Source organism: Apodemus sylvaticus, chromosome 9 (genome assembly GCF_947179515.1).
Source record: "Apodemus sylvaticus chromosome 9, mApoSyl1.1, whole genome shotgun sequence".
Lineage (NCBI taxonomy): Eukaryota > Metazoa > Chordata > Mammalia > Rodentia > Muridae > Apodemus > Apodemus sylvaticus.
Window position 1 is genome coordinate 33,630,173 of NC_067480.1, and position 105,074 is coordinate 33,735,246.

The following is a 105,074-nucleotide window of genomic DNA, read 5'->3' on the forward strand; positions in this document are numbered from 1 at the left end:
AGACTATGTGGACAAAAACTCTGATGAGTCAATGTATCACTTCCGGAAGTAAGTGGGGCTTATGCTGACCTGAAGTCCTAGAGGCAGTTAGGGTCTTCTGTCTGCTGATGCTTTGATGTGCATAGAGTGCCATCATCACCGTGTTAGGTGTCCTCTTCATGCAGGTATGCAGGTATTGAGCCTCCCTCAACAGGTGTGTTTGATAATTTGTTGGGTCTGGCTTTTCTTAATAACGTTTTAATAAAGACTTTATTAAAACTTATTAAAAGTTTTAATAAAAACCGTGTGTTCTTAAGGTCCCAGTCTACCTTGGTAATTTATAGGTTTAGGAATCAGGTAACAGTCTTACGTTCCATGGGTGATGTTGGCCAGGTGGTAGTATCTACATATACAATGCACAGTTAACTTGCACTAATCATTTGTACTTAGAATTCTGCTTCTTATAAAATAGTCATCTAGGGAGTTGCTGACATTGTTTGGTCCAAGTCTGAGCTGGAGGAGCCTTGGTCACCCACCCCTATTACAGCCTTTAAAGAGACAAGCAACACAAAAGAGAATGAACTTACTCAGTGTGGTCACATTTGGGAACAGTAAGAACTGGGGATCAAAGCCAGGTGTGGCGGCACACACCGTCAATCCTGGCACTCAGGAGGCAGAGGCAGGTGCTCCTGCTCATCACAAAGTTGCTTCTGTGGTCAAACAACCACTTTAATTACTCTTGAATCTCTCAAACTATCTACTGTATCTTCATGAGTGCAATGGAGGCTCTACGTATGCAGTGAATGATTTATTTACACCTCTTGCCAATATCTCAAAGCCCAAGGCATAGCCCTATTCAGAGGTGAGTGGCATTCAGAAGGCAAATACCATTACAGATGTTACCTGGTGCTTGCTCCTGGTATCTTGAAGATGAAGCTTAATGGAATGTGAAAGGCAGTTCATGTATATCTAATAAGTCTCAAAGCCTAGCTACTTTCTTCTGGTATCAAGGGGCCTTATGAGAATTAATTCAGCAAAAATAAATAAATATTCTTAGGCATTTTTGGTGAAATGAAAGAAAGTTGCTGCATTAACTGGTTGGTGAATCTTGTTAGTAGAGGTGGTAGGATCAGAGCCTGGGCCCTTGCAGCTCCAACAAGCGAAGCTTGGCCATCCATCATCAACGGGCCAGTTGAAGAGATGCGTAACAGTGAAAAGCACAGAAAAGAGAATTTTTTTTTTCAAAATTGCCATGTTGGGAAGAACAAATAGTGACCTCCTCAAGTCCATCATGGGGTCCTGACATAAGGTTTAGTTTTAGAAAGTCCAGTGTGGTTCTGGCCATCACTGAGTCAACCTCATCAAAGCCTGTCCAAGGTGGTCTACACCTTGTCAGCACTGTCTGAGATACCTTCCTGGGAGACAAGTTCCTCCTCCGCCTGGCAGCGGGCCTTCAACCTTTTCCCTTCTACCAGCAGGAGATTTCTGAAGAAGTTATAATTCCATGTTCCAATGTGGAAGATGTTTGATGGAGTTTTTAATGTAATACAACAAAGAAACTCAGAAGTGAAGATCCCTTTTCAGATAACATTGGTGAAAACATCAGAGAGGCAGGGGGAAACCTGTTATAGCTTCAGATGCTTACCTGATGACATCCAGCCTTTGGCTGGTAGATGCTAGTGGGCTATGTTAATAGAGTCAGGAGCAAAGCCAGGCCTGCCTCTGTACATTCCAAGGGATGGAATGATAAGGGTCCAAGGGACCTAACAGTCTCAAAGCTATTTGGTACAAAGGAGAGCAGGAAGAGAGCTAAAGATGGCCCAAGATAATTTGGCTCTGGCTTTGCAAAATTCTCCACAGTCATTTAAGTTGTATTTGGTAATCAGCCCTGCAGAAGAATTACCGAGGAGGTGTACCTTCTTCCTGGATATTTTTTTTCCATACAAGCCAATCCTGTCTAGCCTCTGTAAATGTAACTTTTATTTGCCAGATATAATTATTGCCTTGGAAGCTAACTGCTGAATGACTCACCATCCTTTCTAGCTCCTTCTGAACTCTGGCTGGCTGGTTCAGCTCAGCCATTCTGGCTCAAACTTCTCTTCAAACTGATTCAATCGGGCGTCTCTAGCTCCTTGCTGAATTGTTCTGCTTGGCCCCAAATTAACTCTGACAATCTGCTTTAATCTTCTGACTCCTTCACATTCTCTGGTTCCTTCTGTCTCCACTTGCAACCTGTCTCTGTAAAATTGCCCTTGTTTTCTCTCTTTCTCTGCTGCTCTAAGTTGCCTTTCTTTCCTGTCCTCATGATAGTTGGGCATATCATATTTCTGACTCATCTTCTATCAAATCTTTCTCTGATTCATCATTTTGTCTGCCCTTCAATGTCACTCTAAACATGGATTCTTCCTCCTATAAACTAACCTTACCTGCACAGTTTGAGACTTCAGGTATGTACTAAGGGTGTTTTTGTATTTTCACCAGAGGGATTAAAGGTGTGTCTCTTGTCTGCATTCCAACTGGATTACACAGATGTGATCCCTTGCCAGAGCATCCATATTGCTGGCTCCTCAAGCCTCAACAGACCAAATAGCACCAATTATTGTTGACCATATTGGGAAAAAACAAATTCAGAAGTCCAGTGACACCCTCTCCCCCAAGACCATCTTCGTTGACCATATTGGGAAAAAACAAATTCAGAAGTCCAGTGACACCCTCTCCCCCAAGACCATCTTCAGGGCCCTGACATGAGATTTAGGGTTACATGAATTTGATTGAGGGATGGTCCTGCCCATCACTGCATTGTCATTGTCCAGGCTCAAGTCTCTCATGTAAGAAGATAGTCTGACAAGTCCTCAGAACTGTGTGAAACTTCTTTGAGAGATGAGAGACAAGGCCTCCTCTGACTGGCACCCTTCGTCAGGCTTTTCCTTTCTCCAGCGTAAGATACCTCGAGAAATTCCAGCTTTTTAGGGCACTTGTTCAGTAGTCTGCTACCCAACGAGAGGGTTTTAAACATTCCTTTGAGATATCTTCATTCCAAAACCAGACACAGTGGCTCAGGACAGTAGTCCTGGTACTTAGAGGCAGAGGGAAGTGGAGCTCTGAGCTCAAGGCAAGCCTAGGCTCTATGGCGAATGGCAGGCCAGCTAGGGATGCAAAGTGAGATACTGTCTCAGAGCAAGCAGGCAAGCAAGCAAACCAAAAAGCAAGCAAGCAAAAAGCAAAACAAAACAAAACAAAAAGCAAACTTTATCCATACTCCTGAAATCAAGGGATCTTTACCTGCTACCTCAGCAGTACTGGAATCCTATAAGGGGAAGATAAAGGAAAAGATAAAGGGGAAGATAAAGGAGAAGATAAAGGCTTTTGAGGGGCAAAGGATAGCATCTGTCATACCTTGAACATCAGTAACAAAATATTTTTTTCACTAATATTTGAATCATAGTTCATGTTATCAAGTGAGTTTTTTTTCTCAATATTAAATTTTTGGGTTCTTGTATTAGGATGAAGAACTTTATCCATTCTTATTTCTTTGTGCTTTTATTTATTTATTTATTTTTTATTTATTTATTTATTTATTTATTTATTTTTTGCCTTTCTCTCGAGATAGGTTTTCTCTGGGTAGCCCTAGCTATCCTGGAAATGGCTCTGTAGACCAGGCTGGTCTTCAAGTCAGAGAGCCACCTTCCTCTGCCTCCTGAATGCTAGGATTAAAGGCATTCACCCCCACCTCCAGACTCCTTTGTTTTATTCTTATCCTAGTTTGGTTTCTATTGCTGTGATAAAGATTATGACCAAAAGCAACCTGGGGAAAAAGCGTTTATTTTTAGCTTATCATATTCCACCACAAAGTGAAGTCATAGTTTGTACTACCACAGTGACCTGGGCCCTCCCATGTCAATCATTAACTAAGAAAATGCCTCACAGACTTGCCTACAGCAAAGACTGATGGAAGCAATTCTTCAACTGGGATTCCCTCTTTCCAATATTTCTATTGTGTCCAGGTGAAAAAAAAAACTAATAAACTTGTATTGTTTAGTTACAACTGGGGTGGTTTGATAGGTATGACCCCTGTAGATTCATGTGTTTGAATGTTTGGCTATAGGGAGTGGCACTATTAGGATATATAGCCTTGTTGGAAGAACCATGCCACTATGGAAGCAGGCTTTGAGACTATATATACTAAAGCTACACCCAATGTGATACACAGTCTCCTCCTGCTGTGTGGGAATCAAGATATAGAGCTCTCGGGGCTGGAGAGATGGCTCAGTGGTAAGGAGCACTGACTGCTCTTCCAAAGGTCCTAAGTTCAAATCCCAGCAACTGCATGGTGGCTCACAACCATCAGTAATAAGATCTGACACCCTCTTCTGGTGTGTCTGAAGACAGCTACAGGGTACTTAGATATAGCAATAAATAAATCTTTAGGGGAAAAGATGTAGAACTCTCAGCTCCTTCCCCATCACCATGTCCACATGCAAGCTGCCATGTTTTCCACCATGATGCTCGTGGACTAAACCTCTGAAACTGTAAGCCAGACCAATTAAATGTTTTCCTTGATAATATTTGCTTCGGTCATGGTATCTCTTCGAAGCAATAAAACCCTAACACAACTGCAAAAGAAAAAAAAAAATAGGATCCTCTCTTTATCCTTAGCATTCTGAAACTGCCCAGAGGCTGTCTTCCGATGAATCTTCTTTTCCTCACTGTGCACTCAGTAGATTCCCAGAATCTGTGTCTTTGCATTCTGGGCAATGTCCCTTCCATTCCCGCTGTCTCCTGGGCATTTTCTTTGTTCTCTTTGTGCATTTATCTCTGATGGGTCTTCCAATTTTCCCCTCATTTCCTGATTTCCATCTCTTTGTCAGTGCCTCTATTTTCTGAATGATTTCTTCTGCATTATGTTACAATTCTCGATGGGAACATTTCGTTTTTGCTTTTAGATATGCAGTTTCCAAGAACTCTTTGTTATTCTCTGAATTTTCAGAACAGCTTCTTCATTCACTGTCCTCTGTCCCCAAAGGGAAAAAACCCTGCTGTCTCCCTGCAGAATCAGAGGGCAGCTTCCGGCTGTCTTGTCTTTGGTTTTGTTCCCATCTGCCCTTTCAACGGTCCCTGCCTGCTTCTGCTTGTCATTCACAGAAAGAGCTTATCTACAATGTCCCGAGACCACTGGCTATCTGTTCATATCTCAAAACAGCACTGAGGAGCTAACATCACTGCACCTTGTAGGGACGTCCGTCTGGGCTCCTCCTTGGGGAGCTCCGGTGGTCCTGGTCTGTGGATATGCAATTTCCCAGTCTCTGTCTGGAGTTTATGAAACCCAGGTCTCTGGAGGCTGAGTTAATGAAGCTGGTAAGAAGGTGGCACCTAACATTTCCAGACATAGAACTGTACAGGATTCCTGTTTTTTGAGTCTTAAGATGGAAAAGGGAGTTGGTAGGGCCAGGTACTTCTCATCTGCCCCTCTAGCTCATTCCACAGACATGGGCTGATGTTAGGAGAGCAGCCACATTCCTGTGTCCTGGAACATAGAAGTAGATAGTAGCAGGTAAAGAGAGACTTTGAAGCAGCGTGCGTGTCCAAGTCTTTACCCAGGCCCCTCTAGACCCCCCGTCAGTCCCACTCTTTTTCCCACTTCTGTAATCTCACCTCTACCCTCATCTTCAGAGATACCTCCAGCTCAGACACCTGAGCCCTCTACACTTCTGTCTGTAGATTTCATTGATCTCGTCACCCTCTGGTCTACTAAGTCAGCTAACCAAAAGCTCCTACATTTTTTTCCTGCGGTTACCAACTGCCCTTTTAAGACATACTTTCATTATTTTTAAAACTATTTTTAAATTATTTTTTCAAATTTAATTTTGCATTCAGATCAATAGATTTCATTATAATATCCCATACTTGCATGTCATTGTACTTTGTTTATTTTTCATACACAGAGTAAATTTTTTTATTTTTTAATTCATATTTTTATTTCCCATTTTTTAAAAAAAGATTTATTTATTCTATGTATGCGAGTACACTGTTGCTGTCTTGCTGTCTTCAGACACACCAGAAGAGGGTGTCTGTCAGATCCCATTACAGATGGTTGTGAGCCATCATGTACTTGCTGGGAATTGAACTGAGGACTTCTAGAAGAACAGTCAGTGCCCTTAACCACCAAGTCATCTCTCTAGCCCTCTAATTATTATTATTATTATTATTATATTTTTATTTTTATTATTACTACTACGATCCCTTTTGGAATTGTAATTCAAGATCAATTCAAGAGAAGGTACGTGATGGAAATTGAATGCATTGACTGCTTTGCTTACATGCTTATTTGCATACACATGCCTAAGAATGCATTACAGATGCATATAGAAAAATGGGAGTCGGAAACTAGGCAAACCACATTTAGGATTACAGATCCTTTAGAAGTGCAAATGTAAGCAACAGTCTTGTTTTTCATTTCTAATTTATAGCTCTTCTTATATTGGTTTCTTATACAAGTCTAAAAAAAAAAAACTTGTATGTTCCCTTCCAGCTTACTGTGTTTACATAAAAATAAAGCTGAGATTGTGTGCCTTCATAGAAGGCACGTTCTATATCAGAAGAATAAAGAACATAATATGCATTTTCTTGTATGCTGTTTCTTGATTCAACAGTTGCACTTCCGCAGGGGAGGAATGCGAACTTTCACTTGGATACACAACGTTTTCAGTGTTCTGCACTCTTCTTACTTGTGTTCCCTTTGCAATTCCATTATTTGATTTTTTTTTTTAGGCAGTTCATTTAAAAATTCGAACCAGGGTTGAACTAATCTTTCTATCCAAAAAAAAAGTTGCCACCAACCTAGATTTTAGATTTTATTAACTTGAGCCCAGGCCTGTCTGGATACAAAGTTGTACAACTGTTTGCAGTCAGCATGTGAATTGAGACCACATATTTGAGGGCAAACCTATGCAGAAGTCTAGAGAGGCACACCACTCCCCCCCCCTCCCCAACACCGATGCTGCCTAGCAGTTTCTAAATGGCTTGCTCTTACTGCTTCTTTTATGTGAGGCCCAGTGTTGGTTTACGTGAGCCTAGGCTTGAAGAGGATAGGAGCAGGGATTGCTAATATGCTGTGTCATTCTTTTCCAGTTCCAGTACTAAATCATTTCCCTGGACTGTTTTATTTAATCCTCACACAAATGCTCCGAGTTAGCAATTATTTCTATTCCCATTTCATAGATAGCAAAGGATTTCCCAAACACTACCTTTTCTGACTTTAAAATATATCCTCATACTTTGCCTGGGGATTCTGGTATGCAGAATTATCCAAGAAGAATCATTAAGGTGCACCTTCAGGTTGGCATAGGACAAGAAATAGTTTCAGCCTGGGCTTTGGACCCAGATTCAACTGTCTCTAAACTCCATCTCTGGGTATTCCTAGCTATAGTTACAAGTTATGCAAGTTATGACACTGTGGACACTGGCCATTGTCATCACCTGCAGAATGTGTACATAAGGAAGACTTGAGCATGTAATGTAGTAGTGGCTGCCCTGGAATCTGCTATTGAAAATGTCTATAATACAGATTTCTGAGTTCGTGGCCAGCCTGGTCTACAGAGTGAGTTTCCAGGACAGCCAGGGCTATACAGAGAAACCCTGTCTCGAAATAAAAAGAAGGAAAAGAAAAAAGAAAATGTCGATTATTTTCCCCTTCTTTCTCTTTGAAGTGGCAGAGATGATTTCGGACTTGAAGTTGCTTTGGCAAGGGGATATGGGGGAAATAGAAGAAAACAGAGCCTAGACTGGGAGGCTGGGAGGCCACCCAAGCTCACTTTGTGAGGGAGGATTGAGGCATGTGGTCTGGCCTCATCCTGAATTGCTGGTTTATGGCCTTCAAAGACCAGAGCATGCTTTCACAGAAGGTCTATCCTGGGCAATGCCACACACAAGTTCTCAGACCCAAGCCCTGAGAGTCTTGTTATCTAATTTCTTGAAGAAGGGACCCATGAAGACTGAACAAGGTTGAAATTTGGATGAAGCTGCTCCCCAAGGATAGCCAAGAGTGTGAGCTATGGAAGAAAGAAACCCTCCAAGGACAGGGGATAGAACTGTAAGACAGAACTTCCAGAGTCCAGAAAGCATTCCAAGGTGCTGGGGCAATCTGGTGGCCCTCTTAAGTGAGGTCCTGATGTGAGTTTCATCTTGGTTCAATCACAATGTACCCACTGAACCCAAATGCTTCAGGATATTCGATCAAACTGTGAACCCCAGGGCTGGGTTATTTACTGGAAAAACCTGCTTTTAGTTGTGGTGTGGCTCAGTCTCAGCACACACCTTGAATCCAAGAGTTTTCTGCTTCAACACTGTAAACAGGATTAAACAAAGTCAACTGTAGATCAAGAGGTGGAGCAAGCAATCAGAAGACAGGAAGTGGGCATAGGATTATTAAGAAAATAAAAAAACAGAGTAAGAGGGAGTCGGGAGGATGGATAGAGCAATACACAGGAAGTAGAAGGGACTGACATTCCGTTTGAAGGGCTTTTGAGGTAAAGAAAGGGCATTCCTGGGGAGTCAACTGAGGAGGAAGGTCAGCCGGGTGCTTTCTCTAACTCTCTGAGCTAGCAGGCTTTCACCCCAGCATCTGGCTCTCGAGTGTTCTTTGGTAAAATCAGTGTCAAAAAACAACACCCAAATGGATGTGTAGGACTTGGAGAAGTTGAGGGGCACAAAGACTGTGAGTTTCTGGTTGATTTCCCAGAGCATTGTGTCTTCTGACCATGTGTCTATTGGATAAGGGAGAAAACTTACCCCCAGAGAGTGCTGTGGCAAAGATGTAATGAGCTATTGCCTGTAGGGTGCCTTCAGCATCACCTGCTACCTGTACCCTCTAATACCAACCAGACTGGGTTAGATCAGCAAGTTATAGAGGAATCGGCATTGCTTCAATGGGATCAGGGCTTTACTCTTTGGCAGCTAATTAAGCCAAGGATAGTACTAAGTGGAACCCAGATTCATTTTCCAGTCCAGAGAGATGGAGTTTGAGAAGCCCACATTACCTCTAGGGGCTTCACGGTTGACTCTTCTCAGATTTCCTGCTAATCTTTCTTATGCTCTACATTTGAAGACAGCCCACGCTGTAGAGGAAGTGATCCCAACCTCACAACCAGGGCTGCACAGGATCACATGCTTGGAGAAACTGGAGTGATGATGTCTTGAAAGAAATAAAATTTACATCAGAAGCTCCCGGGGAGATCACTAGATCCTGTTCCTCAGATTTGGAAAGGCACCAACATACACTGACAAAGTCAGTGAAGATGTTCTTGAGAACTTTGGTTCATAAGGAATATTTACTCCATTACAACACTTAATTTGCTTTAGAAAAAAAAGTCAGTCAGTGCGTAGGAGGAAAGAGATGGAGGTAATAAAAAAAGAAAAAAAAAAAGCAAGAAAAGCAGTCTTCCTGGAAGCTATTACTTGTGATGAACACTAGATGTCCCCACTATCATGTTTTGGCCTAAAAAAAAGACTTGGTCTTTAACTCTCCCAAGTCTGTTAGAACCCAGTTTCTAAAATTGAAGACGAAACCAAAACACGATTCTCCATTCTGGCCTTCATATGAGCAAACACTCTACTCTAAGCTGATATCCAGATGTTATTTCGCCTGGAAGTGTAGATCTGAAGCAGGATCATCTAGGGCAATGTTGAATAAAGACTGGATGGCAACAATGAAAAAAAAAATGCCAGGCACTCCCGATAGCCATGCCCCAAGAGAGGGATTCCAGAGTGTAGAGTTGTGGCATGGGCCCTGCTGACTAGGGCTTGGGCCTAAGGATTCCATTTGCAAATGAATTCAAAGGGAAATTCAAAGAGAGGGTGGGCCAAGGAATCATTTCATAAATGCTGTTCAGAAAGGGGAAAGGAGGGCTGGAGAGGTGGCTCAGAGGTTAAGAGCATTGACTGCTCTTCCGGAGGTCCTGACTTTAATCCCCAGCAACCACACGGTGGCTCACAACCATCTGTAACAAGATCTGACGCCCTCTTCTGGCGTGTCTGAAAACAACTATAGTGTACTCATATGCATAAAATAAATAAGTAAATAGAAAGAAAGAAAGAAAGAAAGAAAGAAAGAAAGAAAGAAAGAAAGAAAGAAAGAAAGAAAGAAAGGAATATGTAAATACACTGTAGCTGTATTCAGACACTTCAGAAGAGGGCCTCAGGTCTCATTATGGACTGTTGTGAGCCACCATGTGGTTGCTGGGATTTGAACTCAGGACCTTTGGAAGAACAGTCAGTCATTTCTCTAGCCCCCAAGGCCCCAGCTTTTTACCAGCACCCATAAAGCCGGCCTCACCTAGGACTAAGATCTTCTATCACCTGCCCTCTGTGCTCCAACCCTACCTGCCTTTATTCAGACCCTCCCTCCCAATACCCCACCTCACTGGCCCCTTCTGATTTCAAGTTAGAGACCTTTTTTCAAAGTCTCTTCCTGAATTGCCCAGACAAGTATGTTCCCCATCCTTCCCTGATCCTGCCCCTGGCATTATCAATCCTGTACCTTACCCGAGCTATTTCTGTTATAGACTTCATGTCTTCACAACTAGATTATAAACATGTATGGCAGAAGTAGCAGCCCTATACCATACCTGTGCACGTGTGACCTGTACCTTGCTAGACCAGAGAAGCGACTTGAAAGAACTTCATCAGGTTCAGCAAGGAAATAAATGGTGGTAGATGGACGCCTGTGAGCAGGGAGGCCACCCCTAGTAGTGTAATAATTAACCCGTTCATTAATTAGTAAATAAACCAAGGTCTACAGTTATTGATAATTACAAATGGAGCATATTAATTAATGCAAATTCTTTATGCTTATTGGCATGTAAGAGTGAACTCTGTCCCCTGCCTTGAAGCTGGTATTTTCAACCCTGGGCAGGCCTTCTTATCAGGGATTGACTGGAAGCAAAGCACTGGGTAGTTGGGACAAAGTTAACTGAAAAGTAACTCGCCCAGGAGCTTGTTGCATGACGTAAAGAAGGAAAAGTCAGAACCTGAACTCTGCTGTGGAACTTCTGGGCAGACAGGGTCCAAGTGAGAACTATACCCTGGTGCGACAGAGAATGCTTCCTGAACTGTGGTATCGACTGGAGCTGTTAACTTTTTTAAAAGATTATTTATTTATTTTACGTGCATTGGTGTTTTGTCGGCATGTATGTCTGTGCGAAGGTGTCTGATCCTTTGGAACTGGAGTTACAAACAGTTGTGAGCTGCTGTGTGGGTGCCCGGAATTGAATCTGAGTCCACTGGACAAGCAGTCAGTGCTCTTAATCACTGAGCTATCTATCTCTTCAGTCCTTGGAGATGTTAGCTTTTATTTATTGTGTCTAGATACTTGAATCTTAGCAAGCACTTTCCAGTGTATTGTGGTTAGCTCTTAAAATTTTGTTGAGTTAGCCACTGCTATGGCCTCCATGGTCACATGAGAGAGCTTGGGCAGAGCGGACACACAGCTAGACAGAAGTGAAACCAGAGCTTTGCAGTCACCTGAGGCGACTGCCACCTCACCATGAGCCTTTGATCTGTACCTGTGCTATATGGGGCCAATCGAGCTGGGTGGTGAGCTGTTGGGTGTCCCCTCAGTTTGAGCCTCACTGGATCTGAGAAGAGAGGCCTGACATCTCATGGCATCTCCTAAGCCTTATTAGAGTGCTGGAGTGCCACCTTGTAGTCGGAGAGACCTATGCGAGCAGTATTAACTCTATGCCACAAGATGGAGAGACCCAGTATGGATATAGTGTGCAAGACAGGTGAACCTCCTCAAAACTGTCTCACAAGGACTGGAGGTATACTTTTGAGGCAGAGCACCTGTCTAACCCATCAAGGTCTGGATTCAATCCAGAAGAAAAGTGAAGTCCTCCTGCTAAGAAACTCTCTACAAACATGGAACATTTATGCTGTGATTAGCATGGTAGATGTCTCTCAAAGATGAATGTGTTAAAGGCATAGTACACAGGGTAGGTCTTCTGGAAGATGATGCCCTTGGAAGGGATTGTGGGACATGGTCTCTTTGGTCAATGGTCAATTTTGGCCATACTTTGTGCCTAATATGTCCATTGTGACATATGCCCTCCTCAGAGGTGCAAAGCAATGGGGTTGCTGGATCATAGACTGAACCTCCAAGACAGAAAGAGACAATAAACCTCATTCCTATGTGCGTAATTTGTGTGTGTGTGTGTGTGATGTGATGTATGCGTGTGTGTACATTTGTGTACATGTGTGTGAATGTGTGTGTGTGTGATGTGATGTATGTGTGTGTACATGTGTGTGTACATGTGTGTGGACGTGTGTGTGTGTGTGTGTGTGTGTGTGTGTGTGTGTAGATGTGTGCGGGTGTGTGCTTGGTTTTGCTTTGCAATAGGGTCTCACCATGTAACCCAGGTTTCTTAAATGTAACACTGTCTCCCCCAGGCTGTCCTTGAACCGACTTTATGGCAAAGTCTTTTGCTTCAGCTTCCTAAGTGCTGGGATTATAGACATGCCTCCAATTTCAGTTCAGTGAGAGATCGTGCATAGCACATTTCCCCGTTCTGAGTCTCCCTTTCCCTAAACACAAGAAGACCAGTGACATATATATACAGAATATCCAGGACAATCCCAGTCTTGTAATGAATGGTATGTGAAGAAAAACAAGGGGGAGGCAAAGACTGTGGCTAAACAAAAATGCTAGCCTCAAACTAATGTCAATCTGCTGCTGGTAACAACAGCTGTGGTTACTGAGTACAGACCATTTAATGCTGCCAGTTTCTTCACACATACAGGAGTTATCATCTCTGTTTTACATATGAGGAGACAGAGGTGGATGGGTATTTTGTGTGATCAGTAGGCTAGTAGGAGAGGCTGAATGGTCACTGTGAGCATCTACCTAACCTCCTGTGAGGCCAGATCAGAGCCAGGACAGGTGTGTGGAGCTGCATTATCTCAGACAGGGATTTGTTCTCAACCTTTCCCCTGTCCCAATTCACCTGAGGCTAGGTGCTCTGACCTTCTTCCTATTCTACTCTAGATTTTGTTGTTGTTGTTGTTTTTGTTTTTGTTTTTGTTTTCTGAGACAGGGTTTCTCTGTGTGGCCCTGGCTGTCCTGGAACTCCTCGCTCTGTAGACCAGTCTGAAATCCACTTGCATCTGCCTTCCAAGTGCTGAGATTAAAGGCATGCACCACTACTGCCCGGTTTTCATTCTTTCTTTCTGCTCTTCCTTTCCTTTCCTTTCCTTTCCTTTCCTTTTTCCCTTTCTTTTTTTCTTTGTTTTTTTTTTCCCCCCGAGACAGGTTTTCTCTGTGTAGCCCTGGCTGTCCCGGAACTCACTCTGTAGACCAGGCTGGCCTCGAACTCAGAAATCTGCCTGCTTCTGCCTCCCAAGTGCTAGGATTAAAGGTGTGCGCCACCACTGCTTGCTTGCTTTCTTTCTTTCTTTCTTTCTTTCTTTCTTTCTTTCTTTCTTTCTTTCTTTCTTTCTTTCTTTCTCTCTTTTCTTCCTTTCGCTCTAGATTTTGAAACTACTGCCCTGAGGTTAAGTCTATTTTCCAGTGCATGAATTCGCCCAGTGACTCTGGACTTCATGCCCAGCCTTTATGGGGCCACAAGATTATAAAGGAAATTGATCCTAAAGCTTCCCAAACAAAGGCTGTTACAAGGACTGACAGTTCTGTTTTGAGCTGAATTTAAATATTACCAGCCAGCAGTCACTGTGACCCATGCCTGTAATCTCAGCGACTTGAGCTGAAGCAGATGCAAGAGGATTGTGAATCTGAAGCCAGCCTGAGTCACTTAGCAAGACCTTATGTCAAGTCAAAACAAACAGACCAGGACTGGAGAGATGGCTCAGCAGTTAAGAGCACTGACTGCTCTTCCAGAGGTCCTGAGTTTAATTCCCAGCAACCACATGGTGGCTCACAACCATCTGTAATGGGGTCTGATGACCTCTTCTGGTATGTCTGAAAACTACTACAGTGTACTCACATGCATAAAATAAGTAAATCTTAAAAAACAAACAAACCAAAATAAAAACCATTCCATAGCAGGCTGACAATGTCAGACACCAGTGTGGCAATATGGATGAGGCCGAACTTCAGGGCCTTATGTATGTCTGAGGCTGTCTCCCCTGCATACTTCTAGTCCTGGCCCCAGTAACTTAGTAGACTCAATCATATTACCTACAAGTTTAAATTGGAGTCTGCCCAGGAACTACTAGGAGTTTAAAAGGGTGGGATTTGTTTGAATATTCAGAAGTGCAAAGCAGGAAGGCCTTGGGGGAAGGAAGTGTCAGCAGAAGTCAGAGAAGAATGGGTTCCTCAAGGTAGGAGTGATACTAATCCCCTAAAACCAAAATCTAGAGCTGAGAAGCGCGAAGTCTCCCAGTACTGACTGCAACATCAAATCAAAACTGATTCTCAGGAGGAGGAAAAAAAAAAATTAAAAAAACCCTGATTCTCACACAGGAATGCATCCCTGTAACTTCAAAGGCTCCACATCTCTGTGCAGATGACCCTGGCATGGTGCATTTTTTTCTGAGGCTATTGTTGCCTGCCGGCACCTGCACACCACTTAGTGCGTTCCTGTCAGCGTAGTGGTGATAACATCAGCATGCATTTTTGAGGTACTTTGTAGTTAATAAGACTAAAGAGTGAGAGAGTCAATAGCTGCTCCTCAGGAAGCCTGCTTGTCTTCAGTTTAGTTAGCCTTTAACCAGACTCCCACAATGGGCTCTGTTCTAAAGCAAAAGACCTGTTTGTTTCCCAGCGAGTCTTGTTTGGTGACTCCAGATGAGTCTATTTGAAGATTCCAAAGATTATTGGTACAAATTTATCTGGCTTAGGGAATAGCCAGAAGACAGAGAGAGCTTTCTGCCTTTGGCTATGAACCCCCCCCCCTTTTTTCTAAAGACAAACATTTAGAGTGTGATAAAAGACCTCCAATATATAGGGATCAACTAAATTAAGATACCACTAAACCTCTTATTTAAATATAAAGGTAGAAATGGGATTGCTGTGCTATTCTGTAATTATGTCACATTCTTACTGGTCTGTAATGTCTATACTAAAAATTATGGGAGGTCAGACCACTCTCAGTGGTATGTATAAAGCTATATCTTAAGAGAGCTGGTGTTTTCTACAGACAAGGGAAAAAGCTGACTTATGAATGGTCAAGTCTTGGGCTTCCTCTGAAATGGATCCACCAGGGAGAACATACTAGATGATGATCAGCCTGTGACATCTGTCTTCCTGACTCTGTCACCTTCCTCAAGGACCCCATTACAGCTCTAACTCTGAGGGTTGATTGCAGGGAAAGCATGTTGTGAATGCATTCATGTGAAAGTGAAAACAACTCAAGAGTTTGTGTACTGCCTTCCTCGTTGATTGATTTCTAGGATTGATACAAGTATAACCCAATCAAAACCCACCTCTGTCGGGTGCTACAAAGCTGTGTGCACGTGTGTGCATTTGTGATGTTTAAAAGAACATGCATGCTTAGACATTACCTTACACAAATATGTTGAATCTCTGTTCCCAACTGATAACTAGGTGCTTCTCAGATCTTAAAGATATATTCAAGGGCCTGGAGAGATGGCTCAGCGGCTAGGAACACCAACTGTTCTTTCAAAGGTCCTGAGTTCAATTCCCAGCAACCACATGACGGCTTACAACTATCTGTAATGGAATCTGATTCCCTCTTCTGGTGTGTCTGAAGACACAGTATACTCATATACATAGATATAGATAGATGGATAGGTACATTACATACATACATACATACATACATACATACATAGATATATAGATAGATATATAGATGGATAGACACTGCCCAGCCTTCTGCACATGTCATAAAGGGAAAGGCAAGAGTAGACCAAAGATCCAGCTGGAGCATGTGTTATGGCTTAGATTGTAAGAAGGGCTCTAACAAAGTCAAAAGGACCAGAACAAGGAAGCAGCGGGACCCAGTGCCTACTGATGAGTGGCACTTTCCGGTCTGAGCCGTTCAAATGCGAAGGCATGAAGAGTGAAAGTGGGCGCTAACCATCAAGGAGGGATAGGTACAGAAGCCTCATGGAAGCAGGTCAAGGGCAGAATGTAAGGATGTAAGAATGTAAGCTATAGAGGGGAGCAGACAATGAGGGTTCCTGTTAGCAGTTATGAGGCTAAAGCTTTCCCCCACTGCCCCCTCCTGAAGATAAGAGGATTGTGTTTGAACAGAACAGGAAATCTTCAAAACAGGAGATGCTGATAAGAGCAGAAGTGGTCAAGTTAGGTCTTTGTCTGCCTGAGGGAGAGAGAAATACTGTGCTCAGAGGAGGACCAGTGCAGATGGTTGCTTATTGTTGTGATAGGGATGGCACAGGAAAGAGGAGGGAACTGAGGCAGGGCTGGGTTGGCGTGCCTTGTGCTTTAAGTATGAGAAAGTTCTCTTTTCATTGCTTCTCTCATCCCAAGAGGAAGGAAGAAGGATGAGAAGAGGTTAAAGGAGGGAGGGAGTCAGGGTGGGGTAAGGAGAGGTTGCCAGACAGCCTCAGGCCACTGAGTTTCACAGTCAGGAACTTAAAGGACTCCCACCAACACTGGGAACAATTTCCTTAAGACATAACTAAGGAATTACATAATGTTTCCAGTTATAATACTTGCATGTAGCATTTATAAAACTGAGAATGGTCCATATTGAGTTATAAGGCCACAGAGATAACAAATTATATTACTCAGTTATTCAGAAACAGATGTGAAAAGTCCAAGAATGGACTATTTTATATCATTCAAATATTATTCTTCAAACTAGAAATTGATCACAGGAAATTCTCACAGTGTAACAGTGTAGCCCAGGCTGGTCTTGAACTGGTGATCCTCCTGCCTCTTCCTCCTTCAGCAAATTCTATCGGTGTGTGCCACCACAACAAACTCACAATGTAACAGTAAATAAAAAATTACAATCTCTTTTCCGTGGCCATCACAGCGCTTTTCGCTGGAAATCATTTAGGACTCTTGTCAGGGTCCTGTCTCTTTTCTCACCCACCATTCCTTTTGTTCCCTGGTGTTCAGCTTTCCATGCTGCGTCAATCATAATGACGACTGAAGAATAATTTCGTAGCAGTTCTAAAATTCCTTCTTGTAGGTTTTTTGTTATGTGAGTCTTTGATGGTCATCTGTCTTAGTCAGGGTTTCTATTCCGACACAAACATCATGACCAAGAAGCAAGTTAGGGAGGAAAGGTTTTATTCAGCTTACAGTTCCACATTGCTGTTCATCACTAAAGGAAGTCAGAACTGGAACTCAAGCAGGTCAGGAAGGAGGAGCTGATGCAGCGGCCATGGAGGGATGTTTCTTACTGGCTTGCTCAGCCTTGCTTTCTTATAGAACCCAAGAGCACCAGCCCAGAGATGGCACCACCCACAAGGGGCCCTGCCCCCTTGATCACTAACTGAGAAAATGCCCCACAGCTGGATCTCATGGAGGCACTTCCCCAACTGAAGCTCCTTTCTCTGTGATAACTCCAGCTGTGTCAAGTAGACACAAAACCAGCCAGTACACTATATTTTGCTTAGTTTCCATTCTGGGCAATAAATGATACATCTTGACCTCCCGGGAATCTTTTTGACTAGTTCTTGTTCAGAATCAATTTGGTAACAAGTCGTATGCCAAACTGTTTCAAATGACTAAAAAGTTTAGACTTTGAGCCTGAGCTCAGGGAATGTCAATGGCGCTTGATCATGTCCCTACCTGTTAACCCATTTTTTTTTTAAAATAAAACATATTTTACTTACCCCCTTTGTTAATTATATATATATAATGTACGTCAATCATCTACATCCCAACTTTTCCCTACTCTTCTCAGACACTTCTGTGGTGTTTTGAATAGGTTTGCCTTCCACAGACTCATGTGTTTGAATGCTGGTGGCCTTTTTGGAGGAAGTGTATTACTGTGGGGGTGGGCTTTGAGGTCTCCTCCTGTGCTCAGGCTCCACCCAGTGTGGAAGATGGTTTCCTCCTTACCTGGGTATCAAGATGCAGAACTCTCACCTCCTTCAGCACCATACCTGCCTATACAATGCCATGCTTCTTTCTGCAATGATGATAATGGACTGAACCTTTGAAACTGTAAGCTATCCCCAATTAAATATTTACCTTTATAAAAGTTGCTGTGGCATGGTGTCTCTCCACTGCAATAAAACCCTAACTAAGACAACTTCCTAACACATCCTCTTCCCCCTGTCTGCCCCGTCGTCCACCATGGCCATGTATTCTCCATTTTAGATTGATTTTCATTCAGTATTTCTATCTCTGTTGAATTCTTTGTTCATATCTTGCGTCACCTTTATTATTTTATCCGACTGTTTGTGTCCTCAATTGGAAGCCGATTTTCCTCTTGGATTTCTTTGAGTATACTTATAATCACTCTTTTGTGTTCTATGTCTATGTTTTATGTTCTGTGTCAAGGAGTTCATCTTACTCATCCTCTAGATGCCATTTTGTAGGATTAGATGTTGATATATCTTTTGATATTTCTCTAACATTCTGCTTGGTCTTATATTCCTGCTGGTGGCTCCTTAACAGCTATAGTAACACCAGACTCCTTTTTCCTATGCAACATAACAGGAGGAAAGGGATGATCTCCCCTCCTAGAGAAGTTTCTCCGTCTGCAGATGTCCCAGAGTTTAGTTTTGTTAGTTTGGGCTTCTTGATTCTGGGCATGTGCCTATTTGAGGATTAATGATTATTACTATAGGAAATCAAATTACTGATTGACATAGATTGGGTCACCTGTCATCTATAAAGTTCATGTGTGTGTTGGGTTCCTAAACCCAAACTAGGAATTAAAGAACAACGAGACACTGGACTTTGGAAAGGTAATCAGCAAATAGATCATCTTTTCTAGGTGTCTGCATTTTTCCTTTCAAGGTATTTGAGATACTGACAAATTCATGTAAGCTATTACTTGCTGAATGTGTCTCCTGCATAATGCTCACCACTCATTAAAAGTTCTATCTATCTATCTATCTATCTATCTATCTATCTATCATCTATCAATCATCTATCTATCAATCTATCTACCTATCATCTATCTATTCATCTATTATCTATCAATCTATCTACCTATTTATCATTTATCTATCCATCTGTCTATCTATCTATCTATCTATCTATCTGTCATCTATGTATCCATCTGCCTATCATCTATCTATCAATCTATCTACCTATCATCTATCTATCAATCTATCTACCTATCATATATCCATCTATTATCTATCAATCTATCTACCTATTTATCATTTATCTATTTATATGTCTATCTATCTATCTATCTATCTATCTATCTATCATCTACCTATCTGTCATCTATGTATCCATCTGCCTATCATCTATCTATCTATGTCTCTATCTATCTATCTATCTATCTATCTATCTATCTATCTATCTATTTGAGTGATGAGACATGCATTTGTCATGGAAAGAATGTGGTAGCAGAGGACAACTTTCAAGCTTATTCTCTCTATCCATCACTTGAGTCCTGGGGAATCAAACTTAGGTCATCAGGGTTGGCAGGAAGCTTCCTTACCCATTGGGCCATCTTGATATCTTCACACACTATACTCTCTTTGAGAGAGATCATGTTTCCTTTTCCCATTCTTTTTTTTTAAATCTACTGTCAGCACAGTTCTTAGTATAGAGTACATGTACAACAAGTGCCTCTTTCAAGAATTTTGATGCTAAAAAATAAAAAAAGTGGAATGCAAAGAAGTGCCTATGGTAGGTGTCTTAGTCCACTGTGCTGCTGTAACAAATGGCCCAAGAATGTATAATGAATATTACCAGCAAGCAAGCAAGCAAACAAACAAACAATAATAACAACAAACCCTACAGGTGTGCATTCTTCACAGTTCCAGAAGTACAGGGTCATGATGACTGTAGTTTTGGTGTCTGGTGAGGGTTTAGTACTTTTTCCAAGGTTAAGCCTTGAATGCTTTTTACCGTGGAGGGGACTGATATGTCCATATATAATAGATACATATATAATAGATGGGACAGGGTCAAAGGGGGCCAAATCTAATTACCGCCAGCTCTTTCATAATGACTGAGCCCTTATGATTTAAGTATAAGCCCAAAGATCCTACTTTGTTTTATTTTATTGATCCAGGATCTTAGTCCATAGCTCAAGCTGGCTCATACTCAACAGGTAGCCCAGGCCGGCCTTAAAGTCATGGCTATTCCCAGGCTTCAGTCTCTTACTTGCTAGGGTTGCAGTTATGCAGCACCATGCCTGGCTAAAGACTCCACCTCTTAATATTCTTTCAACGTAAATTTGGAGGAGGACACATTTTAATCAGAGTGTCTGGTCCAAAGGGAACCCAAAAAGCCCGTCTTGACTCAACTCAAGCTGAAGGAGAGATAGAAGCTTACCTGCAACATTCCTTAGGGCCCCAGGACAGGTGGGGGGAGGGGTTCCATCTGCCAGAAGGGCCATTTCCCTTGGCTGTACCTGTAATGATGTATCAAAGCCTATGCTAGCCTCTAGATAATTCTGTCCCTGTTCACACATACCTGTTAGGCATTTCTTTTTCTTCCTTCCTTTCTTTCTTCCTTTCTTCCTTTCTTTCTTTCTTTCTTTCTTTCTTTCTTTCTTTCTTTCTTTCTTTCTTTCTTTCTTTCTTTCTTTCTTTCTTTCTTTTTTTTCTTTGGTTTTTCGAGATAGGGTTTCTGTGTAGCCCTGGCTGTCCTGGAACTCACTTTGTAGATCAGGCTGGCCTCGAACTGTTAGGCATTTCAAAGCCCACACTAGGCTCCTGAAGTCACCTAAACTCCCAGGCAGCTCCAGCTCATAGGCTCCGCCCTCTCCTACCCACCCTCCTCATAACCTGCCTCACCATTTCCATCACCTACTTATCTGGTTCTGGCCACCATATTCAGGCTGCTTCTTTTTCTATCTGCTTTAGATTTGTCCAAATGCCTCTGGCTGTTCTCTCTCTCTCTCTCTCTCTCTCTCTCTCTCTCTCTCTCTCTCTCTCTCACAGACACACACACACACACACACACACACTAAAACCCTTCCCCCTAACCATGGAGTTGCCAGTTTAGTGACTTCTTTACCGCATCCAGGAATAGGGTTTGGACTTTTGAAACCTCTTTGCCAGGCATAAGGGCGCTGCTTGCAATCCCAGCATTTAGGAAGCCGAGGGAAGTGGGGTTGGCAGATCAAGGATAGCTTGAGCTACACTGGGAGGCCTTACCTCAAAACCAAAACCTATTTAAAAAGAAACTCCTTTTTTCTCCCAGGTCTTCTGATAGAGAGCACAGATCTGCATAAAGAGGAAATGCATGAGCTGGTATTTTTTGGAGGTGTGTTTACAGAATAGTGGCTTGCACTTTCCCATGTGGCACAGAACCTCTAATATCTTATAACTAAGCAGTTCCTGAACATGTTCTCTAGAAACTCATGGCTTAGGGTTTTCCACGTATAACTGGCTTGCTGTGAAAAGTCAAGGGAGTTCCTAAAGCATTTAAGGCCAGAAACTGAAAGTTTCACCATGGCCAGATGAATTCCTGAACACCACAAAGGGATTTCTGTAGATGGTGATTGCCCGGGGCATTAGTAGGAGGTCAGAGGAGAGAGACCTCAGGGCGGGGCCAATTACACTTGCCTGTTGCTGCAGGAGCTGCACATGCAGGCTTCGAAGTCAGCCTCTCCTTTGCTTCTCTTCCTGTTTAGTACTCGGAGTATGATGCTCCTCATTTTCTAAAGTGTTACTACTTTGATTTATCAGCTCTTGTCATTTTGTTTCATTGTCACATTCTTTAAGTGTTTTTTTTCCTACTGTGAACTCAGGTTTAGTTTGCTACTGCATTCTCTCTGTTTCTTTGATTTTCTCAGAAGTAAAACTCCTACATCATGGGTGTCTAAAGCCCTGACAAGGTGTTAGGTCCCATGTGTATGTCCAGAAATAACCTAAACCAAAGTATATACCATAATAGCTTCAGGCTCATACAACAGATTGTGAACCCCAGAGTTCTTAGGGGCCAGACTAGGGGCTCATCTCTGCAGTGGAATATCTGTAATTATTAGGACTTGGAATCTTCTTCTTCTTTTTTAAGATATGTACATATATGTATGTATTTATTTATTATGCATATGAATACACTGTAGCTGTACATATATGTATGTATTTATTTATTATGCATATGAATATACTGTAGCTGTACAGATGCTTGTGAGCCTTCTTGTGGTTGCTGGGAATTCAATTTAGGACCTCTGCTCAATCTGTTTTTTTGTTTTTTTGTTTGTTTGTTTTGGGTTTTTTTTTTGTTTTTGTTTTTGTTTTTTTCGAGACAGGGTTTCTCTGTGTAGCCCTGGTTGTCCTAGAGCTCACTCTGTAGACCAGGCTGGCCTCGAACTGAGAAATCTGCCTGCCTCTGCCTCCCAAGTGCTGGGATTAAAAGCGTGCACCACCACTGCCTGGCTGCTCGCTCTGTTTAACCTTGCTTGTTTAGTCCCCGCTTGCTCCTGCCCAGAGATGTATTTATTAATATAAATAAGTACACTGTAGCTGTCTTCAGACACACCAGAAGAGGGTGTCAGATCTTATTACAGATAGTTGTGAGTCACCATGTGGTTGCTAAGATTTGAACTCAGGACCTTCAGAAGAATAGTCAGTGCACTTAACCACTGAGCCATCTCTCCAGTCAAGGGCTTTGAGTCTTCTAAAGTGATCATGACAGTTGACCCATGTCAGTTGATGACCTTGATGCAGAACCAAGAATTTAAAAGGGATCAAGACACCCTAGAAAAAGCAAGAAAGTAATATTTTCCCAACAAACCCAAAAGAAGATAACCACATACACATAAAAATAACATAAAAAAATAACAGGAAGCAACAATCACTATTCCTTAATATCTCTTAACATCAATGGACTCAATTCCCCCAATAAAAGGACATAGACTAACAGGAATATTTTTCATGTAAATCTTCAATTTTATCAGAAAATGTTTGTAATTCCTCTTGAGGCTGAGTTCAAGGCTATGTGAGCTCAAGGTAAAACCAAGCCAACAGTGTCCTACTCAGGTGTCTATTGCTGGGATAAACACCATCATCAAAAGCAACTTGGGAAGGCAAGGGGTCATTTGGCTTGCAGGTTACAGACCATAATTAGGGGAAGTCAAAGTGGGAAGTCAGGGAAGGCACTTGGAGGCAGGAACTGAAGGAGAAAACATGGAGGACTGCTGCCTCCTGGCTTGCACTTCCTGGCTTGCACTTCCTGGCTTGTACTTCCTGGCTTGCACTTCCTGGCTTGCACTTCCTGGCTTACACTTCCTGGCTTGCACTTCCTGGCTTGCACTTCCTGGCTTGCACTTCCTAGCTTACACTTCCTGGCTTGCACTTCCTGGCTTGCACTTCCTGGCTTGCTCAGTTGGCTTTTTTGTACATCCCAGGACCATCTGACCAGGGATGGCATCTTCTCCAGTGGGCTAGACTATTACTCATCAATGAAGAAAACACCCCACGGACTTCTCCGTTTAATGAGATATTTACTCAGTTGAGGTTCCTCTACCCAAATGACCCTATCTTTTGTCAAGCAGATAAACAAAACAAAAAATGTTAACCGGGACACTTAGTGAGACCCTTTCACAAACTAAAAAGTAAGAAGAGGGCTAAGGATTTAGCTTAGTAGATGAGCTCTTGCCTAGCACGTATGAAGCCCTGGGTTCAATCCCTAGTATTGAAAGAGAGGAAGGAGAGAGGGAGAGAAGAAAAGAGGGCTGGAAGGAAAAAAGGTGGTGTAGGAAAATCCAACTGACACTAAGTTACTACTCGGCTACTCTGGCATCTAAGAGAAGTGTCCCTCCCCATTGCCGTGTGCTCCGTGCCTGTCAGGACTCAGACTGGATCCTGATGCGTTTGTCTCTTACTAGCAGAGCCTGTTTGTGCTTTGCCACCTAGAGCCTCAGGCATTCGTCTGAACAGTACAGTGGGCACACTTCTCATTTTGATGGCTGATGAGATAACCTATGTAAAATGCTCAGCCCACTGTAGCCCTTCCTCTTAGCATGACTGGGTAAGCCAGGAGAATGTGGAGAGAAACTGGTTATACTCCAGAAGCCCGACACGGTGCCCACTACCCATCTCAGCAGGGTCTGCTGGAAGGCAAAGAATGCTACTCACGGTTAAGTTAATGTCTAATCCCACCCTTTCCGACATGGGCCTACCCTCTGGGAACTTTCCAGTTTCAGTATTTGACTTATGTCTTAGCTCACTGAGATTCCTTTAGCTTTAAAGCTCTTCAGGAATCCCACCTCTCTCCCACTGTAGATTAGATAAAAAAAAAAAAAAAAAAAAAAAAAAAAAAAAAACAGTCAAAACAGAAGGCTTTGAATGTTTTGCAATGGGCTCAGCAAAGGCGGGTAGTGGAGAGTTGTGCTCTGCACTAGAGAGAGGGAGCCTTGATTGAAAGAGGAATAAGATTACTGCAGCTAGGCAAAGCCAGAGGCGGAGGCCTGGTCAGTGCAGGAATTTAGAAAGGAAACCTTCTGATGTTCTGTTCCTTTACAGCAGGCAAAACTACCCTACAGTCCGGGGTTTACTTCTGGTCAAACAATCCTCTTCTATGTCCCTGCAGATGTCACAACACCAGCTTAAAAGAATCGTTAGAGTACATAGCAACTGGGAACCTGGAGGCAGAGGGGTTTGTGGGAACCTGGGACTGGAGGCTGTGGATGCAGGAGTGCCTCTAGCTTGGTCTCCGTCAGATCTCCCTGGCACTGTGTGACAGCCACTGAGGCTGTCTTTGGGGTCTGTCTGGGACAGGCCTTTTCCTTCAGTGCTCTGCCTTCTCTGTCTGGATGGCCTATCACCTCACCAGGGAGCAGTCTACCCTGCTTCCGGGTAATTTTCAGTAACTAATCTGTGTCTGGCTAGCCCAGCAGTTGGGGTCTCCTAGCACTTCCTGGGGCTTTGTCGTAACTTGTATGTCACCTATCGTCCCACTGGGGACTCTGAGCGCCAGCAAAAAGGCAAGCTGTGCCCTCTAGGCCATCACTAGGACTCCCCCTAGGGGATGGCATGAGGAAATACAATTGTGGCAGGAATTTGGGAGCCCAGCTGGAGTTCTCTTTGCTTTCCTATTCCTAGATTGGGGGGTGGAGGGGCTTCGTCGTCTATATCCCGAGGAGGTTCAGAACGGATTCTGGGGAAGGAATTCCGTTGACTTGTGGGTCTAAGAGCCATTCAGACAGGGGTTAACTTTTCAGGGTCATTGTCTCTCTTTAGGTATATAGAAAAGCCAGTCCATTCTCCCCAAATTAATCTGTGCTAAAAATTATGCTTAGAACTCGGAGGCCTGGAGATTCTTTGCACCGACAATTAAAAAATCTTCCCCAATTGGTTAGCCAATACCAAGTGGTTTGCCCTGAATGCCCTGAAACCATATACATGAGAGCAACACTAAAAGACGGAGCAGCAACACACACACACACACACACACACACACCTAAAGAAAAAAAGAAGCCATAATTTCAAAAAAAAGTGCGCGGAGGCAGGGTGGGTGGCTATACATGGGGTGGGGGATTGAAGGGAGAAAAGGGGAAATTGATGTAATTATATTTTAATTTAAATAACACAGTATAGGCCTAAAAATCAAGAGGAAGAAAAACAACTGAAGAAAAAAAAAAAAAAACCCGAGTTTCAGTACCATAACGTAATAGAAAACTTTAAGCAGAGAGTGCTATGCATGTTCTTGGATTGCAATTTTGGTAAAACGCAAAACAAAACTCAGGGGAGTGTGTGTGTGAAAACATTTTCCATGTATTTCTAGCTCTGGGAACAGCTCTTTCCCTGACGTGTAAGGCCAGACTGTTTTTTATACTTTTCTCAGGTGTAAAGGAAAACGGCCCCGTTCAGGAAGCACACAACGGGGAAGTCAAAAAAAGGACAGCAGACCCCTGATCAAGGGGGAAGCTGGGGCACCGGGCGCGGCCAGCGCAGAAGGTGCGCGCGCAGGTGCAAGCACCGCCCTGGGCGGGGCCAACGGTGATGAGGGGCGGGGCGAGCGGCGGGGTCCCGCGGGTGCTGGAGAGCTAAGGAAGTACCAGGGGAGGAGGAGGGAATGAGAAAGGATAAAAGGGGGAGCCGGAGCGGGAGGCTTGTGGAAGGAGTGACACTGCGGGAAGAAGTCAGGAGGAAGGTGTGTGGGAGGAGCAGAGAGGAGGAGCGGCCCGGTGCGGGGAGGAGTCTGCAAACTTTCAGTTCAAGGGCATTGTGGGAAGTAGCCATGGTCTGAGGCTAGCGCCTCACCTGTCAGCCGCCCGGGCTGCTACAGTCTCTTCTGGCCCTCGCATCCCGGGCGATCGCTGCTGTCGGGACCCGGGCGGCTGCGGCCACCATGGTGAGTAGGGCTGAGCATCCTGGTGGAGCTGGTCCGGGCGGTGCGCGCTCCAGGTGACACCTGCGGCTCCAGGGCCGGACACGCGGCTGGGGAGAGGGTACACGCCTAGCCTGGCTCTGGGGACCGCCGAGTCACACGCGAGGGTGGCCCGGCTGCTCCGGACAGTGCAGGTCTCCCCGTTCCTGCGAGACCCACGGACACCGGGCACCGCTCTTCATTCATTTCAGTCTCTTTTCGCTGATCGCTTGGTCCGAGCCCGGCGCTGGGGATGTCGCGGGGGACCAGGTGTTTAACACTCATAGGAGAGGATGCCTAGGGAAAGAGACGGTGATGGAATGATGAAATAAAAATAACTTCCCAGAGTGAGCGGAACTCCTAAGCCTCAAGAAACCCGGCTGAGAGGCAACTTTTGATTTGATGGCCTTTTTAAGGAGGTGACATTTGAGCTCCCCGAGGTTCTGGGAGAGCGCAGCAGTTGAAGGGGTGAGCAACTGTGAAGGGGGAAACGAAACCCCGGTCTGTGGCAAGAAAGACGGGAGGGATACCAGGTAGAAGTTCTTCATAAGGTAGAGTTTTGGTTTTTGTTTCACTAGAATTTTAACAGGAAAATTTTATCCATTCTACACTTCATGAACCCTTTGATGGTGGAGAATGGACTCAGATGTGTGTGGTGTGGGATGGGTATGGTTCCTATCAAGATGAAAGCCTGGAGACTCGCTGCACTCTGACGTGAATATCCAGCTCTGGGTGGAAGTGATACCTGAGGTTTCTCTCGAGCTGGCTTTCTGCTGGGACAGTGACTGGGTGGGCAGCGTGTCCCACTTCCCCAGTTGCGCACACTTCCCAAATTCTCAGAGAAGTGACCTCCTGAAGGAACTCTCAGATGCACCACAGAGAGCAGCGCCCGGTGACATTAGAAAGAAGGTTGAGTTGAACAGTAGTCCATTGCAGAGGTACACGGACAGCGGCTAGAGGATGCCTGGCAAGGTTCTCAGCCTGACCATTTTTGTTTGTTGAAGGTTCCTGGTAAATGCAGGGTGGTGCAAAAAGGCCCCTGTGAATAATGGAGCAGTTCTCTTGGCCTGCTCGAGTTTCCCAAGGAACAAGGTGACAGTGTACCCAGGAAGACAGCTCATTTGCCTAATGGAGGTGGAATGAGGGTCCCCAAGTCTCTATGGAGCCCAAAGCTACTTACTTCTGTAGGCAGGGCAAGGATTTGAGGGAAGCCCTCGAGTTCTAAGCAGCACAGGGTGGGAGTTTTGTTTTTCTCCTCTTGTGTCAAATGACCTTCAGAATCTGGGAAGTTTTTCCAGCTTTCCCTCCAGTCCCTGTTCTGGGTGTGTGAGCGCGCCATGCTGTCCCTTGTTAGGAAATACTATTACTAGCACTTCTGGTAAGCCAGCTCCTCCGCTCTTTGATCTCCTGCCACTCTTGCAACCTCCAAACCAGGCGGTCACCTTTACTGTTGCTGCCTCTTGACCTCCCTGTCTGGGTTCGTACATTTGTTTAGTGGGATAGCATCTGTTCCTAACTGATAACGACAGGTGTTCATTTGTGGCCTGGAAGGCTGGAAGGGTCCCAAAGGGTTTGTTAAAGGGTCACAAGATCAAACCCATTTTCATAAGGATGCTAAGGTCCTGTTGTGCCTTTTAAAATCTGCATTCTTTCAAGACTGTAGTGAAGTTTCATTGAGTCCAAGTGTTCTGAAATATTAATAGCGCACCAAATCCAGCTGTCTTCTCTTGGGCCAGATTGGAGGCATTTGCCAAACTCTACTATAATACTGCACTTCCCTAATGTTCTTTCTCCTTCCCTCACTCCTCTCTTCATTATATTTTCAATTGAGTTAGTAAATAGCTGAAATTTATTCTTTTCCCTTTTGTTCTCTAATGCAGTAAAAGTATCACGGGCATAGTAAGCAGAAAAACCTTTGGCTTTCTCATTGTCCTGGAGATGTCCCAGGGCCATGAACATGCACACACACAAGCAGCGGAGTACAGTGCTTTAAGGAAGCCCACCCTTGTCTGTGCTCAGCAGCATTTCCCCTCTCCTGCCCTGCTGTGAGGCGCAGGAGAGGATCTGGTTCTGTTGCTCACAGGCCTAGTAAGCCCTTGCCTCAGACAGCCAGCGGGACTACTCCTTCCTCATTCCTAGATCCTACCTCTTCGTTGGTTCCTTCAGAAGATACTTTCAGAAAGTGGTCCATTCCACTCTAGGGTTCACATCAAGTGTATAGGGGGCTGGTTAGGCCCTGTTTGCATCTTGGTCATGATGTTTGCATCATCTGTACTTCATCTTGCCTTCATCTACCGAAATCTTGATTTTAGAAAACAATGCTAAGCCTTTCCTGCTTAAGAAAACCCCAACGCCCCTGTACTTAAAAAAATATATATATTATCAATAGGAATTTACTGTTGAATGTTTGAAAGGGTTGATAGAGGAAGGAGGATTTTTGGTTACTGTTGCTTTATTCTTTCCTTATGATAACATGGGGACAGCTGGAGAGAAAGTTGAGAGGCTTTGGGGATGCTCTTAGTTAAAAAAAAATGCAAGTGGGTTTTGAGTTATGAAGTCCTTGTAAAAAGTTGCTCTAAGTCTTAAAGCCACCTAGAGAGCATCAAAGAGGAATTACCCCAGTAAAAGAAACCGGAAAGGAGGGCCTTTTGGAAATATGAACAGTTCTGTTGTAAACTCAGCTCATAATGTTTGGAATGGTATGGAGTAAGATCGATTTATGTTAATCAATTCAGGGGTTTCTGGGTTTGGAACTTTTCAACTCTTTTTGGGACAAGGTTTCACTATGTAATGGTGCTTAGCGTGGAGCTTGGTGTGTGGACCACAGGGCTGGTTTCTTATCTGCACTGATCCTCTTACCCCTGCCTCTTAGGAAGTGCTGAAATTCCAGGCGTGTATCACCACGCCCAACTTGTGCTTGTGATTTTAAATGTGAGAGCTTGCTGACTGAATTGTGAAGTCATTTCTCCATCAGGCCAGCATTCCTTTGAAGCAACATGAGGGGACCCTTCTCCCAAATCCAATTATAAAAGAACTTGCCCCTGTTTGTACAGGGCATGAAGGTAGAAAAAAGCATTCTTGAAATTGTAGATCTTCCCATACTCCCTGTTCTTGGTATAGCAATGGCTGAGACTTAGATACAGTGAAATAAGTGATACTTTGCCATTTAAAATTCCAGCTGGAGGGGGATGGAATCCTTTGGAGTAATGAGTTCTTTCCTCCCTGTGGCTCGGCCTGGGCTGTTGGCCAGCATTTAGTGTGGGGTGGGGGCTTGGGAGGAGTAGGGAGAATGAATGACCTTGGGTGGGATCTAGTTGTCCCTAGTGCTCTTCCCACACGTCATCAACACTACCACTGAGGGTAGTGTTGATCCCTGACCATCATGATGGCTTCCTCTTAGGGCCTGCTCTTTAGGGGCTCAGAAATTAGGACATTATGAGCTAGAGTATGGTACCTTTTACACACACACACACACACACACACACACACACACACACACAGAGTCAAATTCCTTTAAGAGTCCCTTGAGACTCAACACTTCTTGAGGTTCCCATGAGTCAATTTTTCAGTTTTATCTTCTTGTCACCATAACCAGAACATCTTCCAAAGATCAGAACCCTTCCCATTGCTTTCTGCCTTGGTCTGATCCTTCTCTCCTTCATAGACTTTTCCTTTCTGTCTTCTTCCCAGATTCCTCCTTCTCATGGGGTTCTCTATTCTTCATGAAGTAACCTATCCATTATCCAGAAAACTCCCTTTAAACAAATCATGGCTCTAAGATCCTGTGACTTAAAAGCACAGACCTTGTAGAGATTGTAGGAAGTGTTTTTCAATCATGGTTGCCATCTACCCAACTATCAAGACAGATGGACTTAATATAAAGCTGCGGGTAGCACTGTCAGAAATCTAAGACTGCACAGTCAAGGTGTAGATGGTTCCTGTTGTGACTGGAATGCCTTAGGAGAGCTGGCCTGCAAAAAACCTGCCACTAAAGTCACGAGTCTGGAAGCTTCGTGACAGGTAGAGCTAGCTCCCAAAACTGCTCTCTTTAAATAGTTGCTAAGAACCACCTGGGGGGGAAAGATGGTCCTTCACTAGTTATTCAGTGTAACCAGGCATGGAGTTAAAGTACATTCAGGCTAGAGGAAGGGCATAAAGAGACCTGCACGGTAATGACCTTGCTGGATTTTCTCACGCAGTGTTTCTCACGAAGTGGAAATGATTGGTTTGTGTCAAAGTTCAGTAGACTCCTCAAGGCTGCGGGAGACTTCCAAACTGAGTGTCCCGAGGAAGAACTGAGACTGAGTTGAAAGCTGAAGAGCCTGTTTGTCTTGTGTGCTTATCCTTAGAGAGGCTCTCAACCTTCCTAATGCTGGGACCCTTTAATAAAGTTCTTCATGTTGTGGCGACCCCCCCCCCCAACCATAAGGTTATTTTTGTTACTACTTCATAAACTGTAAATTTGCTCTTGTTATGAATTATCATGTAAATATCTGCCATGCAAGGTATCTGATATGTGACCACTATAAAAGGGTGGTTCGACCCTCCCCACCCGCCAAAAGGACTCGCAACTCCAGGTTGAGAAATGCTCTTACAGAAGGTAAGGAATAGCCATGAGTCATCTTTGGTACATTGTTTAGATTTGGAAGAAAATGTTTATATTACAACACATGCATGAGTGAGGATGAGGTCATGACCTCTCCTAGGAATGCTCCTAGGTATGCTTGAGGAGAAGGTTTTTTTATGAAGGAGAATTCAGCCAGAGCCATCTGGAAGGATCCAGAGCAGAGAGAGAGAGAGAGAGAGAGAGAGAGAGAGAGAGAGAGAGAGAGAGAGAGAGAGAGAGAGAGAGAGACGTACATTAGACATGACCAGCAGACTGAAGGAGGCCATGAGCGAGGGGGTGGGGAGGATAGTGAGAGAGGATGAGAAGAGCACGGGGCTGAAAGAGTCAGAATCTTGGGGTTGGAGGAGGGAAGGGAAGCTCAGAGGCTGGAGAGGTTTAGGCAGGGTGGTAGGGAGAAGTGAGGAAAGGAGAGCCAGGACTTTGTAGCAGGTACTTGTGGTATTGGGAGACCCTGGCAGCCAGCATCTGCTTTGGTGTTTCAACAGGAATCTCAGCTAACCATTTGTCCTGAATTTCTTTGGAATCTAACGATGCATATTTAGGTTCAAGATATAAAATTAACACTTAACTTTTTTTTTTTTTCATTTTTTCGAGACAGGGTTTCTCTGTGTAACCCTGGCTGTCCTGGAACTCACTCTGTAGACCAGGCTGACCTCGAACTCAGAAATCCCCCTGCCCCTGCCTCCCAAGTGCTAGGATCAAAGGCGTGCACCACCACTGCCCAGCCAGAGACTGTTTGTGGCTAGCTCCTTAAGCTAGACCAGGTTCTGACTGGATTATGGTATCAGTTTTCCTTTTTTTTTTTTGGACAGGAATATATGAGAGGCAATAACATAAGGCGGTATTCTAGAATAACACACTTTCTCTGGAAAGGCTAGTTGGTGGTATTTAGGTTTTGCAGACCCTAAAGCCTCTATCAATCAACTTTTCTTTCATGAGTCAAGGCAGCCAATAAAATGTCGTATACAATAATAGGCTGGAGGTAGGGGGAGATGGACTTTGGCCATAGATTGTAGTTTCTTGACCTATATGTACTTGTACTGCATGTGTGCACATGCTGTATGTGTACCTGCCTGCAAGCCCCTGTGTACAGGCGTGGAGGTTAGAGGCTGACAGCAGGTATCTTCCTGTATAGTTCTCTGCCTTCTCTTTTGAGACCATCTCTCACTGAACCTGTAGCTTGCCAATTTGTCTAGACTGGCTAGCCAGTGAGCTCCTGGGATCATTGCGGTTGCTGGCACATGCTGTGGTACTTAGCATTTGCTTGGGTTCTGGGGATCTGAACTCAGGTCCTCATGCCTGTATCACAAACACGTTACCTGCTAAACAGTCATCATCTCAGCCACTTAACTCATTCTAAGACAACTTTTGCTCACTCACTCATTTGTATCTTGGCAGACCAAGCTAGCTACCTAATTTATGGTATTTAGCACAGACCAAAACCACAAGGTTTCTTTTTCAAAACATTTTGAGAATTTGAACAAAACGATGGTGGAGAATTAAACCTAGTGCCACGTCCTTCTGAATGCAGACCCTTATGCAGTGACCCTATGTCAACAGAAGCCATTCCAGATTGAGGCTTCAGAGACTGACTCGGATAAGCTATAAACTCCCTAGCCTCATGGTCTTGGTATGGAGGTCTCTAAGTTCTGCCATGACTTGGGTCATTCACACAGGAGAGGAGTCTACTATTGTGTGTCAGGCAATGAGAGCTTTCTCTAGTTGATCTTGCTGTCACATACAGGAAACTTTCTGATGTTTCTGAGACTTGTGGTGTGTGAAGACCCTGGTGTGGTCCTTGAAGGGGAATAGCATTGGCTTTTGTGGCTACTTCCTTCTTGGCCTGAAGGGGTAGGGGCCATTCCTCTACCTGGCTTAGCTACTTCTTGACCTTTTCTTGAGCTGGTTCTGACTGGATTATGGTATCAGAAGCTATTTCCATCTCCTGGCATTTAGTTTCAGATTGCCATGTCAAGTCTCTTTGTTAAGCCCTGGGTGTGGGATGCCAGGGCTTCTCCAGACCTGCCTTGTTTGGCATAATCTATTGGTTTGGATGCTCTACATATGTAAAAGAAAGAGGCAGCAAGGTGTGGTGTTGCACACCCTTCATCCCAGCACTCGGAGGCTGAGGCAGAGAGACCTCTGTGAGTTCTAGGCCAGCCAGAGCTACATAGGAAGATCTAGTCTTGTAAAATAGAATAAAATAAAGGAAACAATAGAACTAGGTTGAAACTGGAAAGTTCCAGAAGGTTCTAGAAAGAGCTTGTTGTTCTTGCTGACAATTTTGACCCCAGATGTCTGGTGTAGTTTAAAAAAAGTTCATTTTTCAGTGTTTTTGAGCCTCATTATTTATACTGAGGACCTTACATTTTCTTATCATCTTGTTAACTTTTTAAGGCTAGCACTTGGAGTAGTAAGTATCATCACAGCATCGCCAAATACGTGTGTCATTATACCATGTCCTCAGTCATTCTTTTCCTGGACTCTATAGCCAGTTCCCCTTGTACTTCTGCTTCCCCCACTCTGCCCTGTTTTCCCTTTGTGTAGATTCCACTACCTTCTCTATTCCCGCCTTCTTAAAGATATCTTCTTCCACTCTTAAGATAATTTTATGACCTACAAGCATTCTCATTTAAATACACGTATAGGACTGGAGAGATGGCTCAGCGGTTAGGAGCACTGACTGCTCTTCCGAAAGCCCTGGGTTCAATTCCCAGCAACCACATGGTGGCTCACAACTGTCTGTAATGAGATCTGATGCCCTCTTCTGGTGTGTCTGGAAGACAGCTACAGTGTACTCATATACATAAAATAAATAAATCTTAAAAAATAAGTACACGTATAATCTTAAATATGAGAGAAAACATGGCAGTACTTGGTCTTCTGAGTTTGGCTTATTTTGTTTACTATAATGATTTCCAGAGGCCCCATAAAATGCATATGCACATTATACATATACATTTGTATGTATGTACATGTGCATATACATGTATGCAGACACACACTTCCTATTTGTTATCTACCCATTTGGTCTCTTGGCCAGACTTATAGGACTCTTGCCTTCCATTTGAGACCTTCCGTATGAGACGTGTGAGGGAGATCAGAGAAGGAGAGTGAGAAACCAACCAACCCTCTTATCCCTCTTTCCTTCTTAGTGACTCTGGAGACCTTAGGTAATGAGACATGCTATTTCTCATCTGTTCTTAGGAATGACCTTGAAATACAGAGTTGGTTGTCAGACCTGCTGGGATTGACCTTTGTGTTCATAAGACTGAACGTGCCTATAAGATTAAGACCATGTGGTGCTGCATGCCCATAATCCCAGCACTGGGGAGGATGAGGCAGGAGGATTGCCAATTGGATTGCCTGAGTTACCTTGGGAGACCCCACCACAAGAACAAAGCAAAAATGAATCGTTCCATGAAAAGGTGGAAAAGGAGCTACAGAGCCAGGAAGCCAGCTCAGGTGGCCGTGCAGGGTGAAGGCGTGCGTTTTCATTCCAAGCACACACAGAGAAAGCCAGTGCATAGTCAGTGCGATCTGTCCTCCCATCGTCACAGAGGAGAGATAAGAGGTGGACACAGCAGAATCCCCAGGAGCTTGCAGGCCAGCTAGCTGGACACACCACAGGAAAACTGCAAAGAGACCTTACTTCAAAGAGAAAGGTGGAGAGTGACACCCAAGGTGTCCTCTGATTTCTGCACATGTGCTGGGGCACACAGGCTGGAACTCACACACAAGCATTTATGTGTTCATTCACACACACACAAGGACATACACACACATGCATGTACACAAATAAGCACATACACACATGCATGTACACACACATAAGCACATACACACATGCATGTACACACACATAAGCACATATGTACACATATAAGCACACATGCACACACAGACACATGCACATACCCACAAGTACACACATACAAGCAAACACATACATACATATGTGTTCATGCACACAAGCACACAGACACACACGCAAGCCAACACATACATATACACATGTGTATGAACATATACAAGCAAACACAGACAAGCGTTTCTGAATGTTTACATATGGCTGTATGTTCCCTGTGGAAGTCACACTTGTGGCATCTCGCCTGGCCCTTCAGGACACTCCTACCTGTTCACTTCTAAAGGAAGTTGTGGACCCCATGTGGTACAGAGGGAGATGCTGTGAGGTAGGTAGTCCTGCCCCCATGTGTAACCCCATGTATCTCAGGTTCCTTGTTCACTCTGCTCAAGGTTACCTGCGCATTGGGGAGATTATCCAATTCTGTTAGTGTACTACCTGGCACCAGGAACACATTCCAAACAGGCCAGATAGGTTACTGTGAAGAGAAATAGGAAAACACTTTACAACGGCTTATAAGAAACTTCATTGAGGGCTGGAGAGATGGCTCAGCGGTTAAGAGCACAGACGGCTCTTCTAGAGGACCTGAGTTCAATTCCCAGCAACCACATGGTGGCTCATAACCATCTGTAATGAGATCTTGTGCCCTCCTCTGGCCTGCAGACATATATGCAGGCAGAACATTGTATAGATACTAAATAAGTAAATCAGAAAGAAGAAGAAAGAAAGAAAGAAAGAAAGAAAGAAAGAAAGAAAGAAAGAAAGAAAGAGAAAGAAAGAAAGAAAGAAAGAGAAAGAAAGAAAGAAAGAAAGAAAGAAAGAAAGAAAGAAAGAAAGAAAGAAAGAAAGAAAGAAAGAAAGAAAGAAAGAAAGACTTCATTGTAGGTGTACGCCTTTAATCCCAGTACTGGAAGCAGAGGCAGGTGGATCTCTGAGTTTGAGGCTACCCTGGTCTATAGAGCAAGTTCAGGACAGCCAGAGTCACACAGAGAAACCCTGTCTTAAAAAGTGAAAGGAAGGAAGGAAGGAAGGAAGGAAGGAAGGAAGGAAGGAAGGAAGGAAGGAAGAAACAAACAGCTGACTAAATAAAATAAGTAGGCTGTTATAGTTTGCAGAAATGGAGTGTTGTGGAGAGGTGCTGTAAGAATGCCACAGTTTAAGAGTGAGTCAAATGCTGCAGACAGGACTCCTTTCCTTTCTCTCCTCTCCATCCTTCTGTCCCTCTGCTCCCCCCACCCCCACCCCCTTCTCTGCCTTTCTTCCTGTGCTGGGGATTAGTGCTTTGTCCATAGCAGGCAAGTGCCTTACCTCTGAGATGTATTCCCAGCCTCCTTCTCTTCCTTTTCCTCCTTCTTTTAAATTATTTATTGATTATATTTATATGAGTCCACTGTAGCTGTCTTCAGAAACAGCAGAAGAGGGCATTGGATCCCATTACAGATGGTTGTGACCCACCATGTGGTTGCTGGGAATTGAACTCAGGACCTCTGGAAGAGCAGTCAGTGCTCTTAGCTGCTGAGCCATCTCTCCAGCCTCCTCCTCCCCAGCCTTCTTTTTACTTTACTTTTTGGGACACATCTCACTAAGTTGCCTGTGCACACCGTGAACATTTGATCCGACCGCCTCTGCCTCCCTAATTATTGGGAGGATGGGCCTGAGTCACCTGTCCTGGCTCAGGACATTCTTTACTATGCAGTCACGTCCTCAGCTCCAAGTAGAGCGTGTATAAACGCTGGCTTTAGAAACCTATTTGATCTCATGGTTTCAGTGCCTTAAGAGTGCAGCGAGGCACAGTGGCTCACGCCTCTAATCCAAGCGTTTGGACTGAAGCTGGGAAGACTGTCACATGTTCCGGGACAGCCTGGGATAAAGGTGAATTCCAGGTCAGCCTGGGATATGGAGGGAGACTCTGTAAAAACAAAACAGAAGGATACATTAATGTCCTCCACTTTGAAAAGTCCTTGTAGGGCTGGAGAGATGGCTCAGCCGGTAAGAGCACTGACTGCTCTTCCAAAGGTCCTGAGTTCAAATCCCAGCAACTACATGGTAGCTCACAACTACCCGAAATGAGATCAACCCCTTCCCCCTTCTAGTGTGTCTGAAGACAGCTACAGTGTACTCATCATATATATATATAAAATAAATAAATAAAATCATTAAGAAAAAAAGAAAAGTCCTTGTAGCAGATAAGGTGGACCAACATGTGCAGTCTCTGGCCTCTCTAACCCGGCTGTAGCTTGAACTTTGTTGCTTTTGGACTTGGGTGTTGGAAGGCTACACCCCAACCTCTTCATACCCTATGATTGCAGCTGAAGCATTTCTATCTGGGCTTGCTTTCCTTCCTTTTTTCCTTCTTTTTTTCTTTCCTTCCTTCCTTCCTTCCTTCCTTCCTTCCTTCCTTCCTTCCTTCCTTCCTTCCTTCCTTCCTTCCTTCCTTCCTTCCTTCCTTCCTTCCTTCCTTCTTTCTTTCTTTCTTTCTTTCTTTCTTTCTTTCTTTCTTTCTTTCTTTCTTTCTTTCTTTCTTTCTTTGCACGCCAAGTAGGCTGAGTAGGAATAAAATAAGTTCTTTCTTGTTTCTTTGTGCTGAAGATGGAACCCCGGGTCCTTCCCTGCTGTAAGAGTGCTCTCCTGCGCCACTTCCCCAGCCCTGGAAGTCAAAGCTCTTAATAAGCACTTAAGTGGGAATCACAGTGTAGAATGGTGAGTTTAGCATATTTTAACCATGGTCTCTTGAACAAAATTTATAAAAATTCCATTAAGAATAACTAAATAAGAAAAAAAAAATCAAACTGGGGGGCTGGAGAGATGGCTCAGATCTTGTAGAAGAGTTGAGTTCAGTTCCCAGCACCCACAATTAGTAGCTAACAACCACCCGCGACTCCACGTCTATGGGATTTTCCACCTCCAGCCTCTGCAGAAAAGCACTCCGATACACGCAACAAGGACACCCCCCCCCAATTAAATATACCATTAAAAGAGGGAAAGATCAAATAAGTCTTGCTAAGAAATAGGAACAGGCTTTCAAATTGTTCATTTTTTTTTATCCAATTCAAATTGTCCTGAAAAATATTTTGAACCTCTGACTTCTATTTCCAGTGTCTTCTTTCTCTTTTCTTGAATGATTTGAAACAGGAAAAAATACAAAGAAGTCTGCCTTTTCATTGAACTCCAGAGAAAAATCTAATCAGAGTATATATATATATATATATATATATATATATATATATATATATATATATATATACATATATACACATATATTAAACAACAGGTAGCAATGTACTCAGAGTTGCTCACTCCGTCCAGGGCAAGTGATAAAACAGAGTGTGGTTGTGCTTATCAGAGGTCGGGATTTTCCATTTGTCCATATCTGTTCTCCACAGCTGTGGTTGCTAGGACAGGCCCACAGTGTAAGATCCTTCACTACCAGAAGCTCATCGTGGTGTTCAGGGGAAACCACTCCCGTGCATTGCTAAGGTGGAGTAATACAGAGGTGGGGAAAACCAATGAAGTGTGAAGCTCATGTTTACTCATTCCAGGGATTCAGGGAGGAGATGGGAAAGAAAGACTTTGGGCCGACCCCTGAGGGGTGACCCGATCCTGCTTTCAGTTCTTTAGAAAACAGTGCAGGTTTGAGGAGGGATGCTTATTAAGGAATTTTTTTTTAAATTCGGTATACTTTTTATTTACATTTCAAATGATTTCCCCTTTCCTAGCCCCCCCTCCCAAAAAGTCCTGTAAGCCCCCTTCTCTCCCCCTGTCCTCCCACCCACCCCTTCCCACTTCCCCGTTCTGGTTTTGCTGAATACTGCTTCATTGAGTCTTTCCAGAACAAGGGGCCACTCCTCCTTTCTTCTTGTACCTCATTTGATGTGTGGATTATGTTTTGGGTATTCCAGGTTTCTAGGTTAATATCCACTTATTAGTGAATGCATATCATGATTCACCTTTTGAGTCTGGGTTACCTTACTTAGTATGATGTTCTCTAGGTCCATCCATTTGCCTAAGAATTTCATGAATTCATTGTTTCTAATGGCTGAATAGTACTCCATTGTGTAGATACACCACATTTTTTGCATCCACTCTTCTGTTGAGGGATACCTGGGTTCTTTCCAGCATCTGTCAGTTATAAATAGAGCTGCTATGAACATAGTAGAGCATGTATCCTTATTACATGCTGGGGAATCCTCTGGGTATATGCCCAGGAGTGGTATAGCAGGATCTTCTGGAAGTGAGGTGCCCAGTTTTCGGAGGAACCGCCAGACTGATTTCCAGAGTGGTTGTACCAATTTGCAGCCCCACCAGCAGTGGAGGAGTGTTCCTCTTTCTCCACACCCTCTCCAACACCTGCTATCTCCGGAATTTTTAAACTTAGCCATTCTGACTGGTGTAAGGTGAAATCTCAGGGTTGTTTTGATTAAAATGCTCAACTTCATTGGTTATTAAGGAAATTTAAATCCAGAAGAACACGTACTGTGAGCATCTCTAATCCCGGCTCTCTTCAGGGGTGAGATGGGAGGTGGAGACAAAGAAGCTCACAGCCAGCTCGCTCAGCAAAGCTGCAAGGAGGTGAGGACAACACCCAAGGTTGATCTCTGGCTTTCACATACACGCCATAGCATGCATACTTATCACTACAGAAATCCCACATGTAGTTAGCATATCTGTATGGTGTGTGTGTTGTGTGTGTGTGAACCCTGTATTCCATCTCTTGTATTGCAAAAGATGCTATTAGTAAAAATAAACTGAGGCTTCTCCTATATGGAGGAGAAGCACCCACCAGTGGAGCAGCTTGGGCATCAAACCTAAACTGTGGGAATCTATAAATAATGTAACATAAAGCTGTGGTCAGGGTCTTAAGAGTTGTTCTGGATTTGGACTGGTGAGGAGTGCTTTTCAGAAAGAAAGAGGGACAGCTGAGCTGGGTAATAAACTGGATTCTAGCAAGATATGTCTTGGGGCCTGCAAGGAGGTTGGTGTGACTGCATAGTTTGAGTCTGTTTTCCCACTGGAAACAAACACTACTTCCATATCCCTAGAAGTCTAGATCCTGAGAAAAAGCGCAGCCATATGTATGTGAATGAAAGTAAAATTTCAGAAGATTTAGCTAATGTAACCTTTAAAAAATTTTTTTGAATGTTCTCATTTTGTAGGTGTGGGATATGAACACTGTGACGATCCTAATTTTGGCTCAAATTCTAAACAGTCCTCCTCTCCAGTTCCACAACTTTCCATGGTAGAAATTATATGGGGTTATACATAGCTGCATAGCTGGTACTAACTTGAGGCTCCAAAGGTGTGATGTTTGCTTTGCCTTTTACTAGGTACACTGGACAACCACACCTGAAACTCAGAGGTTGAGTTTGAACTTAATCTTTGTTCCAACTGATATGGAAGAAAATTCAGGCAATAAATAGGTCTTGCATGACTATATGTCAGTCAGTCCAGGACTATTGAATTCTAAATGAGAATAATAATAAAATAAGATGTTTTGAAGCATCATGGGCTCATTATGAAAACTTCCATCCTGTTGCCTTGCATAAACATTTGCAAAAGGTATTTATGGTATCAATTACAAGGTGTCACTTTAGGTCTGGGATCAAGATCTTTTTAAGTCATGAAATGGAGTAGTCTGATCTATTTGTAAATTGATATCAGAAGTTCTTTTAAAAAAAAAAGATTTATTCATTTTATATACATGCATACACTGTACCTGTCTTCAGACACACCAGAAGAGGGCATCAGATTCCATTATAGATGGTTGTGAGCCACCATGTGGTTTCTGGGAATTGAACTCAGACCTCTGGAAGAGCAGTCAGAGTGCTCTTAGGTGCTGAGCCATCTCTCCAGCCCCCAGAAGTTCTTTTTAAATCATGAGAGAGAACAAATTATGTCCCAATTAGATTAGCAGACATCACACAAATAAAGCTTACACACTGGTACAACTTCTACCGTAGACTCTAGGTCAAAACTCTGATCTTTTAAAGATCATACTAAATCTAACTAAAGTTACTTTAAGACTTAAAAATCCCTCAATGTTTAAATTTAATTTTTCCTGAGCTTACTACTTTATTTACTTATTTATCTACTCTGAGAGAGAGAAAGAGAGAGAGAGAGAAAGAGAGAGAGAGAGAATGTGTGTATGTGTGTGTGTGTGTGTGTATTCACATCCTCTGGCTTGGTAGAACATGTTTTTCTACCACCCAGTGAACCATTAAAAATATTATTAATATATATAATAAATAATGTAATGTAACTCGTGGAAATACTTGTGTTTTATTAAGAATTGAGAGACCAGATTAGACTGACTATAGTAACTGCTGTGCTTGTAGCAAGTGTTTGTAACACGAGTACTCCCATAATACATTTGACAACTTAAGATTTATGTCATCTTCTAAATTCTTGACTATGGAAGCAAAAAATTTAGGGCATTGAGCAAAAGCAACCCAGCAAGGCAGGGAGGGAACTCAACATCCTTTCTCTGTTGCTGTTAACTGTGGAAAACTGATACATTTTTACCTTGGAAGACTGATAATTAAATGCCAGCTTTCCTGCCAACTGCTAACATTAATTTTTGTGTGCCAATGACTTTCTGGTGTATTCTGGAACTATACATTGCTAAAATTGGGTTAGATTGCTGAATTTTAAAGTGGCTATTTGGAGTGTTTAGCAAGGGAGAGAAGTGAGAAATACTTTCTATGGAGTGATGGAAAGAATGATCATTTCCAGCAAAAAGGGCCTAACAAGATCTGTAGCATTCTCCCGGAAAACACTTCATGAAATACGAGTATTTAACGGGTCTGATTAAAACACCTGCGTCATGTGGTAAGGGCAGAACAAGACCCTGGAAGGAATCACATGATGAATTTGGGTGTGAGGCTTGCTGCACTATCAGGTAATTGGTCCTGGGATTGCCTGCATGGAATTAAGAGAGTATGAAGATACTTCCCCAGGATGACCAAATGAACACATGACCAGTGCAATGCTGGGTACTTTGTTATATGTTATATTGGTAGATCCACATGCCTAGGCCATGTGTTGTACTGAGAACAAAAACATACTGGCATTTTAGATTTTTCTGGAAGGGGTAATTATTGAGCCATGATGAAAGCTTATGTAGACAGAACGATATACCCTGGAAAGGGCACCATTCCTACAAGCTGCTGTGCTCCCTGCCAGTTAAATGCCTTCTTTTATAAGAGTGACTGCGGGTGTGTGTGTGTGTGTGTGTGTGTGTGTGTGTGTGTGAGTGTGATCAGCAGGCCATTTCACACCACACAGATGTGGAGACTACACTAGTCTGTTGGCAAGTAAGAGTACTAGGATGGTGGAAAGTCCTCAGGCCTCAGTTGGGTATGTGCCACTTCCTAGGTCAGTCTTGACATGGGAGTATGCCTACAGTTACCTGTCCATACCTGTTGGAATTCACTGTTCCTGGCTATTGGGTGTAACAGCTATGAATACAAATGACTCTTTGCTAAGCAGTCTTGCACGTTCATGACCTGGAACCCAGTTTCACTCAAAAAAAAAAAAAAATCTTGATTCTCTTGACTCATTTTTGAGAAATGTGTAAAGTAGTGTTTGGTCTTCAGGTCCGTGCACAGGGTTGGATGGAGCACCCGTTCCCTGTCACAGAGGCTTGTCCTCAAGCGTGTTATGTTGCATTCCTTGCATTCTTCACTCAACCGAAGGCCCAGGGTTCATCCTGATAGTATTATTGCTACATGGAATGCAACCTTTTGTGTGGAGAGTGGCTTGAGTCATTGCCTGTGGAGTTAGAAATATTTAGATTTTACAGAAAACAAGGACCCACCAACTTCAAGGTGCTTAAAGGTTTCACAGGTTGAATTAGTTTCATAGATCTATACATACATTCATTATATAGGACAGTCCACAGTCCTCAGGAATCTGTAGACAGTTAATCAAGTTAGAAGAGGACCTGTTAGCTTGGGCATTGGGTCACACTTTAAAGAACCATGACTTTCAGTCTGCCTGGAATTAACTCAGGCCTTCTGCTTTTCTTGGACTGTTTCCAAAGTCAACCACTGGTGCCTTCTGGAATTAGCACCTTCAGACTCTTTGTCTTAAAGTGTTGCAGGCCTATCAGGCTGAACTAAAACATTCCAAGCAAGGACTAATGGTTGTATCCTAAGTATTATAGCTAGAAATATTTAAAGAATTGTCAGTGTTTATTTTAAAAATGATTAGGTTCTTACCTTTACTGTCAATCTGAATTTTCCTGTCTAGCCTCAGTATTCTTGTGAAACTGGAGGGCCTCTCACTGAACCTGGATCAAGGCTGGTAGGTAGGAAACACCATTGAGCCTCTAGTTTATGCCCTTCTGGTCTCCAAGGACTGTAATAAGATGAACCTTCAGTCAACCCTGGTTTTATATGTGGATACTGGGGATTTGAACTCAGGTCCTCATGCTGGAGCATCAAGCACTCTTCATCTATTGAGCCGTTGACCCACCCCTCATGGTAATCCTTTAGACTAACGTAAAGCCTCTTCTTAACTAAACAGAACTAAGAGTTTCTAGCTTAGAAGAGGAAAATGTTTCAAAAATAGTGAGTGTTCCCACAAACAGTGAAAATGTAAATTTATTTCAGACACAGAGTCCTGAGGGGTGGTCTGAATTCTAAACTTTCAAGTACGTTTGGTTTCCAAGCTAGGTGATATCCAAGGAAGGAGAAGGCCAACCTTTATATCTTGTTAAATATACCTTATTAAACTCTGGACACTGTGAACTAGATAGGGTAGAAGAGAATGAAAGACAGAAAACAGCCACCACCTCTGATTGACAGAAAAACAAGGTACAGGGCATGGTACCCAGCAGCTATGCACGCGAGCCTCTTCCTGGCTTTTAGCCCTCTACCTTGTTAAGTGACCTCACTCCTCAACGTCAGATAAGGTCAAGAGCTCTTTTACTCAGAGAGACCAGGCTACTTGTATTTCTTGAAGCCTGTAGTATGTGGAAAAATGAGGTGGTCAAGTAAGGCTATACATGTAGCACACTTTAAAGCTCTTTGCTTAACAGGTTGAGACATGCATTGTGCACATGCCAGGAATTTGGGCTGGTGTTTCGACACAAACTTATAATGTGCGGGTGTCAGAGTGTCTTTAGGTTTCAATATCATTGGGATTTCTTTATGAGAGCATGGATAATGCCACAGTTCTAACCCCAGGAAGGTTTGATACAAGGGCAGCCTAAAGGAGCTGCTTCTCATTTTGTGGATTTGTGCACAGGTGCTGCTCCATCCGTATCTGTTCTTAGCGTCTGCATTTTGGAAAATGTCTTACAGAGGTGTTGTGGAATTGTATCTTACCGAATTTAGCATAGCTCTATCATCTAAACACCTACAGTTGATAAAATAATCAGAATTGGAGAATCTTCTGTCTAACTCCCTGGCTATAATTTTACTGTTAATAGTTAGATAACCTTAGCTAGATTACTTCATCTGTTCCTATTGTTGGGTATCCACCAGGAAAGACTGCTTAGACAATAGAAAATTGTTATTAGCACCAAGCCTTTCTCAGCATGTGCTTTTAAGCACAAAAACAATGTTCTGGGTTGACATACTTCAGTTAACAAGAACAGTTAGTCAGAAGCAGAACTGCAGAAGCCAAAACACAAAGTTAGTACACTTAGAGACTTTCCCAGAACTATAGACTCTGATAGATTAGGCCTTTGTTTTCATTTTGGCAGGTGGTGCTGTCTAGGTGCTGAGTTTTGTGGCCTGAATGGTACTTCCATCATGGAGTCAGTTGTGCTAAGGTCTGGGGGCCTGGTAAGATGGGCCCTGTTATAGCTCCCTCATTTTTATTTCACCATTGGTGATCAAAAGCAAGGCTTTGCACCTCGTAGGCAAGCAATTACCATTGATGTTCATCCATCCCTGACCCAGTTACTCCATCTAAAAAGATGGGGAATAATTACCATGTGTTTGTGTTGGAGATTAAGGAAGTAAAAAGGTTATATTACAACTAGGTTATATTCCAGATCATGTATAGTAACCATGTTTGCAGTGTCAGCCATTCTTCCATGCCTCCATTTACTGTTGCTCTCATTGGACATACACACAACAAAGTCACATGAGGGGAAGTTGTTGGAAAATTTACTCACTAACATACGGTGATGGGCGCTCAGGGAATGCCAGGTGCCTTCCAAAGACACCCTTGAACCACAGTTGCTCTGAGTTTAAAATCTGTAGTTGTAATTAACTTCCATTTAGATTTAGAGTTGTCTGTGTTAAAAAAACAAACAAACTTTGAAGCAGCTTCTTAAAGCTCAAGGGGTAGTAAAGAGGACCCACATCTAAAGCCCCTGCTTTACCAAGGCTTACACACTTACATGTGAATATGGGAATCATTGGGCCAATTTATGCTGTGTTTGTGCTAGTCTGTAATATTTAGTTTCTGAGGGGTATAAAGCTTGTGTCTGGTGATTGCTGACCCTCATCTCAGGGTTGGTCCCTCAGAGATGTCAGTCAACTTGTGTGACTTTGTAGAAATGGTTCTTGATAAACTCGGTCCAGTTATACCATGATGCCTAGCTGTTGTCTGAGGCTATCTTGTGTTATTGTAGTGACTCTTACAACGGGTAGAAAATAAGAAGGTGTCATAGCTGGAACTACACCATCATATGTCTAAGGGGCCATAAGACATAAGCTCAGGTTTATATAAAAAATAACCATTGATACTCAGAATGCTGCCAAGTCTACAGTTGTATTTAGATGGAATGTTAATCTACTTCTTGGTTTGTGTTCCCTGAAGAAAAGCAAAGGGCCTAAGTAGCTATTTCTCTAAAACACTGTCTAGAAAGGACTGCTGGACTCATTAAAGCGTCACAAGTCATTAGGGGAATGCAGTCCAAGCCATCATCAGATGGTGTAGCACAGGGGCTAAGATGGATTGTCATATCAAAGCAAAAAAAAAAAAATATCAATGAGCATATAAAAGGGTTAGGACTGCTGTGTAGTGTGGGCAACCTGTAAAATAGTGAAATCACTGGTGAAAAACAATGTAGAAGGTCCTCAGAAATCCAATAGAGTAACCATGTGATTTCGTATGACATGTCTGGGGTACGTGCTCCCATGAATTCAGAGAAGGGTCCGGTAGAGGCAGTTACACACCCAGATTTGCCACTCAACTGTCCATTGACTGCGGAATGGATAAGCCAAATGTGGAAAGTACACAAGTATCAGAGAGTTGTATTGTAACCCAGCACTCAGGAGGTAGAGGCAGCGGGACCAAGAGCTGGGGGGGGGTAGGGGTACACATATGTCATGCCGGCACTCAGGAGGTGGAGGCAGGAGGATCAGGAGTTCAAAGCCATCCACTACATAGCGAACTCTATGTCAGCCTGTGCCCGGTGAGACCGTCTCAGAGAACAAGCCTCCAAGATAAAAAAAAAAATTGAATAGGGGAGAATATAGTTTGTATACAGCTGAGATGCCATAAAATGACATGCTGTTTATATAATTTTAAAAAACAACACACAAGCTAAAAGGCATCTGGAGTGTGACCAGTGCTTACCCGTCGTGTGAACTTGGCATCTCTTATCAATCCTGGAAGGTGCCAGTTGGAGCCTCTGGAAGCAGTGGTCCCTTTTCAGTCTGAACCTGCCTGGTTTCCTTTTCTCTTGACAGAAGTGCCTGCTGGAGGCATCTGTGGCTTCTTCAATGTTTCTCCCAAGTCTGACTTGATATTTTGTTCTTGTTTTGAGATGGACCTCAATAGGAACCCAGTCTGGCCTGAAACTTAGTATGTATCCAAAGCTAGTTTTTTGTTTGCTTTGCTTTTGAGACAACTCCTACTGTTCTGTGAATCTCTCTGTACAAAGATCCCCCTGCCTCTGCTTTCCCAAGTGTTGGGATTCAAGGTACGCGATACCACTACCCAGCCAAATCTAGTCTTTGTAATCACCCCTCTCAGTTGTGAGTAAATTTTACAATCGTCGTCGTCATCATCATCATCATCAGCAGCAGCAGTGTTACATTCTTTGAGAATGTCATACATGTCTACAATGTATCAACTCCCTGTTGTTCGCCCCAGCAAGCCCCTCCAAATTGTATGTTCTATTGTGCCCCCTTCCATGTGTCCAGTTAGTATTGTCCATATATGGGGTGGAATCATGCAGTGGAACAACCCACTAGTAGCCACACTACCAAATAAAAATGATTATCCATTCTCTGGACAGGGTTTTGTACTCGTAGGATTAGTTTAGGATTCATTGCATGGCTGGTTTACTTTGGTTGTATAACTTTCTTCATGCCTTAGGCTCCCGAGTGCTGGGATGATAAGTGTGAGCCACCGGCCAGGCTCTGATTTCCTTTTTTCTGGAGTTTACAGTTTGGATGATCTTTCTGGCTGGTGCTCTTTATTTCTCTGTAATTTGGTAAACTCTCTGTTTAGTAGTAAGAAAGAGCGCCAACTCTTGAATGGCGTCTGATGCTTTCCGAGGCCAACTGGCATTAGAGACGGAGGCTTCTCACATGCTCAGAGTGCTTTGGGCACCAAGTATTCAAATTCAACCTCGGCATCACTATAATTTGCAAATTCTGAGAAAGATAAATAAATTACGTGTAATAAACACACAGTTACAATAAGAACAAAGCCAAAACCCAGCTCTTGCAAACTTGAAATTTACAATTTGAAGCCAAACAGTTGGCCTTTGAGAAATGCCAGCTATTTTCAAAAGTCATTAAAAATAATATAAGACGTTGGGTTTTTATACTGAACCACAACGAGGCATTTACATATATTGGTTAGTCTTTTATAATGATGCTGGATAAACATCTCAATTCACTGATGGATTATTTATCCAGAAGAATAAAGTTAGGGGCTAATTGCTTTTGTATCATGGTCAACAGTGTAGCAATGGATGTTAGAAACATGAAGGCAAATACTTGCCATTCAAACAAGAGAAATAGAGTTTGCATGCCCAGAACCCTTGTAAATGCATGGTAGGCTTGTACATGGAAGCCCATCTATAATTCCAGGCAGAAGCAACAGATTGACTAGGGAGGCACGTCCTATCATATGAGCTCTGGGTTTGACTGAGATCCCTGCCTCCATGAATATATGGTGGCAGAGGGATCAAGGTGATGACAACATCAACCTCAGGTCTCTGTGCACATGCACACCCGCACACATGCACACAGGCACAGCTTCTGCTGTGGTTCCCTCCGGAATTCTTTCTTACTGGTTCATCTCATGGGCTTGTAGCATGTCTATGAACTAACAGCTGTTAGTTTTGGTTGATTTCATCTTACTAAAGAGTTGCCTGTGCCAGGCAGTACTGCTTAGAAATCAAATCTTTTCCAAAGTATAGATACTTGAGATGGACGTCTGAACAGTTTTCAGATTTTTCCTTTACTCTCTCTCCAAAAACACTTTCTTCTACTCGATCCAAAAACTACTTTCATCTCTCTCCTCCCATGGTGAGGCACCAGGCAGGGCTCCTGACCTGAAGTTCAGCTGAGGAGCGAATTAGTGGTTCTTCCTGCTTGCTCTTAGTCCAGGTCTACAGCCTCTGATTTGGAGGGTTTGGGTATAACTCTCCCAAGTCTCTCCATATACCCAAGATGGAGTCAGGGACAGACCTCAATGTAAAAATGGGATCATGGACTTAACTATTTTCTCCTCCTCTCCCAAGACTACTGGGGATTGAACTCAGGGCTTCATGCATGCTAGTGGACCAGTCCACTGCTGAGCTAACTCCCACAGTAGTGGACTTAGCTGTCTAAACTGGGGGAGTCATGTGCTGTTCCTCACTGATTCTCATTATACTCTTCCCTCTCCCATCAAATGGAAACCGCAACTCACCCATGTGTGCGGGTGTGCATGTGCACAGAGACCTGAGGTTGATGTTGTCATCACCTTGATCCCTCTGCCACCATATATTCATGGAGGCAGGGATCTCAGTCAAACCCAGAGCTCATATGATAGGACGTGCCTCCCTAGTCAATTTGGGTATATTCTCTGCCAAGATGGAGTCAGGGACAGACCTCAATGTAAAAATGGGATCATGGACTTAACTATTTTCTCCTCCTCTCCCAAGACTACTGGGGATTGAACTCAGGGCTTCATGCATGCTAGTGGACCAGTCCACTGCTGAGCTAACTCCCACAGTAGTGGACTTAGCTGTCTAAACTGGGGGAGTCATGTGCTGTTCCTCACTGATTCTCATTATACTCTTCCCTCTCCCATCAAATGGAAACCTGTGGTATGGATGGTCTAACATTTTGTTTCTCATAAGTTGAATGAAGACATCCCATTATCTTCCCTCTGTGCTATGCAAAACAGTCTCAGTGCTCACAGAAACTATTCATTGTTAAGTACCCTCTGAAGTTGATACATCCACCTTGTGGTTGAGTCTTTGAGTCTCTCCTCACAGTGTTCTCTAAGCTTAGGCATACAGTTGCCATTCCAAAGATAATCTGTAATCTTGGGATTTTGAATAACTTTCTATTTTATTTTTTAAAGATTTATTTATTTTTTTATATGGGTTCACTGAAGCTGTCTTCAGACACACTAGAAGAGGGCATCAGATCCCATTACAGATCATTGTGAGCCACCATGTGGTTGTTGGGAATTGAACTCAGGACCTCTGGAAGAGCAGTCAATGCTCTTAAGCACTGAACCATCTCTCCAGCACAGCTGTAGTCATTTTTAAAAAGTGAAATTCATTATTGGTGGTTTCAAAAGACAAAGACTGTTGATAATTTTTACAGTGTATTTTTTTATTAGAAAACATTTTTATGTTAGAAAACTTTTGTGTGTGTGAATGAATGAGTTTTATTGGGGTTACTTCTGAGAGGATGGGTATGGGAGCAGAAATGACTCAAATACAGCTGCATCTCTAAAAGTCCCCGCCAGCACACACGACACCTCCCAAAGGCCTGAAGTCTGAAGCATACTGTACAATATGCAGGCAATGCAAGAGGTGGAATACACTTGGCATATACTATTAATTTTCCCACACAGTTCAGGGAACTAGTTAGGATCCTTCATTTAAATCCTTCTGATTAGATTGTTTCTTAAAAAAAAACAAACCGAGAAGCCCTTAATCTAATATTGTATTTTTTTTCTTTCCAATTTTGGCATGGCTTTCCCTTGGAAAATTTGGAATGTTGAAGGCACGCACATATGGTGCACGGCGGTCTGATTGTCACCAATTTGGGCAGGCTTGCTCTAGCAGTGTGGTAGGGAGAAACGAGAAACTCAACTCGCATGGTTCACCTCCTACTCTCAACCTTTGCTGAAAGACAATCTTTACACCCCAAAGGATTTTGAGATATTGCCTGCTCGGTTCTCTAAGGTTGTCACCATGACTTTGATTTGCCATTTCCGCTTCTGATGTCCTGACTCAGGACAATGACCCCGATGCTTGGGACTCTTGGCTTTTCTCTGACTCTCTCACTCTTGGGCAACCAACCGAGTCCCATTGTCTGGCTACTCCTATAGCTTAGAATCCCCACGATGCCTTGCCTGCTGATAGACGCTGTCCTCACTGGCTCCTGCCTCCTAAACTTCTTCATTGTCATTGGGATTTAGCCTGAAGTCTAAACCCTTTACTACCAAGACCCTTGTGGAGTTCACCTCTGTCCTCTGCTCTGCCCGTCATGAGCTCTGCCCGGTTCTTTGATGCCCATGTGGTATACCTCCTCCCCTCCTGTCTCCTGTACACTGTTGCCTTTGATTCTCCTTACTTGGTCTTTATACCCACCTCCTTTCCACCTGGTTAAACCTTTTCATCTCTAGGGTCTTAGATGGAAAGTCATTTACTTCCTGTGTGTCCCAGGCTGCACTTGAAATGGCTCTCCTCTTGCCTAAGCTAGGATTACAGGATTACCTCATTTTCCAGACATGGCCACACCCTCTTGCAATAACTCCTTGTCCTGCTGCTTTGACATATTATGCTTGGATGTGGTTTAGATCACTGAGCTGTTTACCTCTTTGCATTAGAATATTTGATGGGAACAGAACCTCGTCTATTCTGTTTTTAATAGTATTCTCATCTCATGGCATGGTACACGCTGTATAGAGACATTCAGTAAAAACTTGCTGGATAAATACACAAAAGAAAGAAGGAAAGATGGAAATGGAAAGCGTTAAAACTGAAAACTAAAAAGCACACTTCATCTCTTTTGCTACTGTCTCCCAGCCCCCAATTCCATTAGTGACAGAGCCTCCCCCACTGATAGAGCCTGCTTTGGTATGTTTGAATTACAAAGGAAATGATGACTTCTCAGTAACTTTATAGGACTTTGGTAGAGAGGTTCACGTGACTTTTCTTCTCCAAGTTCAAGCTCCTCTCCTTGTTTGTGTGAGAAGAAATAAGGACTGTGTTAGAGCTAGCCAATTGTAGATGACCTCACACACTTTTTTTGCTAGCAAATAATTGGTTGTTCAAGAAATTTTGCGTGGCATGTTCCCACCCCACCCATCTCATTGTCTCCTCTGAGGTGTGTGCAGTAACTGTGACTTGGGGTGATCAGGGCCAATATCACTGTGGCTTCAGTTACTCCCTAGAATCTCTAGAATCCCTTTCAGGTCTGTGGTTCTCCCTCGTTTGCTTCCATAATCAAAATAGTCATCTCTGGTGTTGGGTAGACGGAAGCTTGGCAGCTGTCTCCATCTTATAAAGACCGACTTTATCAAACATTGATGTTACAGGTAGACAAGGCTGGGTGCCAGTGCATGTCGTTTTGCTCATGCCTCAGGGATCACTGTTGAACTGCTTAGAAAATAGGTTCTGGAGCTAAAGGCGTCTTTAGAGTCTTAGAGTCATAGGTCGTTAATTGAAATAACATTAACATACTCAACTTTGATGGTTCCCGGTCTCTTTTCAATTGAATTGAGTGATAATGCCCTCATCTTTCAACTTTGAGACATTAATTAAGACATAATTATTAAATAAGATACTGCATGTGAAATGTTTAACATAGCGTCTGGCATATACTCCAGACATGTCAGTCATTAAATACCATATGTAGGTCTCTGGTCTTCACAAAAGACTTACATGCCTATAATTGTTTGCATACATAAGAAACAAAGAATAGTAATAGTTTTACCTTTTGTCTAATGCAGTGAGTGCAAAGATCCCTGGACTCTGAGAACACAGATCTTTTGGGCTTTACTGCTTACTGCTGAGACCTCTAGGGGATGGTCCTACGTTCTCTGGCTCTTCTCTACTTTTCCTTTCAAGCGTGTGTTCCTTTCAGTTCCCTTTCTTGTCTTACTGCATTAGTTAGGCATTCTAGGTAATGCAATAAATAGAGAAAACAGTGGTGATAAATAGAGAAAACAGTGGTGATAGAGTCCGTTCTTGCCATGGACCCATATCACAAGCAAACTGCTAGTTTATGACTGTAGTATAATGTTGGCTTGGTTTTCTGTACAGCGTCTATAGTAGACTGAAAACATGACCTCCTATTCTCAGTGTACTGAGCATGCATATGTGTGGGTGCTGGATTTTTGCCAAGTGTGTTTACTGGGTCTATTGATACGACAGTGCTTTTTTATTTTAATTCAGTGGGCTGTTCATGTGATGGATGAATTGATTTAAACTTGTTAAGCCAAACTTGTGTCCTTGGAGTAAATCGAGCTTATTCATGGGCTATAATTCCACTTGCATCAGATTTGATTTGCTAATATTTTGTTGATTTTCCTTTCACTCATGTTCATAGAGAACTTCTTAAGTTTTAAGATGCAATGGTTTGTATTAAACTAGGTTTTTTATTTTTTCTGATAAATGTTCTTTTCATTTTATGAGTCTAGAAAATGAATGGTTATTCCATTTAAAAATATGTCAGTCTGGTAGATAATACGTATTTGCTAAGTTGAATGGAATCTGTTGATTTTATTCCAGGAATGAGATTAATTTGCTTTTATGATGTTGACTTATAACAAACTAAAAGAAAATGATATATATGTATATATATATATACATATATATGTATATATATATATATATTATTGAGACATTTTTTCTATGTAGCCCTCTGTCTTGGAATATGCTCTGTAGACCAGACTGGTTTAGAACTCAAAAGATCTGCCTACCTCTGCTTCCTGAGTCCTTGGATTTACCAGAGCCCAGTGATAATTTTTAAAACAGAAAAAAAAAAGTTGTAAAGTTCAAAGTGAGAGACAAACTTTGATTAGTCTGCTGGGCTGCTGTAGGCAAGAGGCATAAGTCAGGTGACATCAGCAACAGAAATAGCGCTCACGTGTTACAGGATGAAGAAGATAGGGAACGGCCAGTCAGGGCTGGCTTCTTCTGGGAACTGAGACACATTGTGCTGTGTGCTCTTGGCCCAGGCCTTTATGGTTGGCCAGCGGCCTTCTGTACTGCCACAATCTCTGCCTTTATCTCCACATGACAGTGTGAAACTATCTGGGTCCAAAATGATGGAATTTATGAGTCCACCAGTCTGGTCATACTGGGCGGTGGTTGTCCACACTCTTATCAGTTTGGCTTCATTTGAACTGCCTTTTCTTAGCAGCAAATCTCTTTCCACAGAAGATAAAATTCTGAGGTTCTCCAGTTTAGAACGTCAACATGTGAATTTTTTGGCTGACATAATTCCATCCACTGCAGGTTTCTTGTCCTGTCTCTCGGTATGATGACTCCCTCCCTCCCTCCCTCCCTTCTTTCCCTTCCTCCCTCCCTCCCTCCCTCCCTCCCTCCCTCCCTTCTTTCCTCTTTCCTTCCTTTGTTCCTTCCTTCCCTCCCTCCTTCCTTCCCTCCCTCCCTCCCTCCTTCCTTCCTTCCTTCCTTCCTTCCTTCCTTCCTTCCTTCCTTCCTTCCTTCCTCCCTTCCTTTCTTCTTTTCTTCTATTCCTTCCTCGTCCCTCTCTCTCTTGGTTTATTTCCTTTGTGGCTAATGACTTTTACTTTATTAACATTGTATAGCTTTACTGTAGTAAAAAGACTTTTTTAAAATAATCATTTATTTATTTTATGCATATGGGTACACTGTAGCTGTCTTCAGAAACACCAGGGAGGGTCATCAAATCCCATTACAAATTGTTGCAAGCCACCAACCATGTGGTTGCCGGGAATTGAACTCAGGACCTCTGGAAGAGCAGTCAGTGGATCTTAACCACTGAGCCATCTCTCCAGCCCCAGTAAAATGAATTTTTATTGTTGTTTTTGTGACAGGATCTTTTAGAACTGGCCTTGAATTCCTGCCTCTACATCTGGAGTATTAGGATCATAGTTGTCTGCTACTGTGCTTGGCCATCTGTCTATCTGTCTATCTATCTATCTATCTATCTATCTATCTATCTATCTATCTACCTATCTATCTACACCTATCTTCTCTATCTTGTGTGTGTGTGTGTGTGTGTGTGTGTGTGTGTGTGTGAGAGAGAGAGAGAGAGAGAGAGAGAGAGATACTCATTAGAGAAAGAGCCTACCTATCCTAACTTTCTTTTTTCCCATTGTTCCTCCCTTTCAATAAATGCTATTGTGCCATATAGGTGGATGATTAACACTCCCATGAGAAAATTTCTTTGTGAAGAGAACTTTAAAATTTTACACAAATGACTGTTAGGTTATTCTTGGTGGCCAGCCTTTCAATCTGCCTATTACTCATAGCGGACACACACCGACACATATTAATGGCCGCCTTGTCATCCCACACCCCCGCCCTCTTTTTCTATTTTCAGTCTTTTGCCCTCCTCAAGCTTAATGTGCCTCCTTCACTGAGCATTTCTCATTTCTGAGCACCCAGCTCTGCCAGCAGATGGTGTGCAAGGACTGGGAAAACTGGGCACACGCTAGCTAGTGTGCTCGCCTTTCTACGTCGTCCAGACAAAGGCTGGCAGAAGAGGCTAAAACTGAGATTCTGAGAGTCAGTATATTCGTGTGCATTTTTTTTCTCTTTACATTGAAACAGAACATTGGCTTACAATCTTGAGGAAATAATCTACAAGGTTTGTTGAATAGATATTAACTGGAGAACTGGGTCCCAGAATGGACTCGACAATGCTATTGAGGTGGAAGCAGGATTCTTGAGCCACATCATCAAATGAGTAACATTAAAATCACAAGGGCAAAGTCTTTGGATCTGAAGGAAGCTATATCGTGGCAGTGAGAACCTTCAGCCAGCACTTAAAAAATGTTTGTGTGTATGTGTATATGTGAGTATTCGTGTGCTCTGCATGCGTGTGGAAATCAGAGGACCACCTCTGGTATCAGGTCTCACGTCCTACTGTGTTTGACACAAGGCCTCTTGTTTGCCACTCTGTAGATCAGACTAGTTGATTGGTAAACTTCTGGGGGATTCTCCTGAGTTAGCCTCTAGGTTTATATTAGGGGGCACCACTGCATCCAACATTACATAGGCTATGGGGATTTGAACTCAGGTCCTTATGTTGACACAGCAAGTGCTTTTACTGAGTTATCTCACTGGCCGCCAGCCATCATTTTTTACTCAGTATCTTAAAGTGAGACCCACAGGCAAAGACAGCTCAGGGATCATGTTCCCGCACAATGAGTTTTATTTAGCATGATCAGTGCCTTTTTGTTTTGATTACAATTAGTTACCAACATTAAAACAGTTCTAATTGTCCAGATGTCAGCTCTCTTGGCGGTAGTAACTAGCACAGTTGTTTTGGTAACATGTGACTGCAGCTTCTGAAATGGTGGCTGCCTCTTTTCTCTGGGGCTTGTGATGTAGAGCGGACTACTGTGTTTTTCCCTCCTGTTTTATGACACTGAACCTTCGCTCCCATTTGATACAGTGATAGCTTCCGCCCAGCCCATGGAAGGTATTTGAACATGTGACTTACTTTCCTATTTCATAGACTATGACTAGAGGTTGGTGTTTGGGGGGGTTGGCACTCCCCTGAGTGCCTCACCTGTTGTCTTCCAGTTCCTTCTAACCCACTGTTAGTGGGAGAGAGTAAATGATTCACTGTCAACAAGGGGTGCAGTGCCAGGAAAGAGTCAGTAGAGAAAATACAAGCTATGACCCAGAAACCACTGCTCTTACTATAGATAAAAGATAGGAGAAAGAGAGAAACACACCCCAGAGAAGCAAACCAAAGGGGACAGTTGACGCCTTGTAGGGAACTGGGAGAAAATGACTGATTCCATAGTCAGAAGGCCACTGATCAACAAGCTAAAAAAAAAATGGCGCTCAGCGTGGCGGATCTGCAGGCCAGTGCTGTATCTGGTAGACTTACTAGTTAGGACTTGGAAAGGTGACTCATAAGATGAGGTGATGGCAGGGATGTGGCAGCAGGTCAGCTACACAGTGGTGTGCTCTGACCCAAAGAACCAGCACAGTAGCTTTCTGGGTCTCCGAGGAAGGAGACAACAGAAGTTTGTGTTCTACAGTTCTGCAGGCCAGAGGGTCAAGATCAAAGTGAGGGCCTGGTGGGTATCTATCTGCTTGGCTTCAGACAGTACCTCACTGCAGTTTGTCCTCACACGGCCTTTCCTGTGGGCACATATGTTGGAGTGAAGAAGCTAGGCCAAGGATAGTTCTAGTGTCTCTTCCCCTTCTCATAAAGACTCATAACACATCACAGCACTCTGTTGGCTTCATTTAACTTAATCACCACTTTAAACACCCCGAGTCCAAGTATAGTCACACTGTGGGTTAGGGTTTCAATATACGAGGGATACTTTAGATCAGAACATGGAAGCCTCTTAGGGAAAAAGCATGGGATAGTGATATGGAGATCTGGAGGACGGAAGAAGAGAATGTTCTTGTTCACCTGGGGGAATGTAAATCACAAGAGCTGATTCCTAGGAGAGTCATCAGATATGGTAAGCCTGCGTTGAACTCTCTCTGTGTGTGCTTCCGCTCGAAGCGGCTGACACGTACGCATTCTCTGATCCCCTCAGCATCATTGAGATAGTTGTATAGTTGTATATCATTGTATAGTTCAGGAGACCAAGGGCCATACATACAATTCAGGTAGTTTTCCACATTTACTTAACCTCGGACACGACATAATTGAGATCAGATGCAAACTCAGGCTACTAATTCGAAATATCTTTTCATTGAGTAAACCACCTGTTTTCTTTGCCTGTTGCTCCGCCCTGGCCAAGGATGTGGCTCTGCCTGTTGATGAATGCCTATCGTGGCCTGTGCCCAAGTTAAGCTGGCCGTTTGATAAGAGCCTGAGCCAACAACTCTAGTTTAGCCTGTTCATAAATACATAGCATATCTTGGACCAAACCAGGAAATGCAGTTGAGTCACGCAATCTTGCTTGGATGGCATGTAACAAATCTCCAAGGACTAAAACATTAAATTGTGGGATACAGCTTGTTTATTTCAGAAGCCAAATGAGTGAGAAGCCTGGCAGATTGTCAATACACTCCCATTTTATGGACGTATATGAATGAGGCCTGGGAAACCAGTCTGGCGAATCTGATTTGCACCCAGTACATGCTGGTAAAATCTTTAATAAGGACAGGTCATGTGAAGCATATCAAATGACTCTTAGGAGAGGACAAGGTGGCTGGAGCCATTTGATAAACTGACTGTGCCGGGCTGGCAAAGACACTTGCAAAAGCTAGTCGTCTTGATAGACGACTCTCAGAGTGGGCTGAGGGGCGTGGGGATTGTTGTTAAAAGGCCTCACTCCTGCATGTGATGCAAGCTTGAAGCCCAAGAGTGTTAAGTGCTCTGGCTGGTTCTGTGCGCATCTTTACGACTGATCTAGCAGGAAGAGAATGACTAGATCTGTAGGTTTGCAGAAACTCTTACACCGCCTGCCAGAGAACTGTCACCCCAGTCCTGACAAGGTCTAGGGCGAGCGGGCAGACATTTATTATTGCATCTGGAGAAAAGTCATCCCAGTCATAAGTTTATGATGCCCACTACAACCTGGGCTTTTATCGGAGAGCAAGCGCAGGAAGGAAGGACGGACTGAAGGAAGGAAGGAAGGAATGAAGGAAAGGGGGAGGGAGGAAGGAAGGAAAGAACGAAGGAAGGAAGGAAAGAGGGAGGGAGGAAGGAAAGAAGGAAGGAAAAGAGGAAGGAGGGAGGAAGGGAAACAGGAAGGAGGGAGAGAGGGAAGAAAGGAAGCAAGAAAGGAAAGAAAGAAATACAAAAACAAACAGAAAAACTAGAAAACCATCACCCAAACCAAACCACACTGTTCTCCAGTCCCTAGAGAAAACCCAGAGTGATTTTACTTCTAAAAGGTTTTACATTATCCTCATCACCATTATCATTATCAATGTGTGAATGAGAGGGGGGTTGGTGTTGTGCTTCTGAGTGTGTGTGTGTGTGTGTGTGTGCCATCACATGTGTATAGAGGTCAGACGATAACATGGGAGTTGCTTCTCTCCTTCCCCCATGCTGGGGCTGTGTCTCTCATGCTGCCACGAGGTGTCCTTCAGGATAACTGACCTGTGTGCTTCCCAGTGGTACTCTGTCTCTCCTCCCCACCTCTCCGTGGCGTACTGCGTAAAGATGCATGTCTCCACATCTGGCTTTTTAACCTCGTTTCTGTAGATGGACTTTACCTGTCAAGTCATTGGGCTGGGCCATGAAGGGATTTTCAACTGTGAATATGTATGCAGGCCTAGCTGCCTTTTCTCATATTTAGCACTTCCTTCAGTACATGAGTCCATTTTGAACTAGGGGTGGAGTTAGAATCATTCAAATAAGTGTGTAAAATGACGGAGTGGGGGAATAAGAAACTTGTGATTGGAAAAGATGAATAAGGGGTGAGATTACTTCCAGGTGAGGGAATAGGGGAGGATCTATAGTGACTTAAAATATAGGAAGTTAAAGATAAAGGGGGTGGGCTCGGCATTGACAAACCTCTTTTCAGTCTTTTCTCCTTAAAATTCTATATGATACGAGGGACAAGTGGGGCTCTTAGTCAGAGGGTGTGTAAGGTTTCAGTTGGAATGGATAGATTTTGAGATCCGTGGTCACTATAGTTAATAGCAACATATTGTGTGCTTGAAAATGGCTAAGTAGGTAGATCACAAATGCTCTTCACTGACACATCCAAGCGCACACACTGTTTTGGGTGACATTTTACAATATAAAAACATCACATTTTATGCACAATGAATGCACACATGCAGGCCTGTCCCTTCTTTTCCCCTTTTCCTCCCCCTTTCCTATTCTCAAAACACTTTCAAAGCCATGATTATGATTTCTTTCTTACACTATATTTCCCTTTTCTCTAGGGCTTAGAATTTTTCCCTGCCTGCTTAGTTTGCAATCCATCAGTTTTTCTCCATTGTATCACCAAGCAGATGTTTTAGATGTCAATCATTTTCCAAATTCTACCAATAAATAAATAAGTATAAATCCAACCCCCTCACACACATGTACAATGGACACCCCTCCTCCGCACCGCACCCCCTTCACACACAGTGGCCAGGTGTGTCACATCATGCTGGCCACTCCTCTCAATACTTTTTGACTCCTTCTCTGTGTTCTAGAGAACACAGTTAACTGTATCAGTTCCCGTATTTCCTAAGGTCCATCCTCCAGGGGTTTTGAAGCCACATCCCGGCCAATCTCATTTTAAGCTTTCAAACATGTATATGTTATATACCGAGCACCTTTCTCTTCGGCCTCTTTTATTTTTCCCTCCGCATCCCACCTCTCTTTGGTTTCCTTTGTCTCCCTACACAGCTTTGTCTCTCTCCCTTTTCACTTTTCCTTTGCATGTTTAGTCTTTATCTATGCACAAGTGTGAACGGAATCTTCATCTCTTTCCCTCACTTGACTGACAGTCTTGTGGGGTGTGCAGACTTACAGTCTTCCGGCTTTAGCACAGAGACACAGAGTTTGACGGTTACTGTGATTTCTGGTCCTGTCGGTGGAAACCTCTCCTCTTCCTGGAATTGTTAGGCTACTCAATTTGTCCTATTGCGCTGAAGTTCCGTGCCATTGTGCTTTTAAAATCTGACATACGGTACACTTGGTTATCTTCAATAACCTGAAATCTCATCTCTTTAGTTCTGGGAAACTAAACAGTTTCTTGATGTTCTTATCTCTTCTGTTAAAGTGTAGGCCTCTGTTCTTTTTCTGTTAGCACTTTATCTTCTTGTAATTCTGAGCATGGTACAGTACGCGTGTGTGTGTGTGTGTGTGTGTGTGTGTGTGTGTGTGTGTGTGATATTTTACTTCTCTGTACTATTAGTTTCCAATTTCCAGAATCTTCTTTTTTCCTCTACTTGATCTTTTCTGTCTCTTTTTGTAAAGATTTATTTATTTTTATTTTAAGTGGATGAGTGGTTTTACCTGTGTGTACCTGTTGTAAGCAGAGGCCAGAAGACAGCATTAGGTCTCCTGGAGTTGGAGTTACAGATGGTCATGAACTGCCATGTGGGTGCTGGGAATTGAACGTGGGCCCTCTGAAAGAAAAGCAAGTCCTCTTAACTCATCTGTCTCTTTCTTATTAGAGGCTTCTCAGCTATCTAGTGAGTGAGACTGAGGTGAATGCGGAGGCGCTCATAGGCAGTTCAGAAGACAGAGGTGAAAACCAGTCAAGCTACTGAACGAGGAGATAGGATCATTCACAATGCAAAGATATGGGTGGAGGCTAGAGATACCCTCTGACTTCCATTTCCAGGACAGTTGTAGGTATATATAAATATCTTAGAGCCTCGAGGGGGTGTGCAAGCGTCCTGAGTGCTACTGTGACCCCTTCCCCCCAGGATGCTACCTAACATTGCTTCAGTTAAGGATGGATAGTGGTGCCATAAGACTGCAGTGACGCTAAAAGACTGTTCTTGCCTCATGATGTCATAGCTATGCCTACATCACAGGCCTATGCATTATGTATTTGTGGTGAGGCTGTACTAAGAGCTACTCCAGTGGGATAGCCTTTGCTAAATTTCTGTATCTTTAAATAATACAGTGGGAATATGTTTAGGGTGTATGTGCACGTGTGCACACACACACACACAGACACACACACATACTTACATACTTGTATTGTTTTCCTGTAGTTGTAGTCCCTAGAAATGCTGCAGGTGGTAGATGAAAGCCCTCCCCAGGAAGACTTACAGCCATCTTCCCTGTATTCAGAGCCTTGCATTGTATCTGGCCTTCCCCATTTTGCTAAATACGCCCCATAGGTCACATTTCTGTTTCCTTTCCATATTTCAAAGATTGGTTGAAATCTCTGGGCTGCTGTTATCTCCCCCATCTGTCTTTTAGTCTTTGGGGCTTAACACAGTTCTGAAACTTCTGCTATTGTCATTTTAGTGGCATGTTGGGAGGGAGAAGCAATAAAAGTCGGTGCTTAATTCAATGTCTGCCCCGAAGTTTCTTCGGATTCCTTTTCACCATTACAAGCTCCCCAAGGTACGGGATACAATGTCCATCTGTGTGTTTAGTTTCACACATCATAGGGCTGGTAAATACAAGCCAAATGAATTAATGATCTGTGCTGACAGGTCCTTCTGAAACACAATTACTTTTGTTATCGATGTGATTATTTCCCTGGAGACTGTCTCTGGTTAGTCTTGAAGTGAGGGATGAACTCAGGCTTTCGGGTGGAGGGTTTTTGGAATGACTGACACCAGTGACAGAAGGATGGATTTTTTTTTTCCCTTCCATGTTGCTTGCTTTAATTTGTCAGTATCAAGAAAGAGAATTGAGCATCTATTCTCATCCAAGGGAAGTCCCTCTGTTTTCGCAGAGGCCATGGCTATCTGACCATGTTGACCTTCTCGACCTGCTGACTGTCACCCAGTTGCTTCCAGTACATTGAGAAAACATTATATATGTAGTCTTTCTGGTTCTCTATAGTCTCTAAGAGTTAAATAGCAACACCAGGTGAAAAGTTGCTTTTCCATTAATATTTCCTTGCTGCTCAGACTCGTGTTTAAACATTGGCGTTGCGTTTGCGTTGCATGAATGACCTCACCAATGGACTTGGCATTCGCATCTGCCTCCTCCGGGGCCCACACCATTCCTCATTCTTTTGACTGCTTTTTAAAGCCACAGCTAATAGTGAGAAGTTCATTTATGTCACAACTTGCACAAATATATGCAGCTGGGACAAAGTTTTCATACCCACCCTTACTGAGACTCAGCGCTCTGTTTTGCTGAACCACAGTGATGGGAGTCCATTCGTTCAGTTTGGTTAACAACCCACCGCACAGTTGCCTGCGGCTGTGAAAACACCGCTTTTATGAATGAATGTCAGACATATTCCCTCACTTCTTCTCCAGCTTCCCTTCATGCTAGGAGTCTATAACACTGGCTCTGAATAGAGAGAAATGCCTTCCCTGATACGAAGGCAATAATGAAGGATTTTGTAGAACTTCCCCCCTCCCCCACCCCACACTCACCTTAGCTGGTATCTTCATCTTGATCCAAGCCCAGCTTACATCTTAACTGTGTGGCTAAGAGACATTCAGTCTTGTCACACAGTTTGCTCTTTCAAAACATGCATCATTATACGGCACTTTTCTCTTCATAGCACAGGTGAGCAGCCTGTACAAAGGCATCCTCCAGCACCCAGCTTCCCTCACTATCAGTGTTCTGTGCCAAATGGCACAGCTGCTGCAATTGATGGACTGTATTGATTCTTTTTCTTTCAACTTTTTATTGATTCGTTGTGAGTTTCACACCACGCACCCTTCTCACCCTTCTCGTCTTCTGTGTATCCTCCCTCCGCCCTTGCAACCTTCTTCCCCCAAACAAACAAATAAAAATAGACAAAACAAAGCAGAGAACTATGCCCTGCAGTATACCTCTCTGTCCACACATCTTCGCTTGCAGATGTTCATTGCAATGGGTCTGGTTCGAAGCCTCTGACTTCTGTGACACCATCAATATTGGATCATCACTGGGACTCCTCCCAATGATCCTGTTGTTGCCCTGTGCCCTGGAGATCCTGCAGCTCTGGAGCAGTAGGACCAGGTCACAGGTGTTAGATTCTGGGGTGGGCCAGCTCAGGGCCCTGGATCTGGGCCTGGGTGGCAGCTGGGCTGATCAGCCCTCAGGCAGTCCCTTATCTGCACTACCAGAGCGAGCTCTCTCCAGTGCTGCCCAATGCCACCATTGGCAGGGGTGCAGGGTCAGCTCTCCTGGTTGTATGCCCTCAGGGCCAACTCACCAACTGCTTTCTATGCCACACCACCAGAGCCAGTTCCACTGTGTTGGCCAGGCAAGGTGCAGGGCCTGCTCTCCAGAGTGCTGCAGCTGGTGAGGGTCAGGACCAACTGTCTAGTTCTCATGACCTTGGAGCCAGCTCTGCCAACTACCGCAAGTGGATAGAGAGGAAGTGCAAGGTGAAGGGGCTGCCTCAGCCACGCCCCCTACTGATATTTAACTGTGACCTAAATCCACAATTTATAGTAAGGTTCACGTTGGTTGGTGTTGGGCATTGTATCCATTTGCACAAATATATAATCACGTGTTTCTGCCATAATAATACCATGTCAAGCATCCTCACTACCCCAAAAGGTCAGAGCTGCTTTTCTGCTCTCGCACACTGGCAACAACTCAGTACTGTGATGTGCTGCCCTGCATCGGGTGACATGCCGTGAGGCAGAGGCAGAGCCTCCGACTTCATTTGGTGTTAGGCTATGGATAGAAGGCTGACTGCTTTCTACCACTGAGATGTTTTGTTACACATTTTATAATTATAGTATCATACATGTGAATTTTAGAAAACCCAATGAAGTTTAGAGAGAAAAATAACATTCATAATTCTGCTGTTCAAAGACAACCTCTATTAATAGTTTCGTGTGTTTCCATCATGTGATTTCTTTGCAAGTATAATCAGTCTGTTTCTGGGTATACTATTACACGTCCAACTTCGTGGTTTTGTAGTTTATCATCAGAAATGTTATTTTATTGAAATTGGTTAATAAGTATTACCCAAGACTTTATGTTTAGGCATTAAGGTGTTTTCTAGTTTTGTGTGTGTTAGTATGGTAAACATCTAATTCTATTTTTCACTTGCTTTTTGCTTTTTTAAGACAGGTTCTCACTATGTAGCCCAGGATAGCCCAAAACTCTTGCTCCTCCCTCCTCTTGAGGCAGACAGCGTGCCCATTTTTATTTACTTTCATTTTCAGGCACATTTTAAAGGTAGAGCTTTTAAAAGTGGACTCACAGGGTTTTGACACTGCTGTTACTTTTACTGAAGGTAGGAGGTTTTCTCAAATGGACACTATCTTTAAGAAAGAGAAAAGTATATTTACCCAGCATCTGCATGTACAGTGGTCCAGAAGCTGGGCAGTGTGGGAACGATGAGGTGCCCTTTCTAGGGGGTGAGGAAAAGTTGAGAGTTGAGGACTAAGGGAGATGTTGTGTTCCTCAGCAATGAAGGAAGCACACTGGGTTGGGGGGGGGGGGCGCGTGTGGATGTGGGAGGAGCCGAGAAAACCCTGGGACTGGCCTTTTTCCACTCTCCAGACTTAGGAAGTAAGGATAGAAGCAGGTACTATGAAGGATATGGGGACAAATTGTAATAACTGACATGGTAAGTGGAAGGGGGGAGGGTGTTTGAAAGTCCTTTACATTAAGAAAATACCCGGAACGTTTCCAAGCACCACTGGGGGGGATTCATGGGTTAGCCGATCAGACAATTGTGGTAGTACCAATCTGGGAAGTCCTTTATGATTTTTCTCAGAGGTATCTGACATCTCCAAATAGAAGAAAGATAGGTATGGGTGGGCTGATCTGGGCTGGGAATTTGTGGAGTTACTATGAAGGTACATCAGAGGAACAGAACTATTTAGGTGAAAACCCATATGACCTGAGTCATCAGAAGAGGCGCCTGCTTGGTTGATTGATTAGGAGGAACATGTTCTGAGCATTTATATTGTGGCTCACACCCTGAAATCTGGATAGTGGTGTTCGTGATGCCCAGGTGTACAGAGATGACCAGGACAGGGGAAGCTTGCCTTTTGACTTAGAAGCTGGTCATGGGTCCAGGTCATGAACTGAAGTTAAGAGCTGGTAATGTTGCATTCATGAAGAGCTCGATGCTGCTATGAGAAGCCTTCTGACACATAGTAAACCAGACTTAACATGACAGCTGGTTCGAAGTCACAGAGCACATGGTTTGCCACTAGTCTGCTTCCTGTTTCTCTCAAAGCCCTGGGGGTACTTTGTCCCTGCATGCAGATCTATCACAAGAAAACACCCAAAACTATCCAAACACTGGGGTTGTCCAATGGGGTCGAGTGTTTCTCTAGTAGACTCTGCAAACAAGGAATACTTGAATCATCTGACAACTCATCTTTGCATTTGAGAGACCATCTGTGCCCAAACTAGACTCCTAAAAATGGGCTAATAAAGTGGCCCCTCTTAAGAAGAGGTGACAGTTCTGGACTATCAAGAGATAACCCAGGCTAAACCCTGGGTCAGATGTATAAGACCATAACCCTGATCACCGCTCTTTATTGTAATTTATGCAGCAAGAGTGTTACTAGTCTTTCTTTTTTCTTTCCTCCCAGTGACATTGGTGGTGGTGTGATTAGGTCTTGCTTTCTGAAGTCAGCTGAAGTTTCCTTTGGGCATCAAGTCAAAGTTGACTCTACAAATAATGAAAAAAAAAACCCTTCATTTGTCTCTCTCTCTCTCTCTTTTTTTCCTAAGACAATGCTAATACAAGACTTTATTTGATTAACCTCTTAAAATGAATTAGCCAAATGCCCTGAATGACTGCATCGATAAATTAGATAAAATTAATTGTAGGAGGCAATAAGCTTGCAAAATCACTGCAATTCATGCTGCTAACTTGCCCAACCTCTGAGGTTAAATCTAAGGAGGGAACTGGTTCTCCAACACAAATCATAGAACTTGTCAGGACTGAGGCTTCTAACCATGACTTATGCATTGCAGCTATGCATGGGCTGTGGGTGCACTTGAACAATCCATTGTTTCTTTTGAACAAGGAACATAGCTTTGTATTTCACTTTGTGAACTTTGTGTGTGTATGTGTGTGTGTGTGTGTGTGTGCATGTATGTTTGCATGTTCTTTTTATCCTTTCACTTTAAATTCATTGCTGGGTTTGAATTCATTGCAATTCTAGATTATTGATCAATGTTAACATGGACAATTCATTCTGAGATATTTATTCAATGAGGAAAAGGTGGAGGGGAAGCCACCACTCCAATAGGTACAGTCTCGTAGAGAACTAATCTGGGTTGACAGTAACACTTAGTCTATAGAGATTTCCAAGAGGCTGTCTGGAGTAAGAATTACAAGACCAGTAAATAGAGAAGGTGTGAATGAATGGTAAGCCCAGAGTGTTTCTTCTGGAAGGAATTGACTGAGGGATGCTTGTAGGGCTGTCTTAACTATGTGAACTGTTCTTTATTACTCTAAGGTTAGTGGGGCAGTCTTTGTGTGATAAAATCAGGAGAAACTGTTTATGTTGAAGCAGAAGAGATGTAGGTTAGATGGGAAGGAAATAACATTTCTCATATTAAATGAGAGCAAACAATCTCTGAATTTGTAGATATGATCTCTCTAGCAGAAATACGACCACTTGCTAGACTTTGGATTGAACGGTCTCGTCTGGTGGTAATCCCCAACTGAGCCTTTTCTTTACATCCTGAGTTGTGCACTTTCTTTAAGTGAATGAATGAATTAATGAATGAATAAATTTATTATTTTACATTTCAGAGACATCCAATTTTATACTGTTAGAATGGTATTTTACGTTGTCTCTGTTGCTGGCTGTGAGAAAACACTCTAACCAAGACCAACTTGGGGGAAGGAAAGAATTCATTTCAGCTTACATTTCCAGTACGTACCTCACCATTGAGGGATGTCAGGGATTCATGGCAGGAAGCATAGAAGAATGCTGCTTACCAGTTCATTCATTAGCTCTCTTCATCTGCTTTCTTATGCACCTCAGACCCTCCTCTCTAGCAGTAGTTACCCTCAGTAGACTGCACTCTCCACAATCAAATCAGCCAGGACAATTTTAGACACGGCCGTTGGCCAATCTGAGATGATTCTTTAATGTGGCTTCCGCCTTCCAGTTGACAGTAGGTTGTGGCAAGTGGATAATACAATCTAACCAGCATGGGAGATAAGGATACTCATCCAAGTATGATTCCTAGGAAAACGAACTATGCCCATTCTTGAATTACTTAGATCTATCTCATAGGAAATAGTGTTTAAGGCAATGCAGGGTTCTTTCTTGTTTCGGAGAATAACACTCGGAGCTTGGTTCTCTTCTTCTTCTAGTGTGTGTGAAGGAGGATAGAGCTCAGATGCCTGGGGTTCGCGGGAAGTGCCATTACTCACTGCGCCATCTCCCTTGGCTCTCAAAATGAAGTGCTCTAAGAACATCCTGGGTTTAGGGCGATGTTTCTTTAAGCAGCTACTGAGCAGTAGTTTTAAGTTATTTTCGCTCTGTGTGATGTCTGTTCTTCAGATCAGGAGCTTGTTGTCACTTTAAAAAAAACTACATTTGCCTTACTTGGGGAGTGGGAAAAGGGAGAGGGAGAGGGAAAAGAAAAACAAAAAGAAAAAAGTCTGTGCAAACCCTGGCCACACAAGCCTGGTGGCCCTCAATCACCCAAGCTCCATCCCAGGAAGCCCCGTAAAGGTAGGAGAGCATCAACTCCATAAAGTTGTTTGCCTTCCATAACCATGCTTTGGGCGCCACCCCACCCCGACATACACACACTCATACTCACAAACAGAGAGATAAAGAGGAGGCTCATACACGCTAATAATAGATAGAAGTAATTACAAAAAGAAGCCCACAAATTCTGTAGGTTAGAGGAAGTTCCAAAGGAAGATGGAAGCCCATGGTGCCCATGGACTTCAGCCGTTACCACCTAGTGAGCTCTTAGGTCTGCGCCGTGACATTAGAAGAGAAACTTCTTCAGTAAAAAGAGCAGACTTTGTCTTGTCTTGTTTCGTTTAGCTTGTTTGCCTGATATATTTTTATTTATTTAATTTTTAAATATCATTCTTGGTTTGGAGCATATGTATTTGGAGCACCCATAAAAGTTATTAGCTGTAATAATGCAATTTATTTAAAATTTATTTTTAGATGCATTGCTTTTATTTTATATGCGTGTTTTGCCTGAGTGTATGTATGTGTATCACATGAATGCCTGATGTCTTCAGAAATTCAGAAGCGGGCATTGCATTCCTGGAGCCAGAGTTATGGATGGCTGTGCACTACCATGTGTGTGTGTGCTTGGAAACCAAATCCAGGTCTTCTGCAAGGGCAACAAGTGCTTCTAATCACTGGATCACTCTCCAGCAACACATTTTCTTTTACTTTTCAGTCGATAAACAATAAATAAATAAATCGTGATCTTTTATAAATGTGATCTTTTATAAAATAAAAGACCGGGCTACCTGACTGTCATTGTAAATGAGTCTACTTTACACCTAAGTTACTGAACTTAGATTGTTATGCTTTGTTTAAAGTTCTTAAAATTGAGGTTGGAGAGATGGCTCAGAGGTAAGGAGCTCTGGCTGCTCTTCCAGAGGTCCTGTGTTCAATTCCCAGCAACCACAGGGTGGCTCACAACCATCTGTAATGAGGTCTGGTGCCCTCGTCTGGCCTGAAGGCATACATGCAGCCAGAATGCTGTATACGTAAATAAATAAATAAATAAATAAATAAATAAATAAATAAATAAATACATAAATAAATACATAAAAATAAATCTTTAAAGTTCATAAAATTTATGAAAATACAAAATTTTGTTTTGAATACACATATCAAAGCTGATTTGGAAACAAAGTTAGGCGACTTCCTAGTGTAGCCAACTCACTGTCTACATTGTTACCATTGTCTACCATGCTGAGGAGACAATCCTCCCCTGAGATAGGAAAAGCCAGGGCCGTTCATGCGCCACACACAAGCGCAGCTTTCACACTTAGGTCTGGTCCTTTCCTTCGTTCTTGCACTCTCTCCCTTGTCTCCTCCTCCTCCTCCTCCTCCTTGGTTTTTTTTTTTTTTTAATTTTTATTGGTTATTTTGTTTATTTACATTTCAGATGTCATCCCCCTTTCCCGGTTTCCTCTCCAAAAACTTCCCATCCCAGCCTCTCCCCTGCCTCTACCAGGGTGCACCCCCACACCCACTCCCGCCCCTTTCTTCGTTTTTTCTTTTTAAAGTTTTACTTTTTTTCTAATCACTTTCCACTGTCCTCTCCCCATTCCCATGTTTTCACAGTTGTGGTTCGGAACATGGACGGCTGTAACTCTTAAGTAAATCCACCATTCAAAACATTTTTCTTGTTTGCTATCCTTGTCAAGGAGGAATGTGCTTTAGAGATATGCTTTGATTCTTAAGGAATTTATGACCCTTAAAAAGAATTAAAAGAAAATTTTAAACATGGTTTTTTTTGGAACAGAAGTAAGATTTTGGTCCACGTTTGTCTCCTCTGGTGGGTAAATGTAATTATTAGATGGGATCATTCTCAGGGGGTAAATATTCTCCCAGCCCCAAAACACCCCGGATCTGTGCGGTGACTTGGCTAACTGAACCCCGGGGGTCTTCTCTGTGCCTTTTTGTTCTAGATACATTTCATCTTGCTCTTCAGTCGTCAAGGGAAGCTGCGGCTGCAGAAATGGTACACCACGCTCCCTGACAAGGAGAGGAAGAAGATCACTCGGGACATCATCCAGACTGTCCTCTCTCGTGGGCACAGGACCAGCAGCTTCGTTGACTGGAAGGAGCTAAAACTCGTTTATAAAAGGTGTGAGTAGCCGGGCGGTGGTGGCGGTGGTGGCGGTGGTGGCGCAGGCCTTTAATCAGAGGCAGGCAGATTTTCTGAGTTCAGGACCAGCCTGGTCTACAGAATGAGTTCCAGGATAGCCAGGGCTACACAGAGAAACCCTGTCTCGAAAAACCAAGGGAAAAAAAGGGGGTGTGAGTAACTTCATGAGAATCAAATTTTCTTTTTTGCTCTGTCTTAGTTCTGAACATTTTAGATGGCAATACAAATCTCAGTGCTTTCTGAAATCTTTCACGAGTAAAGTCTAAGTATTTGCAACGAAGAGTGAGAGCTAGTGAAGATCTCCATCGACACGTGTCCACTTCCAAGTGTCAGATGGATCCTGAATGCTTAAGCTGTGTGCTGAATTTGCACGCAGGTGCTCGCTCGGTAACGTTTTGTCAACACCATTACTCCAGCATCATTTCAATGACTGTAGATCCAGCAGCAAACAAATGAGACAGATGATGTTCATATTTTCAAGGAGCACAGTTTTAAAGCACACCACATATATTCACCTAGTAACAGATGCAATGGGAAAATGTAACTGTGATAAAGGAACGAGAACCATTTCCAATGGATTGCTCCTGCTACAGTTCATATTTGCAGTTGGGTGAACCGAGGATACACAGTGTAAATAATTACTACCCCGTCACAGTAGGTGAATGATAATCAGTAGAGCCAGGACTCATGTCCAGCTCTTTCTTCCTTTAGTACCTATATTTCTTTTGATGCACCTATGTGAAGGGGAAAGACCCTACTAGTGAGGAATCCTAGTTAATAAAGGAGAGAGGCTTTGAGAGGTAAAGCCAGCTTTTCAGGTAATGGATGCCTAAGTTAGGACATGGATGTAGCCAGCCTGAACCCTTGCCCTACATCAGATTACAGTTTCCCAAATGGGAAATGCGCACTGGAAATGCAGAGAGTGTTTTTAAAACCAATAGGAAAAGAGTAGCGTGGATGGACTGATATTTAATGGCGTCCACTACCAGGGAGTGCTTTGGCAAAGCAGCTTCTACAGCTTCTGGAGCTGAGGGTGAGAGACATAGACAAAATCACTGTGTGAAGGCAGATGTGGGAGCACGGGTCCCCGAGAGCACTGCCGAGGGATCATATGTTAGAGAGAACTTACAGCTGGAGAGGAGCTTGAACAAACACCCTGATTACAGTGGACCGAAGGACCATGCCTCTGATTGCAGCTCTCCAAAGGTAAAGTTCTGTTGATGTGATTAATAGACGTCATGTAGGTGCTGCGGTGTTTTTATATATCCTAGTTTCTGTACGAGGCACCAGTGTGAACCACGAGCCGTGATTTTTTTACCCTGGTGTGGTGGGAATCTCTAGAGAGAGCGGGAGGAAGCACTCCCATACGGAAAACCCACGTTGCCTTGTTTATTGTCTTATTCAATTTTGCTTTTCCTTATTTTTTTTCTTTTCAAGGTATGCTAGTTTATATTTTTGCTGTGCAATAGAAAATCAAGACAATGAGCTTTTGACACTAGAGATTGTTCATCGTTATGTGGAGTTGCTGGATAAATACTTTGGAAATGTAAGTGTCCTTCGGGCCCGTTACAGTCGGCATCCACCTCCGTTCTGGCTTTTGCTCATCTCTTGCTCATCTCCTGTGTTCCTCCTTTTCTCTCTCTCAAGTCTAAGCTAGCACTTGCATTGCCCTGGCTCCCCTTGGTTCAGAATGACAGCATTCCTCCCTTCCCGTATTTCTTAGTATTTGAGCCACTCCAGAAGATGTTGGTGCGTCTTTACCTTCTTCACCTTGCAGAGACCTTGTTTCGGGGAACTTGAATTTAATTGTGAATGATCTCTGTCCCTTACTCCTTACTGGCTTTCCCATTTCTTTTCCGTTTGACAATTTTGTTCCTTCTCTGGCATTGTTGAAAGTTATAATATTATTACTACACAAGGAACAACAACCAATAACAAATCCAGTCACTTCGAGTTGCTGTTTCAAAACCTCATTTGCATTTATTTCATTACCAGATGCAGCGATCTCTCATGGTGCTCCCATCTTCAGACTCCCCCACTCCGTACCAGCTTGCAGCAGGGCCCCTTCCTACCCCTACAAGGTGGTCTCAGGGTTACCGCTGAGTCCCCACACCACTATGCACCATTCACATTTAAGTCTTAACCTGCTTTGCCCTCTCTGCAGCACTGGACTTCCATTCATCCTTTAAATCCCGCCCCCCCACCCCCTATGACATTGCTTTCTGCTGTATCAGGAGGCCCCACCTTGATTTTCTTCTTCCCCTGACCTCCCTCCAGCCCCACACCCCATCTTCTAAATGCTGTGCCTCTTTTTCCACCTGCTTAGTGCGTCTCACTAAGGGAGATTCTTTTTAAGAATCTATTGTCAAGTGACTCTTCTTTGCTTACCCAGTGATGATTTTCACTGACCAAGTGCCTTGCCCATCCTTTGCCAACCTGCTGTGGTTGGATATGCTATTTCCTAGAATCCTTCAATGCAAAGGATAGTGTTCTTTTGCCCTTTTTGCCTATTACTAGAACCTACCTGACTCTTCAGTTTAAACCTAAAGTTCATCTCCTTCATTTCCATGTCACTAGCTGTCTTAGGGTTTACATTGCTGCAATGAAACACCAGGACCTAAAACCAAATCGGGGAGAAAAGGGTTTATTAGGCTTACATGTACATACGACTGTTCATTATTGAAGAAAGTCAGGGCAGGAACTTAAGCAGGACAGGACCTGAAGGCAGGAAGGAGCTGATGCTCTGTCTGGCTTGCTCAGCCTACTTTCTTATACAACCTAAGACCACCAGCCCAGGGATAGCACCACTCACAATGGGCTGGGGCCTTCCCCACTGATTGCTAGTTGAAAAAAAAAAGTCTTATAACTGGATCTCATAGAGGCATTTCCTCAACTAAGGCTCCTTTGTCTCTGATGGCTCTAGCCTGTGTCGAGTTGACACAAAACCAGCGGCGCACTAATGTAGTTAATGTGCCTTGAGGTTTTACTTTTACCTTCTTATTTGGCCGTTTCTACCCCTATACCCTTTTTTTTTTTTTTTTAATAAAACAGAACTAGGTGGGACATTACTCCTCATCACCAAAAAACTCCACACATCCTGGGCTCTAAGCAAGCTTTCGGACCAATGATGACAGACCACTCCTTACCCTTGCTGTGACCTTTCCTTTGTACTCCTGTTCTTCCCAGCACTCCAGGCCATGCAGTAGCTTAGAGCATCCCACAGGGGTGCAAGAGCAGGTGCCAAGCAAACCTGGTCCTTCCCTGAGGTCATGACCTTTGACCCCTGCCCACACCTCACCACTCATTAATGTACCTCTGGGTCAGATTTTAACAAATGCCATCTAGACACCAATAAAATACACTACTGCAGGGAAGAAAGCCATCAGAGCTGGAAAAGGTTCCCTCAATAATATTCTCACACCTGTGGTCATAGATGTTTATCAAGTGATGTTGGGAGAATTTGCTTCCAGAAGATTTTTTTTTCTTTTGATTAGGAGTTTTATGCTTTCTACATACTTATCCCAAATTTATATATTTATTTATTTTCTATTTATTAACATCCCAAATGCTATCCCTCCCTCCCAGTCCCCTTCCACAGAGTCCCTCCTCCAACACTCCCCACCCTTTTGCCTCCGAGAGGTTGGGGCACCCCTGGGTATCCTCCTACCCTGGTACATCAAGTCTCTGCAGGATTGGGTACATTCTCTCCTGTTGAGGCAGAACAAAGGATCTCTGCCACAAATATGCAGGGGACCTCTGTCTAGTTGCTCTTTGGTTGGTGGCTTAGTCTCTGAGAGCTCCCACCGGGTCCAGGTTAGTTGACTCTGTTGGTCTTCCTGTGGAGTTCCCATCCTCTTGGGGGCCTTCAATCTTTCCCTCAGCTCTTCCATGAGAGTCCTTGTCCTTCATCCAATGTTTGGCTGTGGGTGTCTGTATCTGTCTGAGCTGCTGGATGGAACCTCCCACAGGACCACATGTCCTATCTGCAAGCATAAGAGAGTATCATTAATAGTGTCAGGGATTAGTGCTTGCCCATGGGACGGGTCTCAAGTTGGACCAGTTATTGGTTGGCATCCCTCAGTCTCTGCTCCATCCCCCATCCCTGCATTTCTTGTAGACAGGACAAAGTTTTCTAGATGGGTTGGTCACCTGCATTGACTCCTGGGAGCCTCCCCCATCTCAGGTCTCTGGCATGTCCTAGAAATGCCTCCCAACTCCTCACCCCTGCCAGCTTCAGATTTACATTCATTCTTCTGGTTCTCTGGGCCTCTCTCTCTTTCCACACATGACCTCTATTCCTGTCCCCACCCCTCTCCTGCCCATGTCCCTCCCTCCCTCCCTCCCTCCCTCCTTCCCTCCCTCCCTCCCTCCCTCCTTACCTCCCTCCCTCCCTCCCTCCCTCCTTCCCTCCCTCTCTCCCTCCCTCTCTCCCTCTGCCTCCCATAACTATTTTGCTCCCCATTCTAAGTGGGATTCCAGCATCCTCACTTGGGCCTTCTTGTTTAACTTCTTTGGGTCTGTGGGCCGTATCATGGATATTCTGTCCTTTATGGCTAATACTCATTGGTCAGCGAGTACATATAGTGAGCGCATGTTGTCTTGGGACTGGGTGATCTGACTCAGGATGAGTTTTTAAATAGCTGAATAGTATTCTTTCTCTGAAACTGAACAGGCAACATTTTCATCATTGGATCATTGATTGGGTCTTACCTGCTTTTTTTTTTTTTTTTTTTTTTTTTTTTTGTAACACTGCAGGGTAGTTTCCAGGACAGGGTCTCTCTATAGCCTTGGCAGTCCTAGACATCGCTTTGTAGATTAGATTGGCCTTGAATTCAGATATCCTCTTGCCTCTTGTGGGATTAAAAGCATGTGCTACCACACCCAGCTCTTCTCTTTTTCAACAGGCTTCACAATGGCAAGTATTGGGCAGGCTTCTAAATGAATTTCCTCCATCTCCTTTCTCATGTAAATGATGTTATCTCAAGTTGCTTGGCAGATTTCGGTAATTGTCAATAATTCAGGAATAATAAAGTAGTGGCATGTCACCCTTCCTCAATATTTTTTTTTCTTTCAAAGCAGTGCATATATATATAGTAGCATGATTTAAAACATGGGATTGTTTGACTTCATGCTTTCTGACTTTCTTGGTGCTTTCCTTTGAAATGAGCTGCAGATCAGGCCTTTTGCAAAGGACATGAAGGTGTTTCTTGAAGTCTGAGCTTTTGTGTACACGCCTCTCCCTTCCTCATTTCTAAACTCTGGTTTGACCTGTTGTTTCTGTGATTTAAACCAACTGCAATCATGTGACTTGAGGCTGAATTTGATCTCTCTGTGCTTAACTGAAATTCAATCTGATATTTCAGACCGCATCATTTCTTAAAAGAATTTCAAGGTATCTCCACCAGTATCTAGGCCCAGTGAGAGCGTAAAGAGGTTCAGAATAACTTGTTGCATGTGTAGCATTGATTCTCCATCCAATTCTGGTATGCCTCTAGAAGCTTTATCTTTGTCATGAATCAAAATTTTAATTCACTAAAACATTCGATGAATTTTTCATTAAGCTAAGAGCACTTCAGGGCTCTATGCCCATTAGGTGTTCAATTCTTATTAATTAACAGTGATGACCAAAGGCTTCTGCGACTCATCCTCATTGACATCATCTCAGAAATAAGATATTTCTCTTTGGATTTATTTTCCTGTCATGCTAATACCAAAGATTTCTTTGAATTCTGGCCTTATATTATGCCAGGGAAAAGTTATACCTTGAAAATGCTGTATTTTGAAGACAGATAGATCAAAATCTCCATTTCCTAATTTGAGTGATGTAATTTATAGTGCCTTTCAATTCTAAGGAGATTATCAAGGATTGAACAGTTAATCTTTCAATCTTCAATAAGTAGCATTAACCCCAATTTACAGATGCTAAGAAGAAATGCCTTGGGGTCTCTCACAGTAGATAAAGGGATTTAGATATTTGCCATATTTCCATTCTGCATTGCAGCATGAATTTTGATTGATGTATTTTGAGTGGGTGGATGCTTCTGTCCCAGGAAGCGTTTGATCTGACCTAGGAAATTATTCTGTTGTGAGAGGAGGGGCATTAAGTGTCTTGATTCTGGTGTCTGCTTACTTAGTAACCCAACCCAAGACTTCAGACCTTCATGAATCTCCCTCCATCTTACTGATGTGGATATGACACTAAAAATGCTGATAACATTTGCTTTGCTAAATACATGGGCTACTGTGAGAGGTAAAGACAATGGTTAGGAAAAGTGTATCAACTATTAATTGCTAGACATATGTTACATTGCCATTGGTTTTCATGTCTAACTCTATCGTATTTCTTACTATCTGAAACATTTCCTTTATGTAACTTGAAGCTTCATGTATTTACTTAGAGAGAAGTTCAAGGGTAGATGTTTCTTAGGCTTTACTCAAAAGATTTAGTTGATGAACTGTCAGAAACAGTACCACAGTAGTAAATATTCTGCTGTAAGAGAACTTTAAACCATACTATAGTAAAACAAAACAAAACAAAAAATTAGGGAATATAAAATAAAATGAAAGAGTTTTTTCTTTTGTATTTTGTTTTGTTTTGTTTTTGCCATTTCTAAGTTGTATGCCAGAATCTACATACATGGGGGAAATGGCAAAGAAAGGTCTTTTGGTTATTGCATAGTCTGTGAAGGAATATGCAATGATTATAATTTGATGGGTATATATACACACACGCATACACACACACACAAAACTTTCACACACAGTTCTGCATCTACTTGTATACAGGACCTTAAGGTAGAATTTAGAAGTATTCCAGTAATAGCTAAAAGAGCATAAACTTTGCCCCAGTTCAGCAGCTCATCACCTCCACTTATGCTTAGATGGAGTTGCCAGATACGGAGTACTTGGTCACTCACAACACTTGCTATAAAGGTGTGTGTGTGTGTGTGTGTGTGTGTGTTGTGTATCCAACTCTGCATACCTCCTTACCTTATATTTCCTGGAATTTAGATGCAGTGAATTGATTTTCCCATGCCTGTTGAAGAAGTCTTCAGGTCTGGGGACAGGTGGCTCATGGGAGGTTCCTAGTGGATTTGTAGGAATGTTTGTCAGGTGACCTGGCAGGACTCTGTTCATAGTTCATTTTAACAAGCCTCCTGTCTGCTTGGATTTCTAGTCTGTACCTGCCTTGGATGCTGAGCTTTCTCTGCTGTTGCTACTCTAACCCCTGACTTCTGCCTCTCCTGGCCTCTGGTAACTGATTCTGCTCGTACTTTCTTGTACATGGATGTCTAATTTACTGTAATTTCTTTCTGTTTGTATTGTTCAAAATTATTTAAAAATGCATTTACATACCCTTCTAAACATATAATCTTTTAAACTTAAACAAATGGATTTCAGTATGCCTATCTTTTATAACTTTATTATTCTACTTACAAGCCTGGTAGAGATTTTTCTACATCTTTCTATGTAAAACTACCCTATTATTTTTAAACTGTACATAGATACATACAATACCTATGCCATTGTGGAGATGAACATGCAAGATTTGAACAGTTCATTATGAGTAGTCTTTGGATTGTTCCCAATTATTCTTATAAATGAGGCCCCTATAACCACTCTTGCTTATATATCTTATTGGGCATTGAATTATATCATGGGCTAAGCTTCTTATGTAGCTATTGGGTCCAGGAATTTAAAAAAAAAATATTTATTTTGGGTAATTATTATTTTTACTTATTATTATCTATGTGTATGTGTGTGTGTGTGTGTGTGTGTGTGTGTGTGTGATATCCGTATGTATGTATACCAGTGCATGCAAGGTCCATTGTGCATGTGGAAGTTAGAGGACAACTTTGGAGTTCCTTTTATCTTTAACATGGGCTCTGGGCTTAGAACTCAGGTTGTCATCCTTGTGGGGTATCTACCAGAGAAGACTTCCCAGACATGGATTTAAGCCAATAGAAAGTCTTTATTAACTGGCCAGTGACTACACTGGGTGTTTGGGATCCCAGTGTAGCACTAAGGCTTTGTCAGGGTGAATTTTTAAGCACAAATACCATATTCTGGGTTGACATACTTAGGTTAAGAAGAAGAGTTATCCAGAAGCAGAATGACAGAGATGCCCCAAAAGCAAGATTTTTCCCAGAACTATGGACTGTGGTAGATTAGGTCTTTGTTTTCATTTTGGCAAGTGGTCCTGTCTATATGCTGGCTTTTGTGGCCTGAATGGTACTTCTATCTTGTAATGTCATTTGTGCAAATGCCTGAGGACCTGTTATAGCCAGGCTTCTGTGGCAAGTGCCTTTGCCAGTTGACCAATTCTACCAGATGTGGGTACAAGCATTTTTGCATTCAAAATTAACAGACTCTACAATTTGACCAGTCAACCAAAAATGGCATACAAGATTTATAAATTTCACTGACAGTGAATGTATGCACTTATTCACACCATTACCAGCCATGGATATTTTCACTGAATTTCCTGTGAATATGGATTCAGTTGGCCTTTCTCTTGACTTCTTGGAGTTATTGTTATTATTAAACATGTATCACCACCCCCTCCATATTGCTTTGTCTATGAATTATTTATTATTTTGCTGTTGTTTTGTTTGTTTGTCTGTTTGGTTTTTTGAACTCTTGAACTCACTATGGGAATCTGCTAGCAATACAAGTTTTTAGACCCGATCCAGACCCGCTGACCCTGTAGTCCAGGAAGCAGGGCTTGCGGGAACGTTTTAGGAGTCTAACAGGTCAGTTTGATGTATTCAAAAATTTACAGTTCACTAACATGACGGCCAAGATTGTTAGACCCAAGTGCAGGAGAATTGAGGTTTTGGACTTGTACTTAAAGAGCAACAGGGACCCAGCTTCTGCTTGCGTGTGTGAGCACAGCACCTAGAGGTCTCACTCCCCTACTGAGTCTCATATTTTCTGTTACAACACAAAACATGCATTAGTTACTTTCCCATTGCTGCTGAAATACTATGACCAAAAGCAACTTACTGAGGGCAGTTTCTTTTGATTTCTAGTTCCAGAGGAGGAGTTCATAAAGGCAGGGGAGGTATGCTAGCATGGCAGGAGCAAGAAACTGAGGGATCACATCTCAGTCTTACACAGGAAGCAGAGATCTGGAGAGTGTGAACCAGAGGAGAGTCAAGCGCCACCTGCTGGTGACCAAGTGTTCAAACACTTGAGACGATGGAGGACATTTCTCTTTCGAGCCACAGCAAACCTTATTATCTAAAGACATGTGCTACTTTAATAGGATTTGGTTTTACCTTTGATAAGGTTTTGGATTCTCTGCTCTCATCTTTGTCCTTGAGATGCCATGTGGTATTTTGTGTTTGGATATCACTTGAATGGCAATGTTGGAAAAGCTGGAGATGGTGGCAGATGCCTTCCTGATTCTACTGCAAATGTATCAAAACTTTTTTTTTTCTTAACAGGTCTGTGAGCTGGATATTATCTTTAATTTTGAAAAGGCGTATTTTATCCTTGATGAGTTTATAATAGGTGGAGAAATTCAGGAAACGTCCAAGAAAACGGCAGTCAAGGCCATTGAAGACTCTGATATGCTACAAGAGGTCAGTATGGTCTTTCTATGCCTGGGGTAATTCTAGCACTAATTATATAATTTAGTTAATATTTAGAACCACACCCATATTTTGTTCTGAGCATCACTTCCACTTTAAACAATTTGCATATATTAGCTTACTTAATTTGTTCAGCAATTCTAACTAGGTGTTAGCCTGATTTTTAGTGAGTGAGTAGAGATTTTCTGTGAAATGTTCTGCTCATTTTTGTAGTTAATAAATATGAAACAGAGCTTTGGACCCTCGCGGTTTAGTCCTGTTTGGCTGAGCTTCAAGGTCTGAAAATATCTTACCCTCTGAAGTGTATGAAATGCTTGGTGCTATTCTTTGCAAATGTAATTTTATGAGATGTATAAAAAGACTTTCATTAAACTATCTGCTCTGCCCTGGGAAGGAAGAACAGCAGCGCATAGTTATTTCATTTGCTGGGAATATTAGAGCTGTGTTATCAAAGATGGCATTTGTCATTTTAATTGAAATTTCCCACCTCTCTTGGGAAGGCCTTAGGTCTATGCCCTCTTGTTTGCATAAATAAATCGGAAGCACTGTAGCTGGATTACAGAGGTATAAATGGCTCCTGAAGCCCATGCGTGGTGCTCCCCCTGACTCTGGTTGCTCATAAATATCCTGGGACTTTTCTTTTTAGAAGCATCCCAGTTTGAATCAGACCTAGTAGGGGAACGTAACATACAAGGACAGTCAAAAAGGAGCCAACCCTTGCCTTCTAAAATGAGGCACTTCTGGCCAGTCCTAAACCAAGCAGGTTTCTGGGTGTCTAGATTCTGTCCCGGCTGTCCAACAATGTCAGTGGAAAAATGGACATTTTCTCCACTTTACTGTTTTTTGTTTGTTTGTTTTCTTTTTTCTTTTCCTTTTTTTTTTTTCTTCTTCTGTCTTTAAGACAGAGTTTTGCTCTGTAACCCAGGCTGGGTTTGAACTCAGTACCCTCCTGCCTCTACCTCCCCATTTGCTGGGATGACAGTCATGTACCACCCCTGGCCTCAGTGGGTTTTTCCATCTTCCTGTTTTCATAACAGGTCAAGAGTCAAGAGGATTTCAAGAATTATAAAGTACCTTTTTAAAATTGGTGCTAAAGTCATTCTTCCTGCTATTTGGAAATAAGAGACTGGTTAATTTAATAAGACGTTAGGCATGATTTCCCAGCAACTGTCTTGGCAGTACTGTGAGCTGATGACTTACTTCTGCCCATGGAGGGACTCCATCCTCAGGTGAGTGCAAATGAAGGAAGCTAAGGGTGGGCTCCCATAAGTAGCTCTGTGTTTGTCAGGCCAAAGCATTTATTGCCAGAGGGGTTGTCCCTTCAAAGAAATGCACTGAACCTCTCTGAGTCTTACTTGACTTTTTCAAATGCCACAAGAAGGGGGATTTTATGAGGCACTGAAGAAATCAGTGGTTTGGAAATTCCACAAAAGAGCATTTATTAAATTATGCTGGGGCAGAGAAGCAGCGAATAGGAAGTGGGGGTTGCTCCTGAGACTCTCCTCTTGATCTTTAAGATGGAAGCTCCTTATAGAAGAGGCAGATTTTCCACAGGCACTTCAGTAATTAACGCTTCAGGAATCGGGGCCAAGGCACACCTAGGCTATTTCAAAGTCCCCTAACTGCAGGAAACAGGTTTTTACGAGCTTTCAGTGAATCTGTGTTTCTAGATCCATTTAAATCTTGGGACCAGGCATTTTAAGAAGTGAGTCCTTTTACGGTAAGGCACTAATTGGTTGGCTCCTGTCCCTGGTGATTGAATGGACAGTGCGAAAGGTTTCCTCAGAAGTCCTGGCTTAAACATTGTGCCCCAGTGAGCAGGCAAGGTTGTAGCTGTCCTTAAATATCACTTGTTGAATGAACAGAGCTAGCCTAATGAGAGTGTTACTAGTGTCCTCTTGGGCTCTGGGACCCCTACAGTGATGTCAAGGGACTTTCAGGTTGTTGAAAAGTTGCATGCCTGTTCTACTTCAGGAAGTACTAAATGTATAGGAGAAAACGTTAAGATTGTATAAAGAAAGATTACCCTGTCATTTCTTGACCTTCAAGAACAAATATGTTCTAATAAGCACTTGAGGTTACTAGAGGCTGAGAAAGGCCATTATAACATTGTCTTCTCTTTAGAACAGTGGCTTTCAACCTTCCTAATGTTGTGACCTTCAAATACAGTTCCTCATGGTATGGTGACCCCAGCCACAAAATAAATTATTTCGTTAGTACTTTATAACTATAATTTTGTTACTATTGTGAATCGTAATTTAAATATCTGTTATGTAGGATATCTGATATGTGACTTCTAGAGGGGTTGTGACCCACAGTTGAGAAACATTGCTTTAGAACGACTAAAAACCCTGAAGTAGTTCTTAGGATCCCCTTCCCTGCAATTATACTCAGTGAAGCTTTCTCAGGGCAGGGAAGGAAAACCAAAGTTATTTTCGCATATTTACTAGGAAGACCCAATAGTTTCAAAGCTCCAGGTGCTCAAGGCTTAGTCTGAGTGTATTCTGGTTAGACGTTGATAATCCAGAAAATCTAATTGCTTGAGGGTGATTCTGTGGGAGAGAGTAGCTGCAGTGTGGGTGGTCTGATAAAGTTAGAAGCAAAGACTCAGAGTAGACATTGTAATTCTCAAGATTAACAGATGGGGATCAGCCATTCGTGGATGATCTTTATAGACAATAAATACCCCGTCAAGAGGGGAAAGTCAAATGAAGTTCAAGTAGCAGGCCATCTCTCTCTCACACACACATGTGGATGCATGAGGTACTGCTTGGTGATCCCCAGTACTTCAACCTTCAAAGCATAAACTGAAATGACAGTGCAGTAGAAAGGGGCTGTCTGTGAGGTGCAAATGTGTACCACCCTGGTGTGGGTCCCAAGGCAGACTCTAGGCAGACTCTCATGAAGGCATGGGAGGGAGGACAAAGATTTGATACAGTTCCAGTTTTAAGTCAGTTGCAAATCTTTTTAGTGGCAGGTTCAAGAAAGCAACAAACCCTTCCATCACTTCCTCATGCTGCTGGAGTGATAGCCGGGCTCAGACCGGGAAGGTAGGGCAGGGTTCAAGCCCTGAGTCACCTCAAGCTAATGCAGGGCCGATAACCAGAGCCCAGTGGGCCCTAGAGTCTGTGAGGTGTCCACGTCATACCCTTTGTCCATCTCATCAAAGGACAAATAGCCCGGAAGGGCTAGGCAATGTGTGCATATAGTCAATTCATTTTAGTCAAATTTGCAAAAGTAAGGCATTTTAACTGCAAAGACTATATAGCTATAACACATATAAGATTAGAGTATCAAACAAACAGAGCATGCTATTCTTCTAGATTTTGTCATCCTTTTCTCATTGATAATGTGCTGTCATCTTTTAACTCTAAATGAATTCTAGACTTGATTTGTTTTGGATCTTTCTAAATGGGGATACATTCTATAAGTCCTACAAAACCCATGTAGGCTGTGGGCTAGTTTTAACACCCCAGTCAAGTTAAAAGAAAAGGATGGAACATTCAAGAAGAGATTCTGAGCAGATGCCTTGGGTTATGGGCCTTTCTTGGCCAGTGCTCAGTTAGGAGGCTGACAAGCTTTGGAGGAGGTATGGCTGACCAAGCATTAATAATTTCAGCAGTCTACACTGGAATTCTAAAGAGACATGGGAAGTTGTTAGAAACCCTGATTTCTGATTTGGGGATCCTCTAGCTCAGTAGTTCCCAATCTTTCTAATGCTGTAACTCTTTAACACTGTCCCTAATGTTAATGTTGTGTTGACCCCTCAACCATAAAATTATTTTGTTGCTACTTCACTACTGTAATTTTGCTCCTGTGATGAATCATATAATTATATGATATGCACGATGTCTGCTATGTGATCCTTGCAAGAGTCATGACCTAGACAATCTTGTTGGCCACTAGCCTTGATCTCTTTGGCCCATGCTGTAATTCTCTCCTGGGGGCACACTTGCTGGGGTGGATATTTAAGCACTGATTGCTAAGCAAGTTGACAGCAACTCATAGTGACTTAAGCTATTGTCTAAGGATTACTTGCTGCCTTTTCTTCCCCTCATTGATATAACCTGAGCCATGGTTTTTCACACACGTATCTGTTCAGTAAGAGGGACTATGTAGTACCACTGTGGAAATTTACTAGTCACTAGGAGGTACAAACTCAAACACTTAAAAGAAAAGATGAAGACAGGAAAGTAAAACTTTGGGGTGTATTAGCAAATTTGGTAACTGAAAGAGGGTCTGGATGCTTTGGAGAAACTCTTCCAAAAAGCATGGCAGAAATCCTCCAGAATCATGAGATGTTTATCCCCTCTGATTGAGTTGTAGTTTTAACGAAAAGGTTTCTGCACAACATAGAAAACAATGTGTATGTTATGTTGTACACTCGGGGCTTCTGTAGCACACACATGCCTGCTCGTGGTCCTCACACCATTTTAGACACATGAACTTTAAATCAGTAGTGGTGTCTCCACCCTTGTTGCTCTAACATCTCCCTTCCCTAACATCTACTTCCTGATCAAGCTTAGCCCTTTCTCAATTAAAAGTGATATATTTACAACCAGGCGCCCATGTAGACAAATGATAATCAAACCTGCAGTTGCCTTCAGCAGAATGCAAATGGTTGTGTCTGTGTATGGTTTTGAATTTCTTTTTTCCATCTTGCAAAATAAATCAAAAAGAGTGAAAAACAAATCATGGTCTGCTAACACCTAGGGCTTGAAGGGAGAACTGCTCTGAGTCGCTGTTCTCTTTCAGACAATGGAAGAATACATGAACAAGCCCACGTTTTAAGGATACAGTCTACTTGAAGATTCTGAGCACTTCACGCTGTGAACCTGCAAACAAGCAACTCCTTGCATCCACATGGCCTCTGTTCTGGCACTAAGCTAACAAGGACTTAAAGGGATTCTGTGTTAGCTAGCAAAACTTAAAGTTGTTAGCTTAATGTCCTTATGGCTGCTATATATCTGTATTATACTGTGTTTCCGTGCTCACTGTGGCTTTAGGTGTTTCACATAATTGCTGCAGATTGAATAGTTGCTTGCGGTGTTTTAAGTCCTTGTGGTATTTTTAAGGTAATTTCAAATATTAGTTGCAATATGGTAATTTTTGTTGCCATTTGATCTTCTACCTGTAGATTGACAACTGCTTTGTGATAACACACAATTTTGAATGTAAAGTATATTTTATATAATAAATACCTTTCCTAAATGTTTAAAATTGTACATAAATTAAGTTTATGTTAATAGCTCAAATTTCATACATGATGCTTAGATATTTTTTTAATATGTTCAATACTACTATAATTTCAGGTCAGATACAATATATATGACGTTAATGTCTTGAATTCAATTTATTTTGTTTTTGTTTTTTAGAATCTTGATAAAATTTCATAAGAGATTTTGATGTCTTAGAAGGTGCTAGACCAAAGTTTTTACTTTATTTTCAATTGAATATAAGGGATATTTTAGTAAGGTTGTGGTTTCTACAAACTATGTATTTATTAAGGTTTCTAGAGATCTGGAGATGAAATGTTACAGCATCTCCTGTTTTTACCATAATACTGAGAGGAAGAGCTATAGCAATATTCATATAGCAATAATTGTGATCTCTCTTACTATTTTATATCTCATGTTCCAATTATTCCTTGTGATTTTTTTTAGATATTTTATTTTCAGATATCTCATTCCTTGTGAAACTTTAAAACATATTTTAAATGTAAGGTGAATGTGTAAGACTTCCTTATGTCCTGTGTATTTTCATTGTACTCTTCATGGGAGGTAACTCTATTTCTTTTTTTTTGCCCTTTTCCCCAGAAAAATATTTTCTGCTGACCATAATTACTATGACCATGTCACCTTCATGCTTCCAAAATAAAAGTTCTGCATAGCCAGATACTGAGTACGCTCAGACACGAAGTAAGAAGTTGTTTGTAGCATTTGTTTGAGGTGTCTCAGGCTGCAGTTTTATATATGTATTCTCCGTGTTAGTGTCGAGGTTTGGTGTCCTTTGTATCTAAGTGCAAGAACTCTCGTGGTTTTCCTAAGACAATAGGGAGATCTCATACAGTGGACCCTTAGAGAATGTGGTTGTCATCTTTGGTTCATCTCATCAGACATACTTAAGGGAAGATGGCAATAGCAGAGTAGAAAAACAGACCTACAAATAGACCCATTCCTTAGTATAACCATTTATTTAACAATAATTCAGAGTGCATATGAGCTAATAACTGGGCTTTTAATAACTGGTTTATCTTCAAATTAATATAATTTTGGTGGTTTAGTCTTTCTGAACATCTTTGTCTGAGCAGTCTTCAGTTTTGTGCATTAAGTTTTTTAAAAAGTTCAATAAAGATGTCTGTTTTTCAAACATTTTTGTAAACCTGAACTTTCTGTGACTTCAGAGGTTTTCTAGTTCCTTCCCATTGTTTTTGGAGGAAAGTATCTTTTGAGCTTCATTAAATGTCCTGCTTATATTCTGGACATTTCCATACTTGATCTTGTCTAGGTTGCACAAGGATTCTTCCTGTCAATGTACTCATATTTAGGTGAGTAAATTCAGGGGATTTGGGGAACAGCTCCCAGGAGCTTTAGTGAAAAATCATTATGTATGCTTTCTTGATTATTATAAGACTCTAAGAAAAATTACCAAGTGAAAGGAAAAAAAAGTACTGAATTTGTATAAAACATCCAAATAAAAGGTTAAAAACATGCTAATGATGAAGTTGGTGTGCTTTCATGGCTGTTTGATTCTTGCCATTCCATCCTTGGTTTATGGTAAAAATCCCTTCAGAATTTCTTGCTACATACCAATAAGAAGAAACTCACAAGGTGGCAGTACCTAGGAGAAGAATATCTCTTTCTTTTCCCCCTCCTTTTCTTTCCCTCACAGTGTAGTAACCGGATTACCATAGGTTGAGAAAGCAATCAATCTTTCATTGCTTTCATTAACAAATGTAAAGACTTTTTTTTATAATAAAGTGAGTGGATCTTCTCATCTTGAAATCTCTAAAAATAATAGCAAAACTCTCAACAAATACACCATGCTTTGAAACCTAAAAAGTTCTTCCAAGATGCTTATTATCAAACCTATAAAATATCATTGATGAATGGCATTGAATTTAATCTCCCCAAGGCTTCATCAATAAACACATTGATAAATGCTGGTGTATTTCTCTACACGGTTCCTGCAGTTTTTGATACAATGCATTCAGATGTTCTGGGGTATGTAAAGGGAGCCAGTGACAAGTTTCCGACAATTTGTAACTGGATGGCCATTACTTTGTTTCAACCCTTTTTTTTTTTTTTTTGACTTATTACAAAGGATTGATAAACCTACTCATAGACAGTTGATATTGAATAGCAATGTTTTGTCACAGTTAAAACCAGAAGCATCTCATAACATCTAGGGCTTTATTAAAGTGGCCTCATTCTCCCCCTCTTCCACCTAGCCTCTCCTCCTTCCTTGCCACTCTCCTCTCCCTTCTACACCTTCTTCCCTGCCCTCCCCCACTTAATGCCTTCTTCTGTCTCCCTCTCCCCCCACCTTTAGTTCTCTCTCTTCTCCCCACCTCTCTGACTTATGTAGCTTCCTATTGCTGTGATACACCATGACCAAAAGCACTTTGGGGAAGAAAGGGTTTATTTCAGCTTATGATTTATAGTCCATTATGAAGGGAATTCAGGGCAGGAACTAAAGGCAGGAAACTGGAGGCAGGAGCTAAAGCCAGGAACACACCATTCGCTGCTTCCTAGCTCGTTCCCAGTGCTTATTCTTCTGTCTTGTTTATGCCTCACAGGACTGCCTGCCCAGGGTGGCACCACCCACTGTCGGTTGGACCCTCCCACATCAATCATTAATAGTTATTGATCAGCGTCCCACAGATATGTTCCCAGGCCATTCTCATGCAATTTCTCAATTGAGATTCCCTCTCCCTAGGTGGTTCAAATCTGTGTCACATTGACAGAGAACTAGCCAGCATATCCACTCTCATTTTTTTCTGACCCAGGATCTCACTGTGTAGTCCAAGCTGGCTTCAGGCTTGTGACCATCCTGCCACTGTCTCCAAACCGCTGAGATTATAAGCCTAAGATATAACACCTGCCGGAGTCACATTTGGATGAACCGTCTGGTCTGCAGTTCAAGCTTGCTGAAGGACTTTTTCATAAGTTCTCTATGAATTAATTCTCAGGCTTACTGAATCTTAGGGTCCTCTTGGATATGGGGTGTTAGTCTACAGCATATGCTGTTCCCATCCTGACATCAGTTCTAGGGGCCCATTTGTTGTTTTTTTTCTAGTGTTCTTTGGAACATTAAGTGTTCTTCTGAGAGCATCTCTTTCTTAAGTAAGTAAAGTCAATTAATTTTGAGATATATTTATGACTCCATCATGTTCTTCAGTGGACTGACATTGGATATATCAGCCACAGTCCAGGGCAGATCCATGCTTAGGAATAGTTGGCCAGAACAAATCAGACTCCATGTTTTTTAGTGGACTTTAATATTTCTTTTTTTTTTTTTAAGAGAGAGAAAGAGCACAAAGTTAGATGGGTAGAGAGGAAGGGAGATCTGGGAGGATTTGGGGCATGAGAAAGAATATGATAAATATACTGTGTGATGTTCTCAAATAAATTATTTAAAAGGGAAAAAATTAAAGCAAAAGTTAGATTGTTGGCATTCATTATAGTGGAATCAAATAAACTGAGAAATGAAAGTGTGATAAATTTTCAATTAATGCAGTATAAATTTGAATGCTTGAAATATTAATTTTGGTTAAAGAAAATGAGCTTCCATAAAGGTCTTAAACTATAAATATTAGTTTTAATTATGTGGGATTAAATACATTTTGGAGAATTTATCTTCTATAATGAATTGACTTAATGAAATTACAGTTTCCTATTATTAGAAATGGGCATTTGAAGAAACATTGCTCAATGGCATTTTGTCTCGACGATTTTTGAGTAATTGTAAGATTAAAGGCTAAGACCAAAGTGATGGAGAAATGAACAAGCGAAGGAAAATTAATGAGAAAAAAGACTAAAATCATTTGCATGTTCTGCTTGGAGCAGTGATCACAGGTAATAATAATACCAACAAAGAAAACAAATTTTAGGTTATTAATTGAAACATTTACTAAAATTATAAAAGAATAGCTGGTACGAAGTAGAAATCTTTTACATATGCAACAAACCAAAGCACAATAAATCATAGAGTAAAAATCAGGTGAGTTGGTGATTTCAGGGATGCTTCCCGGGAGGCACTTGGTCCTCACCGCTGTGTCCTGGTTGGTTTTTTGTCAGTTGACACCAGCTAGAATTATTTGTGAAGAGGAACTTCATCTGAGAAAATGCCTCCATCAGATTGCCTGTAAATCCAGCGCTCTGGGAGGCAGAGGCAGGCTGATTTCTGAGTTCAAGGCCAGCCTGGTCCACAGAGTGAGTTCCAGGACAGCCAGGGCTACACAGAGAAACCCTGTTTCAAAAAAACCAAAGCCAAAACAAAAACAAAAACAAGCAAACAAAACAAAACCAGATTGCCTGTAAATAAAGACAAGCTTTCTTGCTTGTCAATTGCTAAGGAAGGCCCAGCCCACTGGGGGCGGTGCTACCCCTGGGCAGGTGGCTTTTGGTAGTATGAGAAAGGGTGAGCAAGCCAGGAAAAGCAAGTCAGTAAGCAGTGTTCTTCCGTGGTCTCTGCTCCATTTCCTGCTTCTAGGTTCTTGCCTTGAACTTCAGCCCTGACTATGCTGCTCCCTCCCTAAATTGCTTTTGGTCATGGTGTTTCACCACAGCAACAGAAATCAGACTAAGATGCTCTATTCCTGTAGTCTGTGTTTAAAATGCTGTCGTAAGGGTCCATGATTCGCCGAAGAATGACACCCCGGACTCAACTAATCTATAAACACAAAGTGTTTTATTCTGCAGAAGTCCAGCATGCTGGGGTCTCCCATTACCAAGATGGAGAGACAATCAAGTGAGCTCACAGGCATGATTTAAAGCACACTAGGGGATTCCGGGGTAGGTGACCTATAGCTTGCTCTGAGGGCTGGAAACTGAGGTCTGGAAACTGTTGCTGAGGAAGTCTGGAAACTGCTGCTGACCCTTTGTCCTTGCCTCAGGCCCAGTGGCTGGGCAGCTTCTGAGGGCAGGGCAGTTTCTGACAGGCTGCCTGAAGCCTGTGTTGTTTTCTTTCTTTTTTTCTTGTGACTGACTTTCCTGGGCTTTCCTGGACTTGCCCAGTTCTTAGGCCTAGTCTCCTGAACAGCCAATTTGAAGCCTGTCATGGAGTCAGCCTAGCCTTCTCACTGAGTCAGAATGTATAAGTGCAGAAGTTTAAGAATGTTTCTGAGGACACCATCCAAACACCATTAAATAGAATTTCAATTTATTCAATTACCAACTTTCAAACTATAGGAAATAAAGCTTCAGTTTTTATCTCTGTGTATATGCAAATGGTTCTCCGAAACCAGTCTCTGAAGTAAGTAAGCCATAGCACCTACGCTAGGGTGTGTGATCAGTGAGACCCTGAGCCCTGTTTGTATTAATATAGAACTTCTCAATAGACCAGAGCTTGGGAACCTTGATGCCAGTCCTGAGTGTCACTGACAGAACTCAGGGACTTGCTCTTTAGAGATGTGGATTATGGGAATATGACGGATGACAGGGTGAGACAGACTAACAGCTCATTATACGCCAGAAGAAAGGAAATCAGAACACTAGTGTCAGGCTTTGATGGGGTCAAGGCGCTAACCATTTGTTAATTAACCCTCCTTTTGATCAAAAGCATTACCATAAGAAGGTATTTGATGAGCCTGTTTTCCGGGTGTGCAATAGAAGCTAATGGCTTTCAGAGCATGATTTTCATTCTTTTAACTGATGCGGGTCAGGTATATTGAGGGCACTCTGAATGACTGGCATCGCTACAGGAGTAGAGAAAAAGCCACTCCTGGAATACGGGCAAGAAGTGAGCTGACTAGTTCGTGTCCGTGAGTTCTGCAGGTGGAGGTTCTCACTGGCTTGGGAAGGAAATGTGTTTTCCCTGGCATTCCAGGAGACTCTGAAATAGAGAGTCTGAGGACTGCTTACCACACTTGGCTAAGGTGTAACTTTAACCTTGTTCGGAGCTAACCGTAGCTGAAAACTTCACATTGGGTCCTGAGCTGAGGAGCCAGTCTTGGATGCAAACAACACAGCTTGAAGAGGGAAGCAGAGACTGGTGTTCATGTACGAGATCACTTCCTGGTGCTCTTGCATGTGCTGCTAGAATTTATTTCCCAGTCTCTTGCGGATCAGGTTATTCATGGGCATAACAATAACCCATCGAATGTAGGTCAAAGTAATGTTCCCACTGCAGGCCTGAGTCCTAGGACTCTGATATGAGGCCTTTTGTTTTCTGTTTCTCCCTATTGCAGCTGAAGGAAGAGTCCATGATTTAGACAAAGAGCCATGACAAGAGTTTAAATCTGCATTGTTAGAAAAGCCAGCCAATTGACCAATCTTAGGCCATAGAAAGGGACTTAAGTGGTAGAAGGTGACTTCTGCTGTCTGAAGCCACCAAACTCCAGCTGCTTGTTGTCACACCGAGCCTGCCCTAAATAATACCTGAAGGAACCCTGGGCTGCCACCAGCAGAATCATCAGGATTGGGATGTTAAATGCCTTCTTAGGACATCGACACTATAAGACCTGTTATAGTGAGCCCACCCAACTGTTTACCTCATGGTTGCAGAAGCAGCCTATGGTCATGGTTGGAACACAAAATGTCCCTTATGGGCTTATGTTTTCAACACCTGTTCCCCAACGGGTGACACTGTTTGAGACACTGGATTCTTCAAGAGGTAGGGCCTAGATGCAGGAACTTAGGAGTTGGCCTTTGAGGGTTATAACCCACTGCTTCTGGTCCTGTTCTCTCTGCATAGCAGATCATGCCCGTGAGGATCCTTACAGCATGTTCGAGTCCTGGGAGCCATTACAAACTGCAGGTCTTCTCCTGCCATGATGGACTCAAACCATGAGCCATATTCTTTTCCATTTCAAGTTGTTTCTGTCAGGATTTTGGCAGCAGCAATACAGGCGGAACTAAGACAGCTCCTAAGATAGAGATGTCAACCTGTCTTAGCAAGAACAGGATTATGGTGCCATTTGTACACCACAGATGTTTTATTGAGATAAAAATTTGCATCCCAGGGACACCCTAAGCCTGTGTACAATGTTTTTTATTTGTTTGTTTATCATTATACAAAGATTGTGTCATTTCAAATAACAAATTAGATGTAATTTTACTATTTTTGGAAGATTTCGATGACTGGCAATATTGTGATTTTGGAGATTGTGGAACTGAGAGGCCTGTGGTGCTAGTGCTGGGTTCCCAGTGCCCTTCCTGCTCATGTCACCAGTTTGCATGTTTGCCCAGTCCTGGACCTCTGCCTTCTGACAGTGTCCTTGGTCTGACTACTTTTAATTGATCAGGTTACAGTTCTTTCCCTCTTCTGCCTTGTTAATGCATTCCACTTTTCTTGGCTTTTTATATACATACATACATACATACACACACACACACACACACAAACACACACACATATATATACATACATATTTTATTTACTGACTTGTGTAAATAGAGGATGTTTATTTACATCCTCTAATGGATACCACAGCACATGTGTAAAGATCCAAGGACAACGTGTAGGAGTTGGTTCTCTCCTTCTACCATCTGCATTCCCAAGATCAAATTTAGGTCATCAGGTTTATCAGCAAGTACCCTTCTACACGGAGCCATCTTGTCAGCCCTTCTATATCCACATTCTTAAATATACAACTTACATGCCACTATCTTCATTAATCTCCCTGATCCCTTCTTCCTGTCTCTTCTAAAAGTCCTTTCAACTATGTCTCCTTTAATGTCTTTTGGCTTTAAATGGGTATCTTGTGTACTGATGACACGACAAAGTATGCACAGTGATTGTCTTAGTTAGGGTTTTACTGTAGTGAAGAGACACCATGACCAAGGCAACCCTTATAAAAACAACAGTGAGTTGGGCTGGCTTATAGGTTCAGAGATTCGGTCCAGGATCATCAAGGTTGGAGCATGGCAGTATCCAGGCAGGCATTGATGAAGGCCGAGCTGAGAGTTCTACATCTTCATCTGAAGGCTGCTAGCAGATTACTCAATTCCAGGCAGCTATGGTGAGTGACATGTTGAAATGGCGGCTTGCGTCTGGATAGACTACACCAGGCCAAAGCAGTTCCATGCTGCAGAGGTTTATTGGAAACAAAGAAGAGAAAGAGAGAAAGACAAAGGGAAAAAGGGGTTGAGGGTGGGGAAGGGTCTGTCTTTTATTTAGGCTGTGATGTAACCTGTTTGCAGGTAAGTGTGGAAAGTGGACTCTGGGAAGGTATGTGGTTGCCCTGGCAACAGCTGTCACCTTTGTATGACATTCCTGAGTTTGGAGCTGATCTGCCAAACTGGTTCTTGATACCAACAGTGAGGATCTTAAGCCCAAGTCTACAGTGACACACCTACTCCAACAAGGTCTCACCTCATAATAGTGCCACTCTCTGGGCCAAGCATATACAAACCATCACAGCAATCAAGATGGTTTTGAGTGTGTGTGTGTAAAGGAAATGGAATGAGAAATGGAGAGAGATTTTTGCTAAATGGTCTGATTAGCAAATAAGGTTTTCTTAGCACGTTTGGGCTTGACTTTTTTTTTTTTTTTTTTTTTTTTTTTTTTTTTTTTTGAGACAGATTTCTCTGTGTTGTCTGTGTAGCCCTGGCTGTCCTGGTACTCACTCTGTAGACTAGGCTGCCCTTGAGCTCAAAGTTCTGCTTGCTTCTGCCTCCCAAGTGTTGGGGTTAAAGGCGTGCATCACCACTGCCTGGCTTCAGGCTTGAGCATCTTTAAAGAAGCACAACATGATCATGAATGCAGCAAGCAGGGTCTTGTTCATTTTTGGTCAAGAGGCTTCACGTTGTCTTTTATTTTAGATTTAGACTGTTTTTGAGTCTATTGTCCAGTTTTGTTTTGTTTTGTTTTGTTTTGTTTTCTTTTGCCTAACAAGAAAGGACTCTACCACTCCTATCAGGTCCTGGCACAGTAAGAGTTAATAGGCAGGCACTGACTGACAGGTGAATGTTGGATGCCCCAGGATGAAGTGATCAAAACCAGACCGAACACAATGGTGACACCTTAGGAGCTTTTATTTTTATTTTATTTTGTTTATTTTGTGAGACGATCAAAACTAAAACTGAACCTCAAAAATGTTTGTTTTATTTATTTGTTTATTTTGTGAAAGAAAGAAGCACTAAAATCTCGCATTTTTAGGTCACCTTTAATTCATTGCTATTTATGGAAAGTCATTCATCTTGGTGACAAATCTGTTGTCGATTTTTGTTCTCAAGATGGATGAGACCCTGATGGTTCCTGGTTATATGCGGAAGAATAAACTCTTGAAAAACTACAATTCACATATACCAAAGCACTTTCCGTGTTTTTAGCTCTTCCCATAGATTATGAGTTTAACACAAATGCTGCAGGGATAGCGATGTTTTGAAGTGATTATTGTTTTGTATGATTATTGTTTTCTGATTCACAGTGTGGGCATTGGCTGTGTGCTAATTCCTCCTTCTCACCAATCTTCCTTTGGCTTTTTGCTACACAAATATGTTGGCATTCTCTTTGGACCCCCTGTGAGATCCGTACAAATGCAAGTGACAAGCCAGCAAAGCCTGGGAAGGCGCGTTTGTACACAGGAAGCTTGAGTGTAGCTCAGAGTGAGGGTTGCCATGGAATGATTGACTGCCGGGTTCACTAGATGGAGCCAAGCCAGTATCGATAAGGGACAATAAAGGTGTTGTCTTTTTCTTTCTTTCCTTCCCCCTTTTCAAATTTATAGCAGTTGAGCAATTGAGGTAATATCAACGATAGCAAAAGAGATAAAGTTTCATATTGATAAGTGTAAAAGTTCCTTTGATTCTCCATTTCAGCGTCTTGTTACTAGAAATGCAGTAAAATAAAAATTTAGAGCGAAATTGTAAAGGAGGCGTGAGTGCCGATCAGTCTTTGTGGGCTCCTGCAAGCCTCTGTTTCATGATTAAGTTTCAGAGTCAAAGGCAAATTGATTATAGGTGATAAAAAATTCAGGTTAGCGTCATCGTCGGTGTATTAAACACACTCTCATAGGAAGCTGTTGGCAGTAGACATTTGGAACCTTGGAGTTGGTTTCTCCAGGACTCTGCTCTCTGAGCTCATGCCCTTCACTGATTCTGAGCTCCGTCCTCCCATTGCAGAGTTCAGCTCTCACTCCCATGTCTTCTGAGCCCCTTCACTGAATTCCTGAGATTCAAGGTTGCCTTGAGCGCCCCCCCCAACCCTATTCAGACACTATTGTTCAGTAACATGGTATAAGAATGCAAATAAGGAGGGAAACCAACTGGGGAAGGATTTATGGGAGAGTCTGGGGAGACACTCTGAAATCTGAGTGCAGGAACTGCACACTCTGCCAGGGATCACATGGGGAGCTAGAATAGACATGGCTGAGGTGATGGCTGTCAGCCACCATTTGAATCAGTATACTTCAGGTTTGTTTTTGTGGGTTTTAACCCAAAAGTTATCTCCATGTTTTCACTGGAAGGAGATTTATGTAAACGAATGTTAGCATATCTAACTGACAGTAAAACATGTGTGTATGTATATATATGTGTGTGTGTGTGTGTGTGTATGTGTATGTCATCAACAAAATTAAAATAATTAGCTAAAAAAAATAAAAGTAATAGCCATTATGGGATGGCAGGTAAACAAAATACGTTGCTGAAGAAGAGGATGCTGGTATATGTGAAAACATTAAAATGATCATACCTGCTGGCACAGGGATGCTGAGAATCTAACTCAGGTCATTTAACTGCGGCCCATGTGCCAGATCTAACCCATGGGGTGTTTGCATATGGCTATCTTATAAGGTAAGAGTACTCACGCAGTACTCTTTTCTAAAGGGTTCCTTCTTCCATGTTCTGCATATGTTCTGGTATGTGTGGGGTTGATTCTTATCCCTATACTCCACTTGTAGTTTTTTTTTTTAATATTGATTTATTTATCATATATAAGTACACTATAGCTGTTTTCAGACACACCAGAAGAGGGCATCAGATCCCATTACAGATGGTTGTGAGCCACCTTGTGGTTGTTGGGATTTGAACTCAGGACCTCCAGAAGAGCAGTCAGTGCTCTTAACCACTGAGTCAACTCTCCAGCTCTCGCTCCGATCCTGCTTGCTCTGGGCTTACTTGCTTACTCCGGCCCATTTGTAGGTGTTTTTGAAGCTATGCCCTGTGAGGCACATCGCTGCAAATCACATTGTGATTTTCTTTTTAATGCTTAGTTTCAGAGCACTGGCCAGGAGTGAAATCAGATATGCATTACATTTTGTTGATAGGCGTCGAATTCAGTTTACATTGTTGACTCATTGCCTGGTGCAAGTCTTTCAATTGAAGAAGAATTTGAGAAGAGTCTTTGAAGCCAGGCCCCTTGGCCAATAATTTCTCTAGAAGGGAACATACCTAAGATAGACATTCGATATATCCTGACTGTGGCTCTGAACCCAGGAGTGGTTATCTGTTCCTTTAAAGAGAACGGCCTCCCCACCCCGTTTGGTCTGGAGGCTGGCCTCTTCATGAGGTGTCCTGCCTCACTTTGGCTGATTTACCCATCCTCCAACACAGGATGTGCTTGCTGGCTTCCGCAATTTTGCTCGTTTAGAAAATTGAGCTTATTTACCCGTCATCTCCACTTAGAGTCATTGCTTGGTCACCGAAGTGAAGTCGCAACATGTCCTCCCTGTGGTTTCTCTCTCGTTCGTGGACCTATCTTATTTTCTTCATGGCAGTTACGTTGCCTGAAATAATCCTATTGACTGATTATTAGTACATTAGCTATTTAACTCCATGCATTGTCTCATTTTTCCACACCTTTTTGTTGTTATTGTTCTTTTGAGGATAGAAATAATGTATTCTTAACACATAAGATACTTCTTGGGAGTGTCTGACCACCAGTAGGCTCTGAAAGTGTTCTTCCTCCATCATTGCCTTCCTGAACCTTCTAGGGAGAGGCACACACTTTCTCCTCCTCCTCTTTTTGCTGTTGTTCTTTTGAGGATAGAGATAACAACTCCTCCTCCTCCTTGTAATTCTTTCTCACTCTCTCCATATAGCTCTTAAGTTGCTGTTGCTATCATTGGAGGCACTGAATACCACATTGCACAGCAAATAGCCTCAGCAAGCAAGGACTGGTCCTTCTGTATCCACGACTCACACAGGCTGGCATGTCTTAGAGGCAGATTTCCTAATTCATGCACAAATAAATGAGTAAAACTATAGTTGTTACCAATTTGTATTTATTATGCTGAATTGGTTTGTGTCTACAATTTTGGATCCCTTTCTTAAATAGAAGGGACAAGCATGAGAATCCTTCAGGATGTGTTTTTGTTCAAGTTCTAAGATCTGGGCTTCTCAGACAAAGTTTGGTTTGTATTGATGTAACCCAGTTCCTTCTCCTCCGCTCTTTACTCTTCTTTCCCCTTTTCCTTTTTGTCTCCTTTTCATCCTTATTTTTCTCTAATAATAGATAAAACCTCTAGAAATCATGTGGAGGGAATAAACCTCCTGGCCATTGCAGTGCTGAACCTACCCTTTTCCTATTTTATGAGAAGATAGAGGGAACATAGGACAATACACAAAATGGGGTTCTTAAAACAGATTCAAAGAGCTCATTAAGGTCATGATTATACAAGATGAGATTATGTTCAGGCCAGGCATCTCACAGAGAAATTAGAGTTCATTCAAACCATAGCTGGATAGTGTGGCCGTAAGTTAAAAGTTAAGTGTCACTATATTCAGACAATCAGAGTAGCCCAAGGAAGATGGAAAGCCCAAAGAAGATGGAAAGACCATTCATTCATTCACTCATTCATTCACTCATTCATTCATCCATTCATCACTTTGCTTATTCAGACTTGTCTCCTCTAGTAGGACCTCACTTGGGTGCGAAGGGACTGGGGATGGATCATACTGCCAGTCAAGACTGCAATGAGCTTTTAATGAAGCCGCCAGCTTGGGACTGGAGAGTTCAGGCCAAAGTTAGTCCTCAAGAAATGAGTATAAGGTCATTATTCTTCCTAGATCTCTTTCTAGATGATGAGGCAGAGTTAGGAGAAAAAAGACACTAGATCATGGATGAGGTCGAACAGAGGAGAACTAAGCATCCACTTTCTGACAAAGCATGGATGCCATATGACATGTGGTCTTGTATTGGAAAGATCTATGTTTACTGGCGCTGCTGCTGTTGTGCAGCTGTATGCCAGAATTCCTTTTTCAGACACAGCAGTTGATTAACCTGCTCTAATCTCCCCATCAGCTCCTCAATACCCATCCCGATGCTCTGGATTCTCGAATGAAAGACACGCACACACACACACACACACACACACACACACACACACACAGACACAGAGCCTTATATTTAATATGCTTTAATCAGCTCAATGGCTGGGCCACTCCCAAACTTCCATGTGACTAACGCCTCCCCTTCAACACTCCTGAGTTATCACTTACTAAAACTCTATATTGGAGGAGGGGGGCTGGAGCCACTCCTCCCCGGCTCTTGCATGATTGGTATGTCTCTCTTCCTGTAGCTCTCAAGCCTGAATCTCATTCCTTTTTTGGCATGGTGATCCTGCCTTCTCCTTAGTCCTCTTACCCATGAATCTTAAAGCCCCGCCTTAGTCTCCCTACCCAGCCATCAACTACCATCGATTTTATTTACAAATCAGAACCAGCTGGGGAGCAGGGACCCTCAACTTCTCACATGTGGGATTTTTGTGCGATTTTGGGAACCAGTAATACATACATTAAACTGAATCCTCAACATACCTCAGGGACATCACACTATACAGCCATGTCATGATTGGTTGACATCTGAGCTCCCACTATGAAATGCCTGCTGTAACAGAGAACACACTCGATAATCTAATAAGCACCATCCTTATGTTATAGCGAGGGAAATGGAGGCCCAGAAAATGTTAGATAAAACCTTAGATAAAATTTTATCTAAGGTCCCACAGGCATTAAGAGAAAGAAATTGGAATTCTTTCAAAGCCTTCTGACCTCAGATCCCTGGCAAGCATCCAGGTATTTGAAAGTCTCCTGAAGCCAAGCCTGCCAAATATGGTAGATGGTTCACTTGAGTGAAACGCTTTCAAGTAAAAGTGGTGTTAATTTCATGAGAATAGTTTTCATGCGTGATTTAGAAACTGGATTTGAGGGCAATTGCAAAGATTCGTTTTCAGATGAATAAGTGAAAAAAATACTTTCTGACACCAAGAATATTTGGCATGTAAACACAAGCCAGAGTTGTTACTATAAAGGCTTATTGATTTTAAGCCACAAATTTAGTATAAAGAGAGAGAAGGGGAGGGAGAGAATGAGAGATGGGGAGAGGGGAGTGAAAGAGGGAAGGGGGGATTGTGCTCAACAAAACAGGCAGCAGGCTTTTATTTGATTGTAAATTTGGTAATTGTTTGTTGATCATGGACCTGGTTTCAAGAGATGTTTTTTTCTAAAATGCACGTGCTCTGGCTTTGGATTTGGAGGGCTGATGGGGAGCTGATTGTCCCAGAGACTGACAAGTTCACCGGCTATTGACATTGCCCATCCTGTAAAAGGACTTTCACTGCTTCTGTTGACAGAAGTTGAACCCTTCCTGTCACTGACATCCTCTTGCATAAACTTCTTAGCTTTGTGACTTGGCCTAGGCCTTAAGATGTTACTGAAGGACTCTGAGTCCTTGACATGCTAACAAAGTATGGATCATGGTAGCAGAAACATATATAAGCTCCAACAGACAAAAGAGGAAGCTCACCTTGTTAACACAATGGGATTGTGTTAACTTACACAAGGTGTTCACGATTTCCCAAATGCCAAAACAAAACACCCCTGAAGGGGTAGTCATGTCTTATATGCGGTGCTGAACAGAGTGGGACTCAGGTCATAGCAACAAAGGAAACAAACACTATATGAAGATAGAGACATCAAGCCTTCGATGCTACTGATGTCATCCAGCAGACATCTGTAAACGCTATAGTAGAGTCAGTACTTCCAGCAAATATGATCTTTAAGTTTCTGTGAATTTATCTGCACAATTGTTATAGCAACCTGCATATCAGAGTAGTTATCAGAACTGTTAAGAAGCCAATAATGTAATTTTCAGCTATGTCACTTTCAAATTCAATAATTTTTAAGTAGAGGCTTGTAGAAGTTTTTCCCCAGTAACAATTCCCTGTTGTTTTTGCTTGTCACCTGTGTGGCCATCTTGAACCCTAGAACTTTTAGATTTCTTCAGTGATAGGAACCTCCTACTATATAAATACCCATCCTTGCGGTCTCATCTGGCATTTCAAGACAAAGCTGTTGAGACAACACAAAGACGTAGACAGCTGAGAAAACATGCCCATGTCATGTTTTCAATGGACAAGAAGTTAAGGGCACTAAAGTTATTTGCCTTTTAGCCCCTTATGTTGGTCATCACCTATTTTAAGAAGAAAGGAGAGGAAAACAAAAAGACAAAAGCAAGGAAGCAAAAGGAAATGAAGGCAAAGGAAGATAAGAAAATAAAAAGCCATTGTACAGACAGAAGAACATTTACCACATTGATGACTGTCAAAAACACTACCCTGGAAAAGGCTGGGAGCTAGGGCATCCGCCATCAAGTTTGCGTAAGAATTCATTCTGCCTGTTAAGAGTTATCCAACGCTGGTTCCCACTGCCTCAGAACTGTGGCTGCCAGGTCAGCCAAAGCATTGCAAGATTTCACTCCTAAGGTCTTGTGTTAAGAAGGTTCCTGAGTTTCAATGTGAATGACTCTGGTGGGGATCAGTTATCCATCCCTTGCCATCGCAGGGAGAAAGTAGATGACGGTGCCTTTCCGTGTATACAGATGTCTTAGAATCACCAAGGTACCAAGCTGAAAGCCTATATCCTGTAATCTGCATGGCTGAGTGGGAACTGTCCACGGTGAGGTTAGAGAACTAGGAAAGATAAGGGATGGACCCTGGACCTGAAATCAGGGAACAATCCAAACACCCAAGGCTTCCTCAAAGAATAATCATGGGGGGAGATTCTTAACCCTTTCTTCCCCTTTATCCGCACTGAGTTTAAAAAAAAAAAAAAAAAAAACAAGCACAAAGACTGGGGAGTATTTTAGTTGGAAAGGCCTTAAGTAAGACCATGCAATAACCAAAGGCCTTAATTTTTACATTTGTATGTGTATACAAGTGTGTGCGTATGTCCTTATTTTAAAATAACACACACATACACACACATACAGAGAGAGAGACTCTGATAGACTTCAGGGTCATCCTTAGAGACTCTGTCTACCTTCTTTTAGTTTTTTGGATTTGTTTTTTTCGAAACACAGGGTTTCTCTGTATAGCCCTGGCTGTCCTGGAACTCACTCTGTAGACTAGGCTAGCCTCGAACTCAGAAATCCGCCTGCCTCTGCCTCCCAGAGTGCTGGTATTACAGGCATGCACCACCACTGCCCGTGTCTACCTTCTTTTAAAGAAGGCCTTTCATTGGCCTGGAACTCACCAAGGACACTAAGCAGATAGACCAGTGAACCCTAGGATACTTTTATTCCCATTTCTCCAGGGTTGGGACTGTAAGGTGTGACACCATGTCTGACCATATTACATGGGCTTTGAGGATTGAACTAAGGTCTTCATGCCAGCAATCTCTTTATTCACATATTCATCTCCCCAGACCCCACTCCAATGTCCTTATTTTAAAATAACACACACATACACACACATACAGAGAGAGAGACAGACAGACAGACAGACAGAAAACCAAAATCAAAATAATCCCCCACCAAACCCAGTGAATGACTATCTGACTGGATAGAAAATGACTGAGTTGTAACTAGTGCATCCAACTTGATTCCCTGTTCAGTGTTGGCATTAAACTGGGATTTCTCATTGCCCTATGGAGACCCAAGAAACAGTTCCTAACTCTGAATTCTGCATAGGACTTTGGGCTTTGCTAATTTCAAAGTTTATTTATTTTTAATTAATAAGTCTCCTTTCTTTTATATTTTTGTGGTGGTTGAAATAAGAAAATCTGATAAGAGCTTGGTTCACCCAATAAGAAATGGAAAGTGCCACGGAAAGGCCTGGATTCTTGGCTCAATATTTGTAAGAACGGCTGTGCGCAGAGTCCTGGCCTAGCCAAGAATGTACTTAGAATGGAGGTTGGAACATGAGGAGGAGGACAGGAGAACACGGTTGTTGTGGCATTCAGGAAATTCAAAATCCCAGTGGATGGCCCTGCACCAAACTGCTTGGGGACACAGGGCTGAGATTAGAAAGTATGTTAGGACAGAGCTTCCAGCTACCTGGGCTAAGAACATGCAGTCCTAAGGAACTGAGAGGACCTACCTCACTCCATTTTATAACAAATTAGTTGTCTTAGGCCTTAAGGTTCAATATTCCAGAAAGATAGCCCAGACTTCCTGGAAAAAAAAAACACACAGAAAAGGCGGAGCCAATCAGCAACTGCCCCAACATCTGGCCAGGAGCTTACAATAGATAGGGGGAAAATCCCTATATGGTAACCCTCTCTCCCTGAGGTATGAATCAGTCAGAAGTGTACCAATATCTCATGTCATCAGCCAGCTGCTTATTGGGCCTCTCAGAGGACAGCCACGCTAGGCTCCTGTCTGTAAGCACACTACAGCATCAGTAATAGCGTCAGGCTAGACCCTATATTCCTTTAAGTCAGGGGCTTTCTCTTGAGCATTGCTTTTACCCACAGATTCATATGAGGTGGTTCATGGTGACTAGACATTGTCTGAAGGTATGAGTATATATTCAAGAGAGTTGGCCAACTCTGGAATAAATGACTTTTGACACTGCTAATGATGAAAACACAGAGAAAAATTCCCGAGTGGAGAATAAGATAAATTTATGCTCCTCTGTTCTGTTTATAACGGTTCTATTTTATGTAAATCAAAATGTTTACATTTAGTTAGCTTAGCTGCCTGTTCTTAAAGGATTTAAAATTGTCCCTGGAGAGGGACTGACGCAGACAAGTGAGCCTGCCTGACGCTGATCTGTGACTTAGTACCTCAGCAGCCTGCTCAGGGCTTATATCCGGCTCCTCACAGTTACCGTATTTATGGTGCGAACTTAAATTCAAAAGGCTAAATATAGTGTCAAGAGCCCCAGGCAATTTATAGGAGCCACGACCAGAAGTTTATCTCAGTCTCCCTATCAAGCTCTCCCTTGAGCACCATCCGGTTTAATTTGGCTTCTTTGATCTCATTGTATCCAGAAGAACAGAAGCAAGGACTAGTTTATTCAAAAAATCTTCATTGAAAGTCACAAAGTGCCTCTACCTGCCCTTCCGCTGCAGAACATGTTCAGGGGTGGGGGTGGGGGTGGGGAGGGAATCCGATTTGCATTTTTCACCTTACTCGCTTTCTTTTTATTTTTCTCCCTTCGTCCTTCTTTTCCCCCTTGTCTTTTTATAAGTTGGAAATTGAAACCTCAACGAGGGAAGGTAAAAGCCTCAGGACCTGAATGAGATCACGTGACAGTGACAGTTGCTATCCCAGTCAAACCCCGTCATAGATCCCTGTTCCAACAGACAGATATTAAAAGCAAAGACTAGGTTGCCTAGGAAGAGTTTAATGCTTTTGTCTTGTTTTAGGAAGAGATGGGGATCTTGGGAGTTACAATATAATCTGTGCTGTTGTTTTCTGGGTAGGAAAGTCTGAAATCACTGCAGGAAGGAGTAACTAATGAACTCATAAATCATTCATAACTATCCACTCTTGCCAGTCTCCTGGTACATGGTTGGGAAGGTGTGTAATTAAGAGTTGAAACTAGGGCCTCACTCCCAGTAGTCACCCCTACCTGGTGAGAGGAGGGGATATACTCTACTGACATCATAGCACATCGACTGCCTCTCCGCGCCACGCAGTCGAGGCTAGTTGAAGCTGTGTTTTGCCAGTTAGTTATTGTCAGTATGGCTACTAGCTGTCAAGTTCTTTCACTGCGCTGGGCTCTATTACAGTTGCATTGTATCTCTTTTTAAATATTTAGGATTTATTCTTTAGATGTATATTTGAGTGTATGCTCCATATGTGTTGACATCCTTAGAGACCAAAAGAGGCCATTGGATCCACTCTAGCTAACGTTACAGGAAGTTGTGACCTGTCTGGTGTGGGTGCTGGGAATTAAACTGGAGTTCTCTGCAAGAGTAGCAAGCGCTCTCAGCCCCTGAGCCATCTCTCCAGCCAGAGCTGAATCTCAAGTGCAATTAATTTCCACAATATCACCCTCACTAAAATCATAAGTACTTGGAGTTGGCTTTGGGAAATACCTAAGAAAGAGAATTATTGAGTAGCTATCAAGTAGAAAAGACTTCAGTAGAAAAGGATTTTAAAACAAGATGAATTCAAATTGAAAAGCAAGCAGAAGTTTATTAGATAGAGTTAGAAACTGAAAAAAACAAAAAAACAAAAAACAAAACAAACAACCAGAAAAGAACTTTCCATTATTCCATCAATCCTACTTCAATTCAATAAGGTTTGAGTTACAATTTTAATACCATATTCAAGCCATTTCTAAAAGCAAATTCTTATAAGATTTAGATCACAGTGAAATTTGGTCTCCACATCTACTTTGCTCATTGGTCTTGCAGAGAGGTCAACATTCATGGTAGAGCCTGCTTGTGAATTACTAGAGGAGTAATCAGATAGAGGCTCCAATATTAACCCCATCCAGATGTGGTATCTTTACTGTTGCAAATTTTACGCTCTCAGCATTTAGCATAGAGCAGCTAGCCTCCCAAATGCAGCGGTTGCTATTGTAAGCCGCAAGAACTGCCAGAGGCGTTTTGCTTTGTACCCGACAGGCCCAAGAGCATCCCTTCAAGGTGAAGGCGCAGGGCTGTGTCAACTCTCCTTTCTGCCTCAATGTAAACGACACAGAAGCCCCCAGCTTCAAGACAGTGTACTGCGTGGACTTGGAAGAGCAGGGAATGGCAAACACTTCCGATGCCTTACCTAACGAAGTTACAGGTGAGCCAGAGGCAGAGAGAATTCCAATTCTGCGTCAGTCAAGATCCTGCCAAGAGCACAGGTGTCAATCATTCTATCGGTCAGAATTTAACATAAATGGTTAATGTAAGACCCCAAAAACCGAGGGTGCCCCAGAACCCCACGCCCCGGAAGGTGACACCCAAATCACTCATGAGAAATGGTCTCGATGCAATAGCATGAGGATTTCTTTATTCCAGAATTCTGGGTTCCATAGCCATGTACCATGCAGGGTTAGAGGACTGTGGACCCCAGTGCCGAATTGCGACAGCTTTTATAAGTTTACAACAAAGCCCTCGAATCACAAACCAATCATTTCTTAGCATGGAGAGCCCACGAAATGTGAGCCAGTTGTGACAGCTTTTATAAGTTTACGACAAAGCCTGCAAATCACAAACTAATCATTTCTTAGCATGGAGAGCCCTCGAAATGCGAGCCAATTGATTTGTACCACTCCATAGTTTTTAGGCCAATCAGTTTAAATTATCGGAGCCCATGCTCAGTAAACCAATTAGTTTCCTATAATGTCTACAGCCGCGTGAACTCCTGCTTAGGGGCAATGGCCTAAGTTTACAGAAGATAAGCTTAGCCCATTTTCAGTTACCCTATGGGGCCAGGATCACTTATTCAAGGCCTTTCTGCTAGGTCTAAACAAAGGGCGGGCTCTGGAATGTGACCTTTCACCTAGTTTCTAACAAAGCGAGATAGCATTTTAAACTACTGATTTCTTGGGGTCATTAGAGTTAGGCTGTATTATTTTCTATCCTTTCAGTTAACAGGACAG

General features: G+C 42.6%; 1 protein-coding gene across 2 annotated transcripts; it reads left to right on the forward strand.

Moving 5' to 3' along the window:
- Nucleotides 1–26,091: 26,091 nt before the first annotated feature.
- Ap1s3 (adaptor related protein complex 1 subunit sigma 3) lies at nt 26,092–85,867 on the forward strand. 2 transcript variants are annotated; one of them, XR_007979490.1, is made up of 6 exons: nt 26,092–26,368; nt 69,349–69,527; nt 70,986–71,094; nt 78,998–79,135; nt 80,182–80,373; nt 83,900–85,867. XR_007979490.1 is itself a non-coding variant. In XM_052193231.1 (5 exons), the coding sequence occupies exons 1-5, from the start codon at nt 26,366–26,368 to the stop codon at nt 83,933–83,935; spliced, it is 465 nt and encodes a 154-aa protein (XP_052049191.1). In that variant the 5' UTR covers nt 26,096–26,365; the 3' UTR covers nt 83,936–85,867. The 2 variants fall into 2 exon arrangements, 1 of the variants encoding a protein (XP_052049191.1); XM_052193231.1 differs by lacking the exon at nt 80,182–80,373 and having other exon boundaries at nt 26,096–26,368.
- Nucleotides 85,868–105,074: the final 19,207 nt, after the last annotated feature.

Excerpts from the sequence above, each read along its gene's own strand:
- Ap1s3 (XM_052193231.1), top strand. Across the intron at positions 69,528-70,985 it reads CTAAAACTCGTTTATAAAAG|GTATGCTAGTTTATATTTTT; the intron begins GTGTGAGTAGCC and ends TTTCTTTTCAAG. Across the intron at positions 79,136-83,899 it reads ACTCTGATATGCTACAAGAG|ACAATGGAAGAATACATGAA; the intron begins GTCAGTATGGTC and ends GTTCTCTTTCAG.